Source organism: Delphinus delphis, chromosome 2, assembly GCF_949987515.2.
Source record: "Delphinus delphis chromosome 2, mDelDel1.2, whole genome shotgun sequence".
Classification (NCBI taxonomy): domain Eukaryota; kingdom Metazoa; phylum Chordata; class Mammalia; order Artiodactyla; family Delphinidae; genus Delphinus; species Delphinus delphis.
Window position 1 is genome coordinate 49067040 of NC_082684.1, and position 144179 is coordinate 49211218.

General features: G+C 40.0%; 1 protein-coding gene and 1 long non-coding RNA gene across 4 annotated transcripts; one reads left to right on the forward strand and one right to left on the reverse strand.

Moving 5' to 3' along the window:
- Window positions 1-16738: 16738 nt before the first annotated feature.
- On the reverse strand, window positions 16739-99438 carry FRMD6 (FERM domain containing 6). Of its 2 annotated transcripts, none has more exons than XM_060004564.1 (14): window positions 96401-99438; window positions 51717-51961; window positions 45962-46052; window positions 42913-42992; window positions 41836-41912; window positions 39462-39648; window positions 36162-36317; window positions 32882-32947; window positions 31921-31989; window positions 29258-29432; window positions 24398-24733; window positions 23620-23751; window positions 21700-21791; window positions 16739-19713 (listed from the first exon to the last, which is right to left on the reverse strand). In XM_060004564.1, exons 2-14 carry the CDS (start codon window positions 51813-51815, stop codon window positions 19429-19431), a joined length of 1845 nt encoding a protein of 614 aa, XP_059860547.1. In that variant the 5' UTR covers window positions 51816-51961; window positions 96401-99438; the 3' UTR covers window positions 16739-19428. The 2 variants fall into 2 exon arrangements, with proteins under 2 accessions (XP_059860547.1, XP_059860546.1); XM_060004563.1 differs by having other exon boundaries at window positions 42889-42992; window positions 96401-96476.
- Window positions 97051-108575, forward strand: LOC132420278 (uncharacterized). Of its 2 annotated transcripts, XR_009518345.1 has the most exons (4): window positions 97051-97179; window positions 99646-99769; window positions 101465-101620; window positions 108278-108575. It is a non-coding gene; the product is annotated as an uncharacterized lncRNA (long non-coding RNA). The 2 variants fall into 2 exon arrangements; XR_009518344.1 differs by lacking the exon at window positions 99646-99769 and having other exon boundaries at window positions 97057-97179.
- The last annotated feature ends 35604 nt before the right edge of the window (window positions 108576-144179 follow it).

Sequence of the window (144179 nt, forward strand, 5' to 3'; positions counted from 1 at the left end):
CAGTCCAACAGTTTCCCCAGGGTAACACATTGGATTGTGGTAGCGCTTGAGTAGGAAGTTCCTGGCCCTCATTCCATTCCCCTTTCACCATTCTCTGTTGCTAGCTCGCCTGGCTGGTCTGTGATGGGGGGCGATTAGACACCAGGGGACTTAGCTCAGCCTGGGTTCTTGCCACTGTGCAAGAACACCATAATGGATCAGAATTCATTTATCAATTAGGGAAAATGGCACCAAAAGATAAAATCATATTGGTTGGGCGATCAGGAAAAATCTCTTTGGACCCTACTCCAATGCGATTCACGACCAGCTCAGCCCTCAGCGTCTCTCCACAGGTACATTCTCTGACTGCTATGGGCCCTGACCCAGAACCCTTTCCAGAGCCATACATCTGGTAACCCCGGTGCCGGACTGGGCAGGATGCTGTGGGTGCATTAATGTTGCTGTGGCAGCCCTCCACCACAAGATGGCACACAACTCTCTTCTTTCAGAAGAGAAAGGCTAGCAAAGCAGTGGAAGTCTGAAACCAGGCATATTTCAAATCAGATGAAAATGCATTCATTTTAAAAAGTTGCCTCCCTCACACTTAAAATAGTAAGGACAAACCAAAGAGTATGAAAGGAGTTCTGATAAGGCATGAAAGATGATGGGAGAAGGGGAGACTGCAGTGGGAGACCCAGGAGGGTTGCTTAGAAGCTGAAGGACTTGCCTTCTTGGTGTCTGTACTTGGTCTTGTCACCTCCCTTTTTGTCCATATTCTTGTCGAGCTCATAACCCCAAAATGGGCTATACTTGGGGTCTCCATCCTTGATCGAGGGTCTATTTGAGCCTTGACTAGACTTTAAAAATCCTGGATTCCTCTTCTACTCATACGAAGATGCAAGTGTGTTTCTTATTTCTTTTCCCATAATGACAAGGGCATGTTTTTCACATTTGCCCCCATGTTCTCTGCTGCTGCATACCTTTCACTTCAGACATTGTGCACTGTCGTTGTTATGCCGATACAGGGTTATGGGAGCCGATTTTAATCTCCAGCTCACCTTGGATACCTCTGGCCCGGGCTGCAGTGGTCCCTCCTATCCTCCAAGCCACGGCTGTATGTCGCCCTCTGCTGGTAGGGCGATCATCTTCTTTCCACGTCCTTCCTCCTCTCACAGCTTGTGAGAGGCATGTATGGAACCTAAAGCATTGTCCTACCTCCTCAGTAGCTCATACATCTCACTTAGCAAGCAAGAGAGTATTTTGATTGCTTAAAGTAATTCAAAGACCTGAACTTAAATCTGGTATCATCATCCCTCCTATTACATTTTGAGGAAACGTGCTATAGGCACATAGACAAATAATTGCAATGTAAACAGGAGGGGTGGAGAGGGTAGGTGAGAGATGGTTCCCAAAGACCGAGCAGGAGTAGCTAAGTCTAGATGGGTGGAGGAGTGGGGCTGGGATGACGATAGACACTCTCCTTGGACAGCACTGCCTGACGGGCGGGAGGAAGGCACAGCAAAGCACAAGCAACACCCACAGGCAGTCCTGTCATGCTGGAGAGTGAAATGCATTGAAAAACAGCCGCTGCCATAGGCAGTTGCTAGATAGAGGGGCCTGTGTGCCATGTTAAAAGGCTGGGGTTCTGCCTCTAAGTGATGGACTGAACCACTACAGAGTTTGATGAAGGCGGTTCATATTTTAAATAGATTGCTCCACCCTTAAGGTGGAGGACAGATTTAGGAAGGATTTCCCTGTGTGGAGGGAAACCAGTTCAGATGCTATGGCAGTAATTTAGGCAGGAGATTATGGTGCCCTGAACCAGGACGGTGGTAAAAGGTATAGAGGTGAGCATTTAGGCCCACTCAAGAGGACCCCATCAACCACTGAACGTGTGTGATCAAGGGTGATTCCTAAGTTTCTAGCTTATAGGAGGAAGAGTTGATCTAGAAGCAAGGTGATAAAGGTTTCGTGCACATTGATTCTGAAGTGCTCAGAGGACATTTGGGTGAGATGACCGCAGGCTGGTGGATAGACGTAGCCAAAGCTTGAGGGAGGGCCTAGGCTAGCGATACTGATTTGGGAGACAGCAACAGGTAAGTGCAGTTAAAACCAAGAGAGTGGATGAGATTGTTCTGGAATAGAGTGAAGAGGAAGAAAAGCAGCGGGTCAAGGAGTGGGTCAGTGTCAATCCCTTAACATCAATATTTAAGGGATAAGGAGCAGAAGACAACTATTGGAAAGAGAAGTCCACAAAGGAGACAGAGAAGGGATATTGGTCAGAGAGGCGTAAGGATGAGCAGAAAAGTGCACTGCCATAGACACCAAATGATTAGAGACCACCCCCCGCCCCCAAGGAGGGAGGATACAATGGTTTCAGAAGCAGCAGAAAGGCCCATACAGACTGCAAACTCTCCCCAGTATCTGGCAATGGGGAGGTTGCAGAAGTCACATGGCAGGGGACTGGGGAATGAATGGAAGGGGAGGATGTGGAGATGGTGAGGGCAGGTTACCTTCTGGATGGTCCTGGGTGAGAAGAGGAGGAGAGAGATGGGGTGATGGCCCATGGGCCGGGGACCCAGCAGGGCTGAACTGGATATAGGGTAAAGGAAGCTTTGGGATTTTGTTTGTTTGTTTTTTAAGTACGTATACTTCTAAAAAGTTTTTGTAGATTTAAAGAAAGTTGCAAAAACAGTACAGAGAGGTCCCATGTATCCATCATCCAGCTTCCCCCAGTAGTAACGTCTTACATTTCTGTAGTATATATTTTCAAAGCCAGGACATTGACATTGTTACAGGCTACAGACCTTATTCAAATTTCAACAGTTTATGCATGAACTCATACGTGTGTGTATGAATAGTTCTACACAACTTTATCATCTGCATGGATTTGTGTAACCACCACCACAGTTAAATGCAGAACTGTTCCATCACCAGAAAGAGCTCCCTCATGCCCCAACCCTTGGTGACATGCATCTGTTCACCATCCCTATAATTCTGTCATTTTGAAAACGTTATACAAATGGTACCATATAGTGTGTAACATTTAAGCCTGGCTTTCTTTCATTCAGTTTTTTCCCCACGACATCAGCATTGCTGGAAGTATCAAGAGCTTGTTTCTCTTTATTACTGAGGAATATTCCATCATATGGATATACCACAGTTAGTTTAGCCATTCACTCCCTGAAACACATTAGGGTTGTTTCCAGTTTGGAGCTATTAGAAATAAAGCTTCAATGAACATCATGTAGACATTTTTGTGACATGAGTTCACATTTCTCTGGCATATATGCCTAGGAATGCAACTGCTATATCACCTGGTAAGCATATGTTTCATTTTCTAAGAAACTACCAAACTATTTTCCAGAAGACTGTACCATTTTGCACTTCCAACAGCAATTTACAAGAGATCCAGTTTTTCCATATTCTCACCAGCGTTTGGTATTGTCACTATTTTTTATTTGAGCTGTTCTAATAGGTGTATGATATAAGAAGCTTTTGTTGTGGTGTGTTTTATTTGTTTGTGGGTTTGTTTAGTGAAGGAGAGCCTTTGACACGTTCATGGGTTGAGGGGAAGGAACGAGCAGAGATGATGAATTAAGGGTGCAGGAGAAAGGAGGTGAGTGGACAGAGTCCTAAGGGCTGGAGGAGAAGGGGTAGAGTGATGAATGAGCTCCTATGGCTGCATGCCTTATCCTTGGAGATGGGAGGAAAGGATGTTAGGGTGGGTGAGTGTGGAGAGATAAGTGTAAGTGAGATGTGAGAAGTGGACTCTAGCAAGAGAGCAGCAGAAACACGATTAGAGGTGGAGGCCTGGAGGCCTGTCACCTGCTGGGTGACAACGAGTTCTGGAGTCAGGCTGATGCCAGCTCCCACAGTTTCCAGCTATTTGACCTTGGGCACGTTATCTAATCTAAGGACTCAGTTTCCTCATTTATAAAATGGGGATAATAATAAATACGGGTAGGATTATGGTGAGAATTAAATAAAATTCTATGCGCTCGGTGAATGAGAGTGACAGCAATGATGATCACGTAGTGAATCAAACAGCTAAACATGCCAGATAAATTCATAGTCCAAATAGTTTGATCAGTTTTGGCTTATGCGTCTTTCCACTGCCTTCTGCAAGACTGAAAATAACTTGAGGGTAGGAGCCAGATGTCTTACGTTTTTCTGTCTTCCTAGCATCCAGCTCAGTGCTTTCCCCATGGAGGGCTCTCAGTCATGTGTATTAAACACCTGAATAACTGGACTGCACGTGGTCAACCCCACAGCAGCTCAGGGTACTGCCTCTCAGGCCACTTCCCTTCCACTGACCCTCTCGGTCGAAATTTCTCCTCTCTGCGTTTGCTCCCCTTGTTACACTAACTCATCTTGCTTTGCGGTCACTGGCCGAAAGAATCATAGCTCCCTGATTTGGGATCTATATTTCCGTTCTGGAAACGCAAAGCACGTTATTATTCATCACTAAAGTCAGGTGATCCCTTTCTGTTGGTTATAAATGCCCAAGAATTAAAAAGGAAAAGGAGAGAGCAATATATCACTGGAGAGACTTCTTTAAATTACCTCTTTTTATGACCACTTGCATCCTGGCCCTGAGCTTCAGCAAGTTGACGGGATCAGTGTCTGGACGCTGAGTGAGCCACTCCTAGACCCCGAGGGACAGAGGAAGGGCTGCCGCAGCGGTGCAGCCATTTTGCCGTCTCGCTCCATCCTCAGTGGGTTCAGGTGCGCCGGCCAGGTGAGAGGCAGAGTGGGACCTGGGCTAATGAGGAAAAGGCAGCGGCCCACATAATAGCAGCCACAGGCACACCTGTGTCTGGTTGTCAGTTTGCTAACCTTGGCCACGCCCCCAACCTTAAAAAGAAGAACGTACTGTGAAAACACCCAACTTCTTGTCTTTCTCCCCCTCTCCTCCCTCCACGGAGATGCAGAAATGCAGCTAAAATGCCGCCTAGAGATGTCTGGGGAGGGACACTGACAAGACGAGTCAACGATGGAGGCAAAACAAGGAATTTAGAAAATCCATAACCTGGCATCACCCCTCCTCAAATCATCCCAGTCTTGGCAATCCCACTTGCAAGCAGAGGTGGAGTTTGTTATAACTTTTCCTGGCATTGCAAATAGCCAAATGCTCCGGGTCCCTCCTACCAAACCCCTCGCTCTGACCACCAGGGGTCAGGCTGCAGCCAGGAGCAGACAGCGAACACCCCAGAGCCGAGCTCCGTTCAGTTCCCCCCAGGCCCTGCCCTGCCTGCCCGCCTAGGAGCTCACCAGAGCGCATCCAGCAGTGGCCTGTGAGATTCCGTTACCATTTGTAATCGAAGCTGCCTGGAGTTGGGATAGGTCCCCAGGTGAATCAGATCATTCCCTCATTTGCATTTGTTAAGTTTGAGAACCACTCGCCTAAAGAATCATGTTGGGGGGTGGGGGGCGGTGGGAGGGTCGGGGGGAGCTTATGAAAAAGCGGATTCCGGGGGCTGCTTCTGGAGGCCCATTCTGGGGTGGAGGGGTTGCCTCCCGAGCATCTGCCTATTATGCAAACTCTTTGATTGGTTCTGAAACAGACGCTGCAGAACCACACTTTGTCAGGGTGCTTGAAGCCGTTGTTCCAACCCAAGAAGTCCCTAAGTGGAGCCTTCACCTTTGTGCCATGCCCAGGACTCCAGCAGGCAGAGGACTGCCCACGTGCCCAGCCACCCCAGTGCTGTAGGCCATCACATGTATGGTCTCTGGCACACCTGAGGCGACACAGCTACTCCTGGCACATTAATAAACACCCAAGGTGGGATGAAGGCGGCAGGAGAGGAGGGACAGTTCATACTGCCCAGCACCTGAGGAACACCACTGCCAGCCCACCCTGCCCTCTCCCGATGCCCTTTCTGCTCTGCATTCCTTCCAGCTATTTCTCGGCACTGGTTTCCTTATTTTATGCCCTTTGATGTGCCTCCCTCCTCCTCATTGCTCAGCAAAAGCATCCTGGATTTAGAGGCAGCTAAGCTAGAGAGCTCAGGATAATGCTTGGTGTCCTTCATTGATGCTAAGACACGGTTTATAACATGAGCACCCTGATGTGCTAACAGCTTTTCAGGGAGGATGGGAGTAAACGGCAACATCACATACGTACATCGGTTGTAAGATGCAGCGCAGGTCCAGAATCAATAAAACGTGTGTCGTAGAACTGAGGAAAGTGTCTCTCTTGTTCTCATAATCTAATGCTGCTTTGTTCATTCGACTCGAATTCATGGAGTGCCTGCCTACTGGGCCAAGAACCTGTTCCAGGTGCTGTGGGTGGAGAGTTCAGCCGTGCTGATATTATGGTGTAGGAAGCATGTAATCAAATAAGAATAATAAACGAGTTAGGAAATCTGAGAGCTGGAGATCGTGACATTTGTTATTAGAGAACTAAATAGGGACAAGGGGTAGAGATGTAATGGAAAGGTCAACTTCAGATAGGGTGTTCAGGGACCATTTCTGAGGAGGGGTCATGGAGCTGAGGTTGGAATGAAGAGAAAGACCAGAGGAAGACCTTTCCAGGTGGAGAGGACTTTCATGTGGTTCTGCCAAGCCCACCTTGCACCCTGGCCCGTGGCTGCAGGCCTTCCACTCAATTGCTGAACTTGGCATTTATCAAGCACCTTTTCTATGCCAGGTGATGCTGGTCCCTCAGGCTGCAGTTGTGAGCAAGAAAGACGTGGTTTCCACCCTCAAGAAGTTTATAACTTGGTGCAGTTTATAAAGATAAGGTTCAGCTGACCCTGAATTTCTACATTTACCATTTATCTTCATCATAGAAAATCTATTTTAGATTTTGGATTAGGATGGCCTTGATGGGGAGGGCTTTGTGACCACAAACAACTAGAATCCAATGGGGAAACCATCAAGAGCCTGAACACAGCATCTGGTGGCTCAGATAAAACAATAAATCCAGCCACCATTCCCATTTGGGGCTCTTTGCTCTCAGTGTTCTCCTCATATTATCCCAGGACTGTGTGATCTGGGTGAGAAGACACGGGTTCCAAACGCAGAGCTCACATCTTCCAGAACTGAATTTAGCCCATTCCTGTACCATCTTTGTTTCCCCCTCTTGGTGCCGAGCACTACTCAGACCTTGGAGGCTATCAAAGGGGAAAGAAATATTTGTCTCTGAACCTCTCAGTTGCCTTTCAGAGGTTCTCACTGAAGATGAATGATGGGAATAAAAATGGCGACAGTCTAAAGGAGAGCTTTGCTCCTGCGCCTCCCAGGAAGCACCTGCTTCTCCTATAGCACAAATTCATAACTGACAGATGCTGTCAAACCCCTGCAAAAAGCAGATTCCCGCCCCCCCCGCCGCCCCCCTGGGTTTCGGAGAGTTTCTTTTGCATCTGAACAGCTAGTAAAGGAGAAAGAAGAGAAACAGCTCAAATAGAGCGAGGACTGCCTTGGAGTCACGGGCAGGAGTGGTCTGGAACCAGCTTGCACGTGGGCTCCCAGGGGTGGTAAGAAGAATGCATGTGTGCATCAAAATCCTGGGCCTTACCCCTGGAGGTTCTGATGAGCAGGTGTGATGTGAGGCCTGGAAATATATCTATCTTTCAAAAATACCTCTTTGAGTCTTTCTGAGTATCACTGAGGTTCATGAGCCCTTGAACTAGGGAACAGATGGATCAACAGTCTCCTCATTAGCTCTCCTCCCATCCTGATATCCTCTGTGTCTCCCCGCCTCCCTCAAAACCAGGCCTCAGGTTCAATCTTCTGCCCCGCTTTCCGACATTAGCCCCCAGGGGCCTGTGGCTGAAACCTGAGTCAGCCCCAGCCCCCGGCCAGGGGGAGCAACTGACTTGGGCCTCTTCAGTAGAGGCTTTGGGTTACCAGACACCCATCTGCTGCCTGTTCTCACTAAGGAAATGGGAGCCAGATCACTTTCACTGGGCATCAACCCCACGCCTCCCAGTCTGCAGGGAGGAAGGGAGAACCACCAGCCTTCTGGTGCCTTCACTACAAACAGCTCCCATGTGACTCCCCCAAGCCATTTTCATTTACATCTCAACACCTCCCAGAATAGCCTGCATGCTTTGTCAGGAAGAGCCCGTGTCTGAGAACAACGGTCCCCTCTCCCATTCCGCCTCCTGGGCTTGGCACCCAGGTCTCTGTTCATTCAAGACAAACTTACAGCCCAGTCCTCAAAACAAAGATTGACCTCCACCCCACTGGTGTCCATTTGCCAGTCCTGTACTCTTTAGGGTCTCTGGGAACCCAGGGTTCTATGCTAGTGACTGAAATTAGTTTTATCTCCTTAAAAAGAATGAAAAAGGAGGGCTTCCCTGGTGGCGCAGTGGTTGAGAGTCCACCTGCCGATGCAGGGGACGCGGGTTCGTGCCCCGGTCCGGGAAGATCCCACATGCCGCAGAGCGGCTGGGCCCGTGAGCCATGGCCTCTGACCCTGCACGTCCGGAGCCTGTGCTCTGCAACGGGAGAGGCCACAACAGTGAGAGGCCTGCGTACCGCAAAAAAAAAAAAAAAAAGAATTAAAAAGGAATTTTAAAGTAATACATTTACATAATTTGACAGTCCAATGTACTATAAAGCCTCTAACAAAAAATAGCCAATGCAGGGGACACGGGTTCGAACCCTGGTCTGGGAGGATCCCACATGCAGCAGAGCAACTAGGCCCATGAGCCACAATTACTGAGCCTGCGCGTCTGGAGCCTGTGCTCCGCAACAAGCGAGGCCGCGATAGTGAGAGGCCCGCGCACCGCGATGAAGAGTGGCCCCCGCTTGCCACAACTAGAGAAAGCCCTTGCACAGAAACGAAGACCCAGCACAGCCATAAATAAATAATAAATAAAAAATTGCAACCTCCCTAAAAAATAAATAAATAAATAGCCCCTCCTTCGCTCCCTAAATGCTAATACTTTCAACTCTTGAGGTGGTTTTAGAAGAAAAATATTTACCTTCATATTTCTAAGTAACATTCTTATAATACATGTATGCTGCTTTTCCAATTTGGAATATTATCTGTCAACTTCCTATCATGGAAGATAGGAGAAAGCACTTTTACACACATTCACTCTGTCCCACCACCCCACCAAGAATCTCCCTCTCCTCCCAATAGTTATGTCACATTTTTGGTTAAATCAATATTATACAATGTTTACTTTATGCTTATGCAAGTGTTAATTGTTAAGCCAGTTGTAGAATATTATGATGATATATTTTTCTTCAATATTTTTTTCTCAGAGTTAATTTCCTCTTTTTATTTGCTCAGTTATTCTATATGTGTATCAAATTTTCCCACATTCCTCACAGAACTATGAAGCCCCTCTCAATATCCTGTTCTACTTGGTCAAATACATTGAGTGAGCCGTCAGTTTTATTTTCCCTCTGGAGACACCTCTCCTAGAACCCTCCATTTTCCTGTTTCTACATGGACTGGTTGCTCCCTGAGTCTGCTGTATGGCTGACAACTTATGCCTTCCCTTTGCTTCTCTCCTGTGCTGGGTCCCATGTTTCCTGGATCTCACATCTATCTTCCTCTTAATTGACTCACTCCCCCATCCTGTGGGAGCACATCCTTCAGTAGCTTTCTGAGTATGAAGATAGGGGAGATAATCTTTAGAAGACTTTAATGTCTCAATTGTACTTTCATACTTGATTAATTTATTCTACAATTCTAGGTTGAAAAACATTTCCCTCAATTTTTAAAGTATTGTTCATTGTTTTCCAGTTTCCTGTGTTACTGTTGAAAACACTAATTCCATTCTGTGCCCTGATTCTTATATATGACTATTTTCTTTTTCTCTCTCTCTTGTTCTCTCCTTCCCCCTTTCTCCCTCCCTCCCTTCCTTCCTTCCATCCATCTTTCTTTCCATCCTTTTTCTTAAAAAATCTATAATGTGTGGGGGCAGAGGGTATATGGGAAATCTCGGTACCTTCCCCGTAATTTTTCTGTTAACCTAAAACTCCCCACTCCCCAAATAAAGTCTTAAAAAAAACTCAACCAGGGGTTAGGGAGGGAATATATGGATGCTTTTAGGATCTTTTCTTTATCCCTAGTCTTTAAAATGTTATGATGATATGTTCCTGGATTGGTCTTTATTACTTATTTTATGGGCATTCTTTGCATTTTTTCCAGTTTGGAAATGCATATCTTTCAGTTCTGAAAATTTTTCTTGTAAGATTTTCCCTTCATTTCATGTATGTACATAAGCTATCTATTGGTACGTATGCATGTATGTTAACATCTACCATTGCTGTTTTCGTTCTGTATTCTGAGAAATTTACTTTATCTTCCAACTTCCCCACTAGAACATTTATTTTGGCTATCATATTTTGAAGAGCTCTTGTAATTCTCTACATCTCTATCCATATAGCAGTTTTCTCCAATTGTCTGAGTTCACTATTTTCTATCTCTCTGAGAATATTAACAATAGGTTGTTTTTTCCAAAGTATTGTTTTTACTCCCTGCGACATCTCTGTTTGTCTTTTCTAAGAAGAATATGGACTTAAAACAAACAAAAGAAGGTAAGTCCCCTTTCCTACTTTGCCTTTAATCACTCTCCTCTTCAGAGTTACCCATAGTTTAGTTTGTTAGATGTCCTTCAAGGTCATTTTTCATGCACTTACTTACGTTTAAACATACACATATAATTACATACCTTGTTTTTTTTGTGCTACACTAATGTGCTGCATTGTGCCTTTGTTTTCGTACTTAACAGCACATGCTGAAGATCTTTTAATGTCTGTACATCTAAACTACTTATTATTTTAACCTGCTGCATACTATGCCAAAATAAGACTGTGCCAGTATTTACTTGACATTTAGATCATATTACATGTTTCTCTTTTCAAATCAATACTCAAGTCTTATTTTAAAATATGTTTTTATTTCTGTAGGATAAGCATCTAGAAATAAATGGCTGGGTTGTAAGTCAGTTTTATTCAAAATTGTCCTATAATGCTAGTTTATACTCCTGTAAAAAATTATGAAAGAATCTATTTCTTCACAGTTGTGCAAACACTGGATATTATCAATTGTTTTATTTTTTGCCGATTTGGTTGGCCAATTTGCCAATAGGCAAAAAAAAAAAAATCTTAATGGTATATTAATGTTGGTTTACTTTGTTACTGGTGAAGTTGAACAGCTTTTCATGTATTTATTAGCTGTTTTTTAAAATTTCTCCTTCTGTGAATTGCCCAATAATATTTTCTCCCATATTTCTACTGTGTTGTTTGTATTTTTCTTATTGATTTACAGAAGCTCTTATATACTATAGATACCAATTATTTGTTTGTTTTAAAAGTTGAAGATATTTTCTCCCTGTGTGTCTCCTACCTTTAGGTGACATCTACTTTTAGACAGTATAAAGGAAAGTTTAAAAAAATTTTTGTACTCAAATTTATCAACTTTTTTTTTGTGACTTGTGACTATAGTGTTTACTTTAGGAAATGCTTCCCCCCACCCCAAGTTTATAAATACATTTTTCTTCACTGCCCTCTACTTTTATAGTTAAATTTTTAAATGTTTAGCTCTTTAATTAACTTATTTTTGTGAATGATACAAAGTTGATTCTAATTTTATTTTTCAAAAGAAACAAGCTAATTTTTCTTGCACTAACTGCTGAATAATCCACTCTTCCCCCTATGATTTGAAATGCCACCTATTTCATATACTATGTTCTTTTTTATATGTTGGTCCACTTCTGACCTCTTTGTCTATTACACTGTTCTAGATCAGGACTGGCAAACCACAGCCTGTGGGCTAAATGCAGCCTGCTGCCTGTTTTGTAAATAAAGTTTTACTGGAACTCAGCCATGCTCATTTGTTTACATACTGTCCGTGGCTGCTTTCACACTACAATGGCAGAGTTGAGAAGTTGCAACACAGGCCATATGGCCCACAAAGCCTAAAGTATTTATTTGGCTCTTTACAGAAAAAAGTTGCCAATCCTTGCATCAGCATTATCAATAACAGGACTTCTATAGTGTGTTTTGCAGCTAGAAAAGTAAATATGTTCTTGCTGGGTCTATTATTTCAAAAAATTCTTCACTATTCCTTGTAAATGTCTTTGGGTGAATTTTACATTTAATTGATTGTTGATATGGTTGGGTTTAAAAGTACCAGTTTTCTATTTGTTTTTTACTTGTCCTAGTACTTCTTTGTCCCTTTTTTCCTATTTGTCTGCCTTCTTTTGGGTTTAGTAATTTTTATTATTCTATTTTATCTTTCATGCTTTTATTTTGGTGGTTGCTTTAGAGTTTATAGGATATGCCTTTAGGCTATCATAATCCATCTTTAAATAATATTATACCACTTCAAATATAGTATAAGAAACTTACAACAGTATACTTTCATTCTTCTTTCCTGGTCTTTTCGCTATTGTGGTCATACAATTTACCTTTTACATGTTATAAACCCCATAACACATTGTTTTTAATTTTGCCTTAAATGGTCAATTATTTTTAAAATTTTCAATTAGCAATTATTTTCAATTATTTTTTTAGATCTAAAATATGAAAAAAAATTGTGTTTTATATTTAACCATATACTTACCATTTCTGGGGCTCTTCAGTGCCTGAAAGACTTCTGTTAACATTTCTTGTGCAGATCTGCTGGTGTTGAATTCTTTCAGCTTCTGTAAGCCTGAAAAAATTTTAATTTCATCTTCGTTTTTGAAAGAGACTTTTGCTGGGTACAGAATTCTAACTTGACAATACTTTTCTTTCAAAATTGAAAAAGGCTTACTTTTTACACTTTGTTAGGCAGGACCAGAACAACCTTTAGTCTTGGAAAATACCCTTCTGAGTACTTTACGAGATGCCCCATGTATCACAAGGTTTTTTCACTCTCACTGGTGGGAACACAAACTATTTCTGACCCTATGTAAGCTCCGGGGATGGTTTTGCCCCTTTCTCGTGGTTCTCTTCCCAGTCCTAGGTGCTTTCCTCAGATGTACATGCTGATTAAGTGCTCAGCTGAAAACTTGAGGGGAACCTTCTGCAGATCTCCAGAGAATGCTCTCTCCTTCTCCCCGCCCCCTGCTCTGTGCAGCTCTCTTTTCTCTGGTACTCTGTCCCTTGAACTCTAGTTACCTTGGCATCCCCAAATTCTCCACTCTGCCTTCTCAGGGAGACCACTCTCCCCTCCTTTTGGCCTGGAAATGCTCTCCAGGCAGTAAGCTGGGGCAGTGATAAGGTTCATCTATTTCTCTCCTTTTGGGGCTTAACACTACTGCATTAGCTGTTGTTGAATGTATAAAAAACATTTTCAAGCATATTTTTGGGTTTTTAGCTGTTTAAGGTGAGAGGGTAAAACTGGTTCTGATTACCCCCTCATGGTTAAAATGTTTCATTTGGGATTTTGATTGGAATTGATGGGAAAAATTGACACATATTGAGTCTTTCCTTTTAGGAACATGGTATATTTATTTAGGCCTTCTTTTAATGTCTCCAGTGGATTTTATGGTCTTCCACATTTATATTGATGTTGCATTTAAAGGTCCCAGTATAGGCTCCTTATATTCTCTCTTATAGCACCTTATTTATACCCTGTAGCAAATCAGGGATAGAATCTAAGACCCCGGGGCTTCTGCTTTGCCGGGAAGCTCTTACACCGATCCACTTCCTCCCATCCCTGTAGATCAGAAGGAGAGGGCCTCTGACTTGACCTTAGGTGTTGGCTTCATTCCAGCTCTTTCATGATGGCAGACCAGGGTTGAGCAGCTCTGAACTAGGGCCTGGGGTGTGCATGTGAAAACACTAGAAGCACCCTTCATGGAACCCCAAGGTAGAAACTGGCTTAGATTTGCTTCATTTTGGCATGGTTTGCCTGAAGCTTTGTTTCCACGTTTACATATAGCTGGGTAGGAATGTACTCTGAGAAGAACCTGAAGACTGAACTATTGGTCTTCTGGGGGGCGCTATCATCTCCATGTGTTTGTGGGGTCACTCCACTTACCTTATTTATACACTGGGCCTCTTCTTTGATAGATAATTACTAATGCACAGAAAAAAAAATCATCTCTAATAATCTCTCTGGGATAAACAGGCATTTGTGGGCTAGTTAGGGAAGTTTGGGATGTGTATTCTAAATATTAAACAACCAATTTGGGAGCAAACTTGCAACATAATTCCTTCCTAAGCTGGCAGAAATCTACCTCTTGCCATAATGACAGTAATAAATTGAAGAGACCTTAACTGACTACGGTTGACACCAGATGGGTAAACACCCATCCTAAGTAATGAGTTGGTTAATTATACCAGTGCCATGTTAATAGACCTTCCATTAATCTCTTGAGAGTATATGACTCCATCACCTACAATGGCTCGTAGCATCTAAGCAGGACTTTTCAGAGCTCAGGCTCCTCCATTAAGACAAAATGTATGTCTTAAGAATCAAAGGGTTGGGTGGAATTTAGCTTACTATTTTCATTACACCTCTGTGTGGGGATCAACTTGTATAAAGCATCAGAGAAATGATGAGGCAAATCAAACAGCGACAGGGAGGAGATTTTAAAATATTTTACTGGTACTCACATAACCGCCACCCTCATACTTAGCCAGACTTGGTCATATTTATGTAACACCCAGATCTCTAGTATGTGGGTGCATTCAGACTTTCTGAAACAGTGAGTTCAGTGCCTCACTCTCTGACAGTTATGTTGGCGAAAAGAAAACAATGCCACTCTCACAAAATGCAACGCACCTGGACACTCTGGAGACCCAACCCATCCCACGTGTGGATCACTCTAGTTCAGGAGCAGATTACTGGTTGGTCCATATTGCTTGGGCTCACCTAATGACTACTAGGTTATAACCCTGATGCACATAAGCATCACTTGCAAAACTTTTACTGGCACCATGCCCACCGCAGACAAAATAGATCAGCAGCTCTGGTCTGGGCCCCAGGCATTGTTCTCTATCATTCTAATGTGCAGCCAGGGTTGAGAACCACTGCTGGAGACTAGAGTAGTTGAAGCCATTGTGCCAATTTTCAAAGTATTCATGCAGAGTATATTTTAATTCATAATAGAAAGCAGTAATGAACTCTTTAGTTCTCTCAAGATTATTGCCAAGTATGGCAAAATTCCCTATTTCTCCAGTTTTTAGCTTTGGAGGTGACCACGTTGTGTGTGTGTGTGTATGTCTGTGAGACAATCCTACTATTCTGCTTCCTACGTAGCTTTTGCATCTTTTCCTTTGCCTCCCTGCTGCCACATCCTTAGTTCAAATCGTCGTCTCTCTAGTCTTGCTGCTCCCTCCCCACCCCTACCTGCACTGTTCCCATTATTTCTCTCAAACTCCAAACACATCTTTCTTCTTATAACCCTCTTCAATGGCTCCCTGCTGTCCAGACACTCAGTGTCTTCACCTGGGCATCCAAAGCCTCTCGTGAGTAGGCTGGGGGATCATTACTTGAACCAAAGGGTCCCTCGCAAGTCCTGAATGAGCACTGTTGTCCCCAGCTTCTAAGCCCCTGCCTGGACAGCTTGTACCTCACCCATCCTGCCAGAAGTCCCCATTCAAGGCTCTTCTGAATAAAAGCTTCTCTGATCTTGCCACCTCCCACTCCCAGCTCCTAGGTCTTCACTGCCTATGTCAAAGCAACATCTGATTACGCCTTGTGTCTGGCAGATAGCGGGTGCTCCAAAAAAAACAGTGAACAAATAAACTCCATTTACCACAGTATCAAAATTGTAAGTTTGTCTTTCCTACTAGATACTGAGCTTTCTCTGAGAACACTGGGTAACGTGGTGTATGTAGTAGAAAAAGCAAAGTCTTTGGAGACGAATTTATGTTGAAAACTCTGCTCTATCACTTACTAGTGACAGGATCTTGGGCAAATTGAACTGCTTCCTCAGCTGCAAAATGAGGGTGATGACACCTTGAAGGGCTGTGAGGATTAGCCGTGACTTGTATGGTACCAGACACATAGTAGGTGCCCATATATTTCCTCCCCTTGCCTCCAACTGACATAACTTACCAGATACTCTGCAAAATTCATGGACAACACCTTGCTAGAAAGCTTCTGCTTTGTACCTTATGCTTCCAAATGACCAAATGACTCAATTCTATAAAAGTTAAATGTTTGTTAGAAGACTTGAGAACCCTCTTCTCTCCCACCCTAGTCATCAGGGGCATATTATACCCATTACCTTATTTAATCCCCAACAGTCCTTTGAATTATTCCTGTTTTACACCCGAGAAAGCTGGAGCAAAGACAAGACAATGGATTCTCCTTTAGGAGCAGGGCTCTATACTTTATGTCATGTTGCTCTCACATTTGGTCTTGTGAATGCATGCTTTTAAGTGCAATCACTCATTATTCTGAAATTAGAACCAATATTCCAATAATGTCTGTTGAATGGGTAAAAGTTAAAGTAGCTATTTTATTATTATTAAAATATTATTATATTTTAAGGAGAGTCCTTTCAGCCCCACACTTTGGGACTGAATAGTGGCTGACTGCCACACCCTCTCAGACGGAGCCTCTTGGAGCCTTGGTTCCTTCATCCCTAACTTGAGAAGAATAATAGTACCTGCCTTATAGGAATACAAGGATTCAATGAGTTAACACATGAGCTTCTAACACACGTGGAGCGGGATGTGGCACATGGCAGGGCTCAGCATCGGCTATTAGCATCATCTCCACAAGGGCCATTTTGCTCAGAATTCTACCAGGTTGTCCTTTAATGTGCTCTATTATAGGAAAGAAGAACAAAAAGAGAACACTCACTCTTGCATAACTGAGAACTCAATTTAAAAAAGGCACTTTAAAGACAAATAAAAAGTAACTTTATTGACTGCTAATCTTACCATGAAATTCCTATAAGAATAATTACAAAATAATGCAGTTTTTTTTTTCACACACTTTTGGTATCACCTTGATATGATGATCCTTTCACAGAAAGGATTATTTACAGTTTATGTAGATATAAAGTTCATTGTTGCAAATACAAATGTAGATGTATAGGGGCAATATATACCAAATTGGTATACTGACTAGCAATGGATATTAACAAATGCAGAATAAATAACAGCTTTATACTTCTCCTTTTTTATTTTTAAAACAATTTCCAAATACAAAAATGTAGATATTCAAAATGGATTTTCACATACATATATATAATTCTGCTGCAAACAGTGGATCAAAAAGCAAAAATGTCCTTAGCATGTTTCATTTTTGAAAACCCACAAGACTATTCATAAATGCAATTAGAAAGAGGGTGTGCAAAACCACCAACGATGCTGGAAAAACCCTAAAGACCTGATTCTGTTTGAAGTAGAGAGAAAATAAAGTATAAAGCACTATGTACTTAATTAAATATATTTTTTCTTAATGTTTAAACAAGAAACACTAGGAGCTAAGGAAATGTACCACATTATGAGCTGGGCTCTTTAGAGTCAAACTTCATCAGGATTTGTCTCTTAAGCATCTGTAAGAAATGGTGGATTATTTAATGACATAAGTAAAATAGTCATTAGATGATCCTTTCATACTTTCATCTTTTTATACAAAGACTGAGATACTTTTATACATTCTGATACCTGAAACTTTGGTTCTTTCAAACATTTCATAAAAGCAAAATCATTTCATGACTAGAGAGTGTCATAGAGTTTTTTTCCTTTTAAAGTGTCAAGTTAAGCCAATTTGACCAGGCTTGTGTGTACACACTGCCCTGTCACGTCCACGGCGGGGGCACGCTAGGGACAGTACAGGTGGAGTTTGTTCTCGTTCTCCATGTGTTTATAATACTGACTCCCATCCATGGGGAACACTGCAGGTGCTGCCGTACCCTAAGTCTATTTCTTTGTTACCTGAAAACTTAATTTTGTATAAAAATATGACTGTTTCTTTAGAAAATAATATAGTTTTTTTAATAAAACCTGGTAGATAGAAAAAATGGTATATCAAAATATGGTAAACAAATGTTGTAAAATATGAAATCATCAAAAACATCTCATAGAAAGACATTGTGCTAAAGTACTTTCCTGAAGTGTGAGCAACACTGTTACTGTACATCTAAAGGTTACTAAGTTCAATCTCCTGACTTGGTTTCATTATATATCCTAACAGCAGTGGCAGTAACTGTCTTAAAAATGGTTCTTTCTCAAACACTAACATTTTCTGTATACTTCAAAATTCATGAAAAAGATATCCTCTGGATCGGTGGTTTTCAATCCTGTTACATACTAGCTCCATCTGGAAACTTTAAAAGAAAAGGCAATTCCACCTGGGTCTCACCGCAAAAGACTGATTTAATTCATCCAAGGTGGGACCCAGACATTGTTATTTTTTTAAAGCTCCCCAGATAATTCTATGATGCAACCAGGGTTGAGAACTATGGCAAAAGACACATGAGAAAACAGTCGTTCTTAACTCTGTATCTATCAACTGATTGTCTGTAGGCATCATTCATTTGATGACATATCCTCTGTACCAAACAAGAAAGACCATGTATATGAGATAGTCATGGGAGCCAAAATGAAAAGTTAGTAAGCTTTAAATACATATAAACACACACAGTCTCATATATTTACATATGTATAACATGTACGTATAGTTAGGGTATTTTGGTTAAGCAGAAACCAGCATGACCATACTTTGCTCTTGATTTAAAAATAAAAAAAATCCACCAAGTACAGACATATTTTAAGACATTTCCATAGTTTTAACAGAAACTGGTTTTGGAAACTCCACAAAATTCATTATGGCATGAACACAACTGATCCGTTACTTGGACAAGGGGCTCAGCTGAGTCCTAGAGCTTTCTGGAAGAGCAGGAGGATGACGTGGCACTGACCAGGTGTGAAGGAGTCACAAGGCATCACGGCATGCATGGTCTTTTGGTTATTGCTTGACTCACATCTTCTTGGCCCTCGGCTGCCCTTCTGGTGCAGGCATCTTTGGCGTGCTGGATTTTGACTGCTTCGTTCGTGTTCACTTTGGTACAGCCCCAGTGGGGTGGCAATGGCTCTGAGTAGGTGACGGTCTCTCTACTAAAAAATGAGAGCCTCTTCTCTCTCTCTTCCCTCCAACCACCGGCATTTCATGACGGAGTGGTAAAAAAATGTACAAGCAAACAAAGGAACCCAACAACACCTTTCACATGATAAAAAAAAAAAAGTGTTGTTACACGTAACTGAACTGGGAAACAAAACAATGAACAAACACACCACAGTTGGATATTCTGAAGGCTTGGTAACCAATAAAGCACATTTCCTTCCAAAGGATCAGTGAACTTCTGGGCACTTGTCTTGTGTACATTCTCTGCAGTCCTTTTACTTCTGTGTAATACTTAAAGTGCAACTGTCCCTCAGCTTTTATTTCTGTCGCAAATATTATAAAGAAAGAGCTATGTCTGGGGTGAAGAAAATATGGCACAGTAATAGGTAAAGAAAGAACCCATGGCTTTCACAGCCTCTATCGAACAGCAGGCTGTCTGTACAGCTGCACATAGACGTCCTTTATACAACAAACTCTGGAACTTCATCGTGGGTGAGATCCAGAGAAAAGTATTTGCTGGTTCTTTTGACTGGAAAAGCATCTTGGATGTTGACACACTGCTGAGCCAAGCAGCTGCTGCAATAGAGGCCTTCCTCATCTAGTTCATGGCCACACCCAAAGGTATAACTCTGAGCAGTGTCCTGACACAGCCCCGCAATGCGCAAAAAGTCTTTCTGATACAGTCTGATGTCATCGAGGCTCAAGCTATGTCGATCGGTGGAGGTCTTTGGCTTTCGACATATAGTCTACAAGACAAGAGAAGGTTGAAACAACTTTAAGAGCATAGACTAAAGTGAAAGTTTAGCACTATTTGCCTTGTACAGAGAGAAGCTGCAAAATCATAAAAGGTTAAGGAATCCTTATATGTTAGGAAGTGGTTTCCAGTCTGTGGTTTGTGGGCCCTGAGGCCCTGTGGAGCAAAACGTCACTACCACCACCACCAAATAATAGCAGCTAGCATTTACTGAGCCCTTATTGTGTGCTAGACCCTAGAATTCATTTAATCTTCCCATCAGTCCGTGAGCCAGGTGCTATTATTCTCCCCCCTCTACAGATGAATAACCCAAGGCACAGGGAAGTCAGTGCAATGTGAATCCAACTGTCTCTAGCATCTCAGAAATCAAGCAGTTATCTTAAAATCAGGTTGCAGAGGTAAAGATACTGTTTCTCGGTTTTTCCATGAGGATATGGCAATTCAGCACGGCAACACTCTCATGCTGAGGTCTGTTATTCTTTTAATAAGAAATGGGAAAACAAACCAATTATTACTCAAGAAACACAGTTTAAAAAACTATTTTTTCAAAAGCCACAATTCTTGGGTAGAAAAATAACACGAAGTGCTCTTGGTATAGCAAATGTTGGGAGACGGCCCCAGGATAAAGAGGTGGGCTCCCGAACACTGCAAGAGGTCACACTCTGACAAATGCTCCACACAGCAGGTAGCAGACTTTTAGAACTCATTATCCCAAGAGGTGGTTCCAGCTGAAAATATAAGTAGGTTAAAAAATGGTTCCAATAATTACACGAATGGAAGATCCTTAATGGTTACTTAATGAAAAGAGGCATTATAGTTCTAATCTACTTTTGCGGCTGAAACCACAAAGGCCAGCCTTGTTAGAATAAGATATCATTTTTGCTGGAGGAAAAAGTAACAGGAAGAAAGAACAGAGCCTGAGCTCAACAACATTTTCTTGGAAGGGTCATGTCCGAGAGCCTCCTGAAGATGACGATCCTTGTATTGACGTCTTCTGAGGCTCCACCGAAATTTCACATAGAATTCATCAGGTCATCGCCACAAAGCATCAAGGCAGGCACATGAATGCTCTTCCCATCTGGTAGATGTGGAAGCTGATCCTTCGCTGTGCCCCACAAACGTTCATGTACAGTAAGAGCTAACGCTGACTGGCAGGGCTGGGGTGCAAACCCAGTTAGTTTGACCCTATAGCTTGTAGTCCTAATCATCATGCTACATGTGCTGCAATAAATATCACTCATTGGAGTTTCCAGAAGAATATTTAATAAAATGTCACGTTCACATTATGGTTACTTAAATGGAAAAGAAAAAAAGGACAAATGAGAAAAAAGGGAAGAAAGAGAGAAAAATATAGGAGGCAAAGATTGCCAGAATGCAAGAGAAAGAAAGAAAAGAGGAACACACGTAGAAGGAAAAAAACAAAAGAGACAGAGCACCCAAGTGCTTCCCTGGAGACAGAGGTGAATATCAGCAGTAGATTATATCTAAATGCTGCAATGGTGTATTTTAATTTATCTATATTTTCTGATAGTTTAATAGTTTAACCAGTGATCATGGGTTATCAAATGCTCTAGCTTAGCATAGTTTGATTCAATCTGAATGGAATAATTAGAGTGTGGAAACATTTCTACCGCAACACACCTGACGAGAAAATTACTCTCCCAGTTGTTGAGATCAACACACACACACATACACACACCAGAATTAACCTGAAGCCTGAAGACTAGAGGCTTCCCACCCACATAAAGTATGAAACAAAGTACATAGTTCATCCAAATAAAAACCCAACTCAAAGATAAACAGAACTAGAAAATAAATGGACATAAATTCAGACTAAAACTAGAATGTATGTATCTACTAGGAATCATTTCATTAAGGTTTTAAATTTCTGCTCATTTATGTAATTATAAATGTAAGTTCCTATTTAAAATTTTCTATACCTTCAGCTGCTGATTTAAAATTTCAATCCCTTCCATACCTGTGGGAGAGAATCAGTACTCTGGCCTCGAAGTTTGACCACCGTCTCTGAGGAGCTGGAGGTGGAAGAACCAATTTCTTTCACAATCAACCCTAAAGTGAAACGCAGAGGAAAACGAGTGAAGACTTCAAATTATTCATCCCTCTTGCCACTCATCTGACATATACTGCTACCAAGAAGGAAAGGGCAACTATTAACCACTGCCCACACATCTCACTGTGGCCCTTTGGTGGCAGATGACCAGGGGGGATCACATTCTCTCCTTGTGCTGCAGTGAATAGGAGGAGTGGGATACATGTGGGGTTAGAGCACAGGACGGAGGTTAGAAACTGCATTTCCTAAAATAAACTTTTAATTAAGCTATTTGTGATGCAGTTAGGAATGAACACAAAGGCTGAAGGTGCAAAGCAATCTCTTTACTGTATCTCCTAAAGCTCCCCCCACTCTCCACACAACACTGACTTTGAATTTAACCTGGACACAGCCTCTAGGTCTGGCTCTACTTAGACAAGCAGTGGGTAAGTGCAGGGCTCGGGCCTCCTCTGGAGTCACACAGATCTGGGTGGGAACTGGGTTCAGGTAAGTTAAGGAGCTGTGTGTCCTGGCCAGTGTCTGTGTGTCCTTGTGTCTGTCTGCACCTCTTATAAATGGCCCTGAGCCTAGCACCCATCTGACTAAAGAGCAAACGCCCACAAAGGGCTAGGTCCAGGACCAGCATATGGAACACACTGTGTTCCGGAGGCTCCTCTTGGCCAGCGGGAACACCGTGGCACAGGCCTCCTGCAGCAGATGCCACCGGTGAGACACCAAAATGGGAGGCCACGGTGAGAAGTCAGTTCTGGGGCTCTGAGGTCAACAGAGCTCCTCATCACCCCAGTGCTCGGGGAACCTGATAATTCAGAAACAGAAATCCAGGGGCTGACACTTCCCTAAGTGACTGTGGCATGGGAAAAAAGCACCCAGGAAAAATGTTTCAGAAGGTAAAATTGTCAATGCGAACTGGAGATGTAAGTAAAAACCACTCATATTTTTCTTGCAAACAGATGGAGCAAGTGAATAGGTCAGGCCCCAGAGCCCTAAGGCTAAATGGCTTAAGTACATTTCTACCTGATAAAAAAAGAACCTTGAGTAAGTAATGTGATTGTTATTCAGCCACTGCTAGTAACCTACAGAAATGACTTTTTGTATTCTATCTCTTTAGAAGGGTCTCATAATAATTCAGTGTCTAGAATGTATTGTTTGATGATTAGTTCAATTAAAAAATGATATATGTACATTCTTGGTTTACATGTAGACAGTTTAAATTATTCTCAGATGACACTCATGTTTTGGGGGTTGGTACAAAGTGCTTGAGTAGAAGATCGTTCTCTAGAAAGCTCCTTACCTTCTAAAAAGCCTTAAACTTTTGAGTCAATCTTCATAGGAAGAAGATGTGGACTAGTGCACTGGTTGGCACTGGGTATGGTTCCTTTTGAATTTCCTTGTAAATGTGCCCTTTTCTGCCTATAAATAATTTGCTCCAAAACCCAGAACCAGCACTAGAAAACTCAGTATCAAGCCTGGTGCTCAGAACACTGAACAGACTCCTGCCAAACTTCCACAAGAATGAAGGACAGAGCAGTAAACTACGTCACTACTCAATCTTAGCTCCATGTTTTTAAAACAATGGGCTCAAATTGTAGAGATTTTGGCAAACTGGGATGATGCAAAGAAGAAAATAAAAACATCCATAACCCCATCATCCAGAGAAAAGGCTATTAATATTTTATGTATATTTTGTCACATACATGTAAACATTTTTATAATTTGAGATCGTACTATCTAAACAATTTGTACTGTTTTTCTTACCTAGGTTTCTTACATTATTAAGTATCCTCTGAACCCACTAGCTAAGGAGAGGACCTTCCTGAGGGAGCTCACCAGAGTGTCCATTCAGTTTCCGAGACAGGAGCATGTCCTCTGTGATGTAGATGCACATGTCTGGGCTGACTTCCAGGGACTCTTCATTCATCCTCTCCAGGTCCCTGGGGTCGTCAACCAACATCTCTATTTCTGACAAAGAAAGAAAAGACATTTAGTGACCTAAGGGGAAATGGCCACTGTAATTCATAGCCACACCTTGAGGGAGGTTATTTAATTATTCATATTTAAAAATAAATCTGCTAATGAGACTCCACAACAGGAAACTCTAGCGACAACTCTCAACTAGATGCTGCTTCTCTTCTCCACAGGACTGCTGTGTTACCTACAAGTCTGCTAATGCCATGATTTGACTGTCAACAAGGACAGAATGAGCAGTGCATGAAGCTCCCCATCACCCATGGCTGCCTTCTCTCAGAGCATTTAGCAACTTGATTTGATATCCACGTGAATTCTATAGTAAGCACACGTATGTTCTGCAGTTTCCCTTAATGGAATCAGTGTATCTTTTCCCCAAACCTGAATGCTACAGCAATTATTTGAAACAGAAAAATAAAAAAGATGCACACAAGTACTAAGTTTGGCTGATACAGGCTATAGGTCTGATCGTATCTTATGCCTTAACACAGGTTTAAGCAGCCAAATGCTGTTTCTTTCTTCTCTATTACTACATCAATTCTACAGAAACAATAATGTGAAAAAACTGGAAGAGAAAAAGCAGAGCATCCCAGACGACAGGTCAGCACTGTTAGCTCGGAGGGCCTGGGGGGCAGGTTACCATCGTCCTGCAAATCCTCCTCCAGCCGGTCCTTGCCGCCACTCTCCACCCCGGAGGTGTGGGAGCTGCCGTGGCTGGTCATGGAGCTGCAGGTTTTCAGCTTGCGGTGGATGGCGCTGCCGGGGTAGGCATCTTCGGGGCCCGCGTCCCGGACCTTGGTGTCAGCCTCGATGCCCGAGGTGTGAGAGCTGCTGTGGCTGGCGGTGGAGTGACGGGACAGGCGCTTATGCTTCATGCTGCCCGCGCTGCTCCCGCTGGCCCGGGACCGCTTCTCCAGCTGGTCCATGTCGAGGTCCAGGTTGTCGCTGATGTAAGATTCCCGGTACTGCTTCTTCTCTGTGTGGTGAGGAAGACAGCTCGTCATTATATTCAACCAAGGCAGAAGGAACAGCTGATGAGCGGGGGTCGAGCCAAGAACAAGTACAATTTCACATTCAGAAGTGAGTGAGTGGAAAGTGCTCATAATTCTGATAGGAGCTCAATTTAAGAAGACTGCAAAATGAACAAAAACCAGTACCATAGATATGAGGCGAGTATTTAACTACTCAAAGAGTTTTAAAGCTTCAAACACCATAGAAGAATGCTACTCAAAGTGTAAGATGGCAGATCACTTCTTGTCTGCAAACTGTTATTGGTCCACAGTGGAATAAGTTCAGGAATTGAGAATAAACATTTAAAAACTTTTAGAGTGATCTGACATTGCCAGGACATCCACGAATGTGATTTTGAGCTTTGCAAAAGTATCGGTCCACAGTGGATTAGAAGTTTTTAAAAATCTGGTCCTTCCCCACAGATAATTTCAAAAGAACTGCTACAGAAACAGTTCAATAAATCTACTTATGCTAATTGCCTTTCATTTGATTTGTTCATCTGTTCAATTTGGGCCATTGTTAGCTTAGCTCTAGCTGTTGAAGACAATTTAAAATAAAATTATTCTTCTGAGAATTCCTTTCAAAAAATTCTAGAATTTAGATTTTCATGGATGAAGATTGCTTTTCTCCATTTAGGCTGAATCAGTGAGGTTTTACCATCTATTAAGAACACAGAGTAATCACTACTGGTTTGATAATTTATACTCATGTAGCCTCTGATTGATAAAACTGTTCTTTGATTTAACATGTCAGTACACCTCTTTAACATAGCAAAGACACAATATTGGAAAGTCCCTTTTATCGAATGCTAAACTAACCATTACATAAAGGCACAAAGTTACAACTGAGCTACAGGTGTACAACTGATACAAACATACTATTTTTGTGCTTCAAGTCAGAAATTTAAAACCAAGAAATAGTTAAACTGTCTTGTATCTTTAATACTGATGAGAAATAACACATTAGAACAATGTTAAAAATGGAGAGTGCATTTGGGGAATGTTAAATTGATATTATTTCAGAAACTGCTGACTACTAGACTAATTGGGTTCTCAAGGGCCTGTTAATGGATTTAATTGTATTGTGTCTTGGTTAAGTAAAAATACTTGCACTCTTGATGTTTGAATCCAGCTCTGAAGTATAATCACCACAGACTTCCCCAGAGAGGGAATGAACATCAGCAGGAAGAGAAAATATGCATTCCAGGATGCAAAATGGAAAAAATGCTTGGAGAAGGCTGTGTGTACATTTCTGGGCTTCAGCCCTTTCATGTCAATTCTAAGGAATCGAGCTGAAACACACAAAGGTGAGTGTGTGTAGCCACACAGAGGCAGACTGGAACCAGACATCAGAGCCTAACACACACATCACTGCAACAAAAGTACATCCATCTACAGCCCATTTTTTTAGGGTTAGACTGGGTTCTAATGATTCCTATTTTCTGAAGGCAACAGGAGTTAAGATGAAGATGAAGAACTAAAGGGGTTTGCAAAATTCTCATACTTTCTGTTCACTGTAGTTTCAATACAATAGCCATGTTGCCCTTGGAAGGGTGGAAAGTGAAGAGAAAAAGTAAAAATAAAAAGTCCTATATGGTGTTCGAGTTCTAAGACAATTGAGAATTGTGGATCTAATAATTTAAAAGCTTTTCTGTCTCTTTACAAATAGCCCTTTTACTCCCAAATTTCTTGTAGATTTGGAATCACCTACAGTTATTCTATACTCACAAGCATAGTCACTAGAAGACAAGCACTTTGCCAACTTGTTTTCTATCTAATAGGAGCCTAGCATGAATTACTTCCTGTCAATGTGTCAGCGCAGCCTTGGTGTTCCATGTGCTGGCTTCTATTCCTGTCATCGTGCTTTATCTCTTAGACCCTCTGCAAACATTTAAGAAGCTTCATACCAATCGGTTACAAAATGAGGGAAACGCTGAAATAATTCTGAAATTTATTCTAAGAGATGCAAAATGCAACCTCTCACCCCCTAGTAATCACTGGTGTCAACAGGGCAAATCATCAATGTGTCAGTGTTCTATTTATTCCCTCTACTGTAAAAGCCCACAGACCACCAAGTTTTTCATATGTTATTTTGTAATATAATGCAGTCAATGTGCCCTCTTGACACAGACCTAAGAATAAGCCCTAGCTATTGAATAAAGTTGAGGTGAAAAAAATTTTTAAAGACAGAAAGCATTTTTTATCCATCTGTTCTAAATACCGTAAGATTCTTGTGATCATTTTTACTATAAAATGAGAAAATAGTGTTTCAGACAAGGTGACTCTAGATGAAATTTAATTAAGAAAAATATAGATTCTTTTCATGCTGTGATTTTTGGCTAATGTTAATAGCTTTTTTTGTTTAAAATGATGGAGTCCTTAAGTGTGGGTGAGATAAATGGATTCAGGCCAAGGTAAGTCCAAAGAAACTGTTTCAGGTTTTCTTCAGATCTGGAGGGATTTCTAAGCAGAGAAAACTAAAGATGTAAAGGAAAAAAAGCCATCCCCGCAAAATCTATCTATATGTATCCACGTAAAAGATCCAATCTGCACCTTTATCATTCCCTCACTGCCCCTACTCACATAAGCTCGCAAATGCACTTGGTGCTATGCTTGATAACAGACAAAGCCCTCCCCTCTTAACTTGACATTCTATGTAATTTTGCTTTAGAATCTGTAGGCGACGTCCGTTAATTCTTTCAAGCTCTAAGGGGCTCCCGTTAAGGTCACCTAAACAAGAATTTACTAAAATGCTGCTGGCAGAGAGCTGCAGGAATAAGTGAATTTCACAAGGTGCCAAGTTGGCCATTTAGGAATGAAGCCAACTTGGCAAAATGATGGGCTCTGAACCTCAGTCACCTATTCTCACAAGCTTCCTTGGCGCTTCTGTCCTGTTTAAATTCCTAATCTTCATATCAGCGTCAGAGAGATATATGCATTTATTATACTGATGAGTCATCATGGGAAAGAACTGGCAGTCTAGCAGCAGGGGAAGCCAATACACTTGACAGTGAGACCAATTCTCTCTGAAGACAGATGCAGTTTGGTGGCAGACAGTGGAAAATGATTCACATTCCAACTGCTACTTAAATTACAATGGCTTCTCCAAACTGGGTCTCATTTAAATTGACAGACAGCTTTTGAGAGAAATCAATCAGATGCAAACCTCTATAAGGTTTTTGTTTGTTAAGAGAGAAAATGGTACAGATGAACCTGTCTGCAAGGCACAAATAGAGACACAGATGTAGAGAAACATATGGACCCCAAGGGGGGGAAAAGGGGGGTGGGATGAACTGGGAGATTAGGATTGACATATATACACGAATATGTATAAAACAGATAACTAATGAGAACCTGCTGTATAGCACAGGGAACTCTACTCAATGCTCTGTGGTGACCTAAACGGGAAATCCAAAAGAGGGGATATGTGTATACACATAGCTGATTCACTTCGCTGTACAGCAGAAACTAACACAACATTGTTAAGCAACTATACCCCAATTAGGAAAAAAAAGAGGACAGGGACTTGTCTCACTTCTTTAAGAAAAGTGAGGTCTGAGAGGACGAAATCTGTTTCCGATATGGACCTAAAATATGAATCTGCATCCTAATATTCATGCAAATACCCCAAATAGAATCCAATCGAATTACCAAGAATTACTACAAAATGAGTTTGCAAAAAAGTCGAAGACATTAAAAAACCAAATATGCAAAGTAGCATTTTGGGGGATTAGAAGCTGGAGTGTGCCGAACAGGGTAACCACAGGAGATAAAGAGTTAACCATTAGGTTAACACTGTGAAGTTGAAGTCTGCTGCTAGAAGCCCCCATCCCCGTCTTCCTCTCTTCACCATGACTTGACCCCACTTTCAGGGCCTGGAACTCTGAAGCCCCAAAGGCACTGCTCTATTCTGTGTCTCAGCAAAGCTCCCACAGGACTGGCTGACAAGATCCTCAATTGTAAACTTCTCTCTCCTTTGTTTGTCTTTCTTGCTCAGCCAGACACGGGGCCTCCTAGCAGTCAACAAGAGGCTGGAGACATTCTGTGACCCACCTTTATTGTCACTCTAACCTAAGGAATAATCACACTGGAAGGAATTCCAGATAGCCTGTGGATAACAGCACCAAGGTGGATCAGTGTATAAACAAAGCTCTGAGATGCAGATAAAAGCTGATATGCACAGAAACCCTGGCCTGCACCTTCATGTGGTGGCTTTCTGCAAGAATTCTCAAGCCAAGTGTGGGGAAACCTTACAGAGACTGTTCTCGAAGGTAGCTAAATGGCAGGGATAATCTCGGATATGCTGACTAGCACTGTGGGCCTTCTGGGACAGTGCTGAGATGAAACAGGAATGCTGCTGGGGATCTGGAGACGCCGGTCCCCAGGTCCCACTCTTCACAAGACTAAAGCCCCAGTTCTTGGCAGCTGTAGGGTACGGGGCCCTGGGTGGCAAAAGCACCATCTGCTTCCCGCCCGAGACCCTGCAGGACCTTCGTTTTCCTCCAGCTTCCGGATGTGGCGCAGGACAGGCTGCAGGTTCATGTAGAGGCGGTGGCTGTTACTCAGGAGCTGCAGAAGGTGTCTGGAGCGCATGGGGCACCCTGTGTAGTAGATGAGCTTCCTGGCTGAGGGCAAGCCATCTGGCAAAATCTCAAACTTCTTCCCCTGTGGGGGGAAGGCATGAATCAGATCAGGAAGAAAAGTATCCGATGTGCCAAGCTCCCCTTCATTTTCTAGTCAGTAAGGAAAACTACAGACTCAGAAATAAATGTATAAAGCTCCATCCAAAATTCCCGGAGGATAAATGACTGTTTTCCCTTTCAAAAACGTCACAGGACAGAGGATTACCAAAAATTCAGGGAAGTGCCTAGCCAGGGTCTTCTGGTTCCATCTTTGGTTTCTCTGGCTGGCCAGGCCATTTACATAATGGAGAAGAGAAGGGCCCATCACAAAAGCATCCTTAAATGTAATCCCAACACCCTAACTCAGTAAACAAGACAACAAATTCTAGAAGCGTAATGCATTCAAATATCTGTTGAACACTTACAATGTACCAAACACTTTGCTAGGCCCTGAGAAAATAACAGCGCAGAGGACAAAGTCCCTACCCCTATGTCACTACATTCTGGTGGGAGAGATGGTAAATAAACACATAAAATAATTGCAGCTTATGATAAATTCTGGGAAGGAAATAAAGGAGTTATGATAGTGAACAATAAAGGATATCTATTTAGGGTTTAGAAAAAATGAAAAACTCTCTAGTTGGATAAAAGAGGGAGCTGGAAGCCGGAAGGACAGTTAGAGGGATGAGACAGGAAGGAGAAATAAGAGATGGAAGTAGCGTAAGTATCTTTCTGTCAGTAGAGGAATCTCATTCACTAGGTTTGGGATCATTCACATAAAGTTGTAAGTTGAGGGCAAGGGTTTGGAAAAGTTCCTTACAGTTATGGAATGTTACTAACTCCTTTAACTTTCCTGACAATGAATAGGGCAGCAGGACTACAGAAAGGAATATTCCAGGCACAGTGATTCTCAGCTGGAGAGGAGAGATAAAACAAAGAGGGAGGCATATTCTAACTACACACTTAAAGTCAGTGCAAAGCAATATGGGTTTGTGTAACTCAGACATGGATGGAATTTACCTCTCGACTTCCCATTTTAAAAGGAACCAACATTGGATGTCAATGCTAGAATGCTTATAACTTACACTTAATGAGCACTAAGCATGTATTAACTCACTTAATCCTCACAAGTCTATGGGGTGGGGGGCGGGGACAGTCAATTATCCCCATTTTGGAATGAAGAAACCAAGGCACAGAGGTGTTAAGTGATTTGCCCAGGGTCACACAACCAGGCAGGGCTGGGCTGGCTGCAAGAAGAATCATCTGGGAAGTTTGCCAAAATAGATTCCTGGTCTCCACCCCAGACCAACTGAATCAAAAATCTCTTAGGTGAGGATGATGAGGCCCAGAAATCTAAATAAGCTCCTCAGATGCGAGTGATGCACAACTAGATTCAGGAACCACTGGGTGCAGGACCCTTAAGGAATTCAATTTCTATAAATGTATTTTATTACTTCTTAATTGGGGACATGAAGGGGGCAAGTGGGGTAATAATTTGCTCATTTATAAATAGCTCCACTCCTTTCCCAAAGAGCTTGAACGAGAAAGAGCCAGTGAGTAGGAGGCAGGTCAGGCCCCATTTAATGTATGAGTGAAGTGAAATCAGATTGGACTGTGCCCAATGTAAAGTCAGAAACAGGTCTTTTAACTCCCAGGGCAGTGTGGAGTCAGTGCCCAAATGCTATCTGGCAACAGAGCCCTTTATTTATATAGGCCATCTTCCTGATGGAAAGAAAGAAGCACATGTGTCCTAATCCTTATCTTCCTCCTTTCTTTGTGTATTTTTTCCAATAATTTCTGAACAAAGCGAAATTATGAATTTTAACGACCACTAGAAATACATATAATTAACTGTAATTCTTTGAACCCTCGCCCAAATGGATACAGCTGACAAAACAGTGAAACAGCTGGGAAAAATCAAGAATTTGCTCCAACAAAAGAAAGTGTATCATTCTCAATAATCTAAAAGTAAAAGTACTTTTCCTGTTAAGAATTGCAGTACTTTCTTTATAATGATGAGTTTCAACAGACAGATATTAATAGAAACATCTTTTTATATCACTCTTTATTCTTTGCTCAAGAGAAGTTAACTTCCACAAGAAATGGCCAACCCCCATGCTAAGAGTAATTTACCCTCTGATTACAGCTTTCTGTTTTCTAATCCCTCTGCTGTACATTTTTAAAAACAATTCTGTTTGATGAATTCATCTTGAACTTTTCCCCATCACATTTCTTCTGAAACTAGAATAACTTAGGGTAGAGTGGTGGGGACCATATACACAAATTAAAATTAGTAATTTCTTTTGCTATAAGACTCTGTGTTTTAGGTTCACTACTGAAAAGCGGCAAGGATTATAATTATACCACATGCATAAGAATATAAGACAGCTAACTATTTTCATCTTCAATTTTGAGAAAATATCAAGTTTTGTGCCTGAAACAATATTTTGTTTAAAAAAACAAAACAAAAAACAATACAAGTCCACAAAAACAAAAAACTGAGTATTTTAAGTCAGTTATTTTAAACTCACCACAAACACCAACTTTCCAACATTGGTCCAAGGGAAATCATAAAGTAATTGTTTCTCTTCATCTAAATTCTGTGGAAAGAATTATAAGAGTTACTTATAACTCTTACAAGTAATGCACAGAGAGCTACTGAGGAAACTGACAGATATTCTAAAATAGCTCTAACTTCTTTCCCAGAAAACTAAAATACAGTAATTAACATCTGAAAGAGGTCCCCAACTCTCTTTGGAGATATGCAGACAGTAATTAAAAGAGGAGTGATACAATTCTGTTGCTTTTGGTTCCTGAGTGACTGTGTTAACCTGCCCTTTTAAGGCAATCTTTTCCCTTCTGGCCTATCCCTAAATTTAAATAAAAAGTCCAGAAGACTCAGGCATTCAAGAGATGAGATAAGGCACTCAGACTTTCATAACTGGATATTTTGCCTATATCGAAGATAAGGCATCCTTATATTCTCCCAGGTCTCACAGAGGGAGGCATCTCTCTCCCTTGTTTATGGCTGTAGCATAAAACCATCCCACTTGTAAAAGGATGATGGTAACTACTTACTCAAGGGACAGGTTTTATCAAAAAATTGTAACGGAAATTGAAATGTCTGGTCAGTCACTGTATTAAAAAGTCATTTTTCTTTCCACAGTTATAGATGCACCAGATGATAAAAAAGAATATTAAAAATTAATGACACACAAAGAAAAATGTCTGGATATTAATGATCTGTGAGTGATGAACTGTGGCCAATCTTTGGTTTGTTGTTTTCTGTTCTAGAGGACTTATTAGTGTCAAGGATCAGACTGCTTCACTTTGACTATCCCACCTTATCTACATCTGTGCTAGACAAATAGGAAGTAATGACCAATCAATGGCTGGAAATGGACCAGTGAACCTATCACAGGACCAGGCAGGCACACTGCCAGAGTAAGACGTAGTGGATGCCATTTGACACTTTATTTCTCATTAACTAACCTGAAAAATCTGTATTCCCCGCATGGTCAATCCAAGGGTCAGAGAAGCTTCAATTTCCCTTTTATCCTATAGGAATAAAATTGTATGAAAAAGTATATTTTTCTTCTATAATGAACAATTCAGCACCAAAGAAAAGAACCAAAGATAAATTTCAGGATTAGAAAGCTTTTGACTTAAAATAACTTTGCTTGTCTTTCTGCATTCCTTGTTTTCTATAAGATTTAAGAAAATCATGGGCACATATTAAATCAGTAATGGTATTTTCTACTTTCTAAATCCCTGCGATTTCAAAGTTTTAGTGTTTTTACTATATTATATACACTTTCATATCTGACAATATTCTAAATATTTGTGTTACTGAGAACTCCAGTAAGACTATTTTGCTGCTTTTACATCATTTCTTTAATCTTCTCTCTTATGCTTAATCTTTTTTCAGAAGTTAGAATCTTGAATATAAAGTCATAGTTATATTCTGAGATGTACTAGACTTTATATGTTTAAAACTGGTTAAATCTCCCAACTCTGAAAACAAAGTCAGAGGCAAGCCTGAATAGTTAATGCCCTTTCATGAAGATATCTAATAAAGTTATAAAAGCTTTACATTCAGTTAGTCTTGAAAGAAAATACTTATGTTTAAGAAGTTCAATTATCACTTGCCAATATGATATACATTCTACCAGCTAAACCATAAAAAAAAAAAACTACAACAAGTATAAGGGAAAAAACTGTACAATTAAGAATGTATTCTGAACTTGGCCACATCTTCTAAGTGCTCATCTGTAACAAGTGGATATAAGGTATAAAGTTCAAACTAGAAAACAAAATTGCTGAGTAACTAAAATATTTTCATTATGAGATTTCTCAATAAAAACAATAAATGAGTACATGCAGATCTTTATTACATTTACTGCCAGTTTTTGCATGATCATGGAAAGGAATATTTTTAGAAAATGCATCCTTACCTGGCATAGTAAAGAGAAGCCACAGCCTATTTTCACTATTGGGGCTTTTTTTTTCCCATTAATACTCTTTACATCAAGAAAGGCACACACAGTACAGGTTTAACAGGAGAAACAAATCCATCACTATGAGCTTAGGCCAATTTCCCTTTCAAGCTGTTCTGATTGCTTCCTGAAATAAGATTGTGCTCATAAAAATGCTGGTAGTGCGTGTATGAGGTGCATATTACTGGGAAAGAGGCACAGAGGTTTTTGTTGTTGTTCTTGTTGTTTTAAGTTTCCTGTCTTCTGTCTCCATTTTATTAACAGGACTTAAATGAAGCAGTTTTAATGGCGGCCACGTGATTTCTTTAAAGAATGAAAATTCTGCCTATAAGGAAAACATATCTACTTCCCCACCTCATTCAGTTCACTAGTATTAGTTATCTTGTTTTAAGCAGACCAGAATGATTTTCTATGACACATAAAAGTAGTGCACTTTAAGCAAATTGAAAAATTAATTTTTACATGAAAGATAAACTGGAGATATCTACTTCACTAAAGGATTCCTAATAGGAACTTAATAGGATTCTTTAAAATACCAAAGCTTCCCTACAAAATAAAAAGCAACCAATATTTACTGAGCATTCACTAATGTGCCAGGCACTCCATCTGGTTATTTCAGATTCACCATCTTGTTGAATCTTCCCAACCTGTGATATGTATAGGATCATTTCCACTTAACAGATGCCCAGGATTGTAGCAACAGTTGCCTAGGATCCCAGCAAGAGTGAATGCTGATGGAGGGTTTATAAAGCCACAGTCTTTCTGATATATCATTCATACTTCTAATACATTTAAAAATATAAATTTATTGTCAAAAAATGTCATTTATTTGCATTTTCTCAGATAAATTGAGGTGTCACAATGAACTCCCTTAAAAGAAAAAAAAGAACTCAGTCTTCCAGGAATTTAGCTGAAGAGATCTTGTGGAACTCTATGCCTTTGAAAGATGACAGGGCATTAACAATGCATCTCTTGCGCATGAAAGAGAAAAAATAACATCCTTTGCTCTCTTTTTAAGTCTTTTGAACCAGCCAGGAAAATTACCCAGCAATATATCCAAACTACGGTCTAGTCTCCAATTGTCTAGTTACGTTAATCTTACCACAAAGGATGTAGGAGAGATAACAAACCTAATAATAACAATAATAATGGTAAAGGCAACACGTTTAATTTCATGCCTAACACGTGCTAGGTACTGTTTTTAAACACTTTTCACCCACTAATTCCTTTAGTCTTCAATAAACCTCAGAGTTTATTGGCTTTGTTACCATCCCCATTTATCTATGGGGAAACTAAAGCACAGAGAGGCTAAGTAACATGCCTAAGGTTACACAGTAAGGGGTGAAGCTGGGATTTAATCCCAGAAAGCTAGGCCCAACAGATCACACTCTGAACCACTTCATCCTATTTGGTTGGAGAATAAATATACCTTTGAATACTTAAATGGGAATTCAAGGGTTCTTGTCATGGAAGTGATACTTGTGAAATAGGGAGAGGAGTGGGAAGGAGAAGCAGGAGAGAAGACAGAACATATTGCCAGTGGTTCCCTGCAGAGCCCACCCCAGTTATTATTTGGGTCTGTGACCTCTGACCCAGGATGGAAAAATGAGGCTAGAGACACAAGAACACAAAACACAAGGACACAGGAGAAAGGCAGTATCAAACTTTAGAGTGACAGCACAGAGTCAGTGGTTTAAGCACACAGGCTCTTGTCAAGTAGACCTGGGTTGAATCCTGGCTCTTACTAGTTTTGTGATCTTTGGTGTGTATCCTGGTCTGTAAAATGAAGATTACAGTCCTATCTTATAGTTATGAGGATTTTTTAAAGAGGATAAATATAAAGTGGCCCCATAAACACAATACTCCATAAACATTAGCTATTGTGGCGATGTTCTTATTACTAATGGATACATGCAGGTACGGCTTCACTTCAAGGAGTATTAAAAATTACTGATCGAACAAGTTGCAAATGTTACTCCCCAAGGCAGAAATGCGGATTTGGGAAGGAGAAAAATAACTATTTCATAATCGCTGAAAAGCCAGATGCACAATTTACAGCCACTTGTTATCTCAATACTAGGACCATTAAAAAGACTCCATTCTGCTCCCAGGACTGAGGAAAAGCATCATTGACTCCAAGACTGACCAATGATGACAAACAGCGGTTGAAATGAAATTCTTTTAAAAGCCCATTAAAAAAAATTAAAAGGACAACTTTAAATAAAAACGTCTCCTGATCAAGGAGGTATGGCTGCAGACCTACTGCAGTTTTGTACCTTATACAATCTGTAGTAGTGAACGGCAACATCATCCAGTCGGACGGCCTCTTTGATATATTTAAGATGAGCCTCAGAAGCTGTCAGTGCGAACTGATCTTTGTGCATGTTTGGAATGTGCTTCAGGATGTAGTCCTTCCCTCTCTTGGAAACAACCTGTTGGAATACAATGGGAGCGCAATGCAACATTTGTTGGAGGGATGCAAATACTACCCTCATCTCCCAAATGATGAGAACCGAAAACAGGCCATGTGAATTGGCTGATTTCCATTAGAAAATTCCCACGCTTATTCTTTTTTGATCATCTGTTATGTGACCTGGCTGAATCAGCTAATACTAGAAGCTACAGAGTCAATTTAGCTGTAGTACTCCATATCTAAGAAGAAAAATCACAAGAAATGGGAAAAATATGTTCTCTTGGCTTTAAAATCACCAACAAAGAAAAACCATGCAAACTTGCACAATTTTGTCCACCTCACTGCTTATACTTGCAGAATTATTGGTACCATGAAATGCAGCCACTGTCAGCACATCTTCAGGGCCCGGATTCTACTTAACTCTTCTAAAATTACAGCCACAGAGTGGGAGGTTCTAAATGTTAATCCGAAGAAAGCAGGGGACTGCGAGGAATTCTCAGAAACATTTCTGGTTTTTGCATAAGAGGCTGATATGAACACTCTACTCAAATGCTTATGAGAAAACAGTTTCACTCAAATATTCATTACAATTCACTGCAACTTCAGTTTTCAACAGACAGTAGTCAAAGCTTTTAGATATCAAAAATATATAGTATCCAGAAGCTGCAGGTTCAAAGAAAGGTGTTGATAAAAGTCTTAGCTGATTTCACGAAGATTATAAAATATGGAAAGAATTATGCAAAGTGAACAAAAAGCATTTTAGTGCTTAAAATGACCAGGATTTGAAAATTAGAGAATTTTTAGTTTTATTATTGTTTTTATAGTTACTGATGTTTTGTTTCTTCCTATGAATATTTTAAGGAGAATTAAACATGATGAGTTATTATTGGCCAATAATCAAGTTTTGCTGAGAACTCAAGTTACAGATTTTTCTTTCTAGGTTCCTTTTACATGGAGATCACCTAAATCAGTACTTGTCAACCTTTTTCAGGTCAAAGAACCCCTAGAAAATAATATCTGTAAGGGCAATGAAGTAGATGATTTTGGTGATCGCAAGGGTTGAGGAAGCTGGTATCTCAGCACCCTGGGTGCCATGGCACACTAATGGGAAGCTCTGCTTTAAAGACCAAGGGTCACTGAGTACCTGATGATAACTAAGGGAATGTAAATACAGGTTAACTTTGGCCCAACAGACATTGCTATGTAATAGCCTGACATCTTTTGTGGGTTTTCTTGAACAACTGAAGCACTGTCAGCCAGTGAACAAAAACTTATATTGAGCACCGTGATGTGAAATGCTGAAGAAACAGAAAAGGTTAAGTTTATGCCTGTCCTTTAGAATATGCTAAGAAATACTTAGATCACTGGGTGCAAGAGACAAACAGAGAATTTGAAAATAAAATACTTATGTTCAGGGTCTTATTGAGCCCAGAGGAGGGGCACTGGGCCCCTAGACAGTCTGCCCAGGGAACCACACCTGAGCTGATGAGCAGGAGTAGCCAGGTGAAACAGGGAGTGGGCCTCACCAGCTAAAGGAGCTGCAGACAGAAAGGCCCAATGTGTGAAACACCACAGGAATTGCTGGGTGTTGCTAGAACACAACACACAAGGTGCAGGACAACCAGAAAGGAAGCTGGAAAGGCTGGCAGGGACCCATGCTGGGAAGTTCCTAGGTCATGCTTGGGAGCCTGGGCTTCACTCCGAAGATGAAGGTTTAAATCAGAAGCAAAAACAACTCCTCTGCAAGCTGTGAGTAAAGCCTGAAGCAGGGACAACTGCAGGAGTGCTGATGAGAGCTGAAGCCTGGGAAACATGAAGAACCACTACGGGGAGGACACGTGGTAATGTTTAGGAAGTTAAGAGCAACAAAAATACAAGCGAATCTTATTTCTTAAGCTGGGTGATGCGGAATCAAGGGTTTATGTTAGAGGATGTTCTCGTTGACTGGGTGGGGCAGGGAGAAAGAAGGGTGATAAGAAAGAGCCCCGAGTGACTCAAGTTTCTAGGTGATCGGGTGGATGGCAGTGCCACTGGCTGAGGTTAGGAACACAGGGGTAGGAACGCAGAGAATTGAGGTGTGAAGAAGATGAATTTGATTTGGGACATTCTGAGTGTGAGGTGCCTATGGGTAAACAGCTGTCTTACAGACATAGGGGAGAGAAACAGATTCAGGAGGTGCCAGTACATAGGTGGTTGTAAAAAGCATTAATTTGGAGGAGATCTCCTGGGATGTGAGTGACTAAGTGTCAAATGCAGCAGAGAAATTCAGGAAAAGAAGTGAAAAGTGTCCACCGGATTTGGCAATTTAAAGGTCACTGCTGGCTTTAAGGACAGCACCATGAGTGGAGGGGGTGGTGAGGAAAGAAGGCAGATGGATGTGGGTTGAGGATTACACGTCGAAGTAAAGAAGCTAAAAAATCAAATATACATCGTCACTTTTTCAAGAAGCTTTACTGAGAAGGGAAGGAGAGATTGGTAGGTCTTCTTTCCCTCCCTCCTTTCTTCCCTGAGGATGGGGAGGTGTGAAGCAAACAAAGTATGTCCTGACTTAAGAAGAGTTAGTTGGGGTAGAGGCTGAAGATACGGGAGAGAGAGATGTCTCGGCAGAGACCTAGAGGAAGAATGGGAAGCGATATCAACAGGGTGGGGATGGAGAAAGGACCTCTGAGACCGTCAGTGCTCAAATAACCTAAGTTTTCTTGCTGAAATAAGGGGGTTGCTCCTCTTTTGAGAGTGAAGGAGATGGCGGTCAGATCAAGCAGTTTACTTATATTTGTTTCCTCAACACAGGAGAAGCTGTGAATGATCTCACCTTTTAAAGAGTAATGTGTTTCTCCCTTCGAAGGGAAAAAATGCTGCTTGAATTAAGAGGACATAAGACGGTCAAGGCCATGTAAATGCCAAAAGAAGGCTGGCAAATACCAAGTTCCACCATCTTTACGATGGATAGCAATCCTCTTCCTCATAACCCATAAGCAGATTGAGTCCATCGAGAGACTGTAGGTGCCACGCTCTCAAGTATGAAATGTGTATCTGTGCGTCATGGAGGGTGTACTGGCCATCAAACATCTGGGTTCCCAGTTCTTGTAGCAGCATGACTACCCACACAATGAACTAGAAATGTGCTAGAGAAAACACTTCAGAATTTGAAAACAGTGCCTACCCAAGATGGGAAGTAAGCCTCGGGCTCAAAGTATTTTCCATAGTGCTTATTCCTTTTGAAGTTCCCAAGATCAGCCTGCAGAGCGAAGGCTGCCAGCAGGAAGTAGGCCTCCTCTCGGAGCACACACTGGGAATGAAGAACTTGTTTTCTCAGGTGCCAGTAATAATAGTATCTTGCTGCTCTGTCACTAGGAAAATAAAACAGAACTCACATTTTGATGGAACAATCTAAAGGCATGTAAACAACCCCAATCCTGCTATCCATCTGGTGACAAGAGCTCTTCTGTTCCTGCTCCCTCCTCCCCCCTCCCTCCTCACTCACTGAAAAGGGGGAGGTTGTAGCTAATACCGGATTGCTGCCTAACTGCTGCTTCACCAAGTTCGCAGGGTGTCAGGACCCCAAGTCAGATTACCCAGACTGCAAAAATAACACTTCCTATGGCCAACAGCATTTGATTCATTCAGAGAATGGAAAACAGATCTGAATCATTCCACTCCAATGTGGGATATACTACATTGAACAAGTATTAGAAGCCTAGGCATCTGTTGTCTGTATTAAAATAATTTTGCTACAATAATGCTGCACACATGACACAAATAAGGACAAATCTGAGGAGACAATCCTGGCTTGAATGTTATGCTGTCCTTTTTTGTTTTGATTTTCATCTGAGCACATTACAAATACACTAAGGCCCTTTTCAAAATATTTCTGTTTATATGCCCTACTAGAAAAGAATTTGCCTAACTATGAATAGTCTTTTTTTCCCTCTAAGAATGAATAAGCTGAAAACTCTCCTTAAATCTTTTTTTTTTAATTAAGTGGCTGTTACTTTATGGGTGTGATTTTATAGGCACATGTTGTAAGAATCATGATAGTCGTCACAAATGGAAATACGAATAGTGCACTCATTACAATCCATTGAGGTCAGAAATAAATACAGTCCCCATTAAATACACTGAGTAAGAAGTGCTGATTGGGGAAAAATATGGTCAAGCTCCAAAAAATGTCACAGGCAAACAGGACGCCTCTGTGATCAAAGTAAAAATGCAAGAAAAAAATGTGTGTGTGTGTATGTATTTAATGAGTATTTGTCTCCCTATTACTTTAGGTTGAATGTTCACCTGAGATTAATAGCTCATTAGTTGATGATAATAAAAACATACGGGTTTACTTTAATCAAGACTGTGTTTAAAAATGAAAAGTTTAAAATTTAAAAATAAAGCATTTATGTAATTTTTTTTTCCCTTATGACTTTTCAGAGCACTTCTTTTTATAATGTTGAGTACACAATGATTGGACTAGCTCATCACTGGGGAAAAGGGCAGAAGCATGGAGATCAATTAAACATTCATTAGTCCCAGGGGGCTAATTAGTGGCTAAATAATATATTTTCCTTCTTTCCAGCACATTCCATTCCAATTAAGTAAACTTAGAAAAAGTTTTATATAAACTGAGAATAACTAGAAAAGTTTCTCTGCTTTAAAAACATTCTTTACGGGCTAATATTTTTTACTTTTTAATTTGCATGTGGCAGTAACATAAATATTAAGAGCAAATCTCAGATACAACTCATTAGCCACATGTATCTTTGTCCCTTTTACGTGGGGTTTCTCAAAATTTAAAAATAAATAAGTAAAACACAGAGTTCACATTTCTAGTATTTTCTATCAGCCAACAAAATCACCTCTGAAAGTCTTCCAGCACTGAATCCTCCTATATAAATAATAAACTGAGCTTCTAAACTGGGGAATTCTGAGTCTGTATCATGAGCACAGTATTATTCATGCACCTGCCTCCAGAAAAAGAATCAATTACCTGCCCTTGCCAAACTGCATCTAAGATTCTCACAGGATACCTCCACTGGGCGTAATCTTAGCTTTAAAGCTACTGCCAAGAACAGAAGCAAGACCCCAAAAGTGAAAAGAAAACCAGGCTATATAAACACCCATGCATTTTTATAGGAACGAGTTCCTGCTGCTGTTCCACTCCTCACACCACCACCAGAAAAGAATATAATCCATTAACCAACTTTCCACTTTACACGAGTGCTAGTTCTTTCTTATCTTTTTGGTGACTGATTTGTTATTGAAAATGTGGAGTAGAGAAAATGTGAGCTGATGAGATTGTTAACATTTTCACTGATAGTCTAACATTATCACTCATTCATTCAACAAATGTTTATTGAGTGTCTACTGTACCTCTGTTTTAGGGACTGAAGATACATGCGTGCGTAAAAAAAAATTTTTTTTTAATCCCTGCTCTTTTATATTCTAGCAGGTGGAGACAAACAATAAACACAAGTACTTTATCTGATATGTTAGAGGATGAGTACTGTAGAAAAATAACGGTTCGGAATTTCTCCCTGTCCTCATACCTGATCAATCGGCCATTTTCCACATAGTACTGCACACGGAAGTGGATGATCATAGGGGGTCCAAACTGGTCAATACCCTAAACAAAGACATGCGTAAAAATCAGGCTGTTTTTAGTTACTTCAAAAGTGGGTTTCAAAAACAACAAATACCATTATTTACAAGTAACTTTTTAAACACTAAAAGGTTTGATCTACTTCTAATGAGTAGGGGCTTGCAGCGGGTAGACAGTTGTCTCAGTTGTCCTAGATGGATACCAAGTTTATGTGAAAACGGGAAGTTTTATAACTATATCTGATACTCATTCACTGTAATGCCAATGACAACATACGGGAAGATAAAAATAAATGCCAGTGGAAATTTCTAGCTGAGATCCAGCTCCTCTCTCAGCTCTGTCCCCTGTGGTGACCATTTGCTCCTCATTACAATGTTCTGTTCGTCTGACATTCCACATACCAAATGCTAACATGCTGTTTGTTTATTTAGACCTTCAGGTTCCTTACTTTGTAGTTGGCTTTGAAGTAGCCTTCCAGTTTACTCCAAGAATTCTTAAATACAAATTGGAGGATTGAGGATTAGACACTGGGGATTATTACTGATTTGCGAGGGGGTGATCTTGAAAACACTAGGTAAATTCCCAGTGAATGCTCCCCTATGCAAATGGAAGGCACTGGCTCAATAAAGTAACAAAATATCAAATGTAAGGATAGTAAAATTGGATTTTAAAATGACTAATAATTTCTAGACCATCAGTTTTGACAACTAACGTGGCCAAAGAACAGGAACAAATACTTTTTCCATGCTTTTCATTTCAAAATATTATCCCAAGATTACTAAAAGGTTATTATCCAATATTATTTTAGCAGATATTCAAAATCTATTGCTACATGCTATAAGCTATTAATACTTCACTAATGTGATATTTTAGAACTTATAATTCATTTCGCTTTCCCAATATTTACTGTATAAAGTGTTAAGATATTTTTCTAATGTATAATAATTAAAATAAACCTTTTAAAAAATCAAAAGAATTTTGCTCATAAATGTAATCTCACCCAAGTGACTTCGTATTGTCGTACCTTGCTGGCCTCTTTCTTCCATTCTTTTGGACAATACTTATAAAGCTTTTGTGACAACTCCATATACACATGTTCATTATCTGCACATTAAAAAAAAAGGAGACAAGGTGATAAAGGATAGATTTTTTCAAAAGAAAAGAAATGGGTTTTTCAAAAAAGCCTCCAGATTTGTGAATGTACTCTGAATTCACATATTACCAAGAAAACTCAACAGGATATTAAAAGATAAAAGGTTCTGTGGGATAGACATTAACGACAAGCTTTATGAATTATTTTGCTTTTGCAATACAGAACATGTCTCGTTAAAAATATGTTAACATTTAGAAGAAGTATTAGATTCCAACTCTTACTTTTACTTAGTTTCTGGGGTCGTTATAACTTACAGTTTAACTTCCAACACTGTGGGTGTTACTCGGTTTTAGAAAAACATGCTCTTGTTTGGCTCACAGAGGACTCATCTCTTAAGTGCAAAGTAATGAAACAGGGCAGAAACACCGCCTTAATTGTTACGTAAGAAATTAGAAAACACTGATGAGAACCAACCCATTTCCAAGTGAGGAGCCTGACCCATGTGTTTTGTGAAGAATGGTCTTTAAGACCCATGTGCTTTGTGAAGAGAAGTCTTTTAGACTATTCCTTCTCTGTCTCCTCCACATAAAACAGCATGAAGAAATGATAAAGCATTACTCGCACTGCCTTTGGGATTGACCTTGTGGGAAGAGGAGAAGAATCTTATGCAAAACAAGAATGAATGCCAAAATATTTCTTCAAGGGAATGATGTCCTTAAGATGAACAGAAAATAAGACTGCTAAAAAACCCATATAAAAATGATCTAAACATGTGAAAACAAGCTGGTAAAAAATGTAAAAATTTTCTGATTTCCCAAATGGACTCTTTAAAGAGAGAGATATTTCATATGAAAAGCCTTCCTATCTTGTACAGTTTTCAATCTTTTTAAAAAAAACTCCTTCTTTTTCCTCTAACCATCACTATGGGGGCATGCTCTTGGAAAGCCCTGGATACAAATGTACTCATTCTGGAAGAGAAGTGTGTCTCTTTGACTGCTTCAAGGATAACACACTTGACCACACTGTCACTCATGACTGAATGTTGGAGTTTGACTGGAAAAGCATCATAAGAGAACAGGAAGGGTAAAGTTACTTTTTGTCTATGAATGGCATATTAAGTCAACCAGTTTGGACGAAACGGGTAAGGAAGAGGTCCCCAAACCAAGAGGACGCTCCTAAAATCCACTTATCACGTCAACTAAAACTATCTCCCATCTCTCTTATGTTACCAATTAAACATGAAATGGACAAGATCAGACAACCTTACTGTTGAATCTGATTTGTGTTTGGCTTGAGTTCCTGTCTGAAGAAGCAACATAATGAATAGAACAGACTGTTCACCATAATGGCACATACATATTTTTTTAAACTATCACTGTGTCTCTACCATCTGACAGTTTGACCAGAGCTTTGTACTTCAGGAATTCTCAAGCACACATCAATCCTGAAAACAGGTGGAACAGTGATTTCCATTAGACCTGAGAGAAAGCTGAAATGGAGAGAAGGCAAGGGATATGTCTAAAGCCACATGGCTAGCTAGTGGTAGAACCAAAATCAGAACCAGGTCATCTGATTCCTGTTCCAATGTTTTTTTGCCATCCTGCAATCTCTCTTTTAAAAAGGACATCTGAGTGCTCGCTTCGGCAGCACATATACCAAAAAGGACATCTGAAAAACTCTTATTCTGAAACCTAAAGAAGCTGTAAACTGGTTTTATGAGATTGACTTGTTCAACAACAAAGATCAACAGTCTGGCTGTAGCTGTAGTAAGAATTAACTCTGAGTACAAAATAAAAGTAAGGTTACTTAGAATCTGTAGGGCATCTTATACCCCCAGACCCTTCCTTGAAAGAATGACTGAGGTGTGTACTAATACAAGGATAGAGCTGAGCATCTGTGTTTTTACTGCTTTCACTACCACAGGAAGAAGCTGAAGAGCAAATGGCTGGTTCCTCACTTCCTGCTCCATGCTCTCTGGCCTCTCCAGAGCTGTCTTTTTAGACAACTGAAAACTGCTCACTCACATTTTGGAGCTGAACTTGTTGATCAGTTGATCATGATATACTTTCCAACACGGTAAACCTAAGCACTTTATGGTACTAACCAGATTCTCAAGATATCATAAGCCTTTAAATTGAAACCAATTCCAATAGTATAAAATAATTCATATCCAAATATAAAATATAGATAAATTTCACAAAAAAAGGTCTCCTTGGAAAACTGAGCAAAGATTTGAAAGGTTTTTGGCATCTAGAAGACTAACTTAGAGAAATCTTAAAATATGATTTGAAAGAAGAACGCTTTAAGGAATGGCTGCACTTAAACCCTGGGAACTTAACTCTAACTAAGGTGTTATTGGCAGAGAAAGCTTATATGGAGCCCTTTGCTTGAAAATCTTCTCCACATAAAGTATACAGAAGAAACTGATCCCATTTCTCTAAGTCATGTGTTCTGACTGGAAAAAAGAGAAGGGGCAAGGAAGGAAAAACAGAAAATAAGAGTAAATTAATAGATCACTTTGTTATACTATATATTCAACAGCAAGAGAAGCTGAATAGAGGAAAGTCAGTTTTATTATGTCTAAATGTCTTTTAATGTTAAAAATTATAAAACAAATTAAATTACAAAAACATCCAATTTCCTACTAGCGCCAGCTGCTCCCTGAGTGCAAAGAAACAAAAATCAATCTTAGTTCATTAAAACATAAAAGAGCAAACACATAAAACCCAGACTCCTAAAGAGGAACAAATTTTTAAGTTCAAACCATAATAAATTCATGACCTAAAATTCTAAACTTGTAAGAAATACAGAACAGTACTCATATTAAAATATGAGTACTAGATTAAAAATCATGATCAGTTTATGGGTATTTTGACAATCATAATTACATAACAATATGCTCAATTTAAGTTACAGCTATAAAATGTCATTTCCTCAGGGACAGTTGGCTAACTCCATCAGAGATGGGATTGAGACTTACTTTGTATAACACTGAGTCCAAAGAGGTGACAGTCCTTTAGCCTGAGTAGGTCACACACCTGGACCAGCAACTGGTGACACAGAATTTTAACCTATAGGAAAAAAGACAAAAACAAACACACATTTAAGATAACAATTCAGCGAAGTCCAGACAGTGAGCCACAATCAGGCAACGTAATGCATCTTAAATACATGCCTTGAAGGGACAAGCTGACACTAGCAAAACGACAGTTGGTTTATGGAAATCACTTTAATCTGCAGCTGTGTTTCAATAATAATGATCACAATCCAAATTTCTACAACCTGGTAATAAAGTACCACTGCAATCTTGTACAAGACTCATAAATCTTAGGATACATGGATAAGGCCTTACTCTATAGCTGTGGTGCATGATAAATATGTATTTCAGAAGGAACCCCAAATAGCCTAATCAGATTATCAAAATTATTAATTTGGCAAGTATCTTTACAAAGGAAGTTTTCCTCTTGATGGTCTAAACAAAATGCTCACATACTGCACAATGAGTGAATACCTAGCTTTTATTTACTTTAATAATTGACACATCTTGTAAGTACCTAAACCAGGTTCTTTTTCTGAGTCCTAGTATAATTCAAACATAATAAAACCATATTAATTTGGAACTCTGGGGTTAAGTTATTCTGAAAAGTCACATGTTGAACGATAACAGTCTTTAAAAGATACAGTTCTAATGACTTTTCAAATGTTTAATGAAGTGTTTTGGGAGACAATAATTCTAATGAGTCTGCCTTGTTGAATTCAGAACCACTAAAGCTTATTAGTATTGGGATTGACACTAAGAGACCACGTGGGTCAATTTCTTCATCTGATAGAAGTAGAAAAGAAAAGCCAGGCAGCTTGCAGTCATGTAACTAGTAGTGGCAGAGGCAGCAACTCACACCTTTGCTCATTTTGTATTACAATATTTTTGTATATGTATATTAATAAAATATGTGCAACATGACAGTTTATCAGTGTAGGTACATATATTGTGTGGCATTTCCCCTCGTATTTGTAATATTAACTTGCAACTTCTTTCTTCAACAATGATGACAGTTACAGTTTTAATGATTACAAATTCTAAATTAGTTAACTCTGAATTAATGACTTCTTATCATACCTTAATATGTAACTCAGACTCAGAAAATAAAAACATGTTGAGATCTCTTGACAATTGAAAGCCAAACAATTCAAAATGGTGACAATGTCAACTGGAGTAAGAAAAATAGGTTTACAGCTCTTTTCCACATTCACTGTTAAATGGCAAATAATCTGAAGCACCTTATCCACTAGAAAGTGCAAAAAGTATTTATGTAAGGCCAGAGAGTACCACTTAGGCTGTTTTAGAAGTTACAGGAACTCAGTGAAGCTGGGACAGTGTCTTATTTTATATTCAGGATATACAGCAGGCACTCAGTAAATGTCTGATGAACAAAAGCTAGGGATCTGATTTTCCTGTGGACTCCTCACCTTCCTTCTGTTCCATGACTACAGACGACTCTCTGACCCACTGAGCAGATCATTTAGTAATGTGCCACGTAAGAATTTAGGGAAAATGTATCAATACGCATCCACCAATACCACTGGGGGAATACATTTGCCAATAGGAAATCAGTATCATCTTCGTTCACTAAAAAGACTTTGGATTTGAGTTCTATATTACTGTGTTTCCACTTTACAAATAAGCTTAAATAAAGAAAATGATAAAGTAATGGAAAAAGTGTCTAATGTTAAATAAAATTGAATTAGATACTACAAATTTGAGACTTCAGATGTCATATAGTCTAGGACTTCTTTAATCTTTAGATTTGACTGTATTTTAAAATGCCATGGGACTTCCCTGGTGGCGCAGTGGTTAAGAATCGGCCTGCCAATGCAGAGGACATGGGTTTGAGCCCTGGTCTGGGAAGATCCCACATGCCGCAGAGCAACTAAGCCCGTGTGCCACAATTACTGAGCCTGCGCTCTAGAGGCCGTGAGCCACAACTACTGAGCCCACGTGCCACAACTACTGAAGCCTGCGTGCCTAGAGCCCGTGCTCCACAACAAGAGAAGCCACCGCAATGAGAAGCCCGCTCACTACAATGAAGAATAGCCCCCGCTCAAACTAGAAAAAGCCCGCACACAGCAACGAAGACCCAACACAGCCAAAAATAAATAAATTTTAAAAATATAATAAAAAAATAAAATAAAATGTCATATACAAAGCACTCTGGGTAAAACGTGATAAAACGTTAAAAGAAAAATTCCAAACCACACGGTGTATGCAAAATGAACTATGTTGTAACTTTGTGTAACTGCTGTTCAAATAATGCTGTGCATTTCCCCCCCACACCTTATATAATTATTATTGTTCCGCTAGTTTAAATCAAGTATTTGGAGCCTAACTGATAAAGCTCTTTAACAACTATTAAGGAAATAACAATGTTCTTGTTTAAAAACTGTAATTAAGTAAGGTTGTGGCTGTGAAGTCTTACCTGCTGTGAAAACAAGCTTGAGTTTTTTGCATTTGCATATTATGAGTCTTTAAGGCTACATTTTAGCTGACTGTGAAATTTTTCAAGTTCTTTAATCTTCAGGAGCAATGGGAACATTAAAAAGTGCCATAGAGTATGAGGTATTAAGAATAAGAATGAAAGCATTATCTAAAAATATACTCTATATGGAACTTTCTAATAAAAACAGCATTTGATTCTCAATGTCAATGGTTTGATATTGAGCAAGAATGTTTAAAATACGCTCCAGAAAAAGAACTGTTCACTCTCTTCTCAGTGAAGAGGTGTAACCTCTTACCCATAATTTATATCACTCAAAAATTTTGTGGCTCCTACATTTACCATCATTTGATTTCCAAAAATTTCCAAGTTCCCATATTTATTACCTGATGATTAAAATCATTTAGAACAGTCCCTATTAGTTCAACTCATGGAGAATTAAAAATGACCAAAACACTAAATTTACCCCACATGCAGAAAGGCAACATTCTATCAACTACATTTGTCAGGGAACAAACTTTCTTTGTTTAAAAAAAAGTTTAGAAATGATTTAAAAAATGAGACCATTAATGAAATAGTTTTGTTACAGTTAATTTGTTCTACCACAACTCTACAAATATCAGCTGCTATTTTCCAAAGACAAAAATAACACTTTGTAGAACATGACAGGCCTTTGGCAGCCCTGAGTTGGCTTTCTAGCGAGGAGGGAACTCCATACTACTTAACCCAGTTCCTCCTCCCCGTCCTTTGGTCCAACAGCTTGCTTGCTAATGAGGAGTCGGGACATGGCAGGGCCGTCTATGGACCCTGGAATAAGAACAGGTCTATGTGGGAGTCAGACTCCACAGCTGAGTTTCATTAACAGTGAGACCACAGCTCAAAGAAATGAAAACAAGTGCTACTCTATTAAGTGCTCATTCACTGAGCAATTCCCAGGTACCACGCACTGTAATAAGCATTTATTCATGTTATGTCTTTATATCCTCACAATGTCCCTGTGAGGAGAGTAAGATTATCTCCACTTTATAGAAGAGGAAACCAAAGCCAAAAAACTAACTTGCCCAAGGTTGCAGAGTAAATTGTGAAGTACAGATTTCCACCTACATCCCCATCCTACCCTAGACTTACTAAATCAGCATCTCCAAGGAGTGGAGTCCAATAGTTTGGGTATTTAACAAGCTCTCCAGGTAATTCTGATGGACATCAAGTTGTAAAATCACTGATCTACAGGAACGAATGGACTGGCTATCTGCCAGTCTGTTCTCTGTAATTATCTTCCTCAGCTAAGATTTTAGTACAAATTAATTTCTTAGAAAATTATAGTCAGCTCCTAGTATTCCTCATGAAGTCAGATTAGTCTTCCTTCTAACTTACCTGAGATCAGTAAGGTTTTGCCCCATATCCTGTATATAAGCATACACACACATAAACACATGTATACACATTCCACCAGATGAAAAGACCGAAGAAGTGGAATGGAGAGAAGTTTCTTAAGTGCTTATGCTTATATTTATGTATATTTAAAAATTTTAATTGATCTTTTTATATAACTGTATAAAAGAACTCAAATAGCATATTCATGTATACATGTAAATTACATTTTGATATATTCTGACAGTGCCCATACTGACAAAGAATGATAATGTTGCCAAAAATAACAGCCTATCACTTCACAAAACCAAAACAACTTCAGGTACCCTGAGTAGAAATGTAGCTAATCAAAGGAAATTCTGCCTAACGGATTGATAAAGTTCATTCAACAGGCAGGTTTGACGCTCAGACAATTCCTGTGAGCAAAAACAAGGTTACATTAGTAAATCTGTGAAGAAACTGTGGTGACTGACAGAATAAAACCAAAATAATTATGGTAATAAGCAGAACCTTTTCCTATTTAAACTTTTAATGGAGCTATTTAAATGTCATATAGCTTCATTATAACATTTAGAAATATTCTTTTATACAGCAATTGGGTTAAAAATATAGTTGCATATAGCAAAGAAAACTAATTCAAGGCTTGCACTAAGGCAATTTTCCCCTTAATTCCATCAGAATACAATCAGTGAAAGAATATGAAAGTTGATAATAGGGAGAGGGGTTGAAAAATGCTAGGCATGATTGTGGTTACATAAAACTGTTCGGCAGTCTCTACCAAAGCTAAACATATGTGTACTTCATGATTCACAATCCACTGTCGGGTATAAGCTCAGAAATGTATACATATGTGCATATACATAAAATGTTCCAAATAGTTTCATTTGTAACAGCCCCAAACTTAAAATAACCCAATATCCATCAATAATAGTTGGAAAAGAAACTGGACATATTCATACAATGAAATATTATACAATAATGAAAACGGAATTACTGTCACATGTGATAGAATGGATGACTTTCACAGGCCAAATGTTGAGTACATAAAATATACCCAGATATAAAAGTGAGCATATCACATAATTTTAGCTGCATGAAGTTCAGAAACAAGAAAATTACTCCATGGTGATAGAGGTGGGAATAGTCATTACCCTAGGGTGGAGATTACTGACTAGGAGGGATCACAAAAGATCTTTCTGGGGTACTAGAAATCTACTATATCTCAAGCTGGATGATGGTTACATGGATGTATACACTTGTAAAAATTCACTGAGCTGCTCACTGAAGATTCCTATACTTCACTGTAAGTAAATTATAAGCCAACTTTAAAAGTAAAAAATACAAAAAAGTATCATATTCCTCAATGTCCAGGTTAACTGAAAGAGTTAACTCTGACTCATGAACCATAAGCAACAGTTTAGTACTCAAATACACAGCCTATTCTTGAAATTGCCTAGACTTAGGCTACAGGTTACTATTAAAACAATGATCAAGCGCGTGTTAAAAAGCTAGCAATTATGTATTGCCATTTCATGTGTGTAGGTGACAACTCAAAATTATTTAAAAAGCAAACTCAGATATCCATAAAAATTGTATTTCAATAAAGGTTTAAAAATAGCAAAGTGTTCATGTTTCTATAATATAATAACCAAAATTCTCTTATTTTTACCAGACAAGAGAATGCTGAAAGCAGCTAAACTTAAGCCATAATTCAAAGTTTATACCTGTGTAGACCACTTTAATACCCCAATTCTCCCACATTATTAATGGTCTCATTCTGTAATGATTTCATCCTTAGCCAAGTCATAATTTGAATGTGGTCACTGGTGGGAACATCATCATTTAGACATTTCTAAAGTGGGATCTACTCACATTTATGATGATGTTCAGAGATTCATCGTTGGGAAGGAAAATACACACACTCCGGCGGTCTTGCATGACTCTGTTGTTATGGAAGTTCAATTTGTTCATTGTGTTGTGGGCTCTCTAGTGATCAGGGCTGGGCTCCGAGTCCTCGGCAATTCCTCTGGTTCCGAGCACTCCAAAGCCAAACTCTGCTCCTCATCACACGCCCTACAGAAGAAGCATCACGACGTTCGACTATGTGGGTTTCATAGCTGTAAAAAAATGCCCAAAAGGAGGCTGTGAATAAAGGCGGTAAGGTTGGTGAGGAGAGAGAGGAGGAGAGAGACGAGGAGAGGAGCAGCAGCACGACTGGTCTCGTTGGCACAGGTACAGCACGTCTCACAGTGAGGGCTCCCTCGCTTAATCAATGAGAATGTACAGAAACGTACTCTGTGCTTTGCCCGCTATCAAGTGTTTTAAAACTTTCAGGGACTTCCCTGGGGGTCCAGTGGTAAAGAATCCGCCTTCCAACGCAGGGGATGCAGGTTCGATTCCTGGTCAGGAAATCAAGGTCCCAAACTAAGGAAACTAAGGTCCCATATGCCGTAGGGCAACTAAGTGCCACAACTACTGAGCTCACACACCTCAATGAGAGAGCCCGCGTACTGCAAACTACAGAGCCCACACGCCCTGGAGCCGGCGTGCCTCAACTACAGAGCCCACGCACCCTGGAGCCGGCATGCCAGAGCTAGAGAGAGAAAACCCGCAGGACACAACTAGAGAGAAGGCTGAGCGCCATAATGAAAGACCCCAACTGTCTCAGTGAAGATCCCATGCTCTGCAACTAAGACCCAACGCAACCAAAAAAAAAAATAAGGAAAATAAATAAAATAACTATTAAAAAATAAACTTTCATTCAGTAATGAATTAAACATAAACCCTCTACATTTAAGGCAGTACTGTGTACTACAGGGCTCACAGAAGCAGAAGCCTGCCTTTGAGAAGTTTCCAGTCTCACATGGGAGAAAATGAAGGGTTCTGGAATAAACAAACAAAATGACAAAATTGCAACAACAACAAAATTATCAATCTCTTTCTTTTTTTCTTCCATTACAATCAAACTCAAATAAATGTCCTGGCTCTTACATTATATTCCTTCTTCAACCACTGAGGTCTGGCTTCCACTTCCTTCTCTTCACCAGCATGGCTTTGCTACAGGAAGCCAGTGATCTCTAGACCATCAAGAGAATCCACAGGATTCATTTTGATTGATCTTTCTATGTACAACACTTACTGAGGTTGTTAAGCCCTCTTTACAACTTTTTTCTTCCTGAGTTTTTATGGTGCTGCTCTCTCTTCTGATTCTCTAACCTGACAATGCAAACTTAATTTTTCTATATGTTATTTCACCAACCAGTTAATACATAGAAATAACATGACTGTATAAACTATATTTGTATACCATGGATTTTGGATACCTCTCATATGTAATCAGTTTATTAAACCATGTCATTTTATTTTTTAACTTCTCTCAGATTTTCAGTGTATAGAATTTTGTTTGCAAGTAATGAAGACTTTATCTCCAATTTTCAATAATCACACTTTTATTTGTTTCATGTCTCATTGCATTGGCAAGACCTTGAAGAATAATTTTAAAACAATGGTGGATATTTTCTATATTTAATGAATGTGTCTAGTGTTTCATATATTATTGCTAATATAACACTATTCAACCAAGGTATGTTAAGACTATTTGTCTGTCAAACCATTAGTAATTATTTATATTGTTCCTTTCCAGCTACATTTGTAGGATATGTAGGAATTTCCAGGCAGAAAGTATAACCATACAGTTTTAATAGAAGAGCTATTATCACTGCTGACATAAATCAAAGCATACATGAGTCTTATTTGCTTAAGGTTCAATTTCCATCTGTTATCAGCAGGGGACAGAATATATCTGTCCCCTGATGTCCCCCCTGAAGATGGGACAGAATATATCTTACATGGCACCATGAGTAAATATAAACTAGTATTTCTTTTTAAAGTATGAATGAAATACCATCCACAAGGGAGCTACTCAAACTAAGTAAAAACATATACAGTAAGTATTTCCTTATTAGGAAGGTGACCAAAAGCCCCTTAGGAGTATTCTGCTTCTCTTAAAGCATAATAGCAATTGTTTCACATTAGGTTGCAGCCAGTACATCACCCTACAGGGTCACCAGAGGTCAGTGCTATAGTTCTCTCCAGTATGGGATGGTTAGCCCACGTGTTCTATGACCACAAACTAACTGCACTCCAAATCCAATCGTCAATCTGCAGAACGCACACTTTTAGTTTAACAGTTCCAACGCACCAATTGGAGGACCAGTGTCGGCTGCATCAGAATCACCTAGGTGTTTGTAATAAATACAGAATCCTGAGCACAGTGACATTGCTACTGACTCATAATCTCCAGGGTCAGTGCCCAGGAATCTTAATCTTTTAAAAAAGCTCCCCAAGTATTTCTGATATGCAGTCACATATGGAAACAACACTTTAGCTAAAAGAAAGAAGTTGCTAAGCAGAGGGGTGGATATAACACCTTCATAGAAGATACTGGGAAAATATCTTGAGGTACAGAATTAGGGATAAGCAACTATGTGAAATATAGCACACATCATCACTATAACTAAAAAAAAAAGTCCTCAACATTTTCAAAGGTATGAATTCCTAAATCAGGTCAAATTTGTGTACTCAGAATATTCTCCTAAAAAATGTAACTAGGTGAGGAAACAGGATATCCTGTATAACCTCTCTTAGCAATTCAGAAAGCACTGAAGGCTCTGAGAAGTCCTACGGGCAACTTCTTAAATTTAACTTAATAATTCTCAAACTTACTTGGGCACAGAATATTTCCCCACAAGAAAAATCTATTAAGGTCCTGTAGAATAATATTCTCAGGCATACCACCTGAGAAATACAGTTCTGAAACAATTTCATTGTCAAATATTATATTTCATGGCAAAATTTTTCCCTATGAATTGATACATTCCAAAATTTAGGCCTCCTCTCTGACATTAAAATCTTTTCAAGAAATTATAAGCTATGATTAAATGTAACTTGTTTAAATTCAAACCCTTAAATGATATTAATCTCAGTATAATTATTCAAATCTATACTTCAAATTGAGTTACTCATATAATTTTCCATTTCTAATTAAACTAATTAAAGGGGGATAATTCTACAGACGTAATTTCTAGAATTTAAAAAATAAACTAGGGAAAAATATCTTCTGATTTTTGGGATGTTTCCAGAGCCTCATTAAAATAATTTTAAAATTTCATGGATATGATTTTTATTTACTAGTTTGTTTATGGTTCAGATAGTGCAGTATTAAAAAAAAAAGACTAGAAGAGGATTATTGAAGAAAATTTTATAAAAGCAGAGTCTTTAAGAAGCGGTGCTGCTTCATTGCTCCTTTTTCTGCTTTGAGGACAGCAAACTAGAAAAGCCCTGAAAGAGAGATAGTATTAAGATTTTACTTTACCCAGGCCTGCATTAAAGCTGATTAAAAGGTTCCACTGAAATAGCAAAATACCCATATCTCTAATGTGCTTCGGTATAAGATTTAATCTTAAGTTGGAGAGTCCTGGGGGAAAGAATTCGACTAAATTTAAACTAATTTTAATCATAGAATTTAGCCTCTGAGCCATTGGCTACTTATTCTGTATCCTAAGCTAAATCCCAACTCAGTCCCAGGAGGGCACATTTCCTACTCCAGGGCAGCCCTTGTCTGTTCAACCATCTTGGGATAGATTATTTATGAAGAACAAACCATGTTATAGTACCATATTTCCCAGACAACAACAAAACAGCTTAGATACTGATCAAACCCCATCCTGCCATCTTTACAAACACCCAACTTACAAATAAAATGTTAAGCTATAAGATTTCCCCACTTGAATTTTAAACCCACATTATTGTAAATTCCTTACTTTCTGACAAGCCCCATTGGTTACAAAGTTACTTCATTTCTTTTAAGAATCAGGAAGCTACCACCTAGTATGGACATTCAATATTGATTTTCATTTTTTAGAAATTATTGGATGTAGGCTTTAAAACTGGGTCACCCTGGAATAAAAGTATGGGCTTTAGTTCATTATAATGTATCAATGCTGGTTCATTACAAATGTTCCACACTCATGTAAGAGGTTAACAACAGGGAAAGTGGGTACCTGTGGGCTACAGAGGAACTCTGTGCTATCTTTGTAACTCCTGTATATCTAAACGTATTCTAAAGTTAAAAAGTTTATTAAAAAAAACCCTAGGTCACCAGAAACTTCCTACCCATACAATATGTATAGTCTCACTTTGAATGCAGGCAAAGGAGGATTCTCAATTCTGAGACTGTCGCCCTAAAAAAAGTGAACAGGTGGTTAATTTGATAAGAAAATTACTATAATGCAAGCAAGTCTAATAGGCATATTTACACAGTCAATAAGGTATCTCTATTACCTAACAAAACTAAGGCAAACATTATCTTGAAAAACTGGATTGCAGACAGCCGTATCTTTTAATTTAACCACTACACATTAATGAAACTCAAGTTATACACACAGCACTGTAGTATTTACTTGGTGAAAAGCAGAACACAAAAGCAATAGAAGATGTGCCCCTATACTCATGAATTCACCATCTAGTTAGGGATATAACAGGGCCAAGGTGCTTAAGATGATGACGTTGTCCCTGCTTGCCAAGAGCACACAGACTCCAATGGGCATTTCTTATGAAAAGACATAACAGATGACAGCATTAGGTATATGAATACTGTAGCTAAGATCATTTTGGAAAAAAAGGACATGGTCTTTTAATGAATGGTATCCTAAAAGCGATACCAAAATGCCTTTGGTAAAATTAGTTGGCTTGCTGTTGTTCACTTATTCATTCATTCATTCAGCATACATGCATTAAACACCTACTATGTGTCACGTGTTGTTGTGAGTGCTGAGTACACAGCAATGAACAAAACAAATATTCCACTCTAATGGAGACAGACAATATAGCGTAGATGGTGACATGTACTATGAAGAAAAATAAACCCAGAGTAGGTGAGAGAGTTGATGAAGATAATGTGGTAGTGTGGACTGCTATGTCATACACAGTAACCCGGGGAAGCATCTCTGACAAGTTGATGTTTTAGCAGATACCAGAACTAAGAGAGGGATGTAATTTATTCCCTCCCTCCCTTCCTCCTTTCCTTCCTTATTTCCTTTCATTCATCCATCCATCCCAGGGAAGAGCTTTCCAAGTAGAGGGACAGTAAATGCCAAAGCTCACTTACTCTTCAGAAAAGGTAAAATAATAGCAATAATGATAGCTAACATTTACTTACTATGTGCCAAGTGCTGATGGTTATACTTATGGTATATCAAAGAAAACTGAAAACTCTTTGCCATGCTTCCCATGGAGAGGCGAGATCTGTTTCTCCTTCTCTTGAACCTGAGCTGACCCTGGACTAGTTCATACTCCGTCAAAGTTCTGCCTCATGGATGACTCAGTAACTTGTAGTTGTTATTCTTCTTGTCTATCTCCTCTATTCAGATCTTCTTAGAGCAGGGTCACTAGCTATGTGTGTATGTGTGTGTGAGAGTGTGTGTGTGTATTTTTAATCTCCAATGGCAGGCATATAGTACATGCTCATTAAAAGTGGGTTGTATGGCTTACTACACACATGTCTTTGGACAAGGAAGATTATACAGCACGGTTTCTTAACCTTGGCACTATTGACATTATGGGGCCAAATACTCATTGTAGTGAGGGGCTGTCCTGTGCATTACAGGATGTTCAGCAGCATCTCTAGTCTCTACTCACTAAATGTAGGGAGAATCCCCCCACCCCCCAGTTGTGGCAACACAAAATATCACCAGACATTGCCAAATGTCAACTTGCGGGCAAAATCACCCATTGTTGAGAACCAATTGTTGAGAGAAAGTTTCCTTATTGAGTCACTATGGGCTACTTTTACCATCCAGCTATTTTTTAAGTAGTAGTATAATTCTTACCAAATAAACATTTTCCAACTAAAGGTCAGCAACTAAGTTCCAAACTCAGAAATCTGGATTGAACCTTGAAGTCAAATTTTTCAACGTCTTGAATGTCTAATGGCCTCTAGCTTCAGAACCACTTTGAAGTTTAGCCTTCTTGAAACTTCAATTTAATTTTTTTTTTATTTTTATTTTTTTTGCCGTACGCGGGCCTCTCACTGTTGCGGCCTCTCCCGTTGCAGAGCACAGGCTCCGGACACGCAGGCTCAGTGGCCATGGCTCACGGGCCCAGCCGCTCCGCAGCACGTGGGATCCTCCCGGAACGGGGCACGAACCCGTGTCCCCTGCATCGGCAGGCGGACTCTCAACCACTGCGTCACCAGGGAAGCCCGAAACTTCAATTTTTAATGGAGTATATTGCCAAGCTTCTCATGTAAGTAGACTTTCATTATTACCAGGTACTTGTTGCTGGCGAGTCCTATTATTATTATTATTTTTTTTTTCGGTACGCGGGCCTCTCACTGTTGTGGCCTCTCCCGTTGCGGAGCACAGGCTCCGGACACGCAGGCTCAGCAGCCACGGCTCACGGACCCAGCCGCTCCGCGGCATGTGTGATCTTCCCGGACCGGGGCATGAACCCGTGTCCCCTGCATCGGCAGGTGGACTCTCAACCACTGTGCCACCAGGGAAGCCCGAGTCCTATATTTTGATCCCAGTATCTAGAAATATAAAAACTGACCTGGAAACAAATGATACCTGATTTTCAATTTGTCTGTATGCTCTCTGTATTACGAGAATATTTTCTTTCTTAAGTACGAGTCATTTGCTTACAAGGGTCATTTTGGATCCACAGAATTATTTTCCTCATATAATTTTATGAGTAAGTAGGGCTTCCCTGGTGGCACAGTGGTTAAAAATCCGCCTGCCAATGCAGGAGACACGGGTTCGATCCCTGGCCCAGGAAAATCCCACATGCCGCGGAGCAACTAAGCCTATGCATCACAACTACTGAGCTTGCACTCTAGAGCCCGTGAGCCACAACTACTGAGCCTGCGTGCCACAACTACTGAATCCTGTACACCTAGAGCCCGTGCTCCGTAACAAGAGAAGCCACGACACTGATAATCCTGCACACCGCAACAAAGAGTGGCCCCCCACTCGCCGCAACTAGAGAAAGCCCACACGCAGCAACTAACACCCAACACGGCCAAAAATAAAAAATAAATAAATTTTTTTTTAAAAAAAAGAGTAAGTAAATTGTACATTTTATGGACTCTTTTGCAGTTACTGTTTTATCTAAAAAAGAAAGTAGCTGACATCTATCAGCTATCTGGAGCCAAACCCTCTGGAAAGAACATCAGACTCTTTTGTTGCTGTCTCTTTCCCACCTCTAACCATTGTTCTAGTAGATAAAGGAGGGACTGAAAAGCTGAAGATCACCTCCCATACGGTTGAACATCAGACGTTTAGAGACAATATGGACAGAATACTGATTAAGAAGACAGACTTAACCTCCCCAATCAGACAAACCTGAATCCTACCTAGATTCTACAATAAGAGCTGTATGAACTCGGGCAAGGAACCTAATCTGTGAGCCTGACTCTTCATCTGTAAAATACGTACTACTGGCCTACTAGGATTATTGGTCAGATTAAATGAGACAATGGACATAAAGTACTAGATATCAGGTTGTTGGGGGGATGCTCATTAAAATAACCATCATGAGTTGCCAGCTCATGAGAAGATCTACAACTGATTGACAAAAACACGTATCACCTAGAGATCTAGAGCTTAGAGCCAGAGGCAGCATCAGGGCTAAACTTTGGGATGTCTATTTGGGGTGGGGAAGTTAAGTCTACTGTTGGTTGTAAATGGGACAGCTGTATTATATAAGGTGGTAATTCCTCTGAAATTTTATGTATTGAAAAAGAGAAAGTATGTATGAGTGTATAGGTTCAAATGTGTGTGCTTGTTGACTAAAGGATGGAATGTAAAAAAACATCTGTTTTCATCTGCTTGGTACCATCTCTCCACTGGGGAGTGTCCCTCTCCCATCCCAGATATTTCCAGTGGAGCTATCAATCACAGTGTACACTCTACTCTGGAAGGGTAGGGATGTGACTCAAGGCTGGCCAAACTGGGTACGTCATCTTCAGTCACAGTGCTTGGTCTAAAGGAAGAACATATAACTCAAGGCCAGAATTCCTCCATAAAAAAGTATACAAATGGAGAGGGCTGCTCCTCTCTTTGGATTGCTATTTGTGAGAATGATATGAGCCTGGAGCTGCTGGCAATCATCTTTACATGGTAAGAACTTTCCTGAAGAAGGAAGACATCACAGATGAAAGAGAAGCTCAGAAAGCATCCTCGTTACATCATTTGAGCTGCTACAACCAGCTGTGTCTGAAGCCAGAAACTACCCCTAGGAATTTCCATATGTGAGTGAATAAATTATTCGTTCTCTTCAGCTAATTCTGCCACTTGCAACTGAATGAGTCTTTTTGAATACAGCCCATCCAAACAAGCTGATATACTGCTTGATACATCCATTCATTAATTCACTGAATGCCTACTATCACTGGCTACCCATATCAATATTTACTTGAAAAAAACATTGCCCTAAGTTTTAAAGTTTTTCTCGATTCTAAAACAAAGGAGAATATTCTCTATGGTGAATATTCACCATTAGCAGAGAAGACCTGAGAGGCAGGAAAAAAATCTGAGTAGATGAAAAATTTAGGTGGTTGAGTTGCTGGTCAGATACCATCATTCTCTAAGATCATTACATACAGCAAGTGATTTATGGGTATAATGCATAAATTCATTCAAGGCAAACAAAGTATACAGGGCAATTAATTCATAACAGTAATTTTCAGCAACAAGAGAATATCTTATCTGGAATACTAATTTATGGGTGAATAATCCTCTCTTATTAAAGACCACTATGTGTTTTTACAGAATTGTGCTGAATATGCTTTTATTATGTTTTCCACTTATAATAAATTACAGTAGCTGCAAAAAAATGCTTTTTCTGCAAACAAAATAGCTAGAAAGCATCGTTGATATATAATTTCGGAATTGGTCAGTTTATAGCATAGTTGTAGCAATTTTGCAAAAGTTGGTAAGGGGAAAATCATTAAGTTAATTACCACATGCAATCTAGTATGGACTATAACCTGACTGTAACATTATACACACTATGTAAGTGGCTGTGTATGTCACTTGAAATGCAGTTATTATAATATATAGTTATTGTATGAAAAGTTTGCAGATATGTAAATATATGTATTTATTTTAAATATGTAAGTATACGTATATATTTTTACATAAATAGCATATGTATATAAATATGTACATATAATACAAGTGATAAATACTATAATATATAGTTATTGTATGAGAAGTTTGCAGGTATGTAAATATATGTAGTTATTTTAAATATGTAAGTATACATATATCTTTTTACATAAATAGCATATGTATGTAAATATGTACATATAATACAAGTGATAACTACACGTGAAATGTAGCTATTGAATCAATGGAAAGTTTAAGTCAGGAAAAAGGCAATATAACGTGCTGCTTAAGCTTGGACTCTGTATGTAGCCTGACTGCTCCGATTTGGATGCCAGCTCTGACACCTGCCACTTGGATGCCCCTTGGGCAAGTCTCTTCACTTCCTTGTGTCCATTTTTTCACCTCTGAAATGGAATTGTTGGGAAGATTATTAATTGGGTTACTCATTTACTACTAGGTAATGTTACTGACTTCCTATCATGGAAAGCAAGTGGAGGAATTGCTTTTTGGTAATATGTGTTGGTTCTAATCTATCTATTCTGTCATTAATCATATCTTGAGTTTTGCAAGACATAGTATTTTCCTCCTGTTAGTAGCTAATAAATTATTTCATTTTTGTATTTAACCAATGAGATTTGCTGCACCTTGAGGCTGGGAATGGAAAAGAACCTTCCAATTAAAGTGGACTTGAACTGGTGCCAAGTAATGCTTATCATACTCTAATGAATAAAATTATATGGCTAGTCCTTGGCTATAGACAAAGGCAAGGAAGCTTTGTATTGCAATAAGGAGAAAAATGAGTGAAATGGATGTACTCATAAGCTGTAGTTAGCACTGTAAATCACTGTGACCAACATGACTCTAGTAGGAAGCATAAAAATGTTCATACCTTTCGACCCAGTAAGCCAACCTTGGGAAATGTATAAGAAGGAAATAATTCAAACAGAGCACCACACTTTTGATCAAAGGTACTTAAGGAACCATTATCCATCAGAGTAAAAACTGGAAAAAAAAATCTAAATAGTCTAACAACAGCAATGGATTAGTAAACTATTTTATGTCAAAAATAACATCAATAATAAAAAACACCGGGCTTCCCTGGTGGCGCAGTGGTTGAGAGTCCGCCTGCCGATGCAGGGGACACGGGTTCGTGCCCCGGTCCGGGAAGATCCCACATGCCGCGGAGCGGCTGGGCCTGTGAGCCACGGCCGCTGAGCCTGCGTGTCTGGAGCCTGTGCTCCACAACGGGAGAGGCCACAACAGTGAGAGGCCCGCGTACTGCAAAAAAAAACCCCACCATTTACTGAGTACATTCCCCCCAAATCACAAATACCCACTACAGCCAAAAATTACCCTGTTTCACTGTATGTTTTTAGAACAGAACTTGCAGGAATAAAGAAGTAAAGAAAGCCTCTAAATCTAAGAGGTAGGGAGAAAAAAAGAAAGAAAAAGATTGCAAGTAGTCTGTTAGTCCATGAACAATCATAAGCCAACTGGCATTTGAGTCCTATAACACTGTTAAAGTTTACTACTTTTTGTCTCTCATACCATTTCTAAATTCTGGCCCTTAGAGACCTTATAATCTCTCTGAAGAGCTGAAATTAACAGTAGAAAGTAATACAATTGTATTTTAAGTTAAATGCTAAACTGCACGGTAACATAATGGTTGTGGGATTTGAGAAAAGACTGAGACCTGAGCAGAGTGCAGCATTCAGGCCAATTTCATGGAGGGAAAGGAATGACTTGTATGCGGTTGGGAGAAGAAGGAAGAACTGCAAGGGTGGAAAGCAACACAGTTAAGGCCCCGAGAGGGGAGGCAGGAGAGAGGCCTGCCCACCCCCCCGCCCCAGAAAAGGCCAGATGGATGACATCAGGACTTAGAGCTCCCCTGCATCTTAAGGCACTTTCTTCAGTACCCTGAGAGGCCTCTGGCTCATCAAGACATCATACAGTGGGTCGTTTTTTTCAAAGTTGTGTTCTAAGTTAATGCAACCAATCACCTCCTCTAGCTCTGGCAATGGTTTTGCACACTGTGGTATTCTGACTGCCAGACCTTTGAATTTTCCCCTTCTTTGACATTATTTTCTATGACCATACTCACTTTATTCACTCAATTATAGAGGCAAAGCAAAGGGTAATGATAACAGTGATACCTGGGGAAATAAAACCACCACTTGAGATTAAAAACATATTTCTGCAAAGCACCATTCTGGTATACTCTCCCTAAACAGAACAGTTATAAGCATAATTCTTTTAATCAACAATTACAGTGGCTTCCCTCCTGGAGTTCATAAAAGAAGTAATGGGAATCTTCAGAGTTATTTTAAATATTTCAAAAAGTCTAATAAAATTGGCATATGTACCCATGGTGATATCTCAAGGGAAGTTAAAAGCGCATTCACTTAAGTAACTTCAATATCATTTTTAAGTGCTTCTTTTCATAGCACAATTAGTTTCACCTGTCAGATTAAAAAAGTGAAAACAAATGACTTAAATGACTTAAATTTATCTTGATAGACAATTTTTCCAAATCTAAAGCCAAGGAAGGTGGGAGAGAAGGATAACAAGTGATCCTCAATGGCTGAAAGGTTGGGATAGATTTAGTTGCTATATATACATTTAAAAAATAACCTTAGTAAGGAAAAAAAAAACCCTTCCTTCTGTCTAGTCTATCATTCTAGTGGCTTTCTCTCCTGCCATACCTCCTCACTGTGTTCTCACTTGGATTTCTAAATGTTCTGTCTTGTCTCATTCTTTAAATCTACCACCCCCGCAATGCTGTCAGGGTGACCTCATTAAACTGTACATCCGATCTTGCATATCACACACCAGCTCACATTCTTCAGGGCCACAGCACCTCCACAGGATCGCATCTGAACTGTGAGGCACAGCAAACTTTCACCATCAGGTCCCCTCCTTCCTCAGTGTGGCCATTCTCCAAGTCACGTTTTATATTACTGAAATTCTTTTCCTTATGGTTCCCTGAACAAGTTTTGCTCTCATATTTCCATGCTTTTGACCATGGTGTTTCCTCTGCCTATAATATCCTCCCTTGCCTATTATTCCACCCACCTCCAAAAGAACAAAAGCAAAGAATATTCATTCTCTCTGGAAAACTCAAGACACTGGTCTGTGAAGCACGTCTCCACATCAGTAGGCAGCTGAGGAAAAAAGTTGCACTTTTATCACCTTTGTACTTGTTAGCAAGTCTGTCTCCCCAGATAGCACTGGAACCTCCTCAAGGATAGGCTCTGGCAGCATCTCTGTGTTTCTAATGCCTGGAGTAGTACTGGGTCTGTAACAGGCACCCAGTAAGGTATGTTGACTAAATTATTTAGAAAGTCACCAGAAATGTGAATGAATTCCCTAGCAATTAAGATTAAAATTAGGTTCTTTAAGAAGCACTCCCCTCACCCCAGCAATGGGAGTCAGTATTGGTCACAGCTTCCTGAATATTTTCTGTATGTTAATTATAGGTGAAAGAGCACACCTTTTTTCTTGTCTTTAAATTTAGTGGACAAATGTAATGTCAATACTGTCAACAAAGTACAGTTTTTAGGAAAGTCTCCATGTGTATCAGGTTAAGCCAACTTTCTCCATGTGTATCAGGTTAAGCAAACATATATAAAGATACATTGGTTGGGATGCACTAAGTTGCAAGTACCCAAGATATCCAAATTGAACTTGGACTCTGAAGCCACACTGCCTGGGTTGGACTCTTTGACTATTTACTAGCTGTATGACCTTGGACAAGTCCCTTCACCTTGCTATATCTCAGCTTCCATATCTTTAGAATGGAAATAATAACTGTATCTACTTTAAAGGGAGTTATAAGGCATATGGTAGACACTATATAAGTGTTAACTACTGATAGTTAAACTAGTTAAATGATATAAGGGGAATTTATAAAAATTAAAGTAACTGGAAGCCTAGAAGTAGGACGGGTAAGCTTGTGGCTGGTTTGATGTAGTAGTTAAACATGTCATCCAGGACCTAGTTTCTTCCTGGCACCTTGGAATCGCTCCACTTCAGGGCCGGCATCTCTCAGAGTAGCCAAATCAACCAGAATGTAGAGGCAAACGAGTACTGATACTCTGACTGGATGTCTTAGGCTACAAGCCCCCTATCACTGGGCAGGGGCATGGAATAGTTAGATTAGCTGAAGCCTCCCAGGGCCCACCTCCAGAGCTAGAGATGGGATCAACTTCCCCTGAAGTACATGGACATCAAAACAAAAACATGGGAAGTTGGGAGATGAAGGCAGATGCTAGATAAGCAACCAACAAGAAGAACAAAGGCAATGGTAAAAATTCATAAATTTTAAACCACTGAAACTTCATTTTTTCATAGCCATCTGTATTCAAAAGTCATATCGGTTTAGCAACTAGGGCAAAAATTCCTTTCAACCAAGATGAATTTCTAGCATGACATTGCCAACAAAAAGTGCTGTTCTCAGGGAAAATCCTCCAACTTAGAAGCATCTGCTTCTAATTTCCACAATGAAATCTCTGATTTCTTCATTCATGGTAGATGCATTCAATTCCCTCTGACACAGAACTGCAGCTTTCTAGATAATAATTTTGCTGTGAAATTCTCATTATCTGGTGGTAGTTTATGGAGCTCTTTAAAGATTGAATTAAGCATTTGAGAAGCTGCTAGCTTTCTTATAACATTGAAAAAGGATTTTACATGTCATGAAATGGTTCTTAATAACAAGAATGAAATAAACATACAAACTGGAAATGCAAAAGTCCACTGGCAGTAGAATAGGTAAATAAAGTACGGTACATTAACACAATTCAGCACCGAACATTAATGAACTACAGCTACACATTAACAAGTATGAATCTCAAAAACAGTGTTGAACAAAAAAAGCCAAGTTGCAGAAGACTATATATGCTATGATTCTTTTCTATGAATAGCAAGTTCAAAAACGGGCAACCAAACAATGATTCATTTAGGTATACATACATATGCGGTGAGACTATAAAGAAAGGCAAATGAAAAATTAACCTCAAAATTGTAATAGTGGTACTGAGGGGTGGGGGAGGCTGAGGTAGGGAATGTCTTCAGGAAAGGGTCAGGGACTTCAAAGGTGCTACAGAAATAGTCTTTTTCTTAAGCTTCGTGGTAAATACAATGGTGTTCTTTTATAACTATTACTGTTTAAAATGCACATAGACATTATAAACACTCTTCTATGTGTGTATTTCGCAATTTAGAAAAGTTAAAGTCGGAGGTACTGATGTTAAAATGCTGTGAATAATCACATACCACTGATTAAACTTTAAAAAGATATGTAACAACCAGTTATACAAGGGTTAAGTCAAAACCCACGTAGTCACTAACCAACAATGCATCTTGAAAGGAATTCAGGATGAAAAAACAGGATGAGGCATTCCGTGCTTTAGATAAACAAGCTCCTAGATAGTTAGATGCAAATCTCAGGAAGAATTTCAAAGACCCAGCTTCTTGCATCTTCCCATACATAGAAAAGCACTAGAATCATTAACTTGTGATATCTGTTCTTTGTGATTGTAGTAATCTTTTACCAAGATGTATGCTGGACTATCTGTATTTCCTAGCCCCAAAATTCATATACATACTGGCTCCTCACCTACCTCTTCAGAGCAGTTAACTCAGAGCTACTGAGTGGCTGTTTCCTGGGTTATATATAGTCCCCAGTGAGAATAAAACTTAACTGAATAAAACTTAAACTCACAACTCTCATGTAGTGTGTTTTCCTTTAAGTCGACAGTGGATTATGCATGGGTTTCTATCTACTACTAAGTGAAAAGGTAATGCAATAAAGTACAATCAAATGAAAACCTTACCACTGAATCAGATATTCAAGATGGTTCAGTCCAAACCCTTAATTTTACAGGTTAAGAAACTGACACTTAGAATGACTGGGCCAAGATGATACCAGGTAGTTTTAGGCAGCTGGTGTGTTTTCCTTCCAGAATTTTTCTTCTCTAAGTTCTATTCAAAAACTCCCATGGGTAGAAAACAATTTAGTTTAAACTAGTCTCTTTGCAAAGTTCATATTTCATATATTTAAATAGAAAGTTAAGAAACATGTTAAAATGATTCACTAAAGTAAACATACCCAAATGCTAGTAAAACCTGCCTTTTATCCTAATAGTTGTAGAATTATATGTAAAAAAAAAAAGTTTATGAAGCCAGAAAAAGACTTTGAAATGCTAAGAATCCAATTTTTACACTTATACATAAAAATTATGGGCTGAAATTGTTTTAACCGGACACACCCAAATGAGCAGCATTACCTGGACACACCCTCACACACGCACACATACTGTGCATGTGTCAAACGTGCAGAATGGTGTGAAGTGAGACTCACAGGGCCAGGCACCCTCTACAGTGAAAGATCAAAAGCACAATCTACAGACTTTCAAGTAAAAGATTCCTCTGGACATTCTAACACGGCTTTATAGTGCTACAAAAGTCTTATTTAACATTCCTTTAGGGGTTTTGTTGTGAATATGTAAGTTAGAAACAAAACTATCACATAAATATAAAAGGCATCTGAAAATATCAATTTAAAAAGAGAAAAACAATGATTATTTTAATCATTAAAAACCCTCCTTAAAACTCTGATTTACAGTTTGAAAAATCCTTAAGGGAAATGATAAATGTTTGTTTTATATATGGCTTCTTTTTTTTAAACTGAAGTACGTATAGTTGATTTACCATTTTGTGATAGTTGCAGGTGTACAGCAAAGCGATTCAGTTATTTTTATATATATATTCTTTTCCAGTATAGGTTATTATAAGATATTGAATATACTTCCCATTGCTATATAGTAAATCCTTGTTGTTTATCTATTTTATATATAGTAGTGTGTATCTATTAATCCTAAACTCCTAATTTATCCCTCCCCTTTCCCCTTCGGTAACCATGGTTTCGTTTTCTATGTCTGTGAATCTGTTTCTGTTTTGTAAATAAGTTATTTGTACCATATTTTTTAGATTCCACATATAATTGATATTATATGATATTTGTCTTTCTCTGTCTGACTTACTTCACTTAGTATAATAATCTCTAGGTCCATCCATGTTGCTGGAAAAGGCATTATCTCATTCTTTTTTATGGCTGAGTAATATTCCATTGTGTGTGTGTATACTACATCTTCTTTATCCATTCATCTGTCAATGGATTCTTATAGGTTGTTTCCATGGCTTGGCTATTGTAAATAGTGCTGCTATGAACATTGGGGTGCATGTATCTTTTTGAATTAGTTTTTGTCTTTTTTAGATATATGTATGACTTCTTTATTATAGCTTTACAAAATATTTACCATTGCTATTGTCATGCAGGGATACATCTCCAACACATTAAAAGACACTCATTCCTAACAAAGCTTTCAGTTACCATTAACCAGACACTAATAATCTAAACTTTAAAAACATCTCGCCACCCACTTCCACCACCACCACCCCCCATTCCTCTGGGGCATCATCAAATCATTAGCCAATCTACTCTAAGGAGAGAGAAGTGGCTTGTGTCATTCTGGAGAAACATGAATCCAAGACTGTTAAGATTGCTATGGGGAACTTCACTGGGAGCCAGGGCTGCGGCCTTAGGTTTTTCCCAAGGGAATCGTCAATCAGAAGCTGGCTCTCCTTTACCTGCCATCCAGTGTTTAATCCCCTTAGCTTCTGGAAGACAACTACCATGAATTTGCCAGTTCTATCAAGTATGAAATCTGAGATTTTCTAGTGGTACTTACCTATGTACTAACATTCTATTTCCCATATACCAATACACAGGCCTTATTTCTGGAACTCTTCTCAACTAGGGTTTTGAAATAAGATAAAAACCAAGGTCTACTCAATTATTACCCACATATTTCAAAGGGAATAGATATAAAAGCCACTTAACAGTGAACCTCTGGGCTCCTTGGTGTGTGAAGTCAACAAAACCCAATAGTAAGTCACTAAATAGCCCATTTGACCTACCTGTTCATTGGATTTTCTGGTTCTGTGCTGTGCATTCCCCCTGCACATTGCCAAAAGAGAGCATTCCTTCTTACAGTAATCATCCTCTAATGCTGTGAGAAAGACTTCAAGTATGGTTTTTAAAGGGTGTGGAGGAAGGAGACCAGAATTACACCTTGCCCTACACTAACATGGTTAATCCTCCATGAAAAATGGAACCATAGCTCAGCCCTGAAGGTTAGAGTTAAAAACAAACAAGCAAACCAGTCAAACAAACAAAAAACAGAAACCACCCTACCTCTGCTCAGGACTGAGTTTTTTATATGGCTCTAATCATGCTGGAATGGCAACTAGTTCTGAGGCTGACCTACAGACTTTTGTCCTGGAGAAACCAGATGAGCAGCCTATTCCAAGGTCTCAGCCATCACTCCTGACGAGACAGTTGTGTAAAACCAGTAGTGCATCACTGCCATTTTACTCCCTTAACCCTACCAAAAACAGGCTATATTTTGCCAACAATTGCCTTGGAATCATCTCATCTTAGATCCAGAGGCAAAACTATTCAAGTGTTCAAAAAGTCATTAGGAGAGAAGTGCCTCTTTCCCTTCATGACTTTCTCATTTGGAAGAGTGAATTAAGAAAACATGGTGTTGGTCCTAGTCATGGGCTTTCTATGGAAAGCTGGATGAGAATTATTTTTCAGATATAAGATTTGGAAAGTTGTAAGTTATCTACTGGCTTTGCAACTTCAGTGAAAGTCTCAGGGAATTCAGGAGATAAAATCCTGAAATTCCCTCTAAAGAGTCTTTTGAAAACATCTTCCAATCGAATTAATCTGTCTACAATGTGGAAATTATTTGCTCCAAGAGTGTAGAAAGTCATGACAGTTTATGAAAAGTCTACAGCTAATATTACACTTAATGGTGAAAGACTGAATGGTTTTCCCCTAATATTGGAAACAAGGCAAGGATGTCCGCTCTCACTACTCACATTCAAAGTTGGAGGACTTACTAGCTGACTGTCAGCCTTATTATAAGGCATACGAATAGTAATCAAAACAGTATAATATTGGCCTACAGACAGACAAATAGATCAATGGAATAGGACAGATAGTCCAGAAATTGAGCCATACATAAAAAGTCATTTGATTTTTGACAAAGGCGCCAAGGCAATTCAGTGAGAGAGTGAACTCTCAATAAGTGGTGCTGGAATAATTAGATATCCTTAAGGAAAAAAACGACCTCAACGCATATATAAAAATTACTTTGAAAGGATCACAGATCCAAATGTAAAAGCTAAAACTATAAAACTTACAGAAACTTCTAGAAGAAGATCTCTGTGCTCTTGGGTTTTTTAGGGCACAAAAAACCATGACACATTAAAATATAAATTGAACTTCTTTATAATTAAAAATTCTGCTTTGAAAATCACGTAAAAATGATAAGGCGACCCTCAGACTGAGAAAACTATTTTTAAAATACTTCTCTGATTAAAAACTTAAATCCAGAATACATAAGTAGCTCTTATAACTAACAGAAGACAACTCTCTTAAAAATATGGCTGAAAGATTTAAATAGTCACTTCTCCAAAGAAGATATACAAAGGGCAAATGAGCATTTGAAATGATACTCCACATTATTAGTCATTAGGAAAGTGTAAACAAAAACCATAGTGAGATACCACTACACACTCACAAGAATGGTTAAAATTAAAAAGACTGAATACCAAGCCTTGCTGAGAATTTGGAGCAACTAGAACTCTTAGACACCGCTGGTGGGAATGTTAAATGATACAGTCACCTTGGAAAACAGTCTGACAATTTCTCATAAAATTAAATTCATTTACCATGCAACTCAGGTATCTCATTCTTAGATATTTGCCCTAGAGAAATGAAAAGATAGTCACGAAAGACTTACACATGAATGTTCATAGTAACTTCATTCATAACAGGTCCAAACTGAAAACAATCCAAATATCCATTAATAACAGATGAATAAACGTATTGTAACAACTGAATAATACCCAACAATAAAAAGGAACTACTGATACATGCAACAAAATGGATGAATCCGAAAAGCATTTTGCTAAGTGAAAGAAGTCAGATATAAAGGCAAGGCAGAAAAAACTAGATGCCATATGATTCCATTTATATGAAATTATATAAAAGGCAAAACTAAAGATGAGTAGTTGTCAGGGATGGGGAGGTAAGGGGGAAAGGCAGAGAAGAGAGGAAGTGGTGGTGGGGGAGAGGCTAAAAGGTGGCTGTAAAAAACTTTTTGGCAAGACAAAAATGATCTTTATCTTGATTGTGACACTAGTAACATGATTATATACATTTGTCAAAAGTCATCAAATTATCTACTTAAAATTTGTGAAGTTTATTCTTATTGTATGTAATTCATATCATTAAAAAATGCTGATTTAAAAAAATTTTAATGAATCTACACGTTCATTAAAGTGCCTTACATGTTAGTAATACATCACCTCAAACCCTTCACTGCATGACACAGAACATAAACAAAAGTGAAACAATACATTAGATAAAACAATTTAATACATTAAATTCACTGCATGACACAGAACATAAACAAAAGTGAAACAATACATTAGATAAACAATACATTAGATAAATCCATGGCTTCAAAAAGTTTAAACCAGACCTTAGAATTAAAATGTAGGAAGTCACGGTGATTTGGAAATAGACTATAATTTTAAAGGATACTAAGTAAAAACAAAGGTTGGCCTTTTATGTTTATCAAAGGTTACCATCCAGCAAGAATTCTGGAGAGACAGAAGAAAATTTCTTGTTAAAAATTGCAATAGCAGAGTTTTTAATAGGTAGTATTTCACTTGTCACATGGTATAACTGTTCATTTGTTTGTCTGTCTCCTCTCATCAACCAGGCTCTAACTTCTAGAGGACAGGTCCATGCACTGTTCATCACTGAATTTCTAGCAAACTGCTTGGCACATAAATGATTGTTGAATGAAAGAATGAACTGCAGATGTTCTCATGCTAAATTAGGTTTCTTCTCCAAAGTCCACATGTAAGTAAAACTTCCTGCAGGAGAGCATATGGTAGATGCACTTCCATAAAACATTAGCACTATTTTATTCAAGCTTCAGAGTGTTCTTTATTGCAATTTAAAAATTACGAAGTTCTAAAGAGAAATCAGGCAACCGATGTCTTACCTTTAAATATATGATGTGCAATCATTTCAAAAAATCTTTAATTTCCCTTTACTAGAACAGGTTCAAGATGGCAGAGTAGAAGGATGTGCCCCCACTTCCTCCTGCGAGAGCACTGGAATCACAACTAACTGCTGAACAATCATCAACAGGAAGACACTGGAACTCACCAAAAAAGATACCCCACATCCAAGGACAAAGGAGAAGCTGCAATGAGATGGCAGGAGGGGCACAATCACAATAAGATCAAATCCCATAACTGGTGGGTGCATGACTCACAAACTGGAGAACAATTATACCACAGGAGTCCACCCACTGGAGTGAAAGTTCTGAGGCCCACATCAGGCTTCACAACCTGGGGGTCCGGTAACATGAGGAAGAATTCCTAGAGAATCAGACTTTGAAGGGAAGCGGGATTTGACTGCAGGACTTTGACAGGACTGGGGGAAAAGAGACTCCACTCTTGGAGGGCACACACAAAGTAGTGTGTGCATCGGAACCCAAGGGAAGGAGCAGTGACCCCTTAGGAGACTGAACCAGACGTACCTGCTAGTGTTGGAGGGTCTCCTGCACAGGTTGGGGGTGGCTCTGTCTCACCATGAGGACAAGGACACTGGCAGCAGAAGTTCTACGAAGTACTCCTTGGTGTCAGCCCTCCCAGAGTCTGCCATTAGTCCCACCAAAGAGCTCCAGTCGGCTCCAGTGTTGGGTAGCCTCAGGCCAAACAACCATCAGGGAGGGAACCCAGCCCCACCCATCAGCAGACAAGGGGATTAAAGTTTTACTGACCTCTGCCCACCAGAGCAACAAACAGCCAGCTCTACCCACCCCCAGTCCCTCCAATCAGGCAACTTGAACAAGCCTCTTAGATAGCCTCATCCACCACAGGGCAGACAGCAGAAGCAAGAAGAACTAGAATCCTACAGCCTGTGGATCAAAAATGACGTTCAGGGCTTCCCTGGTGGCACAGTGGTTGAGAGTCCGCCTGCTGATGCAGGGGACACACGTTCGTGCCCAGGTCCGGGGAGATCCCACATGCTGCAGAGCAGCTGGGCCCGTGAGCCATGGCCGCTGAGCCTGTGCGTCCGGAGCCTGAGCTCCACAACAGGAGAGGCCACAACAGTGAGAGGCTGGCATACCGCAAAAAAAAAAAAAAAAAAAAAAACGACGTTCACAGAAAGACAAGATGAAAAGGAAGAGGGTTATGTACCAGATGAAGGAACAAGATAAAACCCCAGAAAAACAACTAAATGAAGCGGACATAGGCAACCTTCCAGAAAAAGATTTCAGAATAATGATAGTGAAGATGAGCCAGGACCTCGGAAAAAGAATGGAGGCAAAGATCGAGGAGATGCAAGAAATGTTTAACAAAGACCTAGAAGAATTAAAGAACAAACACCTTGAAGAATTAAAGAACAAACAGAGATGAACAATACAATAACTGAAATGAAAAATACACTAGAAGGAATCAATAGCAGAATAACTGAGGCAGAAGAATGGATAAGTGACCTGGAAGACAGAATGGTGGAATTCACTGTTGCAGAACTGAATAAAGAAAAAAGAATGAAAAGAACTGAAGTCAGCCTAAGAGACCTATGGGACAACATTAAATGCAACAACATTCACATTATAGGGGTCCCAGAAGAAGAAGAGAGAGAGAAAGGAGTTGAGAAAGTATTTGAAGAGATTATAGTCGAAAACTTCCCTAACATGGGAAAGAAAATAGCCACCCAAGTCCAGGAAGCACAGAGAGTCCCAGGCAGGATAAACCCAAGGAGAAACACGCTGAGACACATAGTATTCAAATTGACAAAAATTAAAAACAAAGAAAAATTATTGAAAGCAAAAAGGGAAAAATGACAAATAACATACAAGGGAACTCCCATAAGGTTAACAACTGATTTCTCAGCAGAAACTCTACAAGCCAGAAGGGACTGTCATGACATATTTAAAGTAATGAAAGGGAAGAAGCTACAACCAAGATTACTCTACCCGGCAAGGATCTCATTCAGATTTGATGAAGAAATCAAAAGCTTTACAGACAAGCAAAAGCTAAGAGAATTCAGCACCACCAACCAGCTCTACAACAAATGCTAAAGGAACTTCTCTAAGTGGGAAACACAAGAGAAGAAAGGGACCTACAAAAACAAACCCAAAACAATTAAGAAAATGGTAATAGGAACATATTGATAATTACCTTAAACGTGAATGGATTAAATGCTCCAACCAAAAGACACATGCTTGCTGAATGGATACAAAAACAAGACCCATATAGATGCTGTCTACAAGAGACCCACTTCAGACCTAGGGACACATACAGACTGAAAGTGAAGGTATAGAAAAAGATATTCCATGCAAATAGAAATCAGAAGAAAGCTGGAGTAACAATACTCATATCAGATAAAATAGACTTTAAAATAAAGAATGTTACAAGAGACAAGGAAGAACACGACATAATGGCCAAGGGATCAATCCAAGAAGAAGATATAAAAATTATAAATATATATGCACCCAACATAGGAGCACCTCAATACATAAGGCAACTGCTAACAGCTACAAAAGGGGAAACTGACAGTAACACAAAAATAGTGGGGGACTGTAACAACTCACTTACACCAATGGACAGATCATCCAAACAAAATTAATAAGGAAACACAAGCTTTAAATGACACAATAGACCAGATAGATTTAATTGATATTTACAGGACATTCCATCCAAAAGCAGCACATTACACTTTCTTCTCAAGTGCACACAGAACATTCTTCAGGATAGATCACATTTCGGGTTACAAATCAAGCCTCAGTAAATTTAAGAAAACTGAAATCATATCAGGCATCTTTTCTGACCACAATGCTATGAGATTAGAAAACAATTACAGGGAAAAAACCGTAAACAACATAAACATATGGAGGCTAAACAATATGATACTAAATAACCAAGAGATCACTGAAGAAATCAAAGAGGAAATCAAAAAGTACCTAAGGACAAATGACAACGAAAACACGACGATCCAAAACCCATGGGATGCAGCAAAAGCAGTTCTAAGAGACAAGTTTATAGCAATACAAGCCTACCTCAAGAAACAAGAAAAATCTCAAATAAACAATCTAAACTTACACCTAAAGGAACTAGAGAAAGAAGAACAAACAAAACCCAAAGTTAGCAAAAGGAAAGAAATCATAAAGATCAGAGCAGAAATAAATGAAATAGAAACAAAGAAAACAATAGCAAAGATCAATAAAACTAAAAGCTGGTTCTTTGAGAAGATAAACAGAATTGATAAACCATTAGCCAGACTCAACAAAAAAAGAGGGAGAGGACTCAAATCAATAAAATTAGAGATGAAAGAGAACTTACAACAGACACCGCAGAAATACAAAGCATCCTAAGAGACTACTACAAGCAACTCTATGCCAATAACATGGACAACCTGGGAGAAATGGACACATTCTTAGAAAAGTATAACCTTCCGAGGCTGAACCAGGAAGAAATAGAAAATATGAACAGACCAATCACAAGTAATGAAATTGAAACTGTGATTAAAAATCTTCCAACAGGGCTTCCCTGGTGGCGCAGTGGTTGACAGTCCGCCTGCCGATGCAGGGGACACGGGTTCATGCCCCGGTCCAGGAAGATCCCACATGCCGCAGAGCGGCTAGGCCTGTGAGCCATGGCCACTGAGCCTGCGCGTCTGGAGCCTGTGCTCCACGATGGGAGAGGCCACAACAGTGAGAGGCCCGCGTACCGCAAAAAAAAAAAAAAATCTTCCAACAAACAAAAGTCCAGGACCATATGGCTTCACAGGTGAATTCTATCAAACATTTAGAAAAGAGCTAACACCCATCCTTCTCAAACTCTTCCAAAAAACTGCAGAGGAAGGAACACTCCCAAACTCATTCTATGAGGTCACCAACACCCTGATACCAAAACCAGACAAAGATACTACAAAAAAAGAAAATTACAGACCAATATCACTGATGAATATAGAAGCAAAAATCTTCAACAAAATACTAGCAAACAGAATCCAACAACACATTAAAAGGATCATATACCATGATCAAGTGGGATTTATCCCAGGGATGCAAGGGTTCTTCAATATATGCGAATCAATCAAAGTGATATACCATATTAACAAACTGAGGTATAAAAACCATATGATCATCTCAATAGATGCAGAAAAAGCTCTTGACAAAATTCAACACACATTTATGATAAAACTCTCCAGAGAGTGGGCATAGAGGGAACCTACCTCAACATTATAAAGGCCATATACGACCAACCTACAGCAAACGTAATTCTCAATGGTGAAAAACTGAAAGCATTTCCTCTAAGATCAGGAACAAAACAAGGATGTCCACCCTCACTACTATTATTCAACATAGTTTTGGAAGTCCTAGCCACGGCAATCAGAGAAGAAAAAGAAGTAAAAGGAACACAAATTGGAAAAGAAGAAGTAAAACTGTGACTGTTTGCAGATGACATAATACTATACATAGAGAATCCTAAAGATGCCACCAGAAAACTACTAAAGCTAATCAATGAATCTGGTAAAGCTGCAGGATACAAAATTAATGCACAGAAATATCTTGCATTCTTATACACCAATGATGAAAAATGTGAAAGAGAAATTAAGGAAACACTCCCATTTACCATTGCAAGAAAAAGAATAAAATACCTAGGAATAAACCTACCTAGGGAGACAAAAGACCTGTATGCAGAAAACTATAAGACACTGATGAAAGAAATTAAAGACGATACAAACAGTTGGATAGATATACCATGTTCTTGGATTAGAAGAATCAATACTGTGAAAATGACTATACTACCCAAAGCAATCTACAGATTCAATGCAATCCCTATCAAATTACCAATGGCATTTTTTACAGAACTAGAACAAAAAAATCTTTAATCTGTATGGAGACACAAAAGACCCCAAATAGCCAAAGCAGTCTTGGGGGAAAAAAAACGGAGCTGGAGGAATCAGACTCCCTGACTTCAGACTATACTACAAAGCTACAGTAATCAAGACAGTATGGTACTGGCACACAAACAGATATACAGATCAATGCAACACAATAGAAAGTCCAGAGATAAACCCACACACCCATGGTCAACTAATCTATGACAAAGGAGGCAGGATATACAATGGAGAAAAGACAGTCTCTTCAATAAGCAGTGCTGGGAAAACTGGACAGCTATATGTAAAAGAATGAAATTAGAACACTCCCTATCACCATACACAAAAATAAACTCAAAATGAATTACAGACCTAAATGTAAGACTGGACACTATAAAACTCTTAGAGGAAAACATAGGAAGAACACGCTTCGACATAAATCAAGATCTTTTTTGATCCACCTCCTAGAGTAATGGAAATAAAAACAAAAATAAACAAATGGGACCTAATGAAACTTAAAAACTTTTGCAAAGCAAAGGAAACTACAAACAAGACAACCCTCAGAATGGGAGAAAATATTTGCAAACGAATCAACGGACAAAGGATGAATCTCCAAAATATATAAACAGTTCATGCAGCTCAAAATTTAAAAAACAAACAACTCAATCCAAAAATGGGCAGAAGACTTAAACAGACATTTCTCCAAAGAAGACATACAGATGGCCAAGAAGCACATGAAAAGCTGCTCAACATCACTAATTATTAGAGAAATGCAAATCAAAACTACAATGAGGTATCACCTCACACCAGTTAGAATGGGCATCATCAGAAAATCTACAAACAAGAAATGCTGGAGAGGGTGTGGAGAAAAGGGAACCCTCTTGCACTGTTGGTGGGAATGTAAACTGATACAGCCACTATGGAGAACAGTATGGAGGTTCCTTAAAAAACTAAAAATAGAATTACCATATGACCCAGCAATCCCACTACTGGGCATATACCCAGAGAAAACCGTAATTCAAAAAGACACATGCACCCCAATGTTCACTGCAGCACTATTTACAACAGCCAGGGCATGGAAGCAACTTAAGTCCCCCTTGACAGACGAATGGATAAAGAAGATGTGGTACATATATACAATGGAATATTACTCAGCCATAAAAAGGAACGAAACTGGGTCATTTGTAGAAATGTGGATGGATCTAGAGACTGTCATACAGAGTGAAGTAAGTCAGAAAGAGAAAAACAAATATCATATATTAACGCATATATGTGCAACCTAGAAAAATGGTACAGATGAACCGGTTTGCAGGGCAGAAACAGAGACACGGATGTAGCGAAGAAATGTATGGACACCAAGGGGGGAAAGCGGTGGGGCGAGGGGGGCAGCGGGGTGGTGGTGGTGATGGGATCACTTGGGAGATTGGGATTGACATGTATACACTAATATGTATAAAATGGATAACTAATAAGAACCTGCTGTATAAAAAATAAAATTAAATTTAAAAAAAAAGAGTGAACACATCAAATAACCATCAGACAAAATAGTAAAAAAAAAAAAAATTTCTCTTTACTAACCAACCCTACAAATTAATAGAGATTTTTTCAAGGTAACAAAAGGATTGATAGTGTGAAATTTTATGCATATCTTGTTTTCTTCAGACAAAATCCAATGATCTGGAATTTTGTGCCAAGTTAAATGCATTATTATGGGAAGTAGAATGTTTGAAAAGATTATCCTATCTAGTTCAGAATGACACAAAAATTCTCTATGGCAAAATCAATGTAAGCTAATTAAGGGCCACACGTTTAGTATCTGGCAGAAACTAAATTCACTTAAATAGGTAGTTAAAAAAAAAAGAAAAAAGAAATCAAAATGTTGCACCATAGTTTACAAACACTCTAGAAATGTTTTATCAACAGGGCAATTGTGACTGAGGTGGCAAGAAACCAGCACAGGTCCCAGAGTTAGAAGAAGAGTGTCATGTTCTGGTTTTGTCACAAATTGAAACAGGTAAAGGTGTCAAATCATACAAGTCATTTAACCTCCTTATCTGTAAAATGGAGAGACTATTACTTTGAGGACCAAATAAAGTAACCAAGTAAAGGTTCCATTTATCAGTAAAATAAAAAATGTCCTACAGATATATATTATTATGATGCTAGAAAATCTGGTTAAAGGAAATAAATGCTTACCTTCCATTAATTTTTTTTTTTTTGGCCATGCTGCGCTGCTTCCGGGATCACAGTTCCCTGACCAGGGATCGAACCCTGGGAGTGAAAGCGCTGAGTCCTAACCACTGGATCGCCAGGGAATTCCCACCTTCCTTTAATGTTTAAGTAAAAAATACCATACAGTATATGAATCATGGTTCTTATATAATCTGATAAATAGTATGCATCCTTGCCCTACAAATGTGTCCATGCACACATACAGGACATTTGTGTTTGATTTTAGAATTAGAGTCTCTCTCTCATGACCTACAGTCTAGGTTAAACACCCTGCTGTAGGCTGGCCCAGGTACACTATGATAATTTCTACACTCTTCTTTCTCCTACAGTATCAGTAGTAAATGACTATCCAGATAACTGTGATTAAGACTTCGAGGTGTGTCTATACAGTATATCATTTACAAAGCACTTTCAAATACATTATTTCATCTTAGTAGTATATTCCAGTTGCTAATAATTCTTTAAGATCCATGGCCTCACTCAAATATCAGATATAATTTAACTTCTGAACTGTAATTTATTATAATACCAAACTGTAATGGTAGTCAGAATTCTTAATCATACTGTATGGTTCTATTTCTATCTACATTTAGGCAGAAAAATCTCACTAATTAAGGTGCATAAACATTTATGAAAATCTATTTTATTTTACATTTTAGCATCTCAGAGAATTGAAAAAACACCATTTGTAATTATTCTTATGATTATATATAATTATTCTCATAATCAAACATTTAAAATATATAATATTATTTTTTTAATTACCATAGGAACCTCATCAATGACATCTCAATTTCTTTGAGGAAAATGTTCTATTTTATAGCTACAATCTATTGGTAATCTTCAAAATTCAATCTTTATTTATAGTTTTTGAAAATTTAAACAAAATATTTTTCAATTCTACATTAAATTTAACTACATGTTACTTTTATTCATATTTTACTCATATGTCAGACTTGGAAGGTACATACTTGGCTTTCATAAATACATTTTTAAGTTTGCTTTATGGGTCAAACTGTTCCCCCTGGCTTGTGGAAGGTTTAAATTCATACAAGTACTCACAAAGTAACTTTATTAATATACTCAGGGGGAAACACACACACACACACACACACACACACACACACACACACACACACAGTAAAATAAACTAGAAAGGGGTGGAATCTCTATACATGATTTTAGTTAATTTCTCATTATCCCAATATAAAACATACCATATGCAGAGATTTTGTTTTCTGTAAGAATAGAGAACACACAGGTGGACAGATGAAGCAGGAACAGAACATAGAAGAGGGATGAAGAACTAGAGGTCAGGGGAAGCTAAAACTCCTATTTCCAAGGAAGTCAAGGCAACAACAGAGAAGATGGGTGGCCCAGCAACACAAAAGTTTTATATTAAATAATCCCAACATTTTGTGTTTTTTGTCCCTAATCTGAAAGAAAGGTAAGACCAATATAAACCCTCTAATAATAAAATATGACATCCATTATCATCTCATTCCTAGGCCACAGGGCCAAGCATATCAACCCAAATGGTCAGAGGTCCATGTCAAGTTAAGATTACCTCCTCATGGACAACTAGATCACCACAACATGAGTGGACACCACCATCTGTCAAGCCAAGGAGAAAAAACTGCAGGAATGGTCAAGTGGACATTTTCAATGGATTAAACTTATGCCTTGGCCAACCCCAGAAAAGCAGAGGAAATCTGTGTACACTCTACCTTCCGTATGCTCACAGAAAACTTATGGCATGAGGAAACAAGAATCCCTGTTCTTTCGCGGGCCAGGAAGAAACCCCAAATTAAGGCATTTCAAAAGAGACCTTGTTTTTCTGCATCGAGAAATCACAGATAATTTCTATCACTGCATTCTATTGTTAATGTTAAAAACCCAATCTTATGCTCTTTTGAAAGTTTAAGAAACAAAATTTGTATTTTCACAGGCTTTTGAAAATTTAAGCAACACAATGTATATTTTTGAATGTCAACATTAAATCTGAATACACATGACTGTTACGGGAAGAGTTATATTTTACTTATATGTCAGACTTGGGAAATAGGCATATGGGTTTTCATAAACACATTTCTGTTACTTTTTTTTTTTTTTTGTGGTACGCGGGCCTCTCACTGCTGTGGCCTCTCCCGTTGCGGAGCACAGGCTCCGGACGCGCAGGCTCAGCAGCCATGGCTCACGGGCCCAGCCGCTCCGCGGCATGTGGGATCTTCCCGGACCGGGGCACGAACCCGTGTCCCCTGCATCGGCAGGAGGACTCTCAACCACTGCGCCACCAGGGAAGCCCTCTGTTACTTTTATTAATGTGTCAAATGCCTCCCTGACTTGCTGAAGGTTCAAATCTACATGATGGTTCTCTCACCTTATAGAGATCAGAAAGAATAAAGCTGTAATCCTGTTGGGCTTAAGTCAAGAGCCAGGACTTTTCTAGGAGTTATGGAAGAATTCAGGAGAGGGAGAAATGCAGCATCTTGTCTGTCCTCAAACAGCTTACTGCCTACATGGAAGATGTGACTAACCTTAGTAATGCAGAAAATAACATCATACCAGAAAAAGATACACAAACAGGAGTCCCACTACAACATGTCTGGTCAGGATTCAAAGCACTAGAAAATGGAATTCAGATGACCACTAACCAGCCTACCCAAGCCCCCAAATAAAATTTTATATCCTTTCCCATCCCCTTGCCAATTGAGCATATATTTCAAAGTCTTCTCAGTAGAAAACAGATTATACATTAAAATGCATTAATTTAACTCCTCTATCTATAATATACTGATTACAAATTTCCTGAAAACGTATTGGTCAGAAACATGAGTCTAGTTCAAGAATCCATAAGTCAATTATTAAAGGAAGTTTTGTTCTGGGACTTCCCTGGTGGTACAGTGGTTAAGAATCTGCCTTCCAATGCAAGGGACGCAGGTTCAATCCCTGATCAGGGAACTCGATCCCACATGCATGCCACAACTAAGAGTTCGCATACCACAGCTAAGGAACCCGCAAGCCGCAATTAAGACCTAGCACAACCAAAAATAAATAAATAAAATAAAAAATAAATAAAGGAAGTTTCGTTCTATGTTATGAATAAAATAACTTCCATTAGCTTTTCCTGCTAGGTTTTATTCGACAACTGACATTTACAAAAATTTATCTTTACATTTCTCCAGGCACCAGTAACGGCAAATAATGTAGTAAATGACAAATTATCAGTTCAACATCCTTTCTACAGATTTAAAATGAATGTGGGCTCAGTTAATGAATATTTGAAGTTAAAAAGATTTTAAACAGATTTATTTGGAATTTATTTTAAATTGTACATGACACTTGACATTTCTTAAAAAACTATGCCCTGATCTGATTTCCTTGCATTTCCTTAAGATCACATTTAAAAATCTTGGGTTTATTTGCACTAAACCTTCCTTAAGTATGGCGATTTTTCTGAATCTCCTTTTATAATTAGCAAGTGACATGAGTTTCTTAACAAAGATTTCAGAAGTGGCACCACTGCGGCTGACCTTTGTTTCAGTGTGACAATAAACCATGCAAAAAATTAACTTTACCACTATATTTAGATGGGTTAAGTATAAAATTCTATTTTCCTTAGGAAAAAACACTTAAAGCATGTCTGACTGTTGTGATAAAATATATGCAACCACACAAAATTCCACTCTATTTTTTGGCTCACACTTGTCACTAACTTTACTGCTGAGGTTTTCCACGACACCACATTACCTCACTCCAAGATCAGACTGATAAACTATTAATTTTTCTCAGTCATGGGCTTAGAAGTATAAAATTAAGGTACAATACCCTGGTTACTCTTGAAGGAATAAATCAGTTTACTTTTTATATCCTATTTTTGAAAGTCATAAGAAAAGTTCTTACTACAAATGCCTTTGAAATAATTACTTTCATAAAACAAAAGTTGTTTTGCAAGTTAGCCAGATCAGAAATTTCTAGCTCAATTTCCCTTTTTCCTTTTGTTTACTTAAACAGAGTTCAACTCAAGTATTAAACAAAGACTATAGGGCTATAAATTATAATTTTTATCATTAATGCAATGTCTACAGCCAATGGTAAATTCTTTGGAAAAGTTTTTTTTTTTAAGCTCTTATTTTGTTACATAAACTACCCCTTAATTTATTTGTTTCTAAGGTTAAATTTTTACCTTCAGAATATTTTACAAACTGCTATGGAATTATGAGAAAGTCAAGGAGTTTAGAATTCAGTCGTGTTGTACGCCATACTGCAGCCCCTGCCCCCAGACCAGAGTGCTCTGTTATAAGGTCTCAGAACACGCCCTACTTCTTAATACTTATCAAAATTGAACAATTATATACTCAATTATTTAATATCTGCCTTTCCAGCTAAAAGTTTCTGAAGAGCAGGTACCATCATGCTTGTCAAGTTCACACATCTCCAGGGCCTTCCGTATAGTGTACACACTATTTGTCAAATGAATGAGAAAATAAGCCATGTAAAACAATAATAGCCATTAGAAAGAAGCATATCTGAAATAAATAAAATGGTATGTTGTAATATAATGTAATGTAATTTGGAAACTTCATTCATCTACCTAACAGAATCAGAGAATTGGCAATAAATGAGGTGTTTAGTGAATTAATACTCAATTAGATTACATAAATGTGATTACAAAGCTACAAAGGAATGGACATAGTAAATTAAAGTCCTATTTGAGGAAGCAGACTTTATACAAGATTTTGATACTTTCTAATCTTTTTACAGCATCATAATAATCATATATTACCATACACTGGAAGCTAAATCTAAACAATAGTTAATCTATTAAATCTAAAATAAATTTGATAGGCACTAGTAAATTCTAAGATATAGTTGTTGCCCTCAAGAAAATTCTAATACAGTTGAGAAGCTAGAAAATATATATAAAAGGATGACTTATACAATGTAGCATGTGCTCTGTTTCCATCAAGTGGTATAGGCAATAAACAGCTCAGTTCAGTGGAAGGGGTAGAGGAAGCATGACCCAGACTAACTGTGTATGTGTTTGACGGGACAAAGGGCAGAACAATTTGGCTAGACTTAAGGAGCTTCGAGATGACACTGGAAAATAAGTATTTACAACAGGAGGACAGCAAACTCACATGCCTACAGGGACAGTTAACATCGGAGTGAAGCCTGCAGGATGAAAAATGTCAACAGACACTTGCTCTCAATGTTGGAAGCAAGAGGATCTCTGTTGGGGACAACGGGGGATTGCTGAGCACACACCCGTATAAAAAGGGAAGCTGCTATGTTGCCCCAACAGATCATTGCCATGCCTTCTAGTTTTTTAAGAAAATGTGTAAAATTCACTTTTTTTTAATTTAAAGTTTCTCAATTTTTAAATGCTGGAAAATAGATGTTTTCAACACTGTGTTAAAACCAAAACATGTCTGTAGCCAATCTTGCTGGTGCGCCACAGGCTTGCAACTCTGCTTTGGCACGTCGAACTCCACGCTAAGAGATCTGGAGTTCATCTGTAGTCAATGACTTAAGAGACTTAGCATTTATTTCATAATTTGCTTAGTTTTATACCTCTGCACGCTCCAGTATTTAACCATGTAAAACACTCAGCACTGCCAAATTATTTCACATTGGCCTTGTGTTAAGCATTTCACTGTTACAGGCCAATTTCATTCGTTTAATTAACTGTAGAGTGACTTATAAGTTTCAGCTGGAACAACATTCAAACTGATACTAATAAAACAGTGTTGACAGAACAGTACCTCAGAGAATGCTGACATTATATGTGTATACCACAACCCACTAGAAACACACATATAATCACTGGATCTCCACTTCTCAAAAAACATGTGCCATAATCCACTACAAATGAAAAGTCCTTACCCTTTCCAGCATTTTCCCATAATCAGCAACTTTCTAAAGACTATTACTATACAGTACTTTCATTACCAAGCAGCACTCAAATATATGTAACAATGTTTTAATTCTACCTATCACTATAAGCTTTTAACTACCCAAAAGCAATATTTAAGCATTAAAGGCCTATGTTTTAGCATTTTAATAAGCTTAGAGAAAGAAAAGATAACTAGTATCAGAGACCTGTTGATTCTTTCTGATGATAGTATTACAGAAAGTTATAATTATAATTCAAAGGTAATTCCCAGACCAGAAAATTCTTAGTGCATAATTATGATATACAATACAGAACTATGAAAATTGCTTAATCACATGCCTTGAAATAATATTCACAATGAAAGTCATCAAAGCATAAAAGAAATATTAAACAAGCAAAGCTTCTATTACTCAGTTTGCTCTGGCCCCTGGGAACCCCTAACCTGAGCCATCCACTCCATGAATGAAGGTTTTCAGGCTGGTGGAGTACCATGATGTATATAGACTGGTCAGCTCAAACCTATCAGTGTTGCTGAAAAAGAAGCCAACTCAAAACACATGTCTCACTGGGGCTCTGTTTTATCCTTTTCATATGAAATGATTAATGGGTTGAATTAAAGAACATGTCGTCACTAGAAACAAAACAAAACAATCCTACCATACACTCTACTAGTGGGAAACGCAAAGGCTCCCCATCCCTGTTGTAGACCCTCATGGCCCCCAGCATTCTGAAGTCCCACCCCACATTTTATCAGACATATTAAAATGTACTCACATAGAATATTGAATAGTATAAGAAACTGAACTAAAAATAAGAATTATCTTTCGGAAGCTTTTCATTCTTGAGCCCACTCCAGCCAGGTTTTTGTCCCCCACCTTGCCACTAATACAGCTCTTGTCAAGGTCACCAGTGACCTCAAGGTTGTTAAATCTAATGAGCAACTCTCAGTCTTCAAGCTACTTGACTTGACACGACACCACTGAATCACTCTCTCCTCCCTGAGATGCTTTCCTTACTGGATTTCAGGTATATGCTTTTAATTTCCCTCCTGTCCCCTGACTGCTCCTCAGTCTTCTCTACTGGTTCCTCCTTATCAACTCACTCTCTAGAGCCTGAAGTGCCTCAGGCTCAGCCCAAGCCCCTCATCACAGAAAAAGTAACTCATAGTTCCTTCTTCCCATGGTGTGGGTCAGTAGAATTAATATCTACTAATAATAACACTGTTACTTAGGGAATGGAAACAATTAGGTCCACTATGTCAGAAATATGTGCATAATTCCTTTGGCTTAAGATACATTCTTATGAGACTTCTCTTTTCCACAAACTATAAATATGGATATGACCCAAGGCTTGGTCCATGGACTGCTTTCCCTGTCTACAGACATTCCCTATATGATTTCATCCAAAGCCTGCCAGCGACTTCCAAATTTCTATCTGTAGCCTGGACGTCTTCCTTAAACTCCAGATTCCTAAATCCAACAAGCTGCTCAACTTCTCCACTTGGAAGTTGAATATAACATGTCCAAAACGGCGCTTGGTTATCTTTCCCAAACCAGCTCCTCCATCAGACCCCCATCTCAGTTCATGGCAACTCCATAATTATGCAAAAAGCCTTGGTGTTATCCTTCCTCTGATCGCTATTTCTCATACTCCTCAAATCAGGAAATCTTATTGGTTCGACCTATAAAATAAACCTCGGTCATTTCTCACCACCTCCTCCACTGCTACTGGCATCTCTCAACTGGATTATTGCCAACAGCGACTAACTTGTATCCCTGCTTCCCGGGACCACCCTACTCCATTTTTCAATCTCAACACAGCCGCCAGTGATTCTATTAAAATGCAAGTCAAATCACCTTACTCTTAGGCTCAAAACTCTCCAGTGACTCCCCATTTCACTCAGAGTAAAAGCCAAAGTTCTTAAAATGGTCCACCAGGCAGACACTACGTGATAAGCTCCCCAAACCTCTATAACTTCATCTACTGCTACTTTGTGGCCTTCTCACTGGTCCTGGGACAGACCAAGCACACTTCTGCCCAAGGCCTTCACTGGTCCCTCTGCTGGAACACTCTTCCCCCAGGTGTCTCTGTATGGCCAACTTCTTCCCTCATGTCATCTTCTCAATGAGTCCTACCTTGACCATATTATTTGAAATTGCCAAAGGCCCTGCTTCCCTCCTCCAGCGCTCCTAATGTCCCTTACCTTGCTCTGCTTTTTCTTTTTCCAAACACACTACATTCTAAAATACTATAGCTTTGTTATGTTTAGTGTTTGTCTCCTAATAGGATATAAGCTCCATGAAGGCCGGATTATTTTCTTTATTTTGTTCACTGACGTAGCTACGGGGCCTAGAACAGTGTCTAGCACACAGTAGGCATGTATTATGTTGAATGAATGAATGAATTTAATTAAACATTTAATAGTTTCAATTTCATAATTTTCTTTTAATATTTGAGACTTTTACCAAATCCTGAACATGTCTGTTGCTCCTAGAAAAGGTCCTTTGTACTTGAGGAATACAAAGATCCCAGCCTGACCTCCTGACCCAACCCAAATCCAGCAGCCCCAGGGAAGCTAGGGCCATCCTACCTTTGGGCATCATTGGTTCTGCTCCAGGAGTCCACTTAGCACTTACTGGGAAATATCTAATACCTCTCTAAACACATATATTTTGTTCCCCCACCAAGACAAGAAACCCTTTGGCAGGACTTGCAGTAAGTATTCAACACAGTCCTGGATACTTCATACAGAAGCAAAACCTGTTTTTTGAGGGACCTGGTGAACATTTTTGAAGTATTAAGTTTATTAAGTTTAAGATATTATACAACACCTACCAGGGCACAGGGTTATCTGGGGTAGGCCCCCCTTTTAATGAACAGAGCAGAATGACACCCATGATTATTCTGGAACATCCTGTGCCTATTTTGACTGGATTTGTAATTATGCTATTTAGATGTAAATGTGTCTTTCTAATGTGCTTAAGTTTGTTTTTCTTAAAAACTCCTTTGAAACTTTCAGACTATTAATTTTCTTTGAATGAATGGTTTAAAAATCTTAAGTTTTGGGCCTAACAGAAAATCGTAAAGGGGTCTGGCCCACATTTTATAAACTGTGCCAATGGTGGTGCGTGGGGTTGGGAGGAATAAACAATTGCTTTATCCCAATAATAGTGGCTTTCTTAAAAAGGACTCACATGAAATCTGCAGAGTACAAGAGAAAAAGACATGGGCCACTGGTACTCTAAGTTTAAAAGTACTTTGTACAACATTATTCATCACAAAGAGAATTTTTTTAATCTGTAAATTTACTTTTTGGCAGCTGGAAAGAAATAATTAGCAAGCAGGCAGAAGCTGCGGGAATGAGACTGCTGGAAATAGGAGAATTAGGAAAAATAACTCAATTAGTGATCAGTGGGACATGCCAGCTATTCTTAGTGCAGCAGTATAGATTGCCCAATATCTGTAACTTAGAAATACTATAATTTGTTGCCTACTTAATGCGATCAAAATACAAAATAAAATCTTGTGAACAACTACTTGTAAACAAAAGCTTAGGGATTTCCAAGGGCTAGAAATCTTTGTATACATCATTTCTTTTTGTCTTAAGTAATAAAAGCCAACTTTTCTTGACTGTTTACTATGTGTCACACCATGGCACTTGCTTTACATGTGCTATTTCACTTAATCAAAACAACCCTATGAGATAGTTGCTATTATTATCTTCATTTTACAGATGAGGAAAAAGAGGTTCAGAGAGTTAAGTAACTTCCCCCAGGTTACACACTAGAAAACAGTGGAGCCTAGATTTGGACCCCAGAGAACTAATCTCAAAAATCTTGTTCTTAACGTTTATATTTTACTGCCTTTCTTCCATTTTGTCTTCAAAACTTATTACTCTTTTCTGTAGTAATTTCAGTGAGCAATTTGTCAGGCCCTATGGTGAGCACTCTTCCCCCAGGTATCTCTTACTTATCTCTTATTTGCTAAGATTATACATGCTAAAATTTTGCTGTTATAAGCTGTATCTCATTTGAGCAGGATATGTTATTTACTACCCATTTATGAAGCTTCAGGTTTTGCTCTCTTTTATTTGTTTTACCTTTTTTTCACCTTCCTAATGAGCCTAAGTTGAAATTCTGAGTCTTTTCTTGAACCACGAAAATGTCCTTTTTCTCTTTAGGGAAACATGAAAGAAAATATCTATACCAACAGACTTCCTTCACAAGCACTTTGTTTTACCTATCAGATTTCTCATAATCCTATGTTTTATTACAATAAGTGCTTCCTGGGAGCGGAGCACTTATTACAATAAGTGCCACAGATTTCAGCATCAGAATTTCACTGTTGTTTTTGGTAGACAGAGACCAGAAACTGGATGTTTCCAGGGATATTTAAGAAAAGATAACTTAAAGGGGGTGGGGGGGGCAGAATGGAGGAGAAAAGTGTATAGAAAGGGGGTGACATAATGTCAGGAAGAGGCAAAAAATATATATTTATATTTATTCTTAAGAATAAACTATTCTGAAAATATTTAGAGAGCAGTCCTTTGAAATTGGGGTCAATCCTAGATTGTTTATGGATGAATAAAACAATGAGCCAGGAGGGACCTCAAGATATCACCTACTTGGCGCTTATAACCCAAAGTCTCACTGGAGAGAGGAGAGAAGGAGAAAGGGGTTAAACAGAAATTCCAAGGGCTCTGTACTGGGGGCAGAGGCAGAGCAGCCTTGAGGAAGTATAATTCTGCCTCACTGGGCCACAGCTCCATTTTCTCTGGGCAGGTCTTCTATCTGAACCGAGCCATAGGATATCTTTGTGTGGATCAGGAAAGGGCACCCCATGCTCCAGGCCAGTGGACTCACTGCTTGGACAACAGAGTAGTGAGCTGAGTTTCAGCCCTCAGATGGCACTAGTCTAGACCAGACTGGAAGTCAGAAGCAGCTTCTACTCTCGGCACTGTCATTAGCTGTGAGACTCTGAGTCACTCAGTCTTTTGGATCTTTAGTCCCCTCACCTTTAAAAAATGAAGGGGCTGGGCTTCCCTGGTGGCACAGTGGTTGAGAGTCCGCCTGCCGATGCAGGGGACACGGGTTCGTGCCCCGGTCTGGGAGGATCCTACGTGCCATGGAGCGGCTGGGCCCGTGAGCCATGACCGCTGAGCCTGTGCGTCCGGAGCCTGTGCTCCGCAACGGGAGAGGCCACAACAGTGAGAGGCCCGCGTACCGCAAAAAAAAAAAAAAAAAAAAAAAAAAGAAGGGGCTAGCTGTCACCTAAGGTCCTTTCCCTCTTCTCAATTCTCAAGTGAAATCCGGCAAGATCCAGTTGGTATATTCCTAAATGTGTCCCTGAAACACGGATTCTGTGGACTGAGTTCAGCCTTTATTTTTGTGTGATATTGTATTTTTTTCTCTAACGTTTCTGATGTATTTTTTTCTTTTAACCTGAAGATTACTCTTCTTTCAATTACAAACTGCTTGATTTTTCTTGAGCCATCAAAAGGTCAAGCCCCACACTACCCAAATGTCTATCAACAGAATGAATAAACTAGGTATATTTATTCACAGAAATAAAAGAAAAAACAAGTACTGCTACCTGAATCAATTTGGACATGACACCACGTTGAGTTAAAAAAGACACGAAAAAGAACTTATACTTGATTGCATTCAAATGCAGCCCAAGAGGGGCTTCCCTGGTGGTGTAGTGGTTAAGAATCCACTTGCCAATTCAGGGGACACGGGTTTGAGCCCTGGTCCGGGAAAATCCCACATGCCGCGGAGCAACTAAGCCCGTGTGCCACAACTACTGACCCTGCGCTCTAGAGCCCGCGAGCCAAAACTACTGAAGCCCACGTGCCACAACTACTGAGCCCGCACACCTAGAGCCTGTGTTCTGCAACAAGAGAAGCCACTGCAATGAGAAGCCCACGAACCACAATGAAGAATAGCCCCCGCTCACCGCAACTAGAGAAAGCCCGTGTGCAGTAACTAAGACCCAACACAGCCAAAAATAAATAAGTAAAATAAATAAATAAATGCAACCCCCAAACAGGTTAAAACTATCCTACGGCAATAAAAGTCAGAATAGTGGTCATCCTTGGGGCAGGGATTATGACTGCAAGAAACTTGGAGCTGGGGCGGGGTGTGTGCCTGGTAAGGTTCTGTTTCTTGATTTGGATGCTGAGTGCCTAGATATGATCACTTTGTGCTGTATACTTCTGATCTCTGCATTTTTCTGGTTGTATGTAATTATTCAGGAACAAGTTCAAAGAAATAAAGCCACAGGGACACCCACTCCCTCCAAACAAAAGCCATCTACTAAAACTGGACAGCATAAGTACTGCTACCTGTAGGGAGAAAATTAATTACATTTCGTTTAATGTGAATCAGACAAAGAACCACCTGAGAAGCTAAGTGAGAAATGACGTTAATTTCCTAAAATCTTCATCCAGAATCTCCTTGATTTTTATAATGATTTCCTCCCTCACATGAAACTGTGGCTATAAGGTAGTATAACATATTGCTTTTCCCTCTATCTTCATATACCAGTAAAACATTTCTGCTCAAAGTTCTATAACATATATGTACAAAGGCAGTTGTTAGAAAACATCTGAAAATATCCCAGGATAATCTAATTGGAATATGGAGGCTCAAAATAGATACTTTTGATCAGAATTATCCCAATTACCACATTAATGAAATGACTTGGTTAATGACCAAATCTCTACCTAGATTCTTGCTGTATAGATTAAACTCTGCTAGGTAAGGCCACATAGGTGGGGAAAGGCATTCCAGAAAACGCTGTGCTACAGACAACTCCAAGGAAGCTCCAGGAAACACTGCCTTCTCCTTTGCTCTGTGTCTGGTTCATCTGTGAATGTTTCGGCACCACACTTTCCTCCTTACGTTATACCAGCTGTCAGATCAGTGATTTCTTTCCCCTCCCCAATGTTCTAGGATCCCTCTTTGATCAATACGGTATACTGCATGACTGCTCCATTTGATACATATGAAAAGTGATATACACAAAGTTGCATCAGAAGTAATTACACCACTAAATCATATAAGGTAACTGGAAACACAGATTGCATGTTTTCACTCAAAACTTTATGATAACTTCAGCCAATACTGCTGTAGAGTCCCTCTGGTCCCACAGCATGGCGGATGGGCATCAGCAGTTCTCCCAAATGCTGGAGGACTAATTTAATATTTCTCGTATCATTAGAACTTAGACAAAAAATGTTTCCAGCCTATGAAATGGGAAGTGGGGTGGGGGTATAAGGGCGCAAGGGGGAGCAGAGGACGGTAATAAGCATCCAGCCCCTGAATGCAATATTTAACACCAAACTAGTGATTCAACACAAATGCAGGCAAGGTTTCCAGCATAAATATCACTCCGTAGCACTATTTCATGTTGTATACAGACCTTATAGGGCACCTTAATTCTAATCCTTTTTCTCAGCTAAAAAGATCTTCTTCTTTAATTTACTTTTAAATAGAAAGCTTTCCCTACTTCAGCCTTGTTCTCAGTACTCATCCTTCTAAGTTTAGATTCTCCTTGCAGTTCAATGCCCAGTATTCTACTTCTTCCTTCCTCTCAAATTATCCCTTTAACTTGTTTCTACTTATTTTTATAGGCCCCCAAAGCCTCTTCCTCAGAGGAATGTGCAATTCAAATAGCCCTTGCAACTACTCCCTATATCAAAGTTTAACTACAGAGACCAACAATACCATTTTTCCTGTTTGGGTTTCAGGAAAGATACATTTTAACTAAAATTTCACCACTCATAAATTCCTTCAGTAAATCTTTCCTTCCCCCCCTCCTACACTGGATTGTTTTATATACAATCACAATGTACTCAAACACCCAAAATGTATAATTATATAATCATACAAAGACTTCCTAAAAAATTATAATTTTAAATATATAACACACATCCTTTATAACTCTGGTGTTGGGAGTACAAGCTAAAAAAATACTGGAGTCTTCTTATTAGTTGTGTTTGCTGTTTCTTGTTGAGAAAGAATGGTAGAGGCTCATCATACAATTGCTATATCAGAGACCACAAACTGTTACAACAGGATTCTACTGAAGACTGTAAACACATTTAAAACTTTTTTCTTTAAAAGAAGAAAGTTGGAATTGCATAAACAAAAACCAAATCTTCTATGCTTTGCCCATAAGGATACACAATTCTTATAACTGGAGTTTTGTACCTCTTAATTAAAAAAAAAGAAGAAGAATACACAATACTGAATACCTCCAGTTTCCCCATAGGCTTCATCTACCAAACCAGGGCATTTAAAAGGTTAGTATTAATGAGTAGTATGAAAAATCCATCTCTCTATAAATGCAGAAAGCTTTCTATCCTTCAGAAAACTTGAAAAAATATTAAAATGACTTCAGAGAAGGCTGGTGAAATTTAGTTCTGAACTCAGAAAACCACCTAAGGGATAATTTGTGAATGCCATCTGGGATCCAGGCAGCCTCATCAACAAAAGGGAAAACTGGTTGAGATCATCCAAATCTAAAATTCACATACATTTTTACATCTGGACTGAATTAATCTTTTCTTGGTACCGGCTTTCATGTATTAAAATAATTGTTTGCAGGTTTTAGTTTTTTTTAAAAAAAACCCCACAGACTCAGAAATCAAAATCTGCAACATTCAAGTTGAAAACTACAAAGAATTCCTTTATCAAAAAAGTTAGTTGTGAGACAGGACTCATTTACACTAAACTCTGAACTTGACAGCTCAGTCAAAAACAATTCTGTTTGAAACTTTCATTTCAAGCATCTGCAGTAAAAGGCTACATGGTCTATTATGTCATAAGTTCTGAAAGCCAAAAGCTTTGTTAAGTGTAGTTAAAAGTGGAAACAAAGTTCAGAAATCAGAAAAGCTCTACAACCCGTCCCCTCTCCCCCCCCCCCCCCCCCCCCCCCCCGCCCCGGCTCAATTCAACTAGACCAGCTGAATGAGTTTCTAAAGAACTTGTAGCTAAAAATTATTACCTAGCACATTGACATTTCCCTTTCAAAAGCAGCCGTCTTCATCCTGGCCCATTCAGTTTTCCTGTAGAGCCAGGAGCATCTTAAATCTGCAAGTTCAAATTATGTGTTTGAAGCTGGTAGCTTACCCCTGTTGCCCCACCAAAAAGGAGGGGGTAGAAACAGAGAAAGATTTCCTGTCCCTTAAAATGTTTGGGGCCCTGCAAGAACTGCTGATTACTGTGGTCCATCAGTGTCAGATCTCAGGCACTCTTACAAGCAATTCAAAGGGGGATGGGGGGGGAATTAGTTCATATTACAGGCAGTCTGCTTTCTGGAAAAGATATCCTGCAGATAACTTGATACTAGATATCCCCTGGGGGACCCTTCTCATCTAATAATCCCAGAAGTCCATTTTAATATGAAATGTAAATCCAATATGTTTACAAACACACTGAAAGAGCATTCAAATGTCAGCTGTCTCATACTGTGGAGTATTTTCATTTTTAACATAATACTTTTATTTCTCAAAACCACACCCAAGGAAAAATGATTAAGTGCTAGAAGTTTTATACGACAAAGGACAACAGCCCAGGCATCTGTTTTCCTGCCTCTCTCTTCTGGTCTTCTCCCCTCCCCCACTCTCTATCCTGCAGGCAGTTTGCAGGTCTTGGTGCTTGTCAAAATTACCTTCTACAATAGTTTCAGAATGCTGTAGATTCTGAAAAACTTCTGATACTTTAACACTGCTGAGCCTAAATTTATGCTCTGCTCTAAGAAGAGAAATCCAAAAGTCAAAAGCCTTTTTAATGACAGATGTATTACGGAAAATTTTCCCCACAAAGTTGTGATGCTGTGAAATATCAACTCCCTGAAATCACAGAAAGGAAATGACTTACATTCTTGCAAAATGAAGCCACTAGCAGTTTTATCCAACAGTATTCTCTAATCCCTAAACTACACCCTGTGGCAACGGGGAGTATTTCGTTCAAGGACTAAATTTAAATAGATGCTTATAAAACCAATAAACAAACATCGACGGGCCCCAGAGAAGAAGAGCCGGAATCCTACATGAGAAATCCAGCGAGATACTTTTTCTGCACACTCAAAAAGGCTGGAGAGCACAGGCAAGTTAAAAGCAACCCGAGAACGCTTGCTTAAGTTTTCCTTCCCCACTGCGGGCAATGCACAACTCCTAAGGGAAATACTGGCAAAACATATTTTTGCTAAGAAATCCAAACGAAAGGGGTGTCAAGGAGCTAATATTTCTTTGGACACTAGCTACACAACTGCACGGCCTGAAAATCCTCCAACTTTCATTTCAACTTTAAAATGGGCTTTATTTTGACAGCTTTCCATTTTTTCCTGCCTTCAAGAAAACGCCCTCACCATTAGGTTATGCTGTCCCGGGACTGGAGGTGCTGCTATAATCCCTGTAGACCTCACCCGGTGGCTCCCAGCTGTCCATCCCTGACAGGTCCTGGCCCTCCCCGATCAGCAGCTGGGGGTCTCCTCTGCCCCGGGCCGGGCCTGCGCTCCGACAGCTCCTCCAGGAACCCAAATTCTGCAGGCCGCGCCCCCCACTCGCATCCCACCAAGGCCCCCTTCCGGCGTCGCCGAGCCCGAGCTCAGTCTCCGGCTCCCCCGGCTAAGGGACGATGAGGCAGACCTCGCGCCTCAGGTCCCCTCCCGCAGTCGGGCTGCCCGGGCCGGCGCGCGCACAACAGGCGGCACCCAGGAATTCGGGGCTCGGGGGCTGGCGCCGCCGCCGGGTCACAGAGACAGGGCGCGAAGGGCAGGCGCCCCCAGCCCAGGGCGCCGGCGACCACCGGGAAGCCGAGCGCGCGCACCGTGCCCGGGGGCGCAGCCCGCAGCCCCGGCCGGCCTCCCGCCCTCGCCGCAGACGCGGCCCCGGAGCTCCGCTCCTCCCCCGCCGCCCGGCTCAGCTGCCCCGGGGCCCCGTCCTCCCTTCCCGGCGTGGGCGAGCTCCGACTCGCGGAAAAGCGACCTTCCAGCCTGGTGCCCGACGCCCAGAGCCGAGGCAGCGACGAGAAGGCGAAGAAAGACGCAGAGAAGGGGACACCGCCTGGGCTGGGGCTCGCGACTTCCAGAAGCCCTCCTGAAGTCCCGTCCAGCCACCGCCACCCGGCCGGCAAGGGGCACAGTGAGCGGCCGGGGCGCGGTGGCCGGGCTCGGGGGCCGTCCTGGGGAGCCGGGTTCCTGGTCTTACCTCAGAGAAAGCTCGCAGCACCAGGCGTCGGACTCCCGTCAGCTCTCAGTGCCTTCCTGCGGCCGCCACGCCTGCCCCACTGCTCTCAGCCCCTTGGCCTGGGCAGCCGGACGAGCGCTCCGCGTCCGCCCCGCCCCTCGCCCACGCCTCCCGCCCCGCCCCCCTGAAACTCCACCCCCGTCGACCCAGAGGTGGTGGGGGCGGTGGCAGAGCCGCGGGAGCGGAGCTTGCAGCAGCACGTGGAGCGCCTGCAGGCCCCGCCCCGGGCCCAACCAAGCGTCCTGCGGAGGGGTGCCGCGAGTCAGGGGCGGGAGAAAGCCGAGGGCGCCACGCTTCCGGGGTTAGGGAGGGAGGCGAGCCGCAGACGGATTCTGTGTTAGGACCGCGGCGATCTAGGCCTTTTCCCGCGTGACGGAGACGGAGGCGCGAGGGGACACTGTCATCTACCCCCCTTCTGGCCTAATGGCCCCTTCCGACGCGCGGACCCCCGCTCCCGGGATCGCTCCCTCCGGATCCCAGTTGGGCTGGCCGGGGGCGGCAATTTGGTCTGATCTTCGTCTTATTAATTCGGAGCGACTGTGGGGAGGCCACTGAGAGAGGAGGCGGCCCCAGCGGAGGAGGCTTTGTGATTCCTTGCTCCCTCCCGTCCTCCTGTCTCGAACCCACCTGCCCACCCACTACTCAGGACGCCGCTCTTTCGCGGGTTTTATGTTGGATGGAGGGGGCGCCGCCGAGGAAGCCAAGCCTCCCCCGCTAACTCTGCCTCTCCACGTCTTCAGGTAGACAAGGCCTCTCTATCCGCTGTGGTTTTAGTGCCAGTGACCTCTCAGAAATTATATTTGCCCGCTCTCGATGGTAGCCGAGGGTCAGCGCGTGATGCGAAGGGCCAGTGGAAGATATTTTTTATGGCACTAAGACTCAGGACAGGAGATGGAGATTTCTTTGCCACTTTTAGTTGTTGGTTCTAGGGAAGGGTGAGTTACGCTTCTCCAGTCAGCCTGCGCCAACTGGACCAGCTTCTGGGGACTGGAGACGAAGAGAGAACCAGCCTCCACCTGGCCCCCAGGCCCGCGACCCACAGAGCTCCAACACTCCCACCCCTAGCCCCCCGGGCTTATACCCTCCTAGGTGTTCTGTTGCCTGCTGATCCGGTGAGCCCTGGCCAGGGGCGGCAGTAACGCCCCACAGGGCCCCTCACTAAAGGAGCAATGGGGTGGGTCTGGATGTGACAAGGAGACAAGGAAGCAGAGGACCTAAGAAAGGACACCACCCCAGATCAGACTGATGCTAACAGAAGCCAGCTTTAAAATTGTTCTGCTCTTTTGATCCAAACATAAATGTATAAAGCTAGCTGTTATTGGTTGAAAGTATGCCTGTGTGCCTTGTTTGCATGGCAAAAGAAATTCCGTTTTGTGTTCACAGCTGAAGGTTCCTTGGAATAGTTGTCTTATTCACAGCTTTTACATCTTGGGAACCATGACATTAGAACTGAATATTAGGAACGGTAATCTTTTTGTCTTTCCACAATTGAAAATACATTCGGAGCTCATTTCAGATAAAGCAGAACAGTTTCTAAGCCTATTGCACTCATGATTTAAAGTCATGACTCCCGTTACGGGAAGGAGGACAAGAACCATGTTCCAATGACTGCCTTTTAAATTATGTGTATTTAATTAACAGACTAAATTTTTGTTTAGTAGTTGATTACAATGTTGGCATTTAAAAAGTGGAGGATTATACTTTTTCTCTCATTTTTGTCTTTAATATGCATTCAGAATAAGTGCATATTGAACAGTAGTTGTTAAGGTCTTAAATTAATTTGATGTGAGACAAGTGAGGAATTTAATACTGTCTTGGAAAACAGTTCCTAAATCAGATTTTTTTCAGGCTTCATGCATAAAAATCTAGCAGATAAAGAATAACATATTGTTAGATTGTAAAACATTGCTGCAATATGAAATGAATAGGTAACCCAAGGAGCAAAATATTTTAAATATGATATCACTTATATGTGGACTCTAAAAAAATCCCAAACTCATAGATATAGAGGACAGATTGGTCAGTTGCCAGAGGAAGGGGTAAGTGGGAGTGGTCAAAATGGATGAAGGTGTTCAAAAGGTACAGACTTTCAGCTATAAGGTAAATAAGTACCGGGGATGTAACATACAGCATGGTGACTAAAGTTTAAAACAACGTATTGTATATTTGAAAGTTGCTTAGAGGGTAGATCTTGAAAGTTAACACGCATGCACACACAGAATTTGTAACTATATGAGGTGATAGATGTTAACTTATATTGTGGTAATCATTTCACCATCTATAAGTATATCAAACCTTCATGCTGTATACCTGAAACAAATAAAATGTTATATGTCAATTATATCTCAACAAACCTGGAAAAATGGTAACTTTTATGTTATATATCTTTTACCACAATAAAAAAATCATATTATCACTCCTACTAATAAAAAGAAGCTACAATTACATTGAAAACAGAAAGAAATCAATAAACCTCTCAGGATATATAAGGCAAAAAAATAAAAAATATAAACCCCTTTTTTAAAACATGCGTTTAAGCTTGGGTTTATTGTCTAGAACTTGATTATAGCAAAACTTACTGTATGAAGTTTTTTAATCATAATGATCATGTTAACAGCATGAATACCATGATAAACATAGACTCTTAACATGATACACTTTGTAAACTAAGTACTTTATTTATTTATTTATTTATTTTGACCGCGCCACATGGCATGTGGGATCTCAGTTCCTGGACTAGGGATTGAACCCCTGCCCGCTGCGTTGGAAGCACGGAGTCTTAACCACTGGACCTCCAGGGAAGTCCCAACTAAGTACTTTAAAACTCTTAAAAATCAGTTTTATAAACCCCTGAAACATCATAAAATTCGGAAAGGATTGCTTTGGAAAACAACGCATAATCCACTCAAGATGGAAATGGAACTAAGAAAGGATGGGTTGTTTTAGATGTTTCTTATCACAGGAAACATTTTTCTGTGCTTATTACAATAAAGAATGAAGTTTTGTAGGTAATCAAAGTTATATTTTATGATTCTTTTTGATGTTGAGTTATAGATTTATTTTCATTGGTATGATGAGATGTTTTCCTAAATATGAGACATTGCCCATCAAGTGAAACATTATCCTAAAACACATCTTAAACTAATACTTTCTCCATAGCATATAAATATTAACATAACTGTATGTTTTTGCTTTACTTTTATTAGGAAGAAGTTATTCGTTCCATGAATTTATTTATTGAGTACGGCCTTACACTAAGCACAGGGTGAGACTCTGGGATTCAGACCTAAACATAGACCCTTGGAGTAGTTTGAGGGAACAGGTGAGCAGGTAAACAGATACAATATACTTTTTACTACTTGCTGTGGTAGAGATATGCAGGAGGAGTAATGGGAAGGCCTAGAACCTTCAGGGAGGGCTTCAGACATACCCTGTCAACTGAGATGGGAAGGATGAAGGACAGTTTGGGAACAAGTTGGCTGAGGGGGCGGTTCTGAAACTTGGCAGCATATTGCAACCACCTGGGGACTTTAAAAAGCACTCCTGATGCCTGTGTACCAGGCATGTGATTTAATTGGCCTGGGATGTGACCTGGGCTTGGGAGTGTTTTCAAAATTCCCAGATTATTCTAAGTGGAGACACATGTGGGAACCATGGGTTAGGGTATCTTAGGAAGAGAGCACAGAATGAGCAGGTGCACGGAGACATGGTTTTAAAGGACAGTGGCCATAGCCTCATTTTGGAATTGAAGAGGCTTAAGCTTTGGTGGGTGATAGTTACACACTTTCATGGAAGAAACACAGTTATATAGAAAACTAAGAGATGTGAACTGCTATAATTTACATTCCTTTGTAAGTATTGATATTTTCCAAACAGCAGAATAGTACGTTAAGAATTAAGATGAGTTCAGTATGTTAGAAGAAAAAAGCTTAGTTATTTTTCATCTTTTATACATAATTCAAGGGAATTTGGGACTTACCGTATGTTTTAATGCTGAAATATAAATTCTAGTCAAAGGGAGAAGCCAGTAATTTGACATATTAGCTTTTAAAGAATACTTTCCCTAAATTAAATACTGTTCATCATTCTGGCTGAAGATCATAATAAAGAAATTAGGTTCCTTTTTCTTTTTGGTAATTACTGAAGTTCATTGAAAAAGCAAAACAAAATGCATTTTAAAGCAAAATAAATTTAAGTAAGCCCTACTCTAAGGTCTTAAATGTCCCTTTAGCTAATGTATATCACTTTGAAAGAAAAAAAGAATCACTTGTGGAAACAAATAGTGCAGTGATATAGTCCTGGTTTTCACTGACTAAAACTCAAAGTGCCCTTTTTATTATTCTCAGCTAGTATATAAATTGTGTTCTGTAAAATAAAAACACCAAAAGATATTTTAATTCTCAAGGAAAGGCAGGAGAATTGATTAACAGTCATTTAATCCAGCTGTCTCATTATTATGTACCAGGAATCCCTAACCAGGACTAGAAAAAATTACATTTGACCCCTGAAGAGCACAAGTTCGAACTGCACAGATCCACTTAAATGTGGATTTGTTTTCAATAGTTAATACTACAGTACTACAGGATCCGCTATTGGTTGAATCTGCAGATATGGAACTGCAGATACAGAGAAACCACACACATGGAGGAACTGAGGGTATATGTGTATACGTGGAGGGCCAACTATATACTTGGATCTTTGCACAGAGGGCTGGTTCTCCTAAATCCCACCCCACACCCCTCGGTTGTTCAAGGGTCAATTGTATCTTGCAGAGACAGCACAGCATTGGGATTAATATTATGTACCTCTAATTCAGGAAGATTTACCTTTACCCAATTTAGAGATACAAACTTGAAAAACATCTGCATTCATTAAATTCTGTTCTCTTGGACATCAAATTTTGAGACACTATTTTTAAATAGGTTAACTTGATTATCCTGGGACAAAGTCTGGTTTTAATACAGTATGTAAAAGTTTACAGGAGGTATATTTGAAGAACTTCTTTCTATTCTGTTATGGTTTTAGTTTCACCACAGACACCACATTCCAATTCCTTGAGGACTTGAATTCTTAAATACTCCAGACAAAAGTTTCCAGAAGACCGGGGACGGGCAGGCCAGGCCCTTTACTCCTGAGGAGAGGCCGTTCTAAGTGGTACAGCGGAGGTATTAGCTACACAAGGTAGGAGAGCCCAGCACAGAGAACTGCACTGAGATCTTGGAATTAAGTGTGAAAAGAGCACTGCTGCCTTATGCATGGGCTTCACATTCTAGAGAAGACTGAGGACAGGTAGAAGGGCCCTCATACCAAAAACTGTCTAGTAGAAGGGACAAGACAAGGGGTAGACTGCCTACAGTATAAAACCTGCTGATGTATGCCGCCTGTGTGTTTATATAATGGGCCTTTAAGGTCCCAGAGCAGTTTTTCAGTTCCGATTCCTTGATTACTCTCCGAAAAGCTGAAAGAAAACATTCCTACCCCCCAGAGATGGAAGGCAACGCCCTCGACTCCCCATTGGGGGAGACAGATGAGAAAGGATAAGAAGTAGGACTCTGGTGACAGACTGGTTACTCTTGAGTTATGCCTCGGGCACACTCTGATGATCTTTATCTGGGGTAGTATTCTAGGTGGTGTCACTTTGAAACACAAATGATAACAGTACAGATGTCACTGAAATTCTCTTCCATATTTAAATGCCATCTTATCGATTTGTGCCTGAGACACATGAAACACACTGAACTAGAACGGGGGAGGTATGGACGTCCATCTTCCCAAACGAATACAGACTTACAGCCTGGCTGATTCTGGCTTTCTTGAGGGAAAGTCCATTTATGAAGAAGGTTTAAAATCTGTTCAGTCTGTTTTAATTTGGTTACCTTGAGTAGACTGTAGGCATAACAAACATGCTCTTAAACTTGATTTTAGTTGCTTAAAAAAGAATGATGGATAAAAGTGCAAATAAGATGTGCTTGCTCTGGCATTTCACAGGAGATTCACTGAGGCTAAAGGACTCTGTTGGTGGGGCCTCCAAGAGACAGCCCTACCCATCTGCAGTGGTTGGGATTTTGGTTATAACACAAGGTCCTGGCGTGCTGGTTATTATTAACTGGTAGGATAAAAGGGAAAAAGTATTTGTGAACACGCACATTAGATTGATGTTTCCCTTTCACCTGATCCTAGTTTAGAAACAAAACCTACATTCACTCTTTTTTGGCTTGCCTGTGGAATCTAATGCCAAAAAAATCTTAAGAAATTCTTCTGCAGGCAAAGCAGTGGTTCCATTTTTCTTTTTCAAGGGGAGTCTAATATATCATTCTGTTAGCCTAAACAGAATTCTTATGCTCTAGTTCTTTGAAGAAGGGACACTGGTAATTAGACTATGGAGTTGGAATTAGGAATCACGGATTTGAGATTGTTCTCAAAGGACCTCAGACCCTGAAGTTTAGTTTTGACAGGCCAGGAGAATAAAGTGCTGGTTGGTAGCACTCTGCACTAGATCTTGCTTTGAAGGTAAAACCATTTGGGGTTGGGGGGGAAGAGGCTTTCTTAAACTTGCTTTCTGTTAAAAACTTTTAATAAAGTATTTGTGATTCATATGTCATTAAGCCAAATATTCTATGTGATTTCTTGAGCAGAAAAACAGAATCAGCAAATTAATGACTTTCTCTTCTGCCTATAGTTCTACATTGGATCATAATTTTTGTCACTTTCACCCCAATTTCTTAAATAATGGGGATATATACCTACTACATGATAATTTTATATATGTACAGACTTAATATACAAATGAATATAAAATATTTTATTATCACATCACTTATTTTTTTGGTAGCATTTTCACAATCTGAACTTATTTATGAATATGTTCACTTGTTTGTCAACTATCTCTCCATTTAGCATATAAGCTTCATGTAAGCACAGATCTAACCTCTCTGACTGCTGTGGCCCCAGCATCTAGAACAGTGTCTGGTACATATTTGTTAAATGACTGAATCCCATAAACTATGCGTAGGGAGGGTATGTATTTATGTATGTGTGTGTGTGTGTGTGTGTGTGTGTGTGCGTGTGTGCATGCACGCGCACACACACAAGCGCACACGGCTGCTTTGAGAGTGAGGTGGAGAAAAGAGAGAAGGCACTGAGATGAGAATGGGAGAGGATTAACATTTGCTGAGATGGTTCTTGGACAGATATCCCAGGTAATGATGAGAAAGAATCAATCCCTTAAGAAGACTTTTGGTTGATTTGAATGGGACATCATACATCAGCCAGTTTACCTAATGTTTATATTTAAAGTATAAACATATGGTATAATTATCAATGTTCTGTCTCTACTGATATTCCTGGATGTGTACTTTATTTCTGTGTGAGCCTTCCCCCTGCCTTTAACTACTCACCTACAGCCTTTTGAGATAGCAAGAAGAACGTTAGAGGGATTTTACTAGAGCAGTTAATCAATTATTGAATTTCTTGCCAACAAAACATTTTGATGAGATACCCTTGGGAACACAGTGGTTTGAGTTGATCAAGAGGAAACGAAGTGGCCTTGCTTCCATTCCTTTCTGGATTCCCCCACCTCCATGTGAAGTTTAACTGGACCTTGGGTCATCTGGAGCTGCTCCATCTCTGAACACTGGAAACTGCTTTGTCCACCACATCCTGCCCTTCCACCTCTCCCACCAGAGCCGTTGTTTGACCTTGAGACTTTCAGTCACCAACCCGCACCCACCTCCCAGTTCCTTCAGTTTATTAGCTGTTTGGGGCTTCCCTTCTTAACCTTTGAGTTTAATGCCTGGGCTTACCATTTTGAATATATCCTCCCCTTAGTCTCAACGTCCCATATCTCTTTGACCTTCTAATGCAGCTTTCTTAACAATCCCCAAATTCAGGTCAACTCAATCATCAGCGTTCTTGCGTTTTGCTTTAAAGTCACTGAGGAGATTAAGGAAAATCAAATAAATGTCAGTCACATCACCAAGACAACAGTTGTGTCAGTGGAGTGCTCACAGATGTTTGGTCAACTTTTTACTCATTCCTGGTTGGCTTCCTTTTCCTTTCATCACAGTGATCATTCAGATTTTTATGGCTCTTAAGTCCCTCATCCTTCTCTCAAGAGTCGATCTAGCTTGACCCTTGGCTGGTCATTGGTCTAAGAGGTTTATAAGTATTACCTCATTGAATCCTCATGACAGCCTTTTGCCGGAGGAACTGTCATTATCCCTGGTTTACAGATGCCCAAGATCTTAAAGAAAACAAGTGGTTGTGCCAGGATCTGAACTCAGGAAATCTGACTCCAAGCTCATGCTTTCTCCCTAAATTGCCTTACTTCTGGTGCAGAGTTGATCAGGCATCTTCTCACTTGGGCTTTAGTCCTCTCCACTTCCAAGCTTCCATTATCTTCCTCTTAGGCCATTCTCTCCTGACTCTTCTCAGTCAATTTCCTCCTACCAAAGCTCTGTATCTCAAGTCCCCCCAGCTGCTTGAGGGCCTTCTCCATCATTCGTTTATTCACTTAGCAAATTCTTATTAAGTACCTATTGCGTACCAGGTGTTGGGGACACAGAGGTAAACGACACCTAGTCTCCCATCCTGTAGTTAAATTTCAATTATCCACTCTCCCTCTTAAATATCCAATATCTGACCCTCTTCTAGACCCTCCTTTCCACCTACAGAATGTTGAAGTCACTGTATATTTCACACTACATCTAGCACCAATCCTGACAAGGCAGCACGTATGTGTTAGACAGGCAGATGAACAATTCCAGGTAAAGTCATCAAGGTTTAGAAGTTTGTTCTTAGTCCTCCTTCTGAAAAGTGATCCACTTGAGGTGATCTGAGCAGACCTGGGAAGGTTCTGAAAACCAACCTTTTGTATGTATGTATGTACGTTATGTATGTATGTATGTATTTCTGTGGCTGTACCGCATGGCATGTGGGATCTTAGTTCCCTGACCAGGGATGGAACCTGTGCCCCCTGCGGTGGAAAATGCAGAGTCTTAACTACTGGACTGCCAGGGAAGTCCAACCTTTTGTCATTATTGACTGACTAGTTGCATTTTAGCTGAAAGTATTCCCACAAAGTTAACCTCAGACTGATACCTATACAAGAATAGGTACAAGTTTAAGCCTTGTATTCTGCGATTGTGGGAAGAAAGATACAAGGTCTTATTACAGGAAGTTCAGCATTTTTAAGGGGGGAGATATATATTTTTGATATAAGGCACTTTTCAACCCCCTATTTTGCCACTTCTAATCTGGTGGTTCTCAATCAGTATGTGACTTTTGCCCCTCCAGAAATATTTGTCAGTGTCTGGAGACATGTTTAGTTGTCACAGTGCGGTGGGGGATGCATGGTGAGATGGGTGATACTACTGGTATCTAGTGGGTAGAGGCTAGGGATGCTGCTAAACATCCTACAGTGTAGGGTACCTCATGATAAAGCATTATTGCCCCTAGTTGAGAACCGCTGATCTAAAGGGTGAACTTGACTGGTACATTTAGGTGCCCTGTGAGTTGGGATGAGGGGAGGTTCCCATCTAGGGATGCTGGCTGAGCCTACTGAAGGTCTGTTGAAAAGAGTGGAGGTGAGGGATCATTTGGGACCAACAGAGTGAGGTATTTAGGCTCGGTTTCTCCATCTACTCTTCTAACTTTACCTGGATCTCTTTCTCAGCCCCAAGACTTGATACACATTTTATGTCTTCCTGTATCACCTTTATTAAGTATACAGTGATTTTTGAGAGGGAAAGAAAATAGGATAATCTTTTTATCTGACGAAAGCATTGTTTGCATTAGCATAATTTCTATCTCTGGCTATAAAATTTCTAAGGTGGTAGAACACATCCTCTTTGTCAGCCGAGTTATGGCAAGATTTATCTCAATTCATATTAAATGATAGTGATGTCAGAGAAGAAAAAAGTTGGAAACACTAAAGCTTTTCACTTCAGTGAAGAATCAACTTACTGAACTAAAATTAGTCTTAAGGAAAAGTTATATTAATAAAGTATAAACTTTATAATTTAACCAGACCTGACTAGTTATTAGTTCTCACAATGAATAATTGTAATTACTTAAATAATTTGCTAAATTTTATTTTAAAATAGTGTGATAGAAATGCACTTAATAGATTAAATAGTAAAAATTGTTTTGAACAAATAGCTATTGACAAATACTACATAGAAATGAACTTTGAAAGGATTATTAGGGCTATCAAAAATTATTTGCATAGGGGCTTCCCTGGTGGTGCAGTGGTTGAGAGTCCGCCTGCCGATGCAGGGGATACGGGTTCGTGCCCCGGTCTGGGAAGATCCCACATGCCGTGGAGCAGCTGGGCCCGTGAGCCATGGCCGCTGAGCCTGCGCGTCCGGAGCCTGTGCTCCGTAACGGGAGAGGCCACAACAGTGAGAGGCCTGCGTACCGCAAAAAAAAAAAAAAAAAAAAAAAAAAAAAAAAAAATTGCATAAATCATATTGACTACAGCCACTTCCTTATCTCTATATTTCCTTACATTATTCTTCATATCACTAGCATTTTAAAATAAAGAATATATATGTATGTACTCAAGTATATTCAAATTCTCATGAAAGCAAAACCCAAGAAAAATAGCTTTAAAAAGACATCAGTAAGTACCTTTTACAAATATCGCCCAATTTCCACTTAGACTTATTAGCTGATTTATTTTAAATAGTGGTTTCCAAACCCATAAGTGTATCAGAACCATTTAAGAACTAGTGACAGGGCTGGGAATCTCAAAAAAAAGTAACAAACTCTCCAGATGGTTCTGACACTCATTTGTGACCAGTTGCTCTGTTAATACCGATGCTAAAGTAAGATTTAAATGAAGAGGCCAGATTAAAGATACTTTTGAAATGTTTCATTTGAAAGCCCCAAAATACTTTAGGTCCTGTTACTCCACCAATTCATTTTATCCAATGAATAAAAATGTGTGTTGGTGGGGAGGTAATGTGTTAAGATGTGTTAGTAATCTTTTTATCACAATAAGGACATTGATGTCAGTGCATCCAATTCAAATTCACAAAGGGTTGCCTATTTTTAATTTTCTGTGATGTGACTGGAGTAACTAAAACTGTGATCATTAGTTTGGTCAATAGGAAGCTGCTGACCTTAAACAAATAGACTGCCAATTATTTCTCCAGCAAAAATGGGCTTACTCAGGACCAGCAAAACATTGCCATTCGGGGTCTGCACCCATGGTGAGTCACTTGCAAGTCCCACACAACAGGGAGAGGAGATCTCTTTCATAAAGGGGAAAAGGAAGTTGGGAGGTTTATAGTAAACAGAGTCCATTGGAGCAACTGAGAGTTCAAAGTATAGTGGCTTTTCATTGGCTGAGTCTCTCATTGGCTGAGCTCTCGCCAGGCACGAAGAGGAAGTCTTTCTTCTTCCTTTTGGGCTCTGCTATCGTTGTAGGGCATTTTAACCCAACTCTAGTTCAACTGAGGTTTCTGTTTATTAATTTTTACAAAGTCATTCAACTAAAGATAAAGCAATAGAGACTACCAGTCTTAGTGAATAATGTGAATAACATAAATAACGCATCTCCGGAAACATCACAATAACATTAAGTCCCCAGAAACTTCCACATGAATCTAATAGCATGTAAATGAATCAGAGTCTTAACTAACATTTCTGTAAATATGCTGCAGGGCAGCTCTGAGAATATAGACTGAACAGAATATATAAGCATCCCAGTTTTTATTTCTTCCCATTTCATAGCTTTGCTCTTTTAATGCTGCCTGATAAACATCTATATATTTCATGCCCACTGCACTGGCCCACTCAGGGCTTTGTTTTTTTTTGTTGTTTTTTTTTTTGCAGTACGCGGGCCTCTCACTGTTGTGGCCTCTCCCGTGGCAGAGAACAGGCTCCGGACGCGCAGGCTCAGCGGCCATGGCTCACGGGCCCAGCCGCTCCGCTGCATGTGGGATATTCCTGGACCGGGGCACGAACCCGTGTCCCCTGCATCGGCAGGCGGACTCTCAACCACTGCGCCACCAGGGAAGCCCCAGGGCTTTGGAAGGTGACCGACACCTCATGGATAAGTGCAAGCCTGCATGGATAGATACTGTTTTGTTCTATGAATGACGAGTGACTTCAAAAGAGTGGTTTCCAGGAATAAAATAAAATGACAGTTGATGGTTTATTATTTACTGTGTTGCAGGTACTGTGGCAAGGGTTTTAAATTTATTATCTCATTTAATCATAGCAGTCACCCCCTGAGATAGGTACCATCACAATTCCTACTTCACAAATAAGGAAACCAGGGCACAGACAACATACCCAAATACAAAATGCCCCTTAGTATTAGAGTTTGTAAATAATTTTTTTAAAGCAAAATGGAAAAGTCACATTTTGCATCTGCATTCAATACAATTTTTAAAACCTGACACTAGAGTGTCCACTTTTTAGCAAAGTGTTTGATTTTTCAGACAGCAAGCTATGGTATCAGAAAACTTTGAGAAATACCCAAGATCTGTGCCCACTCAAAGGTGTGCAAACCCAGATTTGAGACAGGAAGGGCTGGGGACAAAATTCTCAGCCCTGTTGCCAGTGGACAGATCTATTTTTAAATAATTATAAAGAACTAAATGAATTTATAAAGAATTATATATCATTTGACAAGAAGGTGTCAATAGGGCAGTGCCTGATGGCACCCCTTCCACCCTAACAGCTTAAGTTTGTCCGGGTTTTAAACTGATAAACTGAAGGAAGAATGACAAAGCTCTCAGGTAAGTTGCCATTGTCTCTGCATTCCCCTTCGGGTTTCCAGTTACTTCATCTGAGCCACACACACAACATAAAGGAGAGAGTTGGACAGTGCAGGGTCCATGTAGGGAACTGATGGCAGTCCCTGGAATCACCTTTGCCTTTCGTTCCTATGGTTTTGTTTATCATTGCTAGAGCCGAGCTGTAAAATGTAGCACGCGCGACAGGAGCCTCCTCTGTCAGCTGTGGCTCCCAGAGTGACCGTCAGCCCTGCCCCGACAGTCTCTAGGAGGAATGCGAACAATGCAGAACCACCCACAGCTGGAGGCTCCCAGTCTGAATGGGGTGGTAGGGACCGAATTACTGTCCCCACTGATGTGGAGGATAAGGATCGGGCACCATGCTATCCTATCTCACTCCAAACCCACGGAAAGAATTTGGCAAACGTTCCATTTCTTAAATCAGAGATTTCCCCATTACTCTTCGCCAACTTGGAGAACTAAAAGTCCTTGAGTTTCAGGAAAAGCCAGGCATTAAAACCTTTTGAGAGATTTGGGGAGAGATGAGTTAAATTGGAATGATTTTTTTAAATGGTTTTAGATGGATTTATGGATTACCTTCCCAAAGATATAAAGATATCAACTTGTCTTGTGAATTTAATCTTTAGCCTCAGTTTTTGATATTGCCCCCATTACTTGTAATTCCTACTTCAAACTAAAATCCCTCTAGCTTTGTGACTTATGCTAATTAACAAGGAAAGAATGTTTTCCCTGTTCTCCATTCCCTTGAAGCTTGTTTTTAGATACCGGGCACTGCAAGTGTGTGCGGTTGGGCAAAATGTTATTGCTAATTGTACTGTTCTGGCTGATTACATGCCATTTGCTTGATGTCAGTTTTTTCCCCCAGCAACTATTTCCAGCCAGTGGTATCACTCTTATGCATTATGCTTCCAAAAAAAAAAATTGCAAAAATATGTTTCTAAAATAAAGAAATGACACATACATTTAACATCATTCATTAACATACGAAATGGGGGCACGTCAGTTGTAGAGTAAAACCAGATTTCAAAGGATTTTGATTTAATGGTTGTGAATTCAAATGTTCATTCTTTCCCTTAAATAGGAGACATATTCATATAAATTTCCTGTCAGTAATTTTAAAGAAAAACAAACATTTATTTTTTTAATTGTAAAATACAATTACTGTTTACTTAAAATGTTTATGAATGTGAGGAAATAGTTCAAAATGAATATGGCCTTTTCTTCCCTATGGTGTCTCCATCTTTTCATCCCCAGCCCTCTTGGGGAACAGGGTCTCTCCTCTTCCCCCTCAGGCCATCCCTCTCATTGTGCCAAATCAGGACAGAGAAACAACCACTCCAGGACCCATGGGACATGAGCACAGTCCCCTGTAATAATGAGAGACCTTCCAGAGGTCACATCCCACATTCTGGCCTTTTCCCTTTAGATTTTATCTTCAAATTAGACCTTACGTATAATAAGTGACAGCATTTTGAACAGCATTTTGCAGCATTTAAACCACAGGCATTATCTCATGGGCCTTGCAAAACAGGACAGGGACTTCCTGAACCATCATTTTCAACGCAAGTCAGCATTTCACATGGCAACTTCTGTAGAGCTGCCCAGAATGGGCCAATAGCACACAGCTAGACAGATGGTTAACTTTAGGCAAATTTGATGACTTGACTAAAGTGATTTAGTTGGTTGCAGAGTGGAACAGAACTCTAGGGTAGGAGTGACCAGGAGCAGACAGGCTATGATCCCTGCCTGCCTTCCTCACTTATTCTGCAGATGTAAATGTAAGTAGCTCAGAGCAAAGGGGTAGGTACACACCAAATGAACTCTTTTATTGTGTTCTTTAGTAGGAAAAAACAGTTGTTTCCTAGATAAAGGATATTTGGAAAAGACCAATGGTAGCTGCTTTATTGAGTGATTACTACATGTCAGGCATTCTCCTAAGTGCTTTGCAAGTATTGTTTTTCATTTAATTTTTATGCCTCCCACAAACCTGTGAAGTAGATAGCATTGTTTTTCTCTTTGTAATCACTTAAAAAAGATGAGGTAATTGAGTCATGGGAGAAGACCCTTGTCCTAAGATCTTTTCTCCCCAGCTTTGAGATATAATGGACATATAACATTGTGTAAGTTTAAGGTGTACAGTGTGATGATTTGATACACGTATATATTGCAAAATGACTACCAAAATAAGATTAGGTAAGGTTAGGTAGCACATCTATCCTTGTCTAAGTTCTAAAGTTAGGATTCAGTCCTAAACAATCTGATTGCCGAGAGTAGTCCTTAACAGCTAAATGTACTGCCTTGTGATAAAATTTAAAATATTAAAGGAAATGAGAGCATTTTAAATTGTTTTCTGAATTTATTTGTTTGAAAATTGAAAACCCGAGAGCCTTTACTTATATGCCAATGATTTTGTTTGCCAGTACCTGGGCTCAAGTAATTCAGAATGGCTCTGGGTCCATACACTGGACCATGCCATGCTCTGCCTACTTAGTACTGGAAAAGACCTGAAGCTTCATACCAAGCACTGCTCAGGAGTCTCTGGGAGAAGAATCGGAAAATAGAATTTTAGAGCTGGAAGGAAACTTATAGATAGTTTAATCTCACCTTTTCATGTTATAAATGAGAATACTGAAGCTCAGAAAGATTACGTGACTTTACCAGGTTATACATTGCTAACTAGTAGCAGAGCCAGGATTTGAGCCTGGGCTTTTTGTCTGCATTCTTTCAGTTACACTAAACTGCCTCCAAATCCGTGAGATAGGATTTTCCATTTCCTTTTCCAGTGTTTTAGGAAATGTCAAAAGCTAATATCCATTATTTAAATAAATTTATCTAAATTTATTTTTGCCTCGATTATATACATTGGTAAATGAAAATCTGTTTGAATTTCCCAAGAGTACTTGAATTTCATGAGCTTTACATTTCCTACAAAGGGGCCAGGCTCAGCAATTTAATTTTCATGGGCTAAGAGCTCTGATTAAAAGCCTTTACCTTGACAAATAATTGGTTTTGAGAGTAGGGGCTAGAGATAATTCGGAGACATGATGAGCACTCATTAATTTACTCAGACATGTATTGCATGCCTGTTATGTTTTAGGCACTGTGCTAGCTACAGGTCATACAAATATAATTACGACGTAACTTCTTCCCCTTTAGGAATCATTCTCCCCTTTCTTTCCTATTAGCAAAGGATCTGATATAATCTTGCTGCTCTTAAATTAGGTTGATGTTTCCCAACGTGTATTAAGGGTACTCCTTGTGGTATGCCACATGATTTTAGATGGTAACAGACAAGCATTTAAAAAGAACAGTTATGAGTCCATTTCAATGTAATATTTTAGAAAAATGAACACAGCTCACAAACCCATATTCAATGGATGTGATGGCTTAGAACATGGCTAATTATGCTGGTGACTACTTTCTGCAGACCGTATGCACCACAGCATGACACTCAGGCCCGTTATGTAAACCTTCTACCATAACATTTAGAAAGTACGACAATATGGCTTTTTGAAAGTACAGCTGATATGGTTTAATAGCATGGATTCTGCAGGTACTGAATTTCTGTGTTCGTCGCTGTGTTCTTTTAAAAGATACATCAAAATGTCACCTCTGAAGGTTGACAGTCATTTAGCACGTGAAGTATAATATATAACTTTATTATGCTGACCACTCATAGTGGCCATTCTCTCTAAGGAAATTATTTTTAGGTAAATGTGTTAGAAATTGATTAGGGTTATTATTTATACTGTTTGCTTTAAAATGTTGTATTTGTAAAATACAATACTTTTTTATTATAACTTTATGGTTACCTTCTAATTATGGCAAATAATTATTCACTTTTTTATTTTTAATTCAAAGATGTGCCACTGTGTTCATATTACAAACAGTAAACACCAAAACTAATCAGTAAAAACAAGTCATGTTAAACTTGTTTAATGAGATGGTTGAGGTTTCAGTTAGCATCTGTAGCCTCACCCTATATATCTGGGTGATAGGCTTTCTCCTATATTCAAACTACCTTACACACCTACATCACTGCCAAGTACTGGGCTGTGAAGGATGGGGCAACATGCAAAGGCTATAACAATCTGGAGGAAGCTAGCAACTCAGCTTTCCTAAAAAACCCTGATACTACATATGATTTAAAAAAAGAGAGTGAGAGAGAGGAGGAGGGAAACAACAGCAGACTTTCAGGCCCAATCTTCAGAGAGTTTGATTTAGTAGATCTGGAACTGATAAATCTTCATTTAAAAAAACACTGTCATCAAAAAATTCAAACTGACAGAAAACTATTGTCAAAAAAATCCCCATATATCCCATTATTTAGATTGAACAGTTATTAATATTTTGCCATATTTGCTTCCTCTATGTTTTGAAATTTTGTTTGTTTTTTGGCTGCCCCACATAGCTTGCAGGATCTTTGTTCCCTGCCAGGGATTGAAACCAAGCCCCTCGGCAGTGAACGCGCAGAGTCCTAGCCACTGGACTGCCAGGGAATTCCCTGAATTATTTTAAAGCAAATCCTAAACATCATGATATTTCACACTAAACACTTGAGTGTATGTCCTTAGAAAACCAGATACAGTTATCTGGTTACACAGCTAATAATAATTCCTTAGCCTCCAAACTTTCCACTTATCCCCAAAACATCTTCTTATAGTTTGTTTGTTAGAATCCAGGTCCAAACAAGTTCCATGCACTGCATGTAGTTATTATTACACAAGTTAGTGTTGTTTGTTTGTTTGTTAGTTTTTGTTTTTAATGAAGAATTCCCTTTTCACATGAGACCACCATTAATCAGTGTCTCAATCAGGCTGGCTCTCTAGGCTTTTAGAAGATAATTCAGATTTAGAAAGGGTCATAGATATCATTCCTCTTTCAACATCTTTCTATGCTCTATGGGTTTACCAATCTGGGTCCTGGTTGGAGATATCAGACAGAAGATGGGTGAAACGGAGAGTTGCCTGGATATGTGACCTTTGGGTAGGACAAGAAAATATACTCCTAAAGCAATTGCAAATTTTCTGTGTCATCTTTCCCCAAAATGTTTCACGAAATGTTTCTGTGATTAAAAGTTTCTCTTTTCAAGCAGCTCAGAAAATCCCCCTGTAGCATCCTCCTCTTGAAAGCTGGTAATGCACATTTAATATATTAAAGTCTTTTTGGTGTTACACAAATTTCACTCCGTGTTTCCCAAATATATTTGATTATGGAGTTGGGGTTTTTTTCCCCACCACAGATCACCTGTTAACATGTTTTAAAACGTAGTTCGGAAAGTGCATTGATCTATTGTACTATTATTACCACTTTTATTAGGTACACCAATAAACATTGGTTCTGGCAAAGTACCTTGTAATCACTTTTGCTAGTTTTTCCCCTCACTCTGAGATCCTGTGGTGTAAACTGGTATTTTTATTCCCATTCAAAAATAAGAGCTATTAAGTATGTAATATGAGCTGAGTAACAAGTTTGCTGCCAGAGTCAGGATTTAATTTAAAGCCCTAAAATTTGAAGACTTAATTGGCAAAAATCCAAATTGTCCCCGAATACTAGAGTTTGTGTTGGTTGTTAGAGCAAACGTAATTTCACAGAATATTACTCATATTCTCATCTCTCGTCCCCTGTCCCTCTTACCACATTCCCAACCTAAGCATGAACAACCCCTAACTTGATGCTCTAAGGACTAGAAGAACTAAAGAAGGCAGTGCTATTTCCCCTGAAACTAGGCATCCTAAAGATGAGTTACCACTTTTTCTTTCATGATGACCATATAAACATTTATGGAAAAAAATGGAGTAAGAGACACGTAAATCAAATATTCCTAAAGACAGAGATTAAGGAGGCCTCCACTGTGGAATCTGTAAATGTGTTTCTTTGAGACAGCTCCTCCAAGTAACCTCTTCTAAATGCTCCACCCTATTTCTCTACTGCTATGACCGCCACCTCTCAGGGATGCCAGGTGATGGTGGGTGGTGATGACATCAGCAAAGGTTCCGCTTACCCGAGGGAAGCAGAACTGTTAGTCAAAAAATGTACCAGGTTAATTCTGGGACTTCTCAGTTTCTCACCCTGGGTGGTAAAAATGTCTCTGTGGTTTTTCTCTGCACTACCTGGGCAAGTGCTCAGAATGAACAATCTTTTTTCAGCTGGGAGAAAATCGAATAAGCAGGAATACCACTCCTCCCTGAAGCTTCGAGTTTGATTCCTAGTCCCCAGGGTTTGAACTTTGTATATGCATAGGCACCAAAGTGTGGAAATAATAGAAGCCCTGCACCACAAGCTAATTGTTGGCTGTATAATTTAGACCATTGTAAATCTCACTGTTATGTTTCCTCACTAGTTAACATTTACATGACCTTTTTTCTCCCTGTTTCTGAGAATTTTCCTCCCTTATTTATTTCTTCTCAGTTGGCATACTGAAATAAAATTGGCTCGAAACTACTTGACCTGGGCTTGAATCCCAGCTTTACTCGCTGTGTGACCTTACACAATCTACCTCACCTCTCTGAGCTTTCACTTCTTCACCCATGAAATAGTGATCATAAAATTATATCAAAGATTATGAAAATTTCATGATGTGAAAAATATGAAAATGCTTATCTCATTTCCAGTGTTGGGGCAGTTGACAAATGTTGGGTTCTCTGCTTTCTCTTCTTCTCCTCTGCTTGCATTATTTATCACCCAATCTCACCATTTGGGGAAGAAAATAAAGAATAAATTACTTCCCTGAATTTGTTTGTTTGCTTGTTTTCTTTGAAATAACACCATGGGCTATGAGAGGATTATCCTAAAGGGACCTGCTTCAATTTGCTGGAGCAGAGGAGGAGTTGGAGCAGCAGCTGGCCCACTGGCCCGGGGGAGAAGATAGTCAGTGCTGAGCCTCCACCCCTGCCCACATAAAGTGCTAGGTGTGTGTGTATGCGTCTGAACTTATTCTACTTGTTTGGCCAAAACAAGAAATAGCAAATAAGCATTCCTTTTATGTTTGTACAGACATCAGAGGGCCTGTTTCAAGTCGGTAAATGACCTCTGGTCATTTTAGGATGCTTATGATCCTATTGAATGGGTATAATTAAAAAGACAGAAAATAGTAAGTGTTGACAAGGATGTGGAGAAACTGGAACCCTCTTACATTGCTGGTGGGAATGTAAAATGTATTTTTCACTTTGAAAAATCATTTGGCAGTTTCTTAAGAAGTTAAACCTCACCAGTAATTTTGCTCTTAGGAATCAACCCAAGAGAAATGAAAACATATATTTACACGAAGACATATATATGAATGTTCATAGCAGCATTATTTATAATAGCAAAAGATTGGAAACAATTCAAATGTCTATCAATTGTGCATGGACAATGGAATACTATTCAGCACTAAAAAGAAACAAACTACTGAAGCTTGCTACAAACAAGGATAACACTCAAAAACATTACACTAAGTGAAAGAAACCAGGTGCAAAGGACATACTGGATGCTTTCGTGCACATGTCTAGAAAAGGGAAATATATAGGGACATATTTGGTGGTCACCTAGTGTTGGGGTGGAAATAAGGATTAATTGAAAACAAGCATAAGAGATCTTTTGGGGATGTTGGAAATGTTCTCAAACTGGATTGTGGTGATGATTACACAACTCTCTGAATTTATTAAAAAGTCATTACATTGTACATTTAAAATAGATGATATATCAATTATACTTCAATAAAGCTGTTTAAAAAGAATGCTTATTGTTATGCAATTCAAGAAATGATCTCCTTATCAAAAGTAACATTCAGAGGTTGTGGCGAATATGATAATCAGGGTGTATTCTTAGAAATAGGGACACATCTGTCTTTCAGCTCACATATTCATTATTCTCTGATTCTAACAGTAAACAACCCCAGTGCTCCAACTTCCCAACTGGGTAAGCTGTGAGCAGAGGAGGGAAGCAGGATTGGGTGATGTCAGCCGCAGAAGAGAAGGTGCAGAGGGCAGATAAGCAGACCGGAATTACTTCTGTACATTGATGTCAGGAATGGAGGTGGCGGCACACACCTGCATGGCCTGACCTTTTGCAAACCAGCACCCAATACGCGCATCCTGCCACTTCCTATCTTGGCCAGCAGTCTCTCTTTGCCCCACCCTATCCCACTCCTGCTTTTTGATTTCCAACTTCCTCTGAGCTGTGCTTCTTCATCTATTAGTCCCTCGGTCATCTGTGCACCAGGGTGTTCTATCTGGCTAGATCCTCTGAACTGTCTTAACCCCTGTATGTAACAGTCCAAACCAAGGAAAACCCTATCTTCCAATTATTATTTTTCAATTACTTATCAAACTCCTTTCTAGGTCTCATCCACAAACATATACCTAAGAAGCTAAGATTATTAATTTGCAATTTACATTACTGAAGAAGTGAATGTGGGTGAGAATCTCAAAAAATAGTGAAGTTTGACTAGTTCAGGACTTGATAATTTAATAATTCTCCCTTTTACTTCATCCAGTTCCAGTATTTCACAGGAAAATGATCACGAGGGAGCAGTGTTACGCAGATGAAAGTGATGCACTCCTAGTCTTGATGGTTGTAATTCTACAGGCCTATGAAAAATAATCAGGCATATAAAAAACCTCTACAGGTATATAAAAGAAATCTGAAATTGTGTGAATTTCACACAGAAAATATGAGATAATTTGGCATACAGTACTTATTTAAAGTGGAAGCCTATTTAAATCTACTTAAAATTAAAAATGCCCTCCCAAACCTATCTGCCGATTGAAGAGTCTGGATTTTGAATTATATGGCTTTTTTTTTCCATAAGAAGCTTAGAGTACTCTGCAAATAACAGCTAATAATTATTGAGTTATTGTGATGTTCTACGCATCTTATTTAATCTTCATAATGACCCTATGAGATAGGAACAATAATTACCCCAAGTTTACAAATGAGGAAAGTAAGACATAAAGAGGTTCTCTGCTCTAAGTGGCCGTTGAGAGGTAGTACAACCAGGATTCAAGTCCAGGTCTTTCCGACCCCAAAGCCAGAGTCCTCAGTCACTACATTATACATCTAAGTAGACCTCATGATAATATCTTGTAAAAATTGTCACCCTCATTTTTACAAATGGAGACGCCACAAGGGGCCAAGGACATATGACTCCCTCAAGAATAGGCATCTAGTCGGTTTCTATAGATTTCTGTCCTTGAGCCGCGTGGGCCTCCTCTTCAGTGTTTTATAAATTGTTCACCAGGTTGTAAGACTCTCCTGAACAGGACTCTCTTCTTTTAGGGTACTCACCTAAAAAGGACCATTTGTGTTCAGGTTACCAGGTCATTAGGACTAATTAAGTAGCAACTTTGGTTTACATTCAATGCAAACATTTTGGCATCCGTTCCACTGAGGAGAAGATAGGAGATTATGGGTCAAGAACATTATCACACGGTGGCTATATGCACATATTTTAAGTAATTAAAACTAGTCACTTGACTAAAGGTAAATCATTGCATCTCAAATTCCTTGAAAATCTCCCTTTGGTGTGTTTCAGAATTGTTTATCTTCTTAATCTGACATCAGGCAAGAGTAGCAGAGAAGACTGACAAATCCTGAGAACAGAGTGAATGATTTGCAGAGGAATAGGCTTTAAAACCTTTCATTGTGAAGATGTGACTCCTGCTATATTCACTGCAGAAAACCCCAGTTCTGAACCTGATGCTGATAAGTAAAAAAAATATTCACACAGCCTGTAACATGCTGCAACCTTTTCCATTTTCCCTACAGATTTCTCTGATCATGAGTTCAAACAATATTACTCAATAATTTTTATTTTCCCTCGACAAGAGAAATCTCAAAACTCTTCCATCTGTTTGGCAAACGAATATAAAATAGAATCATTATTTTCCAGGTCTTGGTATATAACCAATAACAGCTTCCATTTATTGACAGCCTACTATATAGAAGGCACTGTACTTGGCATTTCACAGTATTTCTAATCCTGACAACTTGGCAAGTTAGGTCTTCTTATTCCTGTTTACAGGGGAAAAAAAGAAAAAAACAGAACCGAGGGAGATTAAAAAATTCTGTCTGACTCGAAATTCATGTGCTTTCCATCATGCTTTCTCATTCTTCCTCAAGCCTTGGAGTACCACTAAGGATTAGATGATTTTGGGGGCTGCTTGAACAACCATTTATAAGTTGCCTATTTAATGCCTAACAAGTGTAGGAAATGAGAATCCTCCAAAGTAAGACATGGACTTTGTTCTCCAGAAGCTCACAATTCAGTAAAGAGAGGAGAAGAGAATGAAGTTCTATGAAGAATGATTCAGACAGTAAGTGCTAGCGGAGTTTAGACAGGGGCCCAGTTATGAGCTGATGAGAATAGTGGGGAGCCTCCTCAAATGACGTGAGGCCTCGCTGAACCTGAAAGAAGACACAGTTTGGATGAGCAGAGAAGAGAGGGAAGAGCATCCTTGGAACCAGGAATGAGCATGCCGAATCCCAGAACAGTGAGGACACCTACCTGGTTGGTGTGATGGGGCTTGTGCTAGGGAGCAAAAAGACTCAAACGCTATAGTGATTTATCCTACGGCAGTTCATTATGACACTAAAGAAGTTACGTTCCAGTCCAGGTCCAGGGAATAGTTATCCAGGTACTGCTTCCTGTCATGGGTAGAGCTTTGTCTATTTTTTGCCATCATTCAGGGGAAAAAAAAAAAAAAAGTATGGGGAATCCCAGAAAGGTCATGGGACAAATATGGGTTTAGAAATCAGAATTTCTGGGTTCTGTTTTCAGTTTCAGTCATTTCTTCTCTGAAAATGCAACAGTAGAAATTACTGAACTTCTTCTGAATTAGTTTCTGCTGAATGGGGAAAAATATATCACCACCTCTCCCAACACAGACAAATTCATCCCATTCTAATTATGCAGATTGTTGGAGGTATGATACCAAGTGTTTCAAGTACTGATTTTGGTAATGAAAGTGCCCCCAAACTGCCCTGCTTCACTTCCGTATCCCTATACCTATTTCACAGCTCATACTATGCTGGAGACATGGTGGGCAGTAAATGACGTGGTTGTAAAATTACAAACAATGTTGGAATCTTTTAGTGAAACAGGAGAAACAGCTTTAACTGTCTTTATAGTCTTCAAGCATAGTTTCTAGATACAATGTAATTATTGTCATTACGATTTTCCTACTACCTGGACAACTTGAACACTTTCCAATGTGTATAATTACACAGTTTTTAATTTGTGCAAGATTGGGGTGAGCAATTCTGTGAGTGAGTTTTAACAAAGCAAGTTAGGCTTCCAGACAAATTTTCCCAAGCTCCCTTGGCTCTAATCTGGACCTTAAAAATTCATTTTACTAACTTGCTGAGCATAAAATATTTGGTGCTGATGTTTAGCTATCTCAGTGCTGCAGTTTAGAAGGGCAAGTGAAAAACATCCCTCGGGGCTCTTGAGGCTGGACAGAAGCAGCTTCGGACTCTGCTCGCATTCACTGGCTAAGCTGTGCCTAGCAGAGGCTGTTTTAAAAATACAGAGCAATGGGAGAGACATATATTCCATCGTGGGATAATACACCATACACACTCACCCTACAAATCCATCTTGCTTTTAGGAGGCCAACAATATTCAAAGCCAGGAAAGAGAGTCCAAGTTACCCTTTTATATATCACTCAAATTCTCCCAGACCATTGAAATTTTCTTTTATCCTAATCTGTGAATATTTTGCCCATACGGTGTTCCCCAAAAGGGCTACAGTCTCTTAAGTTGGGAAACATCAAAATAAGGTTCATAGGCAATTCTTTGAATCTATTTCCAGAGCCACTAAGTCACAGCTCATGCCTTATTAATGATCTACAATACCTTCTTGCTTTCATTCATTTGCTCATTTATTCAACATTTATTGACTGTCTACTACAACTATAGTAAACACAGTCCTTGCACCCAGATTGCTCCTAGTGCAGTGGAGTAGACAGATAATAAATGCAGTGTAGAGCCCTATGATGTGATCAGGAGCTAGGTGCTAATGGTGATGGGCGGAGGGCAGCAGTGCTCAGGAAATCTTCCTGGAAACTGTGATAGCTAGGGAAACTCTGAAGGAAGGAGGAGTGGCCCAGATGGAGAAGTTGTAAAGAGGCGTTCTAACTGGAAAAACAGCATGTCCAGAGGCATGAGAAAATGTGCATGACCTTTGCAAAAATATGAAAGATGACAGAGCTGGAAGAGGGCTAAGAGGTTTGCAGAATTATAGCTTTCAGAGTCACCAGCCAGCCTCTAGTTTTCACAATCTAATCAATTTGAGTGTTTGGATCTGTGGAATTCAGGAGCCCAAAAGGACGTTTCCTTGATTGGCAGTCAGGAAACATGAGGGCAGACTGGTTCAAAATGCTGAACTCCTTGGGGCAAAGATTCTGCAATGTATCCAGCTGGTGATAAAACAAGAGTATCTCACTTCATTTCCTGAAGTATGATCAGGAAGTCCATCAAGATCATTTTTGTGTTGTTTTAACAATCACCTATTCTTTTCTCATACTCCATGCACGTAAGGTGTTGCTTTAACACATAGAGGTCAGCTGATTTTAAATTTTGATCTATTTTTTTCAAGGAGATGCTGGCATTATTTACTTTCATTGCACATCCAAGAAAACTGAGAATCTTATGAAAAATGGCAGAGCCACAAAATAAGTCAGTGCAGAGAAAGAATTAGATTGAAGGACTCCCAAAGCTCGGTTTGGGATGAATCTTTAGGGTACTGTGAATAGGAGCAAATACCCTGGAACAGGAACAGAGCTTATGTGAGCTGGGGGTTGGGCAGCAGCAGAAGCTGGGTCAGGGACTGACTCTGAGTGAAGCTCTAGGGCGGGAAATAACTCTACTAATGGGGACTATAAAAAAGACTTGAAGCTCACAAACATACGATAAATCATTTTCTTCTGTATTTCTTCCTATAACTAAGGATTAGGAGTCAAGACTACTGCTACCCCTTTGCTATCAGCTATGGCCCTCAGCTCCAGCTGGGAGGTTGATTGTCTTCTCTTGAGCTGCCCTTAATGATCATTTTATCCTAATTTCATTAGTATAAACATGGTGAGGGTAAGAAATAGCCTGTTTGCACCCTGTGGGATGATGTTGATCCCTACTTCTCTCCCCAGACTGCCCCACCGAAGCACAGAGTATGAAACCTGAGGCTTAAATAACTTGGGTGGAGGTGAAGGGGTGGAAAGGGGGATACTCTTGAAGAAAAAAATTATGTATTATGCAAAATTAAGTACAGAAGTGAATAATGACTTAGGAAAGAAATCATAACAGGTAACCAAAGCCTTGGAGATCTGGGACGTTTCCTAAAATATCTTTAGGGGAGTTACCAGCATTGCTTCCATAGAGATGCTTCCAGATTGTGTCTGGCTTTCCCTTCACACCTGCAACACTACAGGCTCGGTCCACTCCCAGCACTCACAGGGACCAATGCAAGTGAGGGACTCAAAGCTTATGCTTCATTGGTCTCATGGTTCACCCAGATGCAGTACCACTGAAAAAGGCTGCTGGAGAATGACTTGGATGTACGTCCTGGTTTGCCAGAAAGTCCCAGGTTATGCCTGTTATTCTTGTTTACATTTTTTTCCAGTTTTATTGAGAAATAATTGGCGTACATGGCTGTATAAGTTTAAGGCTTACAGCGTGATGGTTTGATTTACATAAATTGTGAAATAATTACCACAATAGGTTCAGCTAACATCCATCTTCTCTTCTAGCTACAATAAAGAGAAAAGGAGGAAGAAAACCATCAAGGAAAAAAAAATACGTCTCCTTGTGATGAGAACTCTTAGTATCTTCTTATAACAACTTTTCTATATAACAGGCAGCAGTGTTAGCTGTAGTCATCATGTTGCACATTACAGTTCTTAGAACTTGTTCATCTTATAACTGGAACTTTGTATCTTTTGACCACCTGCCTCCAATTCCCCCTCCCCATGACCACAAGGCTGATCTCTTTTTCTCTGAGTTTGATTTGTTGTTGTTGTTTTCAGGTTCCACATATAAGTGAGATCATACAGTATTTGTCTTTCTCTAACTTATTTCACTTAACATAATGCCTTCGAGGTCCTTCCACGTTGTCGCAAATATTAGGATTTCTTCAATTTTTGTAGCCGAATAACATTCCATTGTATATATATATACACCACAACTTCTTTATCCATTCATACATCGATGAACATCTAGGTTGTTTCTATGTCTTGGCTATTGTAAATAATGCTACTATGAACATAGGGGTGCAGATATCTTTTTGAGTTAGTGTTTTTGTTACCTTTAGATATATCCCCAGAAGGAGAATTACTGAATCATATATGGTAGTTCTGTTTTTAATTTTTTGAGGATCCTCCATGCTGTTTTCCATAGTGGCTACACCAATTTACATTGTGCACCTTGTACAATGTAAATTGTGCACAATTTACAACAGTGCACAAGGGTTTCCTTTTCTCCACATCCACACCAGCACTTGTATATCTTGTCTGTTTGATGATGGCCATTCTAACAGATGTGAGGTAATATCTCATTGTGGCTTTAATTTGCATTTCCCTGATGACTAGTGGTGTTGAGCACCTTTTCATGCACCTGTTGACTTTTCATAGATCTTCTTTGGAGAAATGTTTATTCAGGTCCTTTCCCTATTTTTAAATTGGGTTATTTGGGGTTTTGAGTTCTTTGTATGCTTTGGATATTAACCCCTTATCAGATATATGGTTTGCAAATATTTTTTTTGCATTTTTAGGTTGTCTTTTCATTTTGTTGATGGCTATGCAGAAGCTGTTTAGTTTGATGTAGCCCCCTTGTTTATTTTTTATTTTGTTGCTTGGGCTTCAGGTGTCAAATCCAAAAAATCCTTGCCAAGACCCATGTCCAAGAGCTTCGTTCCAGTGTTTTCTTCCAGGAGTTCCATGGTTTCAGATCTTACATTTAAGCCTTTAAGTTAATTTTTGTGAGTGACGTAAGATATGGGTCCAGGTTTAAATTTTAATAATTTCCTTTTCATTCTGAAAAAACAGTCCTGGTTTGCCTTGTAAAGTGTATGGTCACCCTATTTATGTTGGGCACCTCTGTGACCACACAAGCTGGTCCCAGGTAGGAGCTTTCAGTTCTGACTTTAGCATCTTCATTGCCTTTCTGCCCCAAGTAGGTCTGGTAGAATCCCAGTTTCCCAGTCTTAAGGTCTTAATCACATGGACCTACTTATTGTGCGTTGCAAGGAAGGTTCCTGTTTTGTGTTTTTCTATCTTCTTAAGAGTCATCGTTTTGATATTATATAAATTCACACTTTAAAAAATTTGTCAGAGGTGTGTAAGGCCTCTTTCATTTTAGACATCCAAGAATCTGTAAGTAACACCATCTAATCCAGTAGCTTTAGTTCTCTCTGTTACGCTTTCGTGAAGATCCACCCACCTTCTTGAACAGCCTACAGGGTGGAGCAGCAGGACATTCAGGCCTAGTTAAAAACATAGGTCGGTGCCTATCCTTTGGGTGAAACACTGCATCTGAATGTGCTGGTGGAGTTAAGGAAGCGTTATCCCGGCAACAGCTTGGCCTTGGTGGGTCACACTGTGTCAGTTCATCACTATTAGAGAAAGACAAGCAAGGCAGCAAATCTCTGCCCCCATGTGAAGCTGGTTTGCAGGCTGGACCAGTGAGAACGACAACACAGCTCCGTTGTGGGCAGGCTACCAGATCCAACACACCACTTCAGAGCCTTGGAGTCAGACGTCAAGCGCAAATAACCAGGCTTATTTTCCCTGCCAAAGTCACATGCAATGTCGAGGTAACATCAAAACGTTTCCTCTGAGTGATGATTTGGACACATAAACAGTGGCATGGTTAGATGCCACTTTGTGTTTAAAGTAATTATACTACAGTGCTGGAATGTGGCGATGTGAAAGCCCCACTGCAGCAAAGTTGATTCTATTCAGCAAACTGGCAAGTCAGCTGGCCCGGATCCTGCTTCTCCCTGAATTTACTACTTCCTGCTTGGGAACTCTCTCTGGGAAAGTCAGAACTTGAGGACAAGTGTGGGTGCACGGCCCAGCTCTCTAAGGCTGGTGCCAGCTTGCAACCAACAATATGTCTGGGGCACGGCTTGCAGACGTTGGCCCATAGCAGCTGTGGTCACTCATGTTCAGTGGGAGCCCTTGGAAAATTGCTGAGGCCGATGGGAGTGACAGTGGCCATGGCCTGGGTCTGTGTCTCACCCTGTCTTGCCAGATCTTGCTGGGGCTGGACAGTTACTGCTCAGCAAGCTGGAGAAATCCAGCTAGAGAAAGGCTGGTGGTGTGGGCAAGGCTTCCTGGGAAGGTGATTTCCCTAGAAGCGAAGATGATGTCTCTCAGCTGCTGGCTGCAGAAGCCCTGCCTTCATGGGCACAGGCCAATGTCTGACTGGTGAAGTCTAACTTCATCCTAAATACAGGGACACAGGGCCTCTTTTATCCCTTTCCACTTTGGAATCCTGCCTTTCTCAGGGAAAAAGACCTAGTAATTACCCCTCTACCCTATGTCCTGGCACCCAATCCCCAACCGTGTGCCAAATCAGTGGAACTTTTCTTGTGTCTGGGGTGAATCATTTCCCTTTATCCTCACAGAACTTCCTTCATAAGTTAGTGCTGGCAACTATATTCATGCTAATTAGCCGCCCTTGATGGATTTATTTCATCCAGTTGTAAATTTTAGAGGAGAAGTTCCCAGGCCAACTTAAAAGTAGAAGTCACAGGACAAGCTGAGTGGAAATCAGGTTTGGATGACCTCCACAGAGCAAGTTAAGCCAATTCCCATGGGGTTTAAACACAGTGTTCCCAGGGAGGCAAGTCAAAGTCGAAGGAAGACCTGGAAGAAACCTCATGGAGACCATTTAGTTCAGGCAGTTTGCTTTACAATGAGCGACGTGGGGCTCATAAAGGTGAATTAACCTGCCCAATCACGTCGCTATTTACCAGTCACCACCGAAAGTGCAAAGGGCATGGGTGACACTACTGACTACAGGGGAAATATCTGTTTGTCTTCTGGGGCAAATTAAATACAGTTGTCACAAGCAAAGGCCTTGACTATTTTTCTCAAGTTCGTCTTTCTTTTCACTTGTTTTCATGGAGTAATGTTATATCCCTAAAGAAAGCATGTGGAATCCAGCTGATGAGATATTTCAGACTTTCTGAAAAGTATACCAAGTTGCTGATGTAATTTTGGTAGGTACGGGGACCAGCTGTTGGAAAGTATGAACTCTCCAGACATCTGGACTGATCTGTGTCCTAGGCTCCAGTCATAAACTGTGCATTAGCTATAAACCTTTATGCTCTGAGTCTGGAATATTCTCTGACTCCCCATCTGTCTCTGGTGCTTTAAGAGTAGTTAGGGAAGGTAGTGATGGTAGGGAGGTTTGTTTTATGGCGTCTTTGGAAAGAAATCTTTCTTGTTATGTTTATGATAACTCTTCCAAATGGTATTTTTTCTTTATGTATTGGCAACAGATTCAAGTGAAAGTCAAGATTTTCTCTTATTTTTTCTTTCTCCTTTCTCTCCCTCCCCCTTCCCTCCTTGTCCTCCTTATTCTTCTCTTTCTTTTCTCTTCTTTCTCCTCCTTTTCCTCCTTGTACCTCAAAGCTCAACTGTGCGATTTAATAAACAGTCACTCACAGTCACAGCTTGTGGAAGGGATACTGTATCAGTCGGTCACTTGTTGAGCCCTGGCCTCCTGTGTACATATGAAAGATAAGGGCTCCTTTATGTTGCCCAGCTTTCGTATAGATACTATGAATATTCATCTTCTAATATAAATACGAGAAGACTCTTCATTGTATAGATAATCAAGACCAGGAAGTTTTAGTACAGAACTTCCTGTCATGAGAAATTTCTGTTTTGTGCACAGAGCTGTAATCTTTAAGTTTAAATGATGCCAGAATAATGGTCAAGGGGGTACTAAACCACCAGATGACTGATCATATTTTTTGCCTCACAACCAATTACTTGAGGTTCCTTAAACATAGGGAGTCCAAGAATCATCCAGATTTCCTTACTATTATAACTATATATATATAGCAGATGAAACTTTGTCAGTTTTTCATAAAATATACATCATAATTGTATTATAATTCTTTACTGATCGCAATGGATTACAATAATTTGCATTTCAATGAAATGATTTTGAAAACAAATCACAAGTACTAATCATCTTCCCCACCGAATCTGTTCCTCCGACAGACTTCCTCATTTCCATGGGTGGCTGCACCATCTACCCAACACCTCAGGCTAGAAACCTGGGAGCCATTCTCGGCACCTCTCAGCCCTCTCACCCTTCACATTCAATCCATCACCAAGTCCTGCCAATTTCACTTCCACAATATATTTCAACTCTGCCTAATTTGCTTCTCATCTCCATCTACTCCAGTCTTCCCAGGCCACCATCATTTCTTTGCCTTCCACCTGGTCTCTCTTCTTCCACCTTTGCATCTCTCCAATCTGTTCTGCTCATAACAACCAGGGTGACCTTTTAGAGAAGTAAACAGGAGCAAGTTGTGCTTTTGTTCCAGATTCCTTAATGCAGGTCTAGATCTCTTGCCACTTTTCCCTTGGCTCCCTAAACCCTAACTGCCTTTACTCTTCTTTTGGTGTGTAAACTGATCTGGAACATTTCCTCCTCCTCCCCTCCACCGCCACCCCCATCTCTACTTTCTTTATCAGGCAGGTCTTAACTCAACATCAATCCTCAGCAAAGGTTTGTACCCAGACCAACATAGTTCCCATTGTAATGCTCAAACATAACAACTGGTTCTTCTCTTTCAGAACCCTCACCACAATTGTAAATTTTTATAATATAATACATATTATAATATAACATATACTATACTATATTATTCTATCATATATAATATCTAGCTTCTCCTGCAGACTTTAAGCCCTATGTGGGCAGACACCATGCATGTCCTGGCTCAGTGCAGGCATATAATAAATGTTCAATAACTATTTGTGAATAAAGAGATCGTCATTATAATGCATTTGTACACTGCATGTTTTATTTTACTTTAAGGTGCATGAGTATTCTAATTCCCTTACATTTATGACCTATTGACCAGATGATTTTATCCCCCTTTTACAGATAGTAAAAAACAGGTTTCAAAAAGAAAAATAAGTTAGGAAAGGTGACTTAACGTCCTCAAGTTCAGAGCTGCCTAATACATAGAAAAAACATATTAACAACAGCAATGATTACCATTTATTGTTGTCTTATGATGTTCCAGGAGTGCTCCAATAATATTAACTCATTTAATCCCTATAACAACCCTGTGAGGTAGGTAATATCTCTTTTATTTGAGAAAATGGAGGTTAGGTAACTTGCTCAGGGTCTTAAACATATATATATGTTCATCATGTTAAATGTTTTTTACATACGTATTCATGTTGGTTATCTCACTGACATTGAGCTCTACTCAGTCAGGGTTCTCATTAGTGAGGAATACTGCAGGTAGCATGATTTCTTTTCTTTTCTTTTTTTTTCAACATCTTTATTGGAGTACAATTGCTTTACAATGTTGTGCTAGCTTCTGCTGTATAACAAAGTGAATCAGCTATATGTATACATATATCCCCATATCCCCTCCCTCTTGTGTCTCCCTCCCACCCTCCCTATCCCACCCCTCTAGGTGGTCACAAAGCACTGAGCTGATCTCCCTGTGCTATGTGGCTGCTTCCCACTAGCTATTGATTTTGCATGTGGTAGTGTATATATGTTATTGCTACTATCTCACTTTGCCCCAGCTTACCCTTCCCCCTCCCTGTGTCCTCAAGTCCATTCTCTATGTCTGCATCTTTATTCCTGTCCTGCCCCTAGGTTCATCAGAACCATGTTGTTGTTTTTTTTTTTAAGATTCCACATATATGCGTTAGCATACGGTATTCTTTTTCTCTTTCTGACTTACTTCACTCTGTATGACAGACCCTAGGTCCATCCACCTCACCACAAACAACTCAATTTCTTTTTATGGCTGAGTAATATTCCATTGTATATATATGTGCCACATCTTCTTTATCCGTTCATCTGTCGATGGACATAGGTTGCTTCCATGTCCTGGCTATTGTAAATAGTGCTGCAATGAATATTGTGGTACATGTCTCTTTTTGAATTATGGTTTTCTCAGGGTATATGCCCAGTAGTGGGGTTGCTGGGTCATATGGTAGTTCTAATTTTAGTTTTTTAAGGAATCTCTGTTCCTTAAATACTGTTCTCCATAGTGGCTGTATCAATTTACATTCCCACCAACAGTGCAAGAGGGCTCCCTTTTCTCCACACCCTCTCCAGCATTTAGTGTTTCTAGATTTTTTGATGATGGCCATTCGGACTGGTGTGAGGTGATACCTCACTGTGGTTTTGATTTGGATTTCTCTAATGATTAGTGATGTTGAGCATCTTTTCATGTGTTGTTGGCAATCTGTATATCTTCTTTGGAGAAATGTCTATTTAGGTCTTCTGCCCATTTTTGGATTGGGTTGTTTGTTTTTTTGATATTGAGCTGCATGAGCTGCTTGTATATTTTGAAGATTAATCCTTTGTCAGTTGCTTCATTTGCAAATATCTTCTCCCATTCTGAGGGTTGTCTTTTTGTCTTGTTTATGGTTTCCTTTTCTGTGTAAAAGCTTTTAAGTTTCATTAGGTCCCATTTGTTTATTTTTGTTTTTATTTCCATTACTCTAGGAGGTGGATCAAAAAAGGTCTTGCTGTGATTTATGTCATAGACTGTTCTGCCTATGTTTTCATCTAAGAGTTTTATAGTGTCCAGTCTTAATCCATTAGGTCTTTAATCCATTTTGAGTTTATTTTTGTGTATGGTGTTAGGAAGTGTTCTAATTTCACTCTTCTACATGATAGCATGATTTCTGGTTCATCTTGAAATTTCTCTCTCTCTCTATGTCCCCTGCCACTGCTCTCCCTACACTCCCTCTTCCCTTCCCTTCTCCTGTTCCTGGCTTCCCCTCCTGCTGTTCAGTAGGAAAATCTCTGACAGAGCCACTTTTCTGCCAGGCTATTATATACATAGTCAGTGTTCCCACATTCCAAAGGTGGGTAAAAATGTGTGTGGAGAGCGGGGGATTCTGCCAGAACAATGACTCACTGTGCACATGCAAAATGGTTCAATAATAGGTCACTGCCTTAGCGAGAGCAATGCTGCCCGTCCCCAGGGGGAAAATGGGGGCTAGTAGACAGCCCTCCTGTGATCTGGGACAAGCCTTCTATGACAAATGGCAGAGCCATACGCACCATCACCCACATCCTGGTTTTTTATTTCATGGGCATGAGAGGTGATTTTCAAATAGGGATGGGCATGAAATGAGTTCCTGACATGCAGTGGCACACGTATTTATAGTAAGCGTGTACACTCACCTCTAGATTATTCAGCAATTAGTTATGTAAGTGCTGGAGTGTCCGGTTCCCTGGCTTTTCCCAGTGGGGTTGTTTACTTGTTGGTTTTTTTGGTCTAAATTCCTGCTGAGAAGAACTCCCACTAGTAGAAATATAGGATTATGGTGGCATTGGGCTGGGCTGCTTCCTGCCTCGATTTCTTCGAAGTCCAGCCTAAACTGCAGGAAATGACCTGACCCCTTTCTCATGCCTCTGTTCCCTGGAGCCTGTGTAAAGCCCACCTCGGGACCAGTCCCGCAGATAGCCTCCTTGGCTGACATAACACTGCCGCTGGGGGAAGAAATCAGCCCGTGTGTGGACTGGGGCTCTTATACAGGTATGATCTTAAGACTCACCTGGCTTTAAGATTGCCTCACAATTATTTTGCTTCTCCTCAGCTCCCTTTTCCAGACCTCAGCAGCTGTTCTAGACCTCTTCACTACTTTCCTCAGCCCCCTTACTCTAGTCTGAGCCGGGAGTTCTCAACTGTGGCAACCCATTAAAATCACCCCAGGACTTTTTAAAAATCCCAGGGCCTAGGCTGCATCTCAGGCCAATTATATCAGATTCTCTGGCAGTGGATCCAAGCATCAGTTTTGGTTTATTTTTAAAGCTCCCCAGATGATTCCAGTGTACCGCTAAGGATTAGAACCATTGCCTTAAAGCAGAGAACTTTCCAACTTCATCAGAAAATGTGAGGCAGTAAACACCAACATCTCAAATTCCTATCTGCTCACAAGCTTTTCTACATGTGCCACCACCCTGTTGTCCTGCCCTCTGGTCTTACTGGTTGAGTCATCCCTCTATTTCAGGAAAAACTATGTCCTTTATACCCATATCTTCCAAGATCTTCCAGGACCTGCTTGTATCTCTAATCTCTTCCCCTCTACTGGATCTTTTCTTTTAGATTATAAGCAAGATTAAGTCCCCCTCATCTTTGAAAAGGTATCCATGGAGCTTGTCATCTCTCTGTTTCCAGCCTCATGCCTATCTACTCTCCACGTAGTTCTTTGTATGCTGGTAATATTCTTCCTGAATACCAAGGTTTCTTAGCTGGACTCTTCCTCCTGTCTTTTTGTAGGGATTCACCTACGCTTGTTGAAATGAATTGCAAAACAATTTGCTATCTAGCTTCTTGGGCAGAATGATGTGGTCTAACTGACTGTAGGTGAATTTCATTTAACCAGGCCCCCATGCTTTTTTCCCATGAATAACTATCATAGAAATGACCTAGGGCAATTATTGAGACATTCTTCTGGACTTCACAGCATGCTACAGAATAATGTCATATTCACTTGTTTAGGATGAATTTCTAAACAAATCCAGTATAGGAATCCTCTCCTCAGAATTTCCACACTTTCCAAGGCCATTGCCCAAACAATAATGATCATGAGAAATCAGAAGAAAGAAGAATAAACAGTGTGGCTTGTACTTTAGACACAGTTTTAGAAATTAAAATTCATACCCTGACACAGTCACTTTATTTTAGAATCCAGCACCATTTCTTTGCAGAGGCAGAGCTGATGCAGCTCTGCAAAGCAGCCGGAATAGGCTACGCCACCACTCTGAGCTCTCACCGGCAGCAGCTTACTGAAGTGTTTCTGCTTCCTTTTGTTTTCCTCTTAAACTCTCCTTCAAAAATACAGGTTACTTCTCAGTCATACTCCAAACGCTTAGCTCCCTCAAGAGAATAGCCAAATCCCTACCCTGCCTGATTAATTAGCTGAGTAAATCTAAGAAACTCCTTGGCCACACAGCCCTTCCTTCTGCCAAGTTTTGTAAAATTCATAGACTGTGTGTATTCATGAGCACAGGAAAACACCTGTGAGCAATTAACCAAATAACCTTGATTTAGAGGCCTTGGAAATATGCTGATGGCCCTCAGACCCCTGGCACGGGTCTGTAATTATGTGAGACCACAACCCAAACATCCCAACAGGCCAATTACAGGAAGGGTCATTCTTTCAAATACAGCATGATGCTTTCTCTAAAAATACTTCTGCCTGAGACTCAGAAAGAAGTCTCCATTATAATGGTGCTGCTTTAAAGCGACTACACATGGGAGTTTGGAAAAGGAGTGACGTCTCAGGCCATTTCTCTGCAATATGTCTATAACCACGGTGAGGGGAAAGGAAACCACCTAAACCAATTTTTTAAATTCACTGAATTAAAAAGTGTGTTTAAAATGATTCACCTAGAAAGTGTTGCATTTAACTCTTTGTTTCTGTCCAGCCTAGAAACAATATCCACAGAATTAATAAATCAAGTCTGCAACCCATAGTATGTCCTGTGAGAATGTAAAAATCCAACTTTTAGAGTAGACAGTCCACTGCAGAATTTTAAAATAATAAGCTTTGTTTAATCCTTTCTTTTATGTGCAAGAATGAATTCTTATCACTCTGCACTGTACTGTACTTTATATTCTACATGACTAGAACATTTAAAATTAACCTCACAATATCGAAGAAAGCCATCTATTTTCAGAATCAGTCTCAAAAAACCCAAAGACCTGAAAAACAAGAGTTCTTAACCAAACATGGATATGCTTCAGGAGCTAGGAGCATTCTTAGAAATTCTAGAAAAATTCTGTGTGTATGTATTTTTTTCCAAAGCAGGGGAGTGGGAGGTATTTGTAAATACACAGTCTAGTGCAGTAGCCATTACTACATGGCTACTGAGTGCCTGATATATTATAGCCTCAATTGTAGTGTACTGTGTTAAAACCCCTACTGGATCTTGAAGACTTAGAGTGATAAAAAAAATGCAAACTATCTCATTAATAATTATTTTACTGATTAATGTTGAAATGATAATATTTGCATGTATTTGACTAAATAAAAATATTATTAAACTTAATCTTACCTGATTATTTTTATTTTTTTAAACCTGGTTACTAGAAAAACCAAGACTACCTACTTAGCTCACATTATATTTCTGTTGGATGGTACTGTGTCCATAGCTTTCATCAGTATTTAAAGGGCTATTTTTCTTAGAGCAAAGAGAGACTTGCTGAGATGTAAATGCTCATCTCTCATCCTGCAGATTCTGTCTCAGTGGGCCTTGACAGAGCCTTGACAGAGCACCAGGGGGCTGTGATGCTGGTAAGGCTGTCCTTGGTCCACATTAGAGACAGGTTGCCTTGGAAACCCCTAACACTGCTGGTGTTTCCAGAGACAAACATTGACGCACCCATCACTTCACCACTGGCACACAGATCCTGTAACCCCTCTGCTTCCAGTCTTAGAGGCACACATATCCACGAATCTGCACTGTCTTCGTGGATTCTCCATCTAATGTATCCATAGTAGCACTTCTCACACCAACCTTGCCCTCCTGATTTTCTATATGGGTCACAGGCATCTTTGAATTCCTCTTCTCATTTCCTGCCCAAGCCAGCACATGCAAACAATCATTAAGGCCTATCAATCTTTCTAATACACCCTTTTGTGTTTCTCTGTTACCCCTGCCTGGATTATTGTCATAACCTCCCACCTGCCTCCCTTTTTCAAGATCATCTTCCTCACCACTGTTAGAGTTTATTTTAAAATCACAAATCTGATTATATTACTCCCTAGTTCAAAGAGTATGTCATAAAGTCCTCACTGTAGCCAAAAAGGTGCTCCATAAACTGTCTCAATCCAGATTTCATCCTTATTTCCCAACCCCCCACCCCACCCATATACGCTCCAGCCACGCCAGACACACAATCTTCTTTCATGTCTCCAAGCCTTTGAACATGTGCTTTCCTCTGCCTGAATGCCTTTTCCTCCCCTTGCCTTTCAAGACCCACGTTATCACTATCTCTACTACATCCACTTTGAGACGCTCAAAGCACTTTGTATATGTCTCCATTACGGCACATATCATACTGTATTAAATTGTTTGACTGTGAGCTCCTCTTAGTTATTCACTTTTTGTCCTTGCTGCCTAGTACAGTGCTAAGAACTGTAAGAACTTATTTGACATCCAGAGCAATTCCAAGTAATCTTGTTTCTATAAATCTTCCAAAAGTAAAGCTCTCCAGCCCCACAAGTTAGAGTTTGAGGAACCTTAGAAATCTTCTAGTCTACTCTCTCATTCCCTGATGAGCAAATCAAGATGCTTAGATATGAGTCATCACTTATTGAGTGCCTGCTATCTCATTTCATCTTTATGATGTTCCATGAAGTAGGCATTTCTATTAATACCCATTTTACAAAAGGGAAAAATGAGGCCCCACTGCATTTAAGCAATGTGTCTAAGGTCACATAGCTAGCTAGTTACCTGGTGAGATTACTCAAGAATTTGTCCTGGTACTTGCCCTAGCCATCTTTCCCCTGTCTCATATGACTACTTACAATTTGAGGTGCTCCCTGAGTTATTCAACAGACATGAAGATGGTATTTTACACAGAGAAATAGAATGTTTTAGTGGGAAGAACCACATTATGACAATGATGCACTTTTTCTGTCTGACATATTTGTGAGCATATAACATTTTAATCTGCCATCATGTTTTCATTTTCCATTATGACATAAACATTCCTCCATTATTAGTATATAATCTTCATAAGCATAACTTTCCATGGCTGCATAGTAGTCCATCAACTACTTATACCATAATGCTCAGACTTGTTTGAGTCCTAACTGAGTGATATATAAAAGCATGAAATCCACATCTTGGTAGAATAATACCTCAAAAGGACCTCAGAGATCTCTAGTCCATTGTTTCTCAAAGTCTTGGCCTCAGACCAGCAGCATCTGCATCACCTGGGAGCTTGTTAGCAAAGCAGACTCTTGAGCCCTACTCCAGACCTACTGAATTCAAATCTGCATTTTAACTAGAAACCCAGGTGATTTGTGTTCACGTAATATATAAGAGATAGTAACTAAAAACAGTAGTTCGCAACCTTGGTTGCACTTTAGAATCACTTGGAAAGATCTTCAAAATCCTGAGGTCCAGGTCACACTCATGACTAAATCAGAATCTCTAGGAGACAGACCCAAGCATCCATCTTTTTTAATGCCTCCCTGGTGATTCCAATATCCTGGAAAGCCACAGAAGAAGGCACTGAAACCGACCATAAATTGATGAGATGTTTAAGCAGTCCTCTCTCCCTAGTGCTGGAGTTCTTTTTACAGGTCATTCTATCCATTTCTATGGGAAATTCTGGTAAAACTAGACAAAACAAAACAAAAGAGAACAACAACAATGGAAACAAAATAAGACCTCACAAAGCTTTTAAGAAAATTTAAATTTTAGAAGTTCTTAAAATTTCCCATTTGTGTTTTCCTTTCCGCCCCTCCCTATCCTCCTTCTCGCTCTTTGCCCCTCTCCCAAGAGATTCCTGGCCATGACAGACTCTGGATATCCTGCTCAGAGACCACAAAAAGTGAGTTTCCTATACCACAGAGACAAGAAGCAGTAGAAAGACTACTCGATTTCTTCTTAATAATCTTATTTGTCCCGGCACCTTCTCCTACCTTCACGCCCCAAATCCAGTTTCTCCTATATGTCTGTATTTAGGCAAGCAGAGGATTTGGGGACTCCAATTCTCTCTACACAATGCCACAACCATAGGTTGATAGAAGTCAAGGTCACAGCCATGAATCATTTTCCTCAGTTTTCTTTTCAATGACTTGTCCACTTAAAAAACAAACACCTGTGTTAACTTGTAAGCCCTTGGCCTCCTACTCCTGCAGTGTTGAACCATCTCGAACACTGGGACCAGGAGGAGGATGCACTTTTTCAAAACTAGGACTCAGCACTATTTCCCTTTTTACATAACCTAGGACCATAGCACATACTCCGAATATTTTGCCTTTTGTACAGAATGTTGTAGTGGAACTCTGAGCACATGGCATTATACTTGGTCAATGAAAAGTGATTTTTAAATGTTTTCATCTTTAATCCCAGTTTTAGGGATTTTAGCCATTCTGGTTCTAATTTATCTCAATGTTTAATCCCTATTTGATATTTGTTTTAAATTTAAACATGTATTTTAAAGGCTTAAATTTTAAACTTTTTACTCTAAGTAGTACAAAAATTTTTAAACAGATGTCTCATTAGTCATTGTCAACTGAGTACAAGCACTTCTTTTTCCTCCTGATAATCACAATACGTTAAAGACTTTGTCTAAAAAAAAAAGGTATAAAAAGAGAATGGGATAGGTTTATCAAATCATCAGCTTATGAGATAGTTTGGAATTTTCTGGAAGAAAGAAAGTGATTGGAAGGACGGTGACCTGGAAAAAAGGAAGTTGGGGCATTTATGCATGGATACCCCTCTCCCCTAGGCCTCTAGGTCGGGAGCTGCCCTGGGATTGAGGCTTTGTATGGGTCCCCAGAGCCGCAACTGCCAACGTGAGGACATGTCCAAGCTTGCACAGAACCGCCCACCTCAATTGCCACTGCAACCCGTGGTGAGCTGCAAGGCTGCTGCCACTACACACAGCTGGAAATGGAAGAGCCAGAACTCAATCCTATATCTGAACAGGACATTCCTGCTTAAAATTGTCAGGGGCTTCCCCGCTGCCTTAGTTGAGGAATGGGAATGGGTTTCAGATCCTTTAAGCCCTGAAACTTTATGTGTATGTGCATTTTGGGGGGTGAGAAGGCCTGTAATTTTCATCATATTTTCAAAAGGGTCCATGATAAGTGTTTAAGAACCACAAAAAAAAAAAAGAAAGAAAGAAAGAAAGAAAAAAAGCCCCTGAACATGACAGGCGAGACTTTGCACAGTTCAGACTCACCGTGTCCTCTCCCCATCCATCCTCCCCGACTCAGTGAACACCGGGTTCTGGTCAGAGAACTTCTCACCAGTCTCAAGAGCCATAAGCCCTTTAATACCTCTTGATTTAATACATGCCTTTCTCTCTGCCAGGAATGCCATTCCCCCTTTGCTACTTCCTCGGTCCCTTCTCTGCCTGGTGAATTACTTCTTATCCTTTAAGACTCAACAATAAAATCGTCTCTTCTGCTGTGGGCACCCCGCCAGCTGCCCCAGCCCAGTCTCTTCCTCAATGGCTTCCTAATCAATCCATATACTGATGAACGTGGTTGCTTACCCCCTTGGTGTTATAACTCTTCACATGCTAGTTTCTTCCACTCAACAGTGAACTCTTGAAAGCACAGACCACGCCCGCACCACCCAAACCATAACCTGCAACGCCAGACAACAATAACATCGATGCAACGAATTCACTGGATTGAATGCATGAAGGAATGAATGACTGCATTTATCAGCTTGGTTCCTTGTCTCCCTGGATGTTACAGAGACCCCGACTTTGGGAGATTGGGATATTCATAACCAGGTTTCCTGCTCAGGTTGTTAGAATCTGTCCTGGTCCAAATACACATTTCTGGCTGACTCCTACTCACTTTTTAAGAACTACTATGAAAAAAGAATAATCAGGACAAGGAAGGAGACTTGGAAATTTAAAATGTAATTGATGATATAAAAAACTTCAGTAGGAGATTTGGAAAGGAGAGTTAGAGAAACTGTCAAAAATTGGAGAAGGCACCCAAGCCTGGTGTGCATGTCCCTCCTTGAAGCAGCCTGGACACACCTTCCCAGCAGAGCACGGATTTGTCACCCCACATTGTAATGGCCAGTTGATTGGCCTCTAACCCCCAATAGACTGGGCTTCCTTCAGAGCTGGGACTGTGTCTTTTTCTACCTCTGTCACCTCTCACAGTGCCTGGCACAGAGTAGGTGCTAATGCACACGTGTACTGAAAGAATGAACGATGAACGCGTGAGGGAGTGAAGACAAGCTGTAGCTGGGCTCAGGGTTGAGCGAGGCTCTGTAGTAACTAGCTCTGTGGGTTTTGGAAAAGCTGAGTGACGCAGATCCCAGGGGGCACCCCCCCAGGGGAAGGGCCAGGCTGGGGCAGCAGGCAGGTTTCTAGCTATTGTGAGCTTACCTGAACCGGGAAAGGGTGATGAGCTGGGCAGACGCAAGTGGATGGAACCACTGAGAAGATCTGGAAGAGAAGGAAGGGGAGGGGAGAGCTCAGCCAGCAGGCGATATTTCGTGAGGAATTACTACATGCCATACCCTGTGTTAAGGACTTTTCATGCATTCCCTCACTTACACTTCACGAAACCCCCTGTAATTTTTACTACATCCATTTTCTAGATGATAAGGATGAGATGTACAGATAAGTATCTAACCCAAGGTTCTAGAGCTAGTAAGTGATGGAAACGGGATCTGGGCGGGGGGGGGGGGGGGAAGTCTGATCACATCTGCGTGGCTCTAATACTGGGCTAGTGTTCCTGGAAAAAGGTCCCATCTGCCAGGGGTTGGCCCTCCTGGGAGCCCAGAGTGCTCGCTGTGTATCACGGCTCTCCGACCTCGCTGAGGATGGCGGCCGATCCTTTTCCCAGATGACTGCAATCTCCCTTTCCCAGAAAACAATGTGTGGGAGGGAGTAAATAGCTGGGTTTGGGGCATAATGGTTTTCTTCTGTTTTGTGTTACTGGATTTGATGCACAGAAAACTGCCCAGAACCTCAAATAATTACAGTAAGACGACTCTGCTTCCTTCACATGGCCACAGCAGACAGGCAGGAGCCCAGAGACACTGCAAAGCGAGTGTTGTAACCATCAGATGGGAAAAGGCAGTAGCCCATGATCGGGAATTTCAGACAGAACCGCAAGCACAGCGTGGCACTTGGCAGACATGGGGAAAGCTCCCACCCCTTGAAGTTTATTGACTTGTTTGATAAAAAAAAATCACTTAATAAAAAGACCTTTAAGACATATAATTAAAGGGGGGGAAAGGCAAGTTATAAGACAATTTATGCAGTGGGTACCATTTGTGTCAGGAAAAAACTCCACCAGACATTCTACGGTCTGGATGACCATACGCTGCCCGCTAACACAGGCTGTCTTACAGGAGGGGGCCAGATGCCAGACAGATGTTGGCTTAACTCGTATTTCTGGAAGTTTTCACAATACTATGATAATCATGTATTATCGAGTAATGAAAAATAGAAAAATAAGTAAAGATAGGTAGGTTTACAAAAGAGAAAAAGAAAGTGAGAGATGACCCCTGTTGTCTCTTTGTCAGTCAGGATTAGAACCGGTGCTTCAGTGACACTGCCAATTCCTTCTTTGATCGTCATGAGAAGTGCCTCAGTTGCCCCACTCAATTTTAAACCGGATGCATAATACACCTCCTACCACAAGGTGCCTACTGGACATTGATAGTTGTAGAGTGTGTCCTGAGCCAGAGAGATGGAAGAGATCATCAGGGCCAACATTTTTATAGATGAAGGAAGGAAAGGCACTGCCTTCCTCTGCTCTCCTGGGTTTCCCTGTCTTCAGCCTTCAGCATTGGTTTCAGAGACTCAACCCTAGAGCTACCGGGATAGGGATAATTCACGGAGTGAGCCCAGGAGAGCCAGGGTCACTTGGACACTAGCTCAAGGTCAGTGTGTCACGAGGGCAGAGGTGGTGGGTGAGGGCTGTGGGTTAGAGAGAGTTCTATGGAGAGGGCCTGCACAGTACCCAGCTGGTGTCTGCATACGTGTGCATCTGAGTGTTTATGTGTGTGTTTGTATGGGTGACTGTGTATATGTGTGAGTGTGTGTGGGTGCATTGCGTATTTGTGAATGTTTATGTGTGTGTATTACTGAATGTGTGTGAGTCCGTGTGTGTATGTGTGAGCGTGAGTATGTGTGTGGAATCGAGGATCTTTCTTTCCTGGAGCCAGAAGCCCAAGGAGATGTTGCAAGGTATTGCAGACCTCATAACACAGTCTTGATTCCTCTGCAGAGGACTTCCAGGTATCCCGCTGTGATTCAAGGATGTGGCCCAGGAGAGTCTTTACCTTACCCTGGAGGGAACACACTTGCCCTAGCCTCTGGAAACTGACCCATCACGCTTCAGGCTATATTGTCAATATTCAATGAAGACACCACTTTCTCTGACCCTCTGGAGACAAAGGTGTGGAAACTGGGTAATTTATAGTCACCCTGGAGTGGTTCAGATTATCCAGCTTCAGCAGTGGGAAGGACACAAGTTCCGGGACTCAGAGGGTCTAGCTCCTTCTGACAGGCCCACCTTAATCCCCTTTACAGATGAACAAACTATTTTGTGACTCTAGGTACCTTCCTTTTCAACAGGTTTCCGGATATATAATATAACTTACATTACATTACCAATGCTTGCAAGGTCCACATACCACCTCCAATCACAGAGGGGGCCCAGCTGATAGAAAGAGCCTTCTCCCAGATCCTGTATAACATAAATAAATCCTACATAGGCTTGGTCTACTGGGTGCCTTTCCTGCAGATGGGGGTACAACACCTCACTGGGGTGCCTTTTACAACATGATATATATATTCTCTCTCTGCATCCTCAAGAGATGCAGAGAGAGAATATATATTTAAGAAGAACGTACATCTTTTGGAGTAAGACATGAGCAATATAATTATACAAGCTCTAAATACTTCAGGCATGAACACATTAAGAGAGAATGATTTATGTCTCTTTGATGTAGCAAAGGCCTGCCTGACCCATCCTAAAATTAGAATAAATAACATAACGCAAATATATGTTAAAAAAAAAACCTGCAGAGAAGTATACAGCATAGAAAAAATAATGACTGCGCAATGCACTATATGAGTGGCAAGGCAGGACAGGGAGAGACAGAGTGAACTTTATGAAAAAATGGTTGTGTTTTTGACAGGTTTTGCTTTGTTTTACCCCCAGGTATCTTGAGATTGCAGCTCACGTAGGCCACTGACGCTTCGAGGACAGAATGTCAAGGACCGAGATTCACATGCCAGTGTTAACAGTAAGCGCCAGTCTAGGAGGCTGGGAATGTATGGCTATGGAGAGGGCCTGGGAGAGAGTAAAAGTGGAAAGTGAGCTTTTCCCGGGAAAAGTTCAGTATTCCCTGGAAAACAAGAAGGACAAAGAGGATGAGAAGAACATGGCACACTGAAGAGTTCACATTTGGTGTTATCCCACCCAAGGGTTGCTCCTTGATGTTTGCTGAAGTACAATGGGCCCTACCTAGAATCTTCTCTTCACCTTTTCCCATTCTCTTAAGCTCTTGGCATCTAGACCCCTAACTTATCTTTAGATGTTTTTAGTGACTTTTTTTTATTCCTGGCCCAATCATTTCCTCAAAACAAGGTAATTGTAAGAATACTGTTGTAATAATCTTCATTCTTGCTAAGCCTTGAGTGTGCAAGCACTCCTTGGAATGCTATTTACTTGAACTAGAAAATGTGGTAGACGCACAAGTGACCAAGTGCCCAAAATCTCTCCCCAGAGTCCCCTCTCTCAACCCACCATGACGGACTGTAGCTTCCTCTGGAGTTGTGTTTTTTGCATCTCGGAATACCTGGCACTTTCCTCCTAACAGACACTCCAAACCGTCGAGCTCAACTGTGAACCGTTGGAACAATTTTCCTCCAAGACCCACTCCGTCACACACATGCACACATTCTGCCCACGCCCACTCTCCCTCCCTGCAGCAATCTAGCTGTTCCCGACTGCTGCAGGTTGTAATGGAAGCTTCCTAACCAAAGGAAAAAAACAACCAACGGTTCTTCTGAACACTCCATTTCCCTCGTCCTCAGGAGAGCTGGCATTCTTGTGCCCTTGCTGCCCTCCTGCCCACGCCTCCCCTTCCCCTGCTACTTGATCCACACATCTCACTTTAGGGACTTGTCACAAAGACACTGCTGCAAAAGGCAGGACATCTTTATAGCAAATATTCTCCATAAAGTATGCTGGAAACTGGCAGCTTGCACAGGCTCCGGTCGCGCAGGCTCAGCGGCCATGGCTCACGGGCCCAGCCGCTCCGCGGCATGTGGGATCCTCCCAGACCAGGGCGTGAACCCGTGTCTCCGCGGCATGTGGGATCCTCCCAGACCAGGGCGTGAACCCGTGTCCCCTGCATTGGCAGGCGGACTCTCAACCACTGCGCCACCAGGGAAGCCCCAAAACTGGCAGCTTTTTAATGCTGATGTGCCTGTCACTACATGAGTTGTTAACTTGCTTTGAAAGCATTGTCTTATTTAATGCTTGAAAAAGCCCCAAGAGGATTTTTTTTCTACACTAGAGAAAAACCGAGGCTCAGAGAGAGTGAGCAGTTCACTCCAGATTACAGAACTAGTGACACACAGACTTGGTTTCTGAACCCCAGTGGGCGTTTGATGCCAAGGCCCTTGCTTCAATATCTCCCAGGAAAACTCAATTTTTTTCCCTTAGGGAAGGATGAAAAATACCTAATGTATTAATATCCTATTCTATTTTTCTATCCATCAGAGGGCAAAGAGTTTTTCATTACATATTTTTCTTCTTTATAAAAGTAATATTTGTTCACTGAAAATCGTGTAGGAAATACAGAGAAGCAAAAAGAAGGAAAAAAATCACTTGTAATCCCACCACTTGGATATAACATGTCTAAATTTTGGTATGGATGTTTGAAGGTATTTTTGATTGGAACCTTTTTTATGGATTATGCTGTACAAAGAGTTAAGGTTGGACACATAGTTCTATGCCAATAAATGATTCTAGAACTTTCAATTGCGTAGATGTACCATACTTAAACCAATACCAAATGGTTAGCCATGAAAAGGAAGAAATATTGTTTGCTCACTTTACGAGCGATAAAAGGCTGCCACCCAAAAACGTTAATGCTAAAAAGGAACCAAGCAGAAAACTTTATCTAAATCAAGAGCTGGCAGCCTTTGCGTGTAAAGGGGCGGGTAGTAACTAGCTTAGCTTTGTAGGCCATACAGTCTGTCTGTTGTAACTGGTCAGCTCTGCGTTACTGCACAAAAGCAGTCACAGACCACACATAAATGAATCAGTGTGGCTGTGTGTCAACCAAATTATGTATAGACACTGAAATTGGAACTTTGTATGATTTGCATGCGTCATAAAATAGTATTCTTCTTTTGATTTTAAAAAATTATTTAAAAATGTAAAAACAACCCTTGATCTGTGAGCCATACAAAAACAGGTGACAGGTAGAAGTTTGCCCACCCTTGCTCCAAATCACCCATTCAGGCTTGGCGCACATCACCAGAGCCACAGACCAAGTTACAGAATCAATGAGAATTCTCTTTCCAACCCTTCCTTCTCCTGGGTATCCATTCTCTCTCTCAATCCCTCTCTCTATCTCTCTCTCTCTCTCTCTCTCTCTCTCTCTCTCTCACACACACACACACACACACACACACACACACACACATCTGGTTGCCCCAAAGTCCTTCCTTTATAGGCTGGCCACCTTCTCCCTGAGTCCCACAGGTTTAAAAATTACTTCCATTTTCCTCGATTCTCTTTCTGGGAGCATCTGATTATCTGACCGAAGTAGTTCACATTAAGAAGTGATTGGCAGGGACCAATCCTCCCCCTGGGAATTTTCATTTGAAAGAAAACATACAGATGTAGGTAACTGGATGTCAGGGAAGACATTTTTGAGTAGCAGGATATCCAGTTCTTTATTCAGGAAGTTGATTTTGGTGTTACGAGGCTGACCAAGAAGGCTAAGATGATGAGTCTATTGGGTACTTAGTATCTACAGAGGACCCTTGAGGAGCACAGGTTTGAACTGCGAG

What these genes read in the sequence shown, in the direction of transcription:
- FRMD6 (XM_060004563.1), bottom strand. Translation starts at nt 51,815, where the DNA reads ATGAACAAATTGAACTTCCATAACAACAGAGTCATGCAAGACCGCCGG. An exon ending in TGGACTCAGTGTTATACAAA is followed by an intron (nt 42,993 to 45,961) that starts GTAAGTCTCAAT and finishes TTTAATGTGCAG; the next exon opens with ATAATGAACATGTGTATATG. An exon ending in GAAAATGGCCGATTGATCAG is followed by an intron (nt 39,649 to 41,835) that starts GTATGAGGACAG and finishes TTATTTTCCTAG; the next exon opens with TGACAGAGCAGCAAGATACT.